This window comes from Triturus cristatus, chromosome 3_2, assembly GCF_964204655.1.
Source record: "Triturus cristatus chromosome 3_2, aTriCri1.1, whole genome shotgun sequence".
NCBI lineage: Eukaryota > Metazoa > Chordata > Amphibia > Caudata > Salamandridae > Triturus > Triturus cristatus.
Genome location: NC_140584.1, coordinates 292,272,753 through 292,416,931, shown reverse-complemented (window position 1 = coordinate 292,416,931; position 144,179 = coordinate 292,272,753).

The window sequence follows — 144,179 nt, the reverse complement described above, 5'->3', positions numbered from 1 at the left end:
TTCTGAAAATGCCACTTTTAGAAAGCTGGCATTTTATTGTCTCAGCCATTTGGTGTCTGCTGCCTGTATCCTGGGTAACAAAGCTAGGTGTAGCTGGAAGTTGGTCTTTGTGTATTGCTCCAAGATGGTGAGATAACGGATCATAGGTGTTGGTAGGATGGATCAACTCCAACTTGATGAGAGGGAGAAGCTGTCACCTACCACACTTGTACATCACAAAGGCTCTGTCTAAGCCCGCTCACAAAAGTTTGAAACTAGTCTATTGTGACCACAGAAAAGCTGGGGCTAGGGCAAGAAGGCAGGAAATCCCAAACACCTCTAGGGGTGGAAACCTCTAGAACCTTCTCCTGCTTCAATGTGGACACCAGTCATAAATAATGGACCCTCAGACCCAACTGTGGAAGACTCAGAGGAAGGCCTGCTATGGTGTTTTGTTGCAAGAAGGACTGCCACTCTGCTGCCCTGCTGTGCTACCGTTCTGCCTTGATGCCCTCCTTCCTGAGTGAGAAGGACTGGTCCTGCATCTTAAACCCAGGACCCCGAGAGTGACTCCAAGGGCAAGTTGGCTGTCCTCCTGATCAGAGCCTCAGGGACAGAACAGGGTCCATCAACCTTGAACTCAGCACCTGGACTCTGCCAGCGGGACTCCTATCCCCCCAAGTGGTGCCACCGGAGTAATGGACCCTTGAAAGTTGGCCCGAAGGTGCTCTGCCAGTCCATTGGTTGAGCCAGCAGAACCGCACGGCCCCATCATCACCACTGCAACTCCTAGGAACCACCCCTGCGCAATACATCTCCACGCCTAAACCTTCAATCACCATTGCTTTGGAACTGCCTCTGTGCAGATCATCTCTCTGCAAGGACTTCGCATCGCCTCTGCTTGGCGACACATCCTCTACGCAGTGCTGCAAATCGCTCTGCAACCAGGATTTTAGATATTTTGTTCAGTGGGCCTAACTTGGTCCCTTTATCCAACCTGCGCTCCATCGCGGACAGCCAGAACGTGTGACTTTGTCCCAGTCCGGCGTGACCAAATAACCACAGTTGGCGCTTAGTGCTTCTAAGCACTGTTTTCACCGAAATCTCTAAAATTGCATATCTCCGGTTCTACTGATTGGATTTTTTTCATTATGATGTCAAATAATGTATTAAACTGTACTCAGTTTTTTCAAATTAGTGTGGGATTTTTATTGCGTTATGCTTTTCCTTTATTACTGTTTGAAGTGCTGAATAAATACTTTACAGTCTGACTACTTTTGTGCCACGCTAGTAGAGGATTAAGCACAGGTTAATTTGGAGTTTTTCTTATGACTTCACTCTAACAGAAATTGTGGTTGCTGATTGAGTAGGGTTTCATTCCCTTCAACCAGTAACCCATTTTTTAACTTTATCTTGATATTTAACTCCAAACTCCTGTAAGTGTGTTGAGTCGAGGTGTGCAGGTCAAGCCAGGAACTTGAGACATTGGCTACGAAAAAAAATCTAAGTAAACAGCAGAAGACAGCACGGAAACAAATTTCTCAAAAGGGAGCATGAAGAAGGCAAATGCCAGTGGTGGCTGGTAACATTTGAAAGTATGGGGTGAGCAAAGAGCTCCACTGCTTCCCAGAATCCAAAAATACAGTGGTGCTTTGCCTATATTCTGCCAGAGGGAGAAGCCTACGAGAGAATAAGCTAGTTACCAAAAAATTAATAAAAACGATCAAACTGAAAGCAGCTAATGCTTATGCCGGATTACATAAAACAAGCATCATGAAATATAAAAACAGAAACGAAATCACTGGCAAGCATTGCATTTTAGTTACAATTAAATGTTACTTACCCATGGGCTGCACGCCCTCTGTGTTCTTCTGCAGTCTGTCTGACAGGCCATCGCAAGACAGCCGGCCAAACTGACAAGCACACTTTGGAGCGTCTGGCCACTACTCCTCCATGCTGCCAATCAGCAACAGTGGACCAGCACCGCTTCACACTTGGCTCGGACAGGCTGCGCATCTGTAGAAAATAAAATGGCAATAAAATAATTTCATTTCAATATTTAACATTTGCTATGTGCGGCTATGCTCTTCCACCCTGATAAAGAAACTGCCACTGGTGGAGGCAGGACCCAAGGAGGTTGGGGAGGCAGAGCAGGGGGAAGGGTCAGGTCAGAGGCAGGTGGCTGACCAAAAGTAGAACAGGTGGAGCAGGGTGGGTCACCACTTCCGGGTTAGCTTACGTAGCCAGTTCGATGAAGTAACTTTTTTCGTTGTAGGGCTCCCTTTGCTGAAAAGTTTGTTCACTGATAGCGTGCCATTTCACATTTGTTGCATTTCCCTACTTTCGTTCTAGTTCCTTCCCCTTTTTGCTTCGTTATCCAAGTTCCCTTTTATTACAATTTACCTGTGTATTCCCCCAAGTCTATTTCCGTTCTGCATACGGGTCCCCAGCTGGTACTCCAGAGTTTGGTATGGGTTCTTGGAGCACTCCAGGAATATCAAATGCCCTGTTATTGGAGTATCAGGTAAGCGTGCATTGTTACAGAGTAATTCCAAACAAGCATGCATATTTGTAACAATATCCTAATATATATTTTCTGAATTTTAGTTTAAGAGTTGCACTTGGGAAAAGCCATGGTAAAGCTCTGAGGGGAGGAGATTGGATGGTCACTGATATAAGGCCAGAGCGATGGCATCAACTCCGGTGTGTGTGACTCTCTCTCTCTCTCTTTCCTCCCTGATGCCCTTCTTTCCTGCGACCATGGCAGTAACCCGTCTATGTGTGCACTTTCCCTTCAGTCAAAGGGTATTGTTTTAGCATTGGTGATCGGTGCCACATTCTAGCTTCACAATTGCCGGCTAAAGACTGTTCCATGCCATTAAGTGGTAGGGATGGATTTCACTCATTACTTCACACATTACACCACATTACACATGATTATCTGCAAAGTAGGATTCAATAGTTATTACTAACTTAATCAATACATTTAGCTTGTGAAGCTTACTACTATGATGGGGAGACTAACACAGATATTGAGCCTTTGTCACCACATATCATCAGCAGCGGCCGGTGCAGGTAAGCGGGGTGGGAGGTGGAGCGTGGCAGGGCAGGAGGGAGGGAAATCAGCATACGACAGAATAGGGAAAATTAAATAAATCCTATTCCGTCCTTTGTCGACATCCCCCCATGGCCGGCCCCGCGCCACCGCACCTATCTGCACCGGCCGCTGCTGCCTATCACAATCAAAAGGCTAGCCTGTTGACTTTAACTCAAGGGGAAATATGACCTCGATGTCTCTGCCTACAGACCCATTAAATAATTTAGGAAGACTCAAAGTATACATTGGCGTGAACATTAATTCCACTTCTGGGGGACACATACATTTATTGTGGATGCCCCTCCCCTTAAATGAAAAATACTTACTAAAAGTCAATTCTGTTAAATTTGCCAAAGAGTTGTCAATGTAAAACTCATTCCTATTGTATTTGTCAAATAGATCAACATGGAAAGCCTTTCCCTACAGTGCTGTTAGGCATTCTCAATGTAAAACCCATTCCTATTGTTTCTGTCAGAGAGTTAAAAAAATTAAAAGCTATTTGGAGTTCACAATATGAAACTCCTTCCAACAGTATTAGCCTTAGAGTTACACCATGCAAGGGCCTTTCCTACTGCACTTGACATAGGGTCTGCGTTAACATTGTCTCTATCATTTATGAGCAATGGAACTATTTCTTAGGCAGACTAACACAGCTGTTTTGGAATGAAATGCTTGCAGAGAAGAAGAAGTTTAGTATCTGGTGGGAACCACAGACCTTCTCCCAGTACTGCTTCTTGCAGTTCTTTTCTTGTGATTACAAACCTTGACCATCTTGATGTTTGCAAGCAAACTGTGAGGGGAAACAAAATCTGAAAACATCTCAGTAACACAAAAATAATCCAACACTAGACATTGACAATACATTAACACAATACAACAGCATAACACTAACAAAACAAAGAAACAACATACTGACACTTATTAACACATTAAAGACACCAAAAAAACAAAACACACCCACATAATAAAATAATAACAGCACAATAACGCATCTGGATTGGGGGGATTGGGAGTGTGCAGGGGGGGGGAGGAGTGGGGCAGTTTATAATTAAAAAACAATTAAAATAAAAACTTACCTGGAGCTGCCTGCCGCCTTCCACATCGCACTCGGCACAGTCCTTCCTGGTCCCAGGAAGCACTGGTTCCACGTCACAGACCCTGCAATCCCTGCGTTGCTCTCACATGAGAGCAGCCCTAGGATTGGTCTGAGCAGGCAGAAAAGATGCCCTGTTCAGACCAGGCAGTCTGTGGGGTTTCTCCAGTCCAGTGTGCATGTGTGTTTTGGGCGGCTTGAGACGGCCGGGCAAAACTCATGCGCACTTAGGGAGTAGAGAGTGCACGCCACGCTCCTCCTCCCAATGCCTCACCCCTCTCTTCGCAAGCTGGCAAGAGCCAGAAAATGACATTTACTGGCTCTGAGCCAGGCAGTGAGGCAACGCTTCTCCGCCATTGTGGAGGAGCCCCCACTGTCGAGTCGGAAACAGTATTATTGCATAATGTGCTTAACTTGTAGAAGAATGAGTGCCGCTGTCCAAAACTTCGCTCTGAGGGTGCTATTACTGGCGGGCCGAATACCAAGGCTGTGCAGTGTTGAATACACCTCAGGCCTCTTTTGTCAGCTACCAGACAGTGCGGTCCCTGCTTTCTCCCTTTGTGCCCGTTTTTGCATCTTTCATTCCTCCTTTTTTCCAGTGTGTGTGCGTCCCTCTTGCTCGACGTCGATATCTGATGAGGTACATTAATCGCCAGTCCCGCTAAAAAAAATCTGGTAGGCCGCAACGATCCGCTCAAATAGAAATCTGACACCACTGTGTTAAAAAATTATTGGATGCAAAAAGAGTGCATTTTTCGAGTTACAGCATCAGATCACCATGTTACAGTAAACACCTCACACGTTCCCCTTTAAATTCTGTCACTTTGACTTTCCAGATATGAAAATGAGTGAAGCCTTTATCTCACTGGCAAAACTACTGTGTGGGGTAAATACATATAACTTTGAACACTGACCACTGCACAAACGGGTTTGTACAGGGGAAAGAAAAGTCCCACTCACTTATAATTAGGGCGTAAGAGGTGACATCTACTGATGTCTGAGGTCAGTGTGTCGATCTCTACCTGGTCTGAATTGTGCAGTGGTTATGAGAGAAGTCTCTGCAGGATCTGCAGTGTACAGTGGTGTATTGGGGAGTCTCCACAGAGGGCTGCTGTATGAAGAGGTTTGGGAGAGGTCCTGGATGAAGGTCTGCAGTGTGGAGTGTATATCCAAGGAGAATGGCAGTAGGCAATTTTGGACAGTGGGATATCTCTGCAGAGGTATGTAGTGTGCAGTTCTGCTTGGGAGTGATCTCCACTGGGGCTAGATGTGAGCAGTGGTCTGTCAGGGAATGTTGTAGACGTCCATAGTGTACAGTCCTGTATGAAGTAGGTCTTCACTGAGGCCCTCATTGGCAGTTGTGAATGGGGAGCACCTTTAAAGACAAAGTTCAGCCTGGACTGTTCCCATGAGGAACAGAGTCAAGACTGATTTGGACATGGCTTGATCCAAACTGGGGTGGCATAGTGAGCAAAAGAACGATGGATTAAACCCAGATTTGTGACTGGGATTGAGTGGTTGAAAAGTTTCATCACTCTGTCCATCATCTTTTTGTGTTGCATTTTCACCCTAAGTATGCCCAGACGTGGATCACGTGCTTGCTATGCCTCTGGTTTCAAGCTAGCAAGGCCGATGAGGGGTGATGCCCCGAAATGGTCCCAGGATGCTTGTTTTCCGGTCGAGGGAGGACCTAGCCTGGCAGTTTGGGCTGGACTGTTCCCATGGGGAACAGGATCAAGGCTGATTTGCATACGGCTGGGTCCAAACTGGAATGACATGGCCAGCAAAATAACAATGGATTAAACCCTGATCTGTGAATGGGGGTGAATGTTTGACAATGTTCAACATTTCATCCATCATCTTTTTGTGTTGCATTTTCACCCTAAGTGGGAAGGGTGTGCCCAGACGTGGGTCCCGTGCTTACTACGCCACCGGTTTCAAGCTAGCCCGACTGATGAGAGGTGATACCCCGCAACCAGTCCCAGGATGCTTGTTTTCCGGTCCGGGGAGGACCTGGCCCGGCAGTTTGGGCTGGATTGTTCCCATGGGGAACAGGGTCAAGGCTGATTTGCATATGGCTGGGTTCAAACTGAAATGGCGTGAGGAGCAAAATAACGAAGGATTAAACGCAGATCCGTGACTGGGGTGAATGTTCAACATTCTGTCCATCATTCTTTTTTATTGCATGAGCCCATCATCAGGATTGGCCTGAGCGGTCTGGATTTGCACTCCACAAAAGACTGTGGGAGCCTGTACCTGCTGTCTCCAACCTGGCAGCGTAACTCGAGTTGGAGACAGCTTCAGTGCGCATGTCGGTTTGGCTGTCCTGAGACAGCCGGCCAAACCCACATACGCACTAACAACAGTGCACCTATTACTCCCCCTCGTGCCTGTCATCCACATGGTCCCGACACTATAGAGAAAAATAAAACGATAATAACCATGCTTTATTATCGTTTTCTTTTTCAAGTTTTGCACCTGCTGCCAGGGGGGACAATGCTCCTCCACCATAGCGGAGGAGTTGCCGCTGCTGCATTGTGCAGTAATGCGAGAAGAGGGTCTCCACTATTGTTTGCAGTGTGTAGCTGTGCATGGGGGTCTCTTTAATATGGGGTATCCTCTGGGGTCTTCAGTCTGTAGAGATTTATGATGATGATCTTCAAGTGCTGTAAGAGAGGGATGCGCAGAGAGGTCTCTGTTGCATCGCGCATCGTTTCAAAGTAACAAACTGCAAATCCTTTAGGATGGATGCTTCTTTGTTGCCCTAACATGGCATAGCACTTCATCATCAGTCCCAGTCTAGAATGCCTCTGTACATTCCATCAACCCCCTTACATGCCCAGAACATAGAATGCAAGACAATGACATCACACATACCTAAGATTGAGCTGCATGTGCCCCTGAGTACGTTAATGCCAACTAACCCCAAATACTACATCTCCAATGTGTAAACATGTATGTGTGGTCTGCAGCATGCAGTGGTGTATGGGGGTGTTAGAAATTGGGTCTCTAGTTGGCTGTGGTTTGCACCCTGTCCAAGTAGGGACCCTCTCTGTTGTCAGGGTAAGGGAGTCACACAGCTAAGATAACTCTTCCACCCCCTTGCCAGGTTGAAATGGCAGCTTAAAACTGCACTCACATACACCAGTGGCAGGTCTGAGACATATTTGCAGGGCTACTCAGGGGGTGGCACAATCAGTATTGCAGGCCCACTAGAAGCATTTTATTTACAGGCCCTGGGCACACCTGATGCACTGCACTAGGGACTTACTAGTAAATCAAATATGACAATCATGTATAAACCAATCCCCAATACAATTTAGACAGAGAGCATATGCACCTTAACCCTGGTTAGCAGTGGTAAAGTGCTCAGATTCCTAAAGGCAACAAAAACAGGTCCGAAATCCTAGAAGGAAGAAGGCATAAAGTTTAGGGATAACCCTGAAAAAGGGCCAGGTCCAACACAACACCCTTCCGGCCTAAAGCCAGGGTAGACTAATCAATACCATAATGTACTTCCCTGGTTAGGGCGATAGAACATGGACCCTGGCCGGCAACAGCAGGGGCACGATCTAGTTCTACACCTCTCTGAATCCTGTTGGATCCCTCTATCCATACTCTCTGGGCCCAGTAAGCTACCCCATGGGGAATCCTTCTGCAGCACCTAACCTTACTCTGCTCACTGCTGTATCTCGGTAGGCAGATAGTACCACAATGGCCAGCACAGTGGTGTGGCCCATTCCACCCCTGAAGTGTGACTTCTGTCCCCAACCCAAGGGCAACTCTGCGTACAAGGACAGCAACCCACAGTGGCCAGGGCCAAGAGCCAGGCCACAGGCCTTTCAGGCCTCTCCAACCTCTGTGGTTTTTCAGAGTGGGGGTGGTAGCCCAGGTGACTGGTACCCTTTGTTCACTCTCCCACCCACCCGTTGAGGGGTGGTATCCTGAGACTGGTCATTCAGCACAGGGTCTGTAGCCTGAGGCTGAACAGGAGACTGGGACAAGCTCTCCCACACCCTGTCCTTCCCTCTGGGGTTCTGTACCTTCCACTGCGGAGAGGTATCCCCAGAGTCAGAACTGTCAGGGTGCTTGTGGCAAGCATCCTGCGCACTTTCCCACCAGTTCAGGAGTTTTGTCCTGAGACTGGTCCTCCAACTCGGGGTCCGCACCCTAGGGCTGAACCAGGATCAGGGGTTAGTCCCTCCTCCACCTGACCCCCTTCTAGTGTTCTGCACTCTCCCATCAGTAGTGGTACCCCCAGAAGGCACAATGTTAGTGACGCTTGTGACAGCCGCCTCTCCCGCAAGGTCAGGGGCGAGACCCTGAACCTGGCCTCCCAACCCAGGATATGTACCCTGAGGCTGAGCAGGTGCCTAGCAAGCCAGGACTTCCTGGGGAGTACTCCTATCCCTCCAAGGGAAACACATTCTTCATGTGTTGCATGAGAGTCTGCCTGGCACTGGTCTCTCGACTCCTGTCCATCTGACAGAGCATGAAGACCCCCCCCAGACAAGAAGTGGCATCACCAGGGTCATTCCTGGGGGCTCTGCCCTTAGAGCTGACCCCTGACCCTCTGGTTCTCCCACTAGGGACTACTTCCCATCTGGCCTTCTGCACCCTCCCCTCCGGAGAGGTACTGCCAGACACCAGAACTGGTAGGACGCTTGTGACAGCCGCCCTCCCAAGTTCTCCTGACACTATGAGGTCCCCCTCAGAAGATGAACTCCTGGTACAGACTCGGCCCCCTTCCTGGTGCATCCTCTGGGAACCATCCAGGCTCTGGGACTGGGGTTTGGACAACCTGGGCCTCTCCCCAGTCCTCCTACACTGAGAAGGGACATGGGACCTTCTTCCCATCCCACTACACTAGGACCTGTCTGAGCTACTGTAAACCTCCCCTGCCTCCCTTGGTTGGGGGAAATCTGAGCCACTGCCTTTAGGATCACTCCTAAATGCCTTTCCAGACACGCTGGCATCCACCAAGAGGTCTTCCTCCAGTGCAAGCTCCCTGGGGTCGGAGAACTCACAGTCCACCGGGTTTTGGCTGAGCTTTGGGAAACCATGACTGAGCATATGCTCTTCAGCAATCAGATTGTCCTGCCCCTCACATGTGTTCACTTTACTACCCTTCACCCAATCATCGAGTGCCTAGAATAATTACCCAACATCACCCTCACAAGACTGGTGAGACAGTATCTGACTGTCCCTGGAACTCAACCCACACTTTTCAGTAAAGTCTCAATACTTCCTTACTAGGGCTTCTACCAGGGGGGTAAATCTCCCCCGTCACTTCCTTCTAGATCCAGTAGAGTGTCCCTCCCGTCACTAGGAATATGGCTCCCCGTGCCACTTCCCCAATCTTCCTCAGTGACCCTGCGAACCTCTGGAGCTACCTCATATGCCTGAACCTCACCTGCCATATGTCACCCCCTCCTTGAAGTCTGGCACCAAGTCTCTAGGTATGTGGACCTTTTCTTCAGCACTGGCCATGGTCACCATCTGTGCTGGACTAAACTCTTCTGGCTTTCACCTCCAGTTCTCTCATGCACAGTTCATGAGCTGAAATCCTTTATTTTTTCTCCGTTTGCAGTTTCTTTCTCAACGTATCCAAAGTTTTCTCTCTTTCCTGCTACAACCCAAGCTTTTCAAGCTCTTACCCAAGCTTCCTGGCTCTCCGCCTGTTCTCCAGACCTGCAGAGGAAACACTTCTGTCAGCTCTGGAGGGAGCTCTTCCACCATTCAGGCTCCCCCCCCCCCCACAGGCGATGCTGGCTTCTCCAAACATCCCAGGTGCAGACTTTGTTCCTCCTCCCCCACAACATCACTCCCATCCTCTGGGTGGTCATCGGTCTTCCCAGTTGCCAACTAGGCCCTCAGCGCCTTTTGCAGCTCCTCCTTTGAAGTGAGGCCTTTAAAAGAACACCCAAACTTGATGTAAACCTTTTTGATCTGAGGCTCAAACACCACATCTGCAAGTATTGCTGATGGCTCTCCAGACTGAGCCATGATTGTGGCAACATAAAACAAATCTCAAGAGTGGTAAAAACAGAAAGAGAAAAAAAACAGAATGTCGGTATGTAATGGTCTGCAATATGGAAGTATTGTACACAAGTCACTGTATGCAAAGTACAAACACAAGTCCTATCCTCACCTCTGACCAATAGGTCTATAGTTTGCAGTGGTTTATACCCTGTCCAAGTACGGACCCTCACTCTATTCAGTGTATGGTAGTCACACAGCTAAGATAACCCCTGCTCACCCCGTGGTAGCTTGCATGAGCAGTCAGGCTTATCGCAGAGGCAATGTGTAAAGCTTTGGTACATACACACAGAGTAACAGAGGGAAAATGCTACAGACAGTTTAGTGAAATAGCCAATATTTATCTGAATAAAACAAGACCAAAACGAGAAAAATCCAACATACACAAGTCAAGATATCACTTTTCAAAGGTTAAGCATGTTTGGGACATAGAAATGAATGTATGCATTAAAATTCAAAGTTCAAGCAGACACAGGGGAGATGAGGCGCAGGAAAAGCAAAGCAATACGCAGGTCCTAACTCTACAGGGGAGGTGATGCGTTGGTTTCTTACTGCCAAGGGTGGTGATGCGTTGGTTCCTTCTAAGCAGGAGCGGTGATGAGTCGGTTCCTTACTGGAGGGGAGGTGATGCATTGATCTCCGGATCAGGAATTAGGCTGATGCAGGGAAACATGCTGATTTGGTCCTGTCTCATTTTCCAACACCAGGGCATAATTCAGCACTGCCTGCACTTTGTCTGCATTGAATTCAGAGCAGCAACCTGCAGGAGGGCTTTCTTATTTAAACACCAACTGGGCCCAAAAGAAGATTTAAAAAGCCATCAGTCCTCCACTTATTCAAGTATCTTCTTGGCTGAAAGCCATCTGGAGCTTAATACCTAGACCCAAATGCAATGGAAGGAAACAAAGGCTCACAGCTCGTTAATACTGCACAAGGGTTGTATGATGGAACCCCGCATGCATTTCCCCCACATATCTTTACAATACAGTCACTACCCTGACTGCGTGATTTCCACTAGTTACTTTACCATGCAAGTTGTTGCAACAACTTGCTTTAGGAGGCGCTGGACTTTGGAACAGTAAAATTACTATTCCAACTCCAGTCTACGCAACAGTGGGAAAGGCGTTGGGCTTTAAAGTCTAACAGCAGTCCAATAACGCCCCCCCTAAAGCAAGTCATGGTAAAGTAACGCATGGTAACGTTGAAGTCAGGGTAGTGACTAACCCTGGGCGGCCAACTACACTACGCTCGCGTAGTTTGCGTAGTTTGTGCTACTTTGCGCAACGTGAATTGCACGTAGCACAGTGCAAAAACGCGTATTTGGCATTTTTTGCTCGATCATGGTCCTCAACGTCAAGTTGGCGACCGCGAGCGAGCAAAATGACATCCCGGCGAGACTTTTTCCTCATTCGCAATCAGCAACATCAAGTTGGCGATCGCGAGCGTGGAAAATAAACCTCCCGGCGAGATTCTCAACGCTGGGAGGTCAGGTTTCTCATTGTGAGTGGTCGCGTATGCTCGCGACCGCTCGTGATGAGAAACTACCAGTCCGCGTTGAGAAAGCTGCCGCTCAAGTAAAAATCTACTTGAGCGGCAGAAAATGACAGCTCGCACTGTGCGAGATGCCGTTTTCAATGATTGCACAGTGCGGACAAGCATCCGGCACTGTGCGACCATCCCGAACAGCGCACCATGCAGTTTGCGTAGCGCTACGCGTATCTCGCGTAGTGCGAAGTGCACTTCGCGTAGCTACGCGTAGCGCTACTACGCAAACTACACCCAGGGTTAGTAGTGACTGCGTTGTAAAGGCAAGTCATTCTTGTGACTGCGGTATAAAGGATGTTTGCCCTTCACAAGTAATTAAGAGAAACTATTGATGGAGACATATCCATTTGTTTAATTCCCTATGTAAGAGATGTGCTTGCACTGTAAGACTGCAAGATTTATCTGTCCATATGAGTAAATATACAACTATTCATTTAAATGGCACCTAGTAATTTTTTTAATGTAATTATTTTAATATGCTACTCATCCCAGTGTAGGGTGTCAGAGCGCTTTACATCACACACAGAGGCTCAATAAATCATACAAGCATGTAAATTAATGCATATGAAATGTTACATAAGACAATAAGTTTACGAATCACATATCATCCATACCTGTACCGAGGATATAAAGTCCTGACTAATGCCAGGATATGAAACGTAATGCAGTGATTGTGGTTGTGTGTACTAACAAGACCTTATTACTGCCTAAATCAACACTTCTTTGCAATGTTAGAATTTCAACAGATGGGAAAACAAAATAGGGATCTAAACTAATGATTTACAGTTTGCATGCAGCTTCTTAATTCTGGTAAACAGATCACGGTGCTATATTAGAAAGCTTGTATCTCATGAACTAGAACTAACCAAACAATCTCAGGGGTATATACACAAGGGGATTTTGCCACCGGAACATCACTTTTTCTGACACTTCGGTGGCTCAGTGCCCTGCTCCACATTTACAAAGTGGTGTTAAACATTCTGCAGCACACATAAAAAGAACAAATTTCCTTTAAAGATTGTTTATGTGCAGAAAGATGTCCTTTTCTGCACATCAACAATTATTCCTTGCAGTACAGACACCCTTGCAACATGGTGCGATGAGGCCTTAGTTGCAGGGATGATTTCCTGCAATGCAGGCACCCTTGTACTATGGTGCAAGGGTGCCTGTTTTGACAGAAATCATCCCTGCAACACAGACACCCTTGCTCTGTGGTGCAAGGCTGTCTGTGTTGACACTAGGCAGCTATTTTTAGCGCCTATGCAAGGGAAAACACAGTTGTGTGCCATATTCTTGTAAATACAGCGCATCCCTGATTTTTTGAAAGGACGCGGCGCTGCAAAATTTGCCACAGCGCTGCGGTGCACCATTTCCTTGTAAATATACCTCTCGGTATCAAAAGCAGCAAGCCCATTTACCTCTTTAAAACAACAAATTTGGGATCTGAATGTTACTTGATGTGCTTTGCAGCAGGCACATTAACCCTCTATTCTACTTTATTAGTCAAAACTGTGAATAGACAAAGAACAGAACACTCCCAGAACTGTGCTAACTAATAGTGTTATTGTACCACTATTATAATCCCCTCTAAATTGCTAGGCACACAATGATCTCTGTAGTAGGTGTATTCACCCTGTCAGATATTTTAGAATGCAGCCTCTTTGTGACTGATTACTGTCACACAAGTCCCTGTTGTCAATTCTTTGCATCAGAGTTTTTTTAAATAAATTTATAAGTTAACTATATGTTAGACTCTACTGTTCAAGCCCCGACCCTCATGACTTCACACTGCTTCCCTTGCCACATCTTGACCCCCACTGTATGGGTTCCCATAGTCACTTTTTCCCCAGTTTCATCCCTGTACAAGGGGATGTTGCAGATGTTCACAGTGTGCAGCGATGTCTGCGGGAGATCTCCACCGACACCAGCTGTGTGCAGCTGAATAAGAGGTCATCAGAAGCTCTTCGGAGTGGTCACTGGTGTACTAAGAGTAATAGTCACAGGGGCTGCTGAGTGCAGCAGATTTTTTTTGGTCTCGCCTAGCGTTGCAGCGCGCATGTTTTTCTCGCTTGGCGAGATATATTGTGGATGAGGGGTTTTCAGAAGGGGACTTGAAGCCCCGCCCCTAATTTTCATTGGCGGGCGTCACCGTTTATGCTAAACTGTGGGCTGCCATTGGAAATTAGTATTTTTTGTTGCCGCCCTTTCACCTTTTCGTCCGGCCCATCCGGGTCGTCTGCTTTGCGGCTGTCGCGAAGCAAATTCCTATCTTTGTCGGGGCCATCTGTTTCTAATTAATGTGGCCTTAGCGCGGTCATGCACCCGGTTCACGGCAGACAGTGGAGTTGCTCAGCCTGCCCTGCTCTCTCCACCCCCTCCCTCTCCTCACACTGGCTCTGGAGTTGCTCGGCCTGCCCTGCTCTCTGCACCCCTCCTCCCTCTCCTCACACTGGCTAAGCACACGGCAACCAATATGCTGCATAAATGCTAATTTTAGTCCACACCTCCAATGGAAATCATGCTCTGGGATAGCGTAAGTGCTATAGAAAAGAATTTACCTGTGTCTATATTTTATTGAGAAATCTGTGGAACTTTTAGTAATTCAAATTGACTTGTAATGCTTTTACCTACTTCGAGACACATTTATGTAGGGATTTAATTTTTTTTAGGTATTTTAAGATTATTTTGTTTGGCCTTTTCAAGTCACGAAACAGGGACACGCTTGCGTAGTAGTCCAAACCACAAGCCCTCCCAACTTGAAGCTCTAAGAAAATGCTTCACACTCTACGTAAATAACCTCACCCACCACAGCTGTGACCACGCCTTATTATGATGTCACAGTCGGTTTGACCCACACCCCCTTTTGCCTGTCGCACACGACGTCACCCTACCAGCCAACTGGCAACTAGTCTCTGTAGGCTTAGCTGCCACCGCCGCCTCCTTCATCTGCCGAAGCAGCTGCTGTTTGTTGCCCGGAGTCTGACAGAGTGTACAGGATATAGAAGCCATGACCTGCTGACCACACTAGTGCGGGAGGACAAGGAGCGAGCGTCCCGCTTACAGGCAGGTAAATCAGAGGGAATTAAATGGGGAGAAGGGCTTTATGACGGGACACAGGCTTTTCGCCTGATCCTGCTGGCTGCCTGTGGCGCTCCAGGCCGGTTTTTAACTGTCAGTATAGCCACCAGCTACATGAGCCCCTGGTCTGAGCAACGTTGAGTCTGGCAAGGGTTCTCTGAGCTGTCAGCCATTTGCGATGCTGTGCCTCCCGAACACCACCTCTTAGCAGCGCGAGAGCCACAGGGGTTGGCATGGTTCTGTGCGGAGGACATGTCATGGGAAGGGGCGGGTCTAAGAAGGGTGCGGGGGCTATGACAGCCTGAGTACCCGGCCCCCTTATGCTTCATTTGACTGTTCTTCTGGTGAACGTTATTTTGTCTGCATTCCTCCCTCAAAAGGCTATGGGGGAGGGGGAGGGCGTTCGTCTGAGGAAATCCAGCTCTCTAATTGGACAGTAGCCCTGGCACACTGATGCCGAGAGCTGGATGGAGACTTACGGGACATGAGTATCCAGTAAGAGAAACATCCTTATTCATCACTATTCCTGGTTTGTAGGTTAACCGCGACTTAATGCGTTGTCATTTATGTTTGAACACACTCACACTGGCTCTGGAGTTGCTCGGCCTGCCCTGCTCTCTCCACACCCCCTCCCTCTCCTCACACTGGCTAAAGCACACAGCAACCAACGTCAACACACAGTCCCTTGTGGGAACATAGTCTGTGCCGGTAAGACTGCTACTTGAACGGCGGTTGCATCTGCACGTCGGACATCGGTTCAATCGCCCCCACAATAAAAAGCATATCTGGAGTGTCTGTGCAACAGGTTTGTGACCCGTGTGTCATTTGTTGTTAACCCTGTCCATAGTTTTCGATAACTTAAAACCAAATTAATCGTGCAACCCAAAGCTGGGTGGTCTGGATTTCCACGGCGATCCCATCTTCAGAGGTTTCCCTTTCATTAATTCCGCTTCCAGGCTCAGATGAAAGTGTGCTTTGGTGCTGCGCCCCGAGTCTGCGAAGCAAGCATTTTTAGTCTGAGCAGCGCACCCCCACTTAGGCACCGTCCGTGCCCCGTTTTCATTGCGTTGTGTCCGGGTGCAACGCGGGAGCCATGTGTTAAAATGGCTCTTCCTGCCGTAAAAAAGAGAGAGCTCATTAAATCGCAATTGGTGACAAGGACCACAAGCGCACATTTTTTTTCCATTTTTGACAATCGGGAATTCATCAGGGGTGTCAGCGACAGAGAAGCGGGCTCCTTTGTGGCTCAAAAATGCCTAAGGCGGGCAGAGGCTGCCTTGTTTGTGGCTGTAAAGCTCCGGGCTGCGGCCACGGATGAGCTGATCCCAGAAGAGGACGAGAATGCCCCTATGTTTGGGATGAGAATGGCCAAATTTCTGGCTGCTGTTTGTGTCGATCTGGCCCTGCGGCCGCGGAGAGCCGAGTGCCCTTGCGCCCCCGCCCCATACCTTACCCATTGGGCACCGGACAGGAAAACGTGTTCATCCGAGGCTAAAGCACATGTTGTATTTTCTTTTTTTTTCTTTTTAAAGTTAGATGTCATAGTCTGAACCTAGGGCCAAGGCGCAGTAAGTGCTTGAGAGAGAAGCCGCAGCATGCCCTTCATATATTTGTTAATGTCACAAAAGGGATTGGCGGACATGAGGAAGTCGTGCAGGGGCAGTCAGGGGGAGCAGCCTTTCCTCTGGGGTACCTTAGCACATCCCGAGCCTGGGAGTAAAAGGCAGAGAGGGCGTCAGAGGCTCGCGGGGGGCACCTGAGAAGGAAGGCGCTGCTTTTGTCCAAGATAACGTACTTGTAACACGTCTTTGCACGGGAATGGCGAGTTTTGTCTTGGAAAGGCACATGTGCAATATCTTTTCGATGCTGTATGCTTCAGAAGTCCGAGGTAGAGAAAATAATGACAGCGAATGTAAACCATTGAGAGAGAGGCCTCGAGTAGAAAAGAGCTAAGGGCGCCTGTTGAGACAAAGGCAGGGCGGCATTGGCACTGCCGAGCTGGGCGCAGCACTCAAGGCTTTCTCCAGTGAATCACCACAAGGCTCTGTCCCCCAACACACTCTTTTTTTTTTTTAACTTTAATAAGCGCGGCGCCATCTTCACAGACACCACGCTATGCAATGCAATAGGTGTTGCTTTTGGTATTGTAAATAACAATGCCTTTTAATTTTTTTAAAGGCATTGCCATTTACAATGTCAATAGCTCAAAATAATGTCATTGCGAGATTTATTGCATTGTAAATGCTTGTCCTGTGCAGTTGTCTGGCATCATGGCTGAACTCCACATCTCTCATCGGTGATTGGCATCTATAAAAGCTGGAGGAGAACATTATTATCTGTTATTTATCTGCTATATTCCCGCCTGTAATAACCCTCATCTGAGTCACAGCTGCACACAGCTCCATGAATTATAGATGTCGGTGAAGCCGCGCTGCAGTCGGAGGAACGAGCGCATTCCCTCTCATTCTGTGGCAGTGTAAAGTAAATGATGCACTCCTGGAAGTTGCACTTCAAAATGAGATGTTTATTATGGAAGCGCAGTACAGAAGCAAGAAGCCCACAACCGGTCATCCACAGCTCCCGAAGTAACTGCCTGAAAGAGCAGTTACAGGCAGCCACAACGACAACCCTGGAATGAGCCGACCATTACAAAAGTACACAGAGCGCGGGGAAGACGCTCGGGGAACTAAAGTGACAGCACGTGAATAACAAGTCGCTCTTAAAGAGAAAGAGCGACTTGTTACCTTAACATCATTTCCCCTTTATTAAACAAAACAAGAAATAAAGTAAATCACAAAAATACATAAGTACAAACATTGATTAACATCAACAACTAGACCTTTGACTAACAATAGCAAAGAACTTATTACTGTACTACTAACTCACATTAAATAATAATCCTTAAACCTTTGAGGAACAGAAACATTACGATGCGAAACTCTAGAAGTGACTGTAGATGAAGGAATATTGGGTGAAGATTGAACACTAGGTAAAGGATCATGACACAAAGCAGTTTCAGAATCAGTAACATTAGAACAATCATTATGCAAGAGATTTCCAGACACAATGCTGTTTCTGTCCAAAGAAGTCGAAGGAAAGTTGTCACAGAAAAAGTCCATGCCAAAATCAAAACCATCAAAGTCTGAAGTGCAAAAACTTTTCTTCTTGGTGGATATGATTTTTAAAGCTTGATCATCTGTGAATTTAATCAGACTTCTCCTATTCCACCACCCCCTATCGTTTAATAAAATAGCACTTTTTGCCACTTGAATAACCTTGACAGGTAGTGTGAATCTGGACTCTCCTTTCTTGACTCTCTTTGGTTTTTTAATTAGCACCCAATCACCAACAAAAAATGGGACATCTTTGGTGTGTTTAGAATCATGATGATGTAAAGAAACAGCATCATGTTTACACTTAACATGTTCCTGAATTCTCTTTAAGTTTCTCATATGAGTAACATCAGCATTAGTAATATCTTTCACCCAATGGGGACACAGATGTGAAATTGGCACTCTGTTGCGCAACATTTTAAAAGGAGAAACATTTGTGGTACTGTGGGGAGTATTATGATAGGTCCACAGTTTCTCTTTTAAAAATTCCTCAACTTGTAAACCAGAAGACAGAGCAGTCTGGACTCCTTCCTTAAAGAACCTGTTGATACGTTCAACTAGTCCATTAGAGGAAGGAGAATAAAGTGCCACGGTGAGGTGTTTGATTTGAAAATCCTCCACAAATTTTAACATCTGATGGGACTTGAAATGTGTTCCATTGTCTGTGACAATCTGCCTTGGAGGGCCCTCAATGTCAAACACCTTTCTCAAAAATTTGATAACAGTACTAGTATCAGGGGAGGACACCAAATCAAAATAGACCCACTTTGAAAAATAGTCAATCAATACCAAAAGAAATCTCTTACTAGCAGGAAGCAGATCAAATGGACCCGCAAAGTCCAACGCAACCTTTTCTCAGGGCGACTCAGGTAATGGGACCATGTGAATGTTAGGCTCCATTGTCCTCCAATGCTTATCAGAAACAAGACAGGTATTACAGTCTGAAATCCATGTTCTCACCTGCGAATCTAAGCCAGGCCACCAATAAAATTGCTTAAGATTACGAATGGTAGCAGACACCCCCATATGTCCTTCATGACTCTTCTTGAACAGAAGATGTCTAAAATTTGTAGGGGGAACCAAAAATCATGTCGGAGTAAACATTCATTAACAATGGACAATTCATCCGATACCTGAAAATAAGGTTTAATGTCTGCAGGTAGGTTTCTTTCATGAGGCCAACCTGATTTGATATAAAACATAACAGATTGAAGAATAGTGTCACCAGAGAGTGCAGCCAACCAAGAATCTTTGGTAACCAGAGGATTCTCCACTAAAATGTCATCAATCAGGGCCACAACACATTCCACTTCATCATGAATACTTGATGAAATGTCTTCAATGGGCATCCTTGATAGACAATCTGCCCGACCATTCTTACCACCAGGTAAGTATCTGATGGAGAAATTGTATTCATGCAATTTAGAAAGAATTCTCACTAGTCTAGCTGAAGCCTTCCCTGTGCCATTCCCATTAAGCAAATAAATGAGGGGTTTATGGTCAGTAAAAATGTAAAAATGAGTTTCCCCAAAGAAATGTTTTGAATTTTTCTATTGCCCATGTGCAAGCCAGTGCCTCTTTTTCAATTGTACTGTAGTTCTTTTCTGGTGAAAGGAGAGATCTCGAGGCATAGGCAATAGTGTGTTCTTTACCTTCATAATGCTGTGATAAGACGGCACCTAATCCTAATTGGCTGGCATCTACAGTTACGTAGCAGGATTGACCAGAAATAAAAGATGCTAAGATAGGTTCGGAGGTAATTAAAGTTTTGTTTTCCCCAAAAGACTTGTGTGCTTCTTCAGACCAAACAAAAGTATTTCCCTTGCGCAATAATTCTCTCAGTGGCTGAACTATCACATAATAATCTTGAATAAACCGAGAGTAATACTCGCAAAGTCCCAAAAAAGATCGGAGGGTGTCCTTATTTTTGGGTGAAGTACTATCTCTGATAGCAGCAATGAGAGAAAGTTTTGGTCTAATACCATCTTTAGAGATACTGTGGCCTAGATAATCCAACTTGTCCACCATAAACCTGCATTTCTCCTTCCTAAGAGTAATGCCAACATTTCTAAAGACAGACAACACTCTTTCAAAAATAAGATTGTGTTCCCTATTGGTTTCTGCAAAAATGAGAACATCGTCCTGAAATGCCTGTACTCCAGATATACCCTTGAGAATGGTCTCCATGAATTTTTGAAACACGCTTGCCGCAGAGGCAAGACCGAATGGCATGCGCAGATATTTAAATGCGCCAAAAGGTGTGATAAAAGTTGTTAGGTCTTGGCTCTCTTTGGCAAGTGGTATCTGATGATACGCTGATCTCAGATCAAGTAATACTTTTGCATTGCCCAGATTTGTTAATAGATCATGAACCTTGGGTAAGGGATGACAATCAATAACAATATTTTTATCGAGATTGCGAAGGTCTACACACAAACGAATCTCGTTTGTCTTTTTCTTCACGATTACAATTGGACTGACCCACTCTGATGAATCAGTAGTTGTAATGATACCCTCCTTGCACAGTTTGTCAAGTAAGGTCTTGAGATCCTGCCTGACACTAAGAGGTATGGACCTTACCTTGTGTACCACCGGAGATGCATTCTCTTTGAGTTTAATCAGATGCTCAAACTTTTTTATATTGCCAATGACATCACAAAATACTTCATTAAACTTGTTGATTACATTAGTAACATCATTATCAAGATCGCTCTCAATGAAATTGATAGATTGTTCAGCAAGAACAATTGGGTTTTCAGCTCCAGGGATAAGCATAATGCCTAATCTAGCCAGGTCCTTCCAACCAATTATGTTTTGCCCTCTGATGGCTACATATATTTTTGTCGTAATCTTCCTACCCATACATGAAAGGATGTCAATGAAATAACCAGACATATCAATATTTTGACCCCCAAATGCCTTAGGATGAACATCTGACTGAGAGAGTTGTCTCTCTCTGTATTTTCCTGCAAATAAAATATCAGAAATGATAGTGATGGGTGCACCTGAGTCAGCCATCATCTCAATAGGAATATTAGATATGGTTGCTTCACAGAAAGGTCCTTTTATAGTTATATCTTCTATGTTGTCGTCTGAAATTGTAAGAAACATCTGACCCAAATCTTGTGCACATGAATTGGGTGTGATTTCAACTGAGCTTACTTTAACAACATTTTTACCAGACTTACAGACTGACATAAAATGTCCTAATTTGCCACACTTTGTGCAGCGTTTAAATGAAGCAGGACAGCTTGGGTTATTGCCTAGGTGATTCCGAGAACCACATCTAAAGCAAAAATTATTAGGTTTTCTAAAGGAACTTTGTTAAACCTGTTTCTGGTGTCTACAGCTGAAATTTGAACATCGTCATTTGAAACTATTGATACTGATGAGCTTTGGGATTGAAGATCACTAGAGATCACCTTGGAAGAGATTATGGACCTCTCTATACCCTTTGCTATTTCTATTGTCTCACTCAAAGTTGGGTCTCTCCACCCTAATAGCCTTTCTTGTATTTTTTTAGACGCACAGTGATACACAAATTGATCTCTAAGGCATGTGTCTAAAACGGCTCCAAAATTACATGTGGAAGCTAAATGTCTCAGTATTGAAATGTAGTCTTCTACCGATTCAGCTATATGCTGTTTTCTTTTCATAAAATTGAAGCGTTCAAGAAGTATACTTGGTTCCTCCGTAAACTTCCTTGATAGCCTCGCTAAGCCTTCAGCATACACATTCCAACCCTCTTGAGCTCCTGCTGGGGGTTGGAGTTGTGGTAAATTGTTGAATACTTTTTGTACTTCAAAGCCCAAGTGACCATACAGGAGCGCAAATTTTCTTTTTGGTTCAAAGTCATTTGCATCATTGGCAACCAGATAACTTTGAAATAAATTTAGCCAATGTTTCCAGGGAACAATCGGTTTTCCTGGTGAAGGTAAAAAAGTCAGAATTGTTCAATAGGTGCCCATTTGATGCCATATTGGATAAAAATGCCAAACTTCCAAATGTTACTGTTTAAAGTGGGCCTGTCACTGAAGGTGCAGGCAGAAATACGTGCTGTTAGCTCCCATAAACTATGTTTTTTAACTCATGCAGGTTAGCAAACGTGTAAAACTTCCCTTAAACAATGATTAAATCAAAGGTGTGCCCATCACCGATGGATGAGCAAGTCTTACCGCCTTATAAATCGTCCTCGCGTTGAGAGCAAGGCGAAATTTCAGTATTAAACGCCCGGAAAACGGAGGAACAGTCTTCGTTGGTAGTGTTGCTAGGCAACCCACTCTTCCGTCTTGTAAACGGAGCTCATTTCAGCCCAAAACAGTGTAACTTTCGAAGCGATCCCTCTAGCCGTGTATGCGAGGGGCGTCACGACGTCAGAGGGGAGGTGCCAAAATCATCATCATGTAAAATCCTTCGTGAAGTAGAGGCGGGAGGTTGCTGCAACGTCGTGGATACACGGTGAGTTTATGGAAATAAACTGTTAAATCCCGTCTTCGGTCGGTGGGCTTGCTTGAAATAATCCTTGTCGCCAAATGTAAAGTAAATGATGCACTCCTGGAAGTTGCACTTCAAAATGAGATGTTTATTATGGAAGCGCAGTACAGAAGCAAGAAGCCCACAACCGGTCATCCACAGCTCCCGAAGTAACTGCCTGAAAGAGCAGTTACAGGCAGCCACAACGACAACCCTGGAATGAGCCGACCATTACAAAAGTACACAGAGCGCGGGGAAGACGCTCGGGGAACTAAAGTGACAGCGCGTGAATAACAAGTCGCTCTTAAAGAGAAAGAGCGACTTGTTACCTTAACAGGCAGACAGATACTGACGCCCAAGAGCGAGGGTCTCGAACAGGCAATGGAGGGCGGTGGGATAAAAGAAAGTGACTGTGAAAGGGAGAGAGTGAAACGTGAGAAGCGACGAGAGTGTAGGCTAAAAGAGAGAGAAGTGGGATAGAAAAGAGTGCCGAAATTCGCCTTGAAAGAGGAAAAGTAGAGGGGAAGATAGAGGAGACAGACTGGGGCAGTTAAAGGACAGAGAAGGTTAAGCAGCGACTGAGCGAGAAGGGAACTTGAGACCTGTGAAGCAAGAAGCCGGGAAGGAGAGAGTTTAAATGAATTGTAAATGGGGATGAAAAGAAAGAGAGGGCGATGGAAGGTGACAGAGAGACAAAAGCAAAGAAGCTGGTAAAGGAAAGGAGGAAAGTGTGTACACACAAGGACAGAGAGGAGCAGAGAGAAGAGAGAAAGGGCAGTGCAAGGAGAATGAAAACGAAGGGCAGGAGAGAGGGCGGTGAGAGGAGTGAGCTCAAAGAGGGAAAGAGGAGTAACCAGTGACAAGAGAGACACGGGAAATCAGAGAAAATACAGAAGAGATGGATGCAATGCTTTAAAGGGAAGAAGATAGACTTATCTGCCGCTCCGCTCCTGCTGACGCTGCCGGCTGCCTCGCTGCTCCTCTCGTCAGGCCGGAAGGGGATGGGCCCTCAAGGCACAGCCTCCCCACCCAATCCAGACGCTGCTCTCATGCTATAAGAGCAGCTTCTGGATTGGTCTGAGTGGCCGCCTTTGCCGCTCAGACAATGCATTGGAGCCTGTGGCTTTTCTCCTACCCGGCTGGGTTGCAGAAACATAAGTGCCCTTGTCTGTTTGGCTGGCCTAAGACTCTTCTCCTCCTCCCTGCAATGCCCGGCCCACCCCACCAAATTCTCTTTGCGCAGCTTAGACAGCATAAATAAATTGATTATAACATTGTGCTATTATCATTTTATTTATCATCTGCTGGTGCTGGGCTGTGGGGTGATTCTCCACCGCCATCAAAGCGCTCTTCATCCATTGGTCTGTTGTGTCATTCACATGTTTCTACCAGCAGCAACAGCATAGTGCATGGGGCAGTGGATAAGCCCACATCAGTCATTGGCTATCTTTATTGTGAGTGACAACAATCTGCTCTTTCTGAAGAAGCACGTCCCCTCATAAAGAAGCTCCCTTCCGTGCCATGGACTACTATGATAATGTGTGCTTTTGAGGCAATTTTGTTTAGTAATTTTTTTATTTTAGTTGAGGGCCTGGCAACTCAACCAAAAGTAAGATTTACAAAACGATAACTAGCACTGACATAGCCAAATGGACTACAGACACCAGGTCTATTGGCTTTCCCAATGCTTATTTTACAGAGTATTTAAGGTTCCTGAGTTGTTGCTAAAACAACCTGTATTTACACTAAGGAGTCGAGAGATAGTCTTCTCGAACAGGGAGATCTATCATTGATGAAGAGACAGAATGAGACATATTTTTTTTTCACGTTTGCTAATATTTGGACTTCATTTATTTGAATTTGTGTTCTTGCATGTATTTTGAAGCACTCAGATCAATAGATATTCTCAGTTACCCACTGCTTTTGGGTGGAGGAGACTGTTGTGGGATAGTTCACCTGTTCTGCTGTTTTGAGTGAAGTTTGTATTTGATTGGAAACATATGGTTTTTACCCATGGTGGGACTGGGGCAGAAAATTTACCCCGTCACCATAATAAAAGTGGCCGCCATTAGCGAACCAGATAAGTAAGATAACTAAAAAAGTGCCCCACATTTGCAAATCAGGAGAGATCTTAACATGTAAAGACAAGCTGTATATGCGTTTGCAAGGTATGGGAAACTGCAAGGATTTGTGTCTACTGCAGGCAATGTTTGTGGCAATATGAGGGAAACCAACAATAAAAAGCAGCCCAGTACATCATGATTCACTCGCTGCTTCCGCCTTGAGTGATCGCTCCCCTCGCTGCTCCTCACAGCGTGGTATCGTATTACTGCATTGTAACCAAGTTGTGATATCTGCATAGCTCCATTTTTAGTAAGCTTCGTAATTTCATAGCGCTATTATCCCACAGCGCTTACATTGCTTTGATTGCATTGTTGTGTGTGATTTCCCCCGGCGCCCTGCTCTGACCTCCCCTCCATTTTTATCCTGCTGTTGTTGTGTTCCCCTGAGCCCGCCACGCCTCCCAGCTGAGCCGCCCTCCCACAAGCACCCAAAAGCATTCCCCAAACCTCGCAGCGCTGTGATTCACTCGCTGCTTCCGCCTTGAGTGATCGCTCTCCTCGCTGCTCCTCACAGCGTGGTATCGTATTACTGCATTGTAACCAAGTTGTGATATCTGCATAGCTCCATTTTTAGTAAGCTTCGTAATTTCATAGCGCTATTATCCCACAGCGCTTACATTGCTTTGATTGCATTGTTGTGTGTGATTTCCCCCGGCGCCCTGCTCTGACCTCCCCTCCATTTTGATCCTGCTGTTGTTGTGTTCCCCTGAGCCCGCCACGCCTCCCAGCTGAGCCGCCCTCGCCCCTCCCCCTCCGCTATCCATATATGACAGTAGTTCCCGCGCGCAGCGTCCACGCGCAGCGTCCGCGCCCAACCCGCGCCGAAGGTGCGCCAAAGGTAAGCCCGTCTACGCCCGTCCGCGCCTGGACCGCGCCCAGCGCCAGACCCCCTGCCCCTCGAGCTGCCCAGCCCTCCCGCATTACCTACGATGCCGCCTCCCTCCTAGCCCTCGACCCCGGTCGCGCCCCCAACTGCGTCCTTGCCGCTCCTGGACACACCCATGGCCCTTTCTCCTGCTACTCCTGCAAATTCAGCGGCACCGACAACATCTCTGCTACGTCCACACCACAGATTCCCGACCCCAACCACCTACAATGCATCCTTCTCAACACCCGATCGGTCCATAGGCATGCCATTGACCTATGGAATCTACTAGACACCATTTCCCCGGACATCGCCTTCCTTACGGAAACATGGATGAATGCTTCCTCCGCACCAGACATCACCATTGCCATCCCTGAAGACTATAAGATCACCCGCAAAGACCGTACCAGCCACACAGGAGGAGGAATCGCCATCGTCCACAAGAAATCTATCCGCATCTCAACCAGCTCTGACGTCAATCTCGCCAACTCCGAACATCTTCACTTCCAGATCCACATCGACCCCAAAACAACACTCAGAGGCACTCTCCTCTACAGACCACCAGGACCCCGCGCAAAATTCAGTGAAGACATCACGGACTTCATCACCCCACACGCGCTCCCCTCCAAAGATTACATCCTTCTGGGAGACCTCAACTTTCACCTTGAAAAGACCAACGACCACAACACCTCCACCCTCGTGGACAACCTCGCCAACCTCGGACTTAAACAACTAGTCACTTCCCCCACCCACATCGCAGGTCACACACTCGACCCCATCTTCACATCCAGCAATCATATCTCCTTCTGCCACACTACGGATCTCCTCTGGACCGACCACAGCTGCGTTCACTTCATCTACAACAAGCCGAAACCCATCATCCACTCCCAACCTACCCTGCAAAGAAACTGGAACAAAATCACCACGGACCAAATCTCCGCATCGCTCCTTCGAAACTCCCCAGCCCTCTCTTCTAACGCCAACGAAGCCGCCGCCAACCTCACCCTATGGTTATCCAACACCGCCGACACCTTAGCTCCACTGAAAAAACGTCAAAGCAAACCTGGCAGCAAGAAAGCCTCATGGTTCAACGATGATCTCAAGAAGTCCAAGAAACTCTGCCGCTCCCTTGAAAAGGCCTGGAAAAAAGACCCAACCACCAGCACCAAGGACGCCTTCAAAAGCGCCACCCGCACCCACCACCAACTGATCCGAAAAGCCAAGAAAACAGCTTTCAAGGATCGACTTGACAACAACGCCCACAACAGCAAGGAACTTTTCAACATCGTCAAGGAATTTTCCAATCCCTCGGCCAACTCCAACGACATCACCCCCTCTCAAACCCTCTGCGACTCCCTAGCCTCTTTTTTCCACAACAAGATTGCAGACATCCACAACAGCTTTGACAACCAACCCGGAAACCAACCCACCCTACCATCTGCTGACCACCTTCCCCCCGTGAACACCCTTAACGCCTGGAACCCAATCTCCACTGAGGACACCATCCGCCTGATGAATTCCATCCACTCAGGATCCCCCACAGACCCATGCCCTCACCACTTCTTCAACAAAGCAGACTCCGTCATAGCACCGCACCTCCGAGACGTCATCAACTGCTCCTTCAACTCCGCTACCTTCCCAGAAGACTGGAAACACGCCGAACTCACTGCCCTTCTGAAAAAACCAACAGCGGACCCCACCGAACTCAAAAATTACCGCCCCATCTCGCTTCTTCCATTCCCGGCCAAAGTCATCGAGAAAGCCGTCAACAACCAGCTCGCCGCTTTCCTCGAAGCCAACAAATCCCTCGACTCCTCACAGTCCGGCTTCCGAGCCAAACACAGCACTGAGACCGCCCTCATCGCAGCAACAGACGACATTCGAACTCTACTGGACAACGGAGACACAGTCGCCCTCATCCTCCTCGACCTCTCTGCAGCATTCGATACAGTCTGCCACAGCACCCTTCTACAACGCCTCAATAACATCGGAATCCAAGGAAAAGCACTTGAATGGATCACCTCGTTCCTCACCGGAAGAACCCAGAGAGTCCGCCTTCCTCCATTCAAGTCCGAGGCCTCTGAAGTCATCTGCGGCGTCCCTCAAGGATCCTCACTCAGTCCCACCCTCTTCAACGTATACATGAGCCCCCTCGCGGCCATCGCACGCCGACACAACCTCAACATCATCTCCTACGCGGACGACACTCAACTAATCCTTTCTCTCACCAATGACCCTAGCACCGCCAAAACTAACCTACACGAAGGAATGAAAGAAGTTGCCGAATGGATGAAACAAAGCCGTCTGAAACTGAACTCAGACAAAACTGAAGTCCTCATCCTAGGTACATCCCCCTCTGCATGGGACGATTCCTGGTGGCCTGAAGCCCTCGGAAAAGCACCCATCCCGACAGACCACGCACGGAACCTAGGCGTCATCCTGGATTCTTCACTCTCAATGAACAGACAAGTCAGCGCCGTATCCTCTTCCTGCTTCAACATTCTTCGCATGCTCAGAAAAACATTTCGCTGGATCCCCCTCGAAACAAGGAAAACAGTTACCCACGCTCTTGTCACGAGCCGACTGGACTACGGAAACACCCTCTACGCGGGCACTACCGCAAAGCTCCAGAAGAAACTCCAACGAATCCAAAACGCATCAGCCAGGCTCATATTAGACATCCCTCGCAACGAACACATCTCTGATCACCTTAAAGACCTCCACTGGCTACCCGTCAATAAGAGGATCACCTTCCGACTGCTTACCCACGCACACAAATCACTCTACGACATCGGACCAGATTGCCTCAACTCTCGACTGTCCTTCTACACCCCCTCCCGCCAACTACGATCTTCCAGCCAAGCCCTCGCCACTATACCTCGCATCAACAAGACCACCATGGGAGGCAGATCCTTTGCATACCTGGCTGCTAAAACATGGAACTCACTCCCCGCCTACCTTCGCCTCACCCAGAACCACCTAGCGTTCAGAAAGCAGCTTAAAACGTGGATATTTGACAAATAACCCTCCTCCCCTTCCTAAGCGCCTTGAAACCCTCTGGGTACGTAGTGCGCTATACAAATTCTATGACTTGACTTGACTTGACTAAAACAGACCAATAAACAAGCAAAAACCAACCAACAAACAGATCTGTCAGAGCAGCCCTGTAGGCCAGTCCAAGACTGGTTTTACCGCTTGCACTAACATTTTGTGCAGTAAAACCTAATTCTGTTGTAATATACTTGTAATGTGTACAAAAACAATCATTAAAGGCATTTTCTGCAGCATGCATAGAAAGAGGAAAAACAAAAAGAAATAAAAGTATTTCTCCTAGTTGTGCCATTGGCGTAGGATTCTGACGCATTTCCGGGTATACAAAATTTTGTAATTCTGGGAGTGAGTCAAGTTTCATGCATATGCGTGGGAACACCCACAGTAAAACCCACGGAACGCCCCTCTCATGCAGAGTAACACGTAAAACTGAAACATATTTACAAAGCCATGAAAAGTCACGCAGGGTGACTTTACATGGCCCTGTAAGTATGGAGAAGACCATTGTGCTGCCAGTGCATCAATAAAAGTGACGCATTGGTGGCGCGATTGGCTTGTAAATAAGACCCATTGTATTCATGCTCTCTACTGGGGCCATATTACATAAGGTGACCCGGGGGCGCAACGAGCGTTTGCGCCTGCTTTGTGCACCCCAGGGCACTTTGGTATTATAGAAGGGGGCGCAGACGCTTGTGCGTGCCCTTCTATAATACTGATAGCACTGGCGCACTTCAAGCAACAGCACTATCAACAGAGGGTGTTCCCTCATTTGCATAGGGGCGGGCCCTATCCAAATGAGGGAATTCCTTTGACTCTGTGCCTGCGCCATATTACAGACATGGGCGCAGGGTGAAAGAAGCCCGCAGGAGGCTCACTGACAGTGCACCATTTAAAAAGGTGGCACACTGTCAATGCACATCCTGACAGCAGCCCGCTGCAGGGGTAAAGGAGGTCCCATGGACCCCCAGACGTACATTTGCAGGCGGGCGCTGTCACTGACTGCACCCGCCTGCAAGGGGATCTCTAATCCCCTTTGAAAGTGGAGGTGGGCGCCGTCTGCACTGGGAAAACACAGAGCAGCTGCTCTGTATTTTCACATGAATGAGCTGCCCCCAGGGCAGCGCAGGTTCGCGGCTGACCACAGGGCAACGCATTCAACATAATAGGCCGTATTGGCATTGTTTGCGCCCAGCGCACCTTTTCAAAGGTGCGCATTGCGCAAACAATGCCAATACGTAATACGGCCCCTGGTGCAAAAATCTGTATGAAATACTTAAAGTTCTGTAATCAGGATTTGCTCAAGATTATTATTGCGCAAAATAAAATATCCCCAGGACTTTTCATAATCAGGTCGCAAGGGAGGAAGTTTTACAATTCCACTCGGATACAGAACCCATTTGAATGTAACAGGTTCTTTAGAAGGTCTTTTAGTGCTTAATAGATTTTGTCAACAGCCGGATGTCTTTTACGCTGCAGCAATATTATTTGCTTGCTCATTTAACTAGATTTAAGGAAGAAGTTCGTAAACTGAAAAACATATTTTTCACGTGCAAAGAGGCATTTGAGATATAAACGTGAAGAAAGCAGCAATCAATTGTACCAGGACTCACTAACAGGAATTTCAAGCATGTAGCTGCAGTTAGCATAAGCAGCACCAGTGATGAGGAAGATGCCATTTTGCTGGCTTTTTCTCCAACCCTAATTGAGGGGAAGGGGTGGGTGGGGGGTTTGCTGGCAGGATCACTGCTGCATTACTTTTGTTATAAGGGGCGGAACTGGGCCGAGTAACAAAAACGGCCCCTGGCCCCTACCGGCTGAAAAACGGCCCCCACCCTTCCGGCCCACCGAGGAAACGCCTAGTGCCTGCTATGGCCAGTCTGGCCCTGGGCAAGTGGATGCAGGAGGGAGGCAGGGTTTGCAGGGTATCATTATTCTGCATTTATGTCTCCCCGTCGCTGTTTCTAAAATCACTCAGCTAGCTGCATCACGCTCCTTCTTTTCTTATACTTGTTTCACATACAATTAGTATCCAAAGGTCGAAAAGATCTCTGCGGGTGGATGAAAATAACAACAATAACAACTTTCATGCTTTTTAGGTATTTTTAGCTGTCTGTTGTCGAAGACCTGTTATCACTAACACATGGATATATATATATTAAGTGGGCTTTGGATCAGCTCCTAGCTCTTTGTTGTATGGTTTTCTAATCTATCTCAATACATGTTTCACATTTGATTGCTTTCTTCCTTATTCTTTGTGTGTTCTGCCTCAGGACCCTTTCTTCGATACTATTCTCTGATGGATGACTTGAGACCTTCCATTGTTTACATTTAGGAAACTACTGCTTATTTTTCTTTTAGCATGTCATTGAAGTGCATGTGTTTTCTTGCTCTTTGACCCACGTTCTTCTGTACTGCTTCCACCTTCCCTCCCAAACCTCCTTCTGTGCTCTCCCTCTTGCTCTCACACCCCCAACTCATCTGTTGCTAACCCACCCCAGACTGGCTACCTGGTCCTACTGGGCCTTTGACTGATCCTCCCCTCCACACGCCCTCCCTTCAAAAAGCGTCAGAGCCCTGGGTGGAGGTAAAAGGTCACAGTTTATTAACCTTAAATCATAAATCACTATGACAGTAATCAGTCATTGATATACACTGTAAATCATTCAAGATCTTCATAAATGAATCAACAGTAATCTTTGACAGCACATCTGACTCATGTTATTGTCCACATGGTGGTTGTGAAGGCCCCGCGGATTGCGTATTTCAAGGCTTCTTTGCTTTCTCCGCCCATCCATGTCCCACTCAGTTTTATTTAATTACTTCTATTGCACCCTACACCGGTGTGCTGTCAGTGTTTAATTGCTCCCTGCACCCCTGGCACTCCTCCATTTCTCCCCAGCCTTCCTCAACCTTTCCTTCTGTATTTTTTTCACTCATCAAGAGAACTTGGTAGCTGTAATTTGCTACCGGCTGCTCATTTTTGTAAATGCACTTTAGAGCATGTTTATTTTTTTTCTGTCAATATGAGTGTCCACTATTGTAAAACAGGAAATAAAAAAAAATAAAAAATGTCCACCAATACTTCTTCGCACTGAGGCTTCTATTGCATGATGACGCAGACATTCATAGGCATGATGATGCATACATACATTTACACCATAGCCGGTGCAATGCAGTGGAGAAATGGATTCAAGCAGCCTCGGCAGAGGCACGGGTTGGTCTCCTCTTTTCTCCTGCCACCCACCCTCTGTGTGTGCAGGCTGATGCGAGAATGGTGCAAGCGGGTGGGTGGACTGCCCCTTGTGACCCGCTTGTGGCCCCCAGTCGCTCACTTCCTCCTCCAGGAATCAAGGAGTTTCCCTCCCCTGTCACACGACAGATTTACGGTAGTACCACGGCTCTAGCTGCGGTGGTGCGGTACAGCCGCGAGTGTGGGCATGGTCACTGGTTTCTGCGGGGGTGAGCGGGTTGGCTTCTGCAAGTCCTGCAGGCTCCTCATTGCACTTGGGTGGCCCCCATGACCCTCCGCGGCCGATCGCAGTAGGCTCTTCATTCCGCTCTGCACTTCGTTTCCCCACCATGCCCCTTGCAGCACTCCGCAATACCCCAGGACCTGATTGGTCTGCTCTCCTAGGAAGAGACACATCACTCGCTTCCTGATTACGTTGTGTCTGAGGCAACTTGGTCCAGTGGCTTCTTCAGTCACCGACCAGGTTCCCCATCGGAGTGGGTGTCACTGATGTTGGCAATATAGTGCTCGGGAGTCACACTGCTACGATTCTTCTGACGTGCTGCGACAGCGAGCGTGGCACTTCGGTGAAAGTGCTGCAGCGTGGAGTACAAAATCCCTCCCTCCGTCACAGACCAATAATCTCACAAACATACACTATCCATACATTCACTGGTGGGGCCCATAACACCAACATTCACTCACCATCAATCTGTGTTTCTCGGGAGGCGATTATCTTCCAAACGTTGACATGAAAGGAATTACCTCTTTTACCCTAATGAGCAACAAATCTACGCAACCTTCTGATACTCATTAGGCCCTGAACTTCACCTTTAGTATTCCTCTAATAAATTGGGATGGATCAGTTAGTTGCAGGTTTAGGTTGACTTCCAAATCTCTCTAATTTACCTTTAAATTAATACATTTTCAATGAATAAACAACCCAACTCATTCTGTAGTTAATCAATTCAATCTTTATCTAATTAATGCAAATTAAATCATTCATTTAATCAAGTCGCCAATCATATTTACCTATTCTGGCTAATTGTCGTCCTCTAAGTCAAATCTGGTAGTCTCGCAAATCTATGCCCATCAAATTTAGTGATTTCAGTTCATCAGGAGTTTGGGCATTAATTCAGTCCATCAAAGATTCAGGGAAACAGCTGTCCTGCAGCATCACCGTCCTCTCCGTCAGCATAACGTCAGGAAATCGCGAAAAGCCAAAAACGAACCAGCACCAACCTCTCTATTCTACCATAATTTATAGTAAAAATCTTTGACAAAATGTAACAAGTATTGGTTTCCAGCTCCTCTGATTGGACAATCGAAGATCTTCTGACAGGGTTCTCACGAAATAATGTCTCTTAGATCATCAGTCTTGCTTGTTCCGGTTTTAAGAGGCGTCTTTTGTTCTTTCTGAAAGTTGGCTTGCTTCCCAGCCGGGCGACCTTGGTGGGTACAGTCTGGTCAGGGTCATGACGAGGCCACTGTAGCTGGCATTAGCGCAGGCGCACTTCACCCAAAACCTCGTGTAGCGTTGACGGTCAAGTTAGATACCGGAGGCAGCCATTTTGTGGCAGGCCCAAATGGTCAACTTAAGCAAAAGAAACACAAAACGCAATTAATACATAGAAATAACTAATAACATTTTATTCTCTCGCTAATACCCATATGTGTATGTATTTATCTAGCAATAAGCAACACTCAAGCGGTTTATACTTACTAAATAAAGCACAAATCACAAATACATCACAAAAGCAACATATATCATGCAATATTCTAATTGTCTATCATTAGTATGCGTACATAATTTAGTTTACGAATTAATAAAGTCATACAAAGCAATCCCACGTGTATTTCAGTTATTAATAAGGTTGATTAATAATTTCCACGTCAATCCATTAGTTCGCTTATAATTAAGTAATTAATTTAATTAGCATAAACATGCAAAATGGGAAGGGTGTACAAAATTTTTTAAATTACCCGCTCCAGCAATCCCCCCTTTGGTGATTTTATCACCATACCAACCAACCAAAATTTTTGTTCTGTCTTTTACGTATTTCTAAAATGTTTTCTTGCTCTTAATCATAAGTCAGTTTCATTCACGTCTCCTCTTTTTGCTGATTCATACATACTCTCCTTCCACTCCTCCAATTCTATTTCCTCAAATTCTCTTTCTTGTTTCTTGTCTTTTCTTCTTAATTTTTCGCTTTTTACTCTTTTCTTGTTTTTATTATTTCTACAACAGATACAACCTAATCTTTATCACTAATATTATAAAAATCACACATGTTAATGGAAACAAAATTTTGCCTATAAATGTACTACCAAGCTTTACTAGAAAAATTTTAATAGCAGCTATTTTCTTTCCGATCTTTTCCCAAACACCTTCAACCTCCAGTGGTACAATTTCATCATGCAATTCAGTAATATTCCTAATATAAATATTCAGATCTTTGCTTTCGTCAGGAATGTAAGTACAACAATGGTGAACTTTCAGCATTCCACAGACTCCACCCTCTTTTGCCAACAATATATCAAGGGCAAGTCGATTTTGCATTACCATAGCACGCATGGCAACCATTTCAGTGTCTACCAATAAAAATCCTCCAGCGGTGCTTGTTGACAAGCGATCCACTACTGTTGAAAGTCTTCTAATTTTGTTTGCATTCAGAGATATTCCCACTGCTGGTATCAATGTTCCAAAAATGTCACCTACAATTTCTGTCCAAGATTCTCTCTTACTCCGCACTAAATGATTACTTAAACTATGTACACCATCTTCTCCTCTATCCATATGAAAAATGTTCGGAAAAACCAGGCCTACATAACATGTGCCATACCAATGGTCTGGCAAACGTTAATATGCCCTGTTCCCACAAATAAAATGTAATCCAGGAAAGACTGGATCTTTTCCGCCTTTAAATCCCCATCCACCCATGATTCGGTATGTATCATGGCACTCACTATTACCTGGAAAATAGTTATCATACACAGTTTGATTCCTTCGAATACAAAATTTCCCTTTTTGAGGCCAATCTAAAGCTATAGTTGGACTAGCTTCTCCTTTCAAGTGTTTTTCTCTTTCTACATCCCAGACTGTTTTCTCCACTTTCCCTTCTGCTGCCTTTCTTTGCATTTTCAGTCTCCTTTCTTCAACCATGTCTAAGAACGTCCTTTCCTCTTTCTTCAAACTGCACGTCAAATTGTTTCTAAAAATATATTCTAATGTTAGTTCTTTAGTTTCTAAGAAAAATTCACCTAATACCCTAGCAGGTTTTACCTTGTTTAGTTTGTTAAAGGCAGGCACTTGCGCAAAAATGTTATCTACATCTGAAAAATAATATTCTAATTTTCCTGTCTGATAAAATAAACTAGCTATTACACTACATGTTATTCCATACGTTGCCGGGAGGTGATGATAAGTCACTCCTTCAGAAACAGAGGCAGGTAACTGCATGCATACGTAGCAGTCCCTTACATCCATCGTCTTTACATATTCATACAATAATTTTGAAAACACATTATTAGAAAAATCTGTTATTGACCTGTCTTTATGTAAATAATTGTTATCTATTCTAGATGGAACTACCTTTTGAATCTTCCCTATATTAGTTGTGTTCTCACTATGTCCTTCTAATGTATCTATAGTGACTTTAAAAGAAATAAGAAGAGCAAGGATGCTCCATAAAACCATTAATAATCCTGTACAACAACAACACATTTTACACCATCTTTTCATTAATGTACATCTACCTTTGCTACTATCTATGTTAGCCATCTTTGTTAAAAATGGACCGTGTCTTTTGACTTAGCCTCTTTCACTTCACAACTAGTTTTCTAACCTAAGGTTCTAACACCTAATTGGTTCTACCAGTATCTATCTTTTGACTTAATTTCTTATGTTCTTCATCAACAGCTTTTCTTGATCTATTCAGTTTGGCATCTCATCATTCTTCACTTTCCTCTCGTCATCCAAATACAGAATTTCCTGAACTTCCGTTTCTTCTTCTCCAATGTTGGACAAGAGAACTCTCAGGATTTCCGATTCTTCCTCTTCTTCAACCACTTTCAGTACAGCCTCCTCTGGATTTCCTTGACTATCTGCCTCTTCTCCCTTTTCAGGCAAAGCCACGTACGTCCATTCCGGTGACTTGTACTTCTGGTTAGGTTTCCTTGTTCTTTTACTTTCTTTATTCTCAGTTGGTTCGTCTTCTTTTGATTTTTCTTGACTTGTCACTTCATTCACCTGTTCAGCTCTTGGTGAATTCACTCGTGTCAGTCGATATCTCAATTTCCTTATTTTATTGGGCCAAATGTCATCCTTTGCAACTCTTTTTACTTTACTTCCTTTGTCGTTCTTTTCATTCCTCCAAGCTCTCTTTCTTAGAACTCGACCTTCAGTTATTTCATTTTCGCTTTCTTCAGACTCTGTCTCAACTTGCCTTGTCTTTTCAACGATTTCTTCTTCCACCACTTGTTTTGTTTTCCCTACTTCTGTCCCTCCTCGGGTCTCCGACACGCAATCTTCCTGCTGGCTACTTGTCCCTTCACCTAACTGGATGTTGCAGTTTCCTACACCTCCTCGGGGGTCTTCCGCAGAAATCTGTCCCTCTTTCTGTACCTGTCCCTTGTTCACTTAAATTTGTTACTTCTGGTGGAATTTCTCTCAGTCTCTCATCTGGTATTTCCTTTTCACAAATTTCTTTTATTGGTTCTTCAGTATTTTTCCCTCTTTTCTTTCTGTGTTTTTTTCTAGAACCTTGCGTTTCTTGTTCGTTTCCAGAATCGCTGGATTCAGAAATCTGCAATCTTCTTCTCAGAGAGCTACTTCTGGGGACTAAAGTTAGACTTGGTTCTGTTTCCCCCCTTTCAGAGTTTTCTCGTGTCTTTGACTCTTCGTCATCTGACTCAGTACTTGATTCTGATTCATCAAAATATTCTTTTTCTGTGCTGTCCACTGGATTTGGAATTCTCAATGTGTGACTTGCATGGATCCAGTTTTTCAGTCCAACACACTTCACAGCTGTTGTCGTGGTCAGAATGACTTGTCTTGGCTTTCCCCACCTTGGAACCAAACAATTTCTTCTTCTGTGTACCTTTATCCTTACCCAGTCACCTGGGCTCAGATCATGGGCTGGCTTCTTTTCAAGTGTGGTGGCATCCGCTCCAACCTGATGAAACACAGAATGAACTGCGTCAGCCAGGCTTTTACAGTATTCCAACACCATGTCATCAGTTATAGTCATCAGCTTGCTGACTGGTATAAATACGTGTCTCATGGCTCGTCCCATGATTATTTCATGAGGACTTAATCCTGTAGTTCTGTCTGAAATTGATCTAATAGTCATGAGTACTAGAGGCAAGACATCAGGTCATTTCATACCTGTGACTAAACACATTTTCCCTATTCTATTTTTGATAGTACCATTCATCTGTTCAACCACACCAGAAGCCTCTGGTCGGTAGGCACAATGTAGTTTCTGTTGTACATTCAATGCTTCACAAATTAATCCTACAATCTCATTATGGAAATGTCCTCCTCGGTCTGATTCAATTGTCACTGGGAACCCGAACCTAGGGATGAACTCTCTCAGCAGTAGCTTGGCTACTGTCATCACATAATTTCTCCTTGTTGGGAATGCTTCCACCCACCTAGAGAATAGGCAGACCACAACCAAAACATACCTCAGTCTGTTACAGGGAGGCATCTCAATGAAATCTACTTGCATTCTGGTGAAAGGCCCTCCTTCTCGACCTATTGTTCCCAGACTCACTACTGTCTTTCTCCCAGGATTGTATTGCTGACATATTAGGCATCTTTGACAAAGACTTTCTGCTACAAGTCTGAATTTTGCATTGTACCAGGTCTGCTTAAATGACCTGATCATGGAATCTCTCCCTATGTGTCCCTGGCCATGATACATCCGTGCCATGGTAGACATCATGCTATCAGGCATAACTGGTCTTCCATCTCGATAGACCCACACATGATCCTTCTCCCTTGGGGCACATCCTGCTTTTACCCACTGTTTCATTTCCTCATCTCCTGCCTCTTCTTGCAACTGTCTTACCTCTTCCCAAGTTCCTACAATGTTAGTAAACATCAATGAGCAAGAAGACATTTCTCTTTCCTTAGCCCGATTGACCGAATTCTGATTACGTGCACAATACTGTGCCATGTCATTGGCATATCGGTTTCCTGTGGCGATATAATCACCACCTTGACTATGAGCAGCACATTTTACAACAGCCAATTGTCTAGGCAGCTGTATCGCCTCAAGCAATTTTCCAACCACTTCAGCATTCTTAATAGGAGTTCCACTCGAGGTCAGGAAACCTCTTTGTAACCATAGTTGGCCAAAGTCGTGGACAACTCCAAAGCCATACTGGCTGTCAGTTATCACAGTCACTCTCACACTTTTCCCAATCTTGCATGCTCTAGTCAAAGCCACAAGCTCTGCTGCTTGGGCTGATTTTACTCCTTTCAGATAGGATGCTTCTATCACTGCTGTGACTGTGCACACTGCATACGCTGCACTCAGCACTCCTTCATCTGTTCTCAAACATGACCCATCAACGAACATCACAAAATCACTTTCTGGCAAAGGTACATCTTTTATATCCGGTCGTGGTTTTGTACATAAATCAAGTACATCCAAACAATCATGATCCACTTCATCTCTTACTTCCACATTCTCAGCATCAGGCAACAATGTTGCGGGATTCACATTCAAACATCTTGCAAGACTCACATTAGTTGCACCTAATATGACCTTTTCATACTTAGTCAGCTGACTGTGTGTCATATACTGAGTACGACTCCTTGTTAACAGGATCGCTACATCATGAGGTACAAACACTTTCAATGGATATCCCATCACAATTCCTTCACTCTGCTCCAAACTTCGGCAAATTGCAGCTACCGCTTTCAAACATCCAGGTAAAGCTACAGCTACTGGATCTATCACTGCTGTGACTGTGCACACTGCATACGCTGCACTCAGCACTCCTTCATCTGTTCTCAAACATGACCCATCAACGAACATCACAAAATCACTTTCTGGCAAAGGTACATCTTTTATATCCGGTCGTGGTTTTGTACATAAATCAAGTACATCCAAACAATCATGATCCACTTCATCTCTTACTTCCACATTCTCAGCATCAGGCAACAATGTTGCGGGATTCACATTCAAACATCTTGCAAGACTCACATTAGTTGCACCTAATATTACCTTTTCATACTTAGTCAGCTGACTGTGTGTCATATACTGAGTACGACTCCTTGTTAACAGGATCGCTACATCATGAGGTACAAACACTTTCAATGGATATCCCATCACAATTCCTTCACTCTGCTCCAAACTTCGGCAAGTTGCAGCTACCGCTTTCAAACATCCAGGTAAAGCTACAGCTACTGGATCAAGCATTGATGAAAAATATGCAATTGGTCTCCTCAATTTTCCATGCTTAACACAGAAAGTGCACATCCATTTCTCTCACTGCAATACAACTCGAATTCTTTCTCATAGTCAGGCATACCAAATGCAGGTGCTTCACACAGACCATCTCTCAATTTTCTAAATGCTGCCAATTCCACCTTGTTCAACTCAATGGGATCTCTCAAATCACTTCTCGTCAGTCGTACCAAAGGTTTTGCAATCAAAGAAAAATTGCTGATCCACTGACGACAGTATCCAACCATTCCCAAGAACATTCTCACCTCTCTTTGAGTCATGGGAGCTCTCATTCCTTTTATAATTCTGATTCTGTCTATTGTTATTTTTCTTAGTCCTTTCTCAATGTTATGTCCTAAGTACTGTACTTCCTTTTTGCAAAAAACTGTAACTTTGATGGTGACACTTTAAGTCCTCCATCTGCCAAATGATTTAGCAAGGCTATTGTGTCTACCTCACAAGCATCACGTGTTTTTGATGCCACCAAAAGGTCGTCAATGTATTGAACTAACACTGAATTTTCAGGCATTTCTAGACTCTCCAAAGACTTCTTCAATAACTGATTAAATATTGAGGGGCTTTCTGTATATCCCTGTGGGATTCGGCACCGTGCCAAAATACGCTTGCCAAAACGAAATGCAAACATTTGCTGACTGTCGTGGTGCAATGGGATGGGAAAGAAAGCATGACACAGATCAATCACTGTATACCATTCTGCATCATGGGGAATCTGATATAAGATAACTGATGGATTTGGTACAATGGGGCAACAAGATACCACAATTTTATTCACCTTTCTCAGATCTTGCACTATCCTGAATTTCCCATTAGGCTTTTTCAGTCCCATTATTGGTGAATTACATGGACTACTCATTATTTCTCTCAAAATTCCTTGCCTGATCATGTTCTCTATTACAGGAGTTACTCCTTCAATTATCACAGGTGTCAATTTATATTGCAGGACATTTGGGTACGTTACTCCTTCCTTTACTGTTATTTTTATTGGATCTACATTTCTCATTAGTCCTACATCTTCTCCAGTGAAATCCCAAACTTCCGCTTTTACAGACTGTTTCAATTCTTTAGGTAATTCATCAGGGTTGAATACAGCATATGTTTCAGTAACCTCATTTTCTCTGTTAGCTATGGTCATCTTATACAGTACATCATCATCCGGTGATTCAAAGGCTATTCCATCCGGAGTACAGAAGATAGTGCAATTCATTTTGCACAACAGGTCCCTACCTAATAAATTCACAGGACTGGTGTCGCACACCACAAAGCGGTGCATTTCTGAAAATTTCCCTATGCTAACTTTCACTGGTTCTGTAAGGTATGTTTTAATCTGTCTGTTGGATACACCAACTACTTGGATTGTTTCATCCGAGAGAGGAAGATTCTTAATATCAGCTGATCTAACAGTTGATCGAGTAGCACCAGTATCCACTAGGAAAGTAATATTTTTATCATTAACCTTCCCATCTACAAATGGTCCTGTCTGGTCTACTTCTAGAGTTGCGCCAAGTACGCACTCTCCTTCCTCCCTTCGGCACCGTCAATAGCTTTCTTCTGCGTCACTTTCATCGCGTTGCACCCAATACTGCGAAACACCGCTAGCGCGTGGCAGCTTATTTACCTGTTCTTCATTGTAGAATCCCAATTCACTACTATACTTCTGTGAGTTTCTGCTCTGTGGAAAAGGCGGTTTTGGCACTTGATTCTGTGGGGTAACAACTTGCTGCTGTTGCTGCAGTTGACCACTCACCTCATGCTGCACCAGTGGGTTCAATGATGGATTTTCATTGTTAGTACTTGGGGGAAATTTACACTCGGATTTCCATTGCCCTATCCTACCACAATTATGACACGGAAATTTCTTTTTAGCTTCCTCAATATTCCCTTTATTTTTCCCAAAATTAAATTTCGGCTTTGACCCTGCTTGCTCCCCTAATTGTGCTTCTTGTCTCTCCGCTACTTTTACCTGTGCCCACATTGCCTTCTCCTTTAGTTTCCGCTGTTTTGCTTCAATTTCATCACTGAAATATTTAGCATGCCTCAATACTTCGTCTATTTTCTTGTTTTGCCAATCTACCGTATGCTGTTTAATCATTTCACCAATTTCTGGACGTAAACCATATACAAATCTGTATACAAAATGACTCAAATCCTTTTCACTCAGATTCTCATCTCCGCTAAACTGCTTAAAAGCTAGTATTAGCCTCTCATAATATGCATGTACTGACTCTTTACTTTCTTGGTGTGTTCGATCAATTTTTACCCAATCTGTCTCTTTAGGGGGCACTTTGTTTTTCAAAAATACCATAACCTGTTCATATTTCTTCATTACCTCGGGGTCTGGACTCCTGTTTTAGGATCCCTAGGATATTCCTGGGCTGGTCAATTTATCATGAGCTTGCACTCTGTCCATAAATATGCTGGTACAATTATGTCAAATAGACTATTCAAATTAATCCATAGTACTTTAGACAATTTTACTAATCTGTCTACCTGCCTGTACCACTCGAAGGGCTTCTCACGCAATCGAGGGAAATCATTCGTAAAAGACAAAGGGGTAGATTTATAACGGACTTGCGCCACTTTTACGCCACCGTTGCGTCACTTTTGTGACGCAGCGGGGGCGTAAACCCTGCGCCATGTTGCGCCCCATTTACAACGTGACGCATCTAGGGAGATGCGTCACGTTGTAAAGCTTGCGTCACATGTGGGCGTACCTGCGCAGAGGGGGCGTTCCAGCGCAGGAACGCCTCCGAAAAGTGGCTGAGTGAAATCTACAAGATTTCACTCAGTCACTTTTCCGGCCATGCTGCGTCAAAACCCTGCGCCTGCTAGAAGCAGGCGTAAGGATTGATGCAGCATTGTAACGATAGGGCACCCCCGAGCCTTGCTGGAGCTGTGTCGCGCTTGCGACGCAACTCCAGCAATGCACCAACCTTCCGCCATCAGATGTGTCACGCATCTGTTTATCCTTGCGCCACGATGCGCTGCATTGTAAATGCGGCGCATCTATTGTGGCGCAAGGGTAAACTTTCGTGATGCATCTTCCCTGGCGCATCCATGCTGATTTGCAGGGATGCGCCAGGGAACATAAATCTGCCCCAAAATATCCTGTCTCGTCCATGGGACATGTACATATCCTCCTCCTGGAATCTCTCTCCTAGGGTATTCTGTCACTACCTTTTCCTTTTCTCTTACAGGAAATGCTGAAAATGTCTTATCTGAAGCATCATCACATTTTCTATACCACCTGCTTCTCCATTTATCCACATCTCCCCATTTTCTCAATAAAATGATTATGTCCTTAATCTAACCTATTCGTCCTGCGGTGTTCATGTTTTCAATATCTTTTTCTGTGAAATCTACTCGATATGGTTTCTGTAAGGCTTTTACCTTTTCAATATCAATACTCATCTCATTTGCCACTTCTTCTAACCTTTTAAGTAGGTTTTTTGCTCCCCAGGTCACACTTTTGCACAAAAATAGTAATTCTTCATCCTGATAAGTTTTCAATTTTACTGTTGGGATAGTCCCTACTATTAATTCTTCCAATACCATTTGTAACTTGGCCACATCAATTGATTGGGATTCTTTGTCTTTTCTCTGCAAGCTTCTTAACCATTCACTTAACTCCTCTGTCGATGGTCCTACTGGCTTCTCTACATTTCCTTGTCCATAATCTTTTTGCGTTTCTGACATTGTCTCTACCATTGTCATACGTCTCTCTGCACAGTTCTGACCTACAAACGGGTTATTTGAAAAATTCGGTTCAATTATATTCATAGTCTGTCTCCATGGATTCTCATTCTGACTCACTCTTGGTTGTTCAACCGGTTTATTACTTTTATAAGGGACTGTCAAACAATGCTCACTGTCCTTCTGCTTGTCAAAAATAGGCATTACTGGACCTATCGTTACTGGAACAGTTACCGCTTCTAGATTCTTAGTCAATTCTCTTATTTTCTCAGTTAATTCTAGGGTCGTTTTTGCTAATTCTGCAGAATTTTCTCCATCTGTTTTCTCCTCCGACCTCTTTTCTATCTCTCTAATGGCATTGTTTTTACCCAAACTTTGGAACTCTGGTTCCGATTTTATAATTCGTACTGTTTTTTTCATTGGGGCACTTGGAGTTAATATTTCTGGTTCTGGTCGATACGGTGGTGGATTCTTATAGAACATATCATCAAGAAAATCATCCTCGGACTCATTCACTCCATACCCTCTCGATTCCACATTATGCCTCTTTTCTACGCACTTTTGTCCTTCATTCTCTCCTGCAGTTCTTACAGGGAACAAACCCTCAGTCATACTCGCATCCCGCCATCTTCTCATTCGATCATTATGTGTTTCATGTCCGTATGGTCTACCAAACAGGTACCTATATCCTCTACCATTTCTTTGTCTCTCTCGTTCATGCATATCGTCTTCCCATTCCATCAAAGCCTCAAACTGCGTCTGTCTAGGTCTTGGTTCTAAATTCCTCATTTTCTCTCTCAAATTTCTCAAAACAGCCAAATTAAATGAACCATGTTCTGAAAAAGCTAATACTCCGTCCTCCTTTGTATATCTCACCCAATTGTCTAACCAAATACAAGTATGATACCCATATTTCGCAATCATAAAAGATGCGGGGGTTTTCGGTGGAGGAAGTAACTGTCCTTCCCTAGTTTTGACCGGTTTGTCCTTCTTAAACCACTTCTTGATTCTTCCAAACCATGACTTTTTCTCCTTTTCTGGTGGATCGTAATACATTTTCTTGTCTTTCGTGTATCACTAAACTCTCTTTACAACTGTACCGTTATTCTATCCAATCACAGCGCGACTCACACTAACGCACCAATTCAGAGCGTCTACGTCACTGTCACAATCCTCAAATCCCAGCGCGACTCACACTAACGCACCAATAAGGAGTGTCTACGTCCCCCTGTATTTCTCCACTCCAAGCGTGGCGTACACTAACGCTCCAATCCGGAGCGTTTCACAGTTCTGACCGACTGTCCAATCCCAGCACAGTCGTTCTGAGGCCAGCAGCCGCTGCGGCAGCTCTTGCTCCTGTCTACCCCTCCTTTACAAATCTGCTCAGTAAGTTTTTGTTTCAATTTCTACACTTCTGTTAGTAACAACATAGAAACGTCTCCATTGTCCGCTTCGCTAACCAAAGAACAGCAAAAGACCTCTCTCACGAGAATTCCGTCTTTCCCCTAGAGCAGCGCTTACCTCTGCCCTACTACGGAATCGTTACTTCCGTTGATAAAGTAGCACATCCCTCTACTTCACCCTTCTAACAAGCATTAGCTAATTGTTTCTCTAGTATTTAAGACACATAGTTGGAGACCCAATGCTCCTGAGAAATAAACTCAGAGTTTCGCAATTAACCCAAATGCTATTTCATTCACGCACTTTCACACTAGAAAATGTAGTACATTCACACAGAATCCTGTCTTTCCCGAGAACAGCGAACAGTCTGTCCTACTACAGAATTATGACATACGTTAACAAAGCAGCGCTTCCCTCTACTTTGTCCTTCTAGCAACCTCAGAGAATACCTATTACCTTTCCAGTGATAAGCGTTATCGGAATGCCAGTTGGATCCCTGGTACCTAAGACCAGAACTTCACAGGTGACCTTCGCTATCATACACTCTTCTCTCACACTGTAAATGTCTTCTAATGGCAACACACGACAATGCTACCGAATCGAACCCAGACAATGCGTCGTGAAACTTCTATTGTCACACGTTTCCCCTGTGTACCTACAGGGCAACAACAATTCCGTCTTTCCCGAGAGTAGCGTTTACCTCTGCTCGACTACGGAACCGTTACAAACTTCCGACTTCCTACATCCCAGAAACCGTGCAAACAACATATAACTCAACGCAACTCAACATAGAGTGTTAGTACATATATCAATACCAATCAATAATCAATAATCAATAAGCAATGTACAAGCAATAATCACCAAACCAAAACAATAACAACCATCATTCTGCTACCAGGAAAACTGCTGCAGCGTGGAGTACAAAATCCCTCCCTCCGTCACAGACCAATAATCTCACAAACATACACTATCCATACATTCACTGGTGGGGCCCATAACACCAACATTCACTCACCATCAATCTGTGTTTCTCGGGAGGCGATTATCTTACAAACGCTGACATGAAAGGAATTACCACTTTTACCCTAATGAGCAACAAATCTACGCAACCTTCTGATACTCATTAGGCCCTGAACTTCACCTTTAGTATTCCTCTCATAAATTGGGATGGATCAGTTAGTTGCAGGTTTAGGATGACTTCCAAATCTCTCTAATTTACCTTTAAATTAATACATTTTCAATGAATAAACAACCCAACTCATTCTGTAGTTAATCAATTCAATCTTTATCTAATTAATGCAAATTAAATCATTCATTTAATCAAGTCGCCAATTATATTTACCTATTCTGGCTAATTGTCGTCCTCTAAGTCAAATGTGGTAGTCTCGCAAATCTATGCCCATCAAATTTAGTGATTTCAGTTCATCAGGAGTTTGGGCATTAATTCAGTCCATCAAAGATTCAGGGAAACAGCTGTCCTGCAGCGTCACCGTCCTCTCCGTCAAAATAACGTCAGGAAATCGAGTAAAGCCAAAAACGAACCAGCACCAACCTCTCTATTCTACCATAATTTATAGTAAAAATCATTGACAAAATGTAACAATTATTGGTTTCCAGCTCCTCTGATTGGACAATCGAAGATCATCTGAAAGGGTTCTCATGAAATAATGTCTCTTAGATCATCAGTCTTGCTTGTTCCGGTTTTAAGAGGCGTCTTATTGTTCTTTCTGAAAGCTGGCTTGCTTCCCAGGGTGACCTTGGTGGGTACAGTCTGGTCAGGGTCATGACGAGGCCACTGTAGCTGGCGTTAGCGCAGGCGCACTTAACCTAAAACCTTGTGTAGCGTCGACGGTCAAGTTAGATACCGGAGGCAGCCATTTTGTGGCAGGCCCAAATGGTCAACTTAAGCAAAAGAAACACACAACGCAATTAATACATAGAAATAACTATTAAAATGTTATTCCCTCGCTAATACCCATATGTGTATGTATTTATCTAGCAATAAGCAACACTCAAGCGGTTTATACTTACTAAATAAAGCACAAATCACAAATACATCACAAAAGCAACATAAATCATGCGATATTCTAATTGTCTATCATTAGTATGCGTACATAATTTAGTTTACGAATTAATAAAGTCATGCAAAGCAATCCCACGTGTATTTCAGTTATTAATAAGGTTGATTAATAATTTCCACTTCAATCCATTAGTTCGATTATAATTGAGTAATTAATTTAATTAGCATAAACATGCAAAATGGGGAGGGTATACAAACATTTTTGAATTACCCGCTCCAGCAAAAGCTGTAGTCGAAGCGTCGATCGTTAACCACGATTTGGTGCCGGTTGCGGCGATGTGCAGATCTTGTGCAGCGATGTGCCGAGAAAACAGGTGCTGCGAGTCGATGTGTGGATTTTCTCTTTAAAGCACCAGGTTACACACCTAAGGGTCCAATAACTGTATTTGACCCCACTTGGCAAGTCTGGACTCTCAGTAGGAGAGCCCAGGCATTGGTAGGTGAAGTCTTTGATGGCCCTGAGACTTCTTAACACGAGGCAAGCACGCACAAGCCCCTGGAGAACCGTGGAGGAAGGATGTATAAAGCAAAGTGCAGTCCTTTCACTCCCTGGACAGAAGCAGCAAGCAGCAGGCCAACACAATATATCAACAGGCTGAGCGGCAGTCCCTCCTACAGCATCCAGCTCTTCTTCCTGGCAGAATGTCCTCAGTCCATAGGTGTTCCAATATTGGGGTGACAGAGGTCCAGTTCTTATACCCCTTTCTACTTTTCAAGTAGGCAAACATCAAAGGAAAGTCTTTGTAGTGCACAAGACCCTACCTTTCACTGACCTGGCCCCAGACACACTGCAGGAGGGTGGAGACAGCTGTGTGCCCTATTACGTGTGTAAGTTACAACTCCTCCCACCACTCTAACTCATGAAGGCCCATCAGGATATGCAAAGCACACCTCAGCTCCCTCTGTTTGACTGTTTAGAGTGAATGCATAAGTGCCCAACTGTCAGCCAACCCAGACAGGCAGAGGCACAGAATGATTAAAATGCCCACTTTCTCAAAGGGACACTTTCAAACACGTAATTTAAAAACCAACTTCACCAAAAGATGTTTTTTTATGTTGTGAGTACAGAGACCCTAAACTCAAAATCTCCATCTGCTCCCAATGGGAAATTACACTTAAAAGATATTTCAAAGTAATCCCAATTTTCCACTATGGGAGAGATAGGCCTTGCAGTAGTGAAACACGATATTAGCAGTATTTCACTATTAGGACATATAAAATACAAAAGCCCATGTCCTACCTTTTAAATACACTGCACCATGCCCATGGGGCTGCCTTGGACCTACATTAAATGTGACTTACGTGTACTAAAAGTGTTTATTTTGGGTCTGGCACGTGGGTGCACTTGCCAAGTCCAAATGGCAGTTAATAACTGCAATCACAGACACTACAGTGGCAGGGCTGCAACACGTTTGCAGGGCTACTCATGTGGATGGTCCAATCAGTGGTGCAGGCCCACTAGTAGCTTTTTGTTTACAGGCCCTGGCCACACCTTGTGACCTTTACTGGGGGCTTACAAGTAAATCAAATATGCAATAATGGATAAACCAATCGCCAATACAATTTAGACAGAGTTCGTATGCACTTTAGCACTAGTTAGCAGTGGTAAAGTGCCCAGAGTCTTAAAGCAAAAAGAAACAGGTCAGGAAACCTAGGAGGAAGAAGGCAAACAATTTGGGGATAACCCTGCAAAACGGGCGGATCCAACATTGGGAATTTCCATAGAGGTCTACAGCATGTAGTGGTGGATGTAGTGGACCTCCCTGAAGGTCCACAGTATGCAGTGGTGTAAGAGGAGATCCACAGTGATGTCTGCAGGATGTAGCCATGTAAGAGACTGTCAGAATGTCTATGTAGGGCTTCAGTGTAGAATTGTGAAGCGGGTGTCAAGCTCACTAGTGTATGTGGCAGATCTATACGGAGGTCTGCAATGTTCAGTGGTGTTTATGGAAATCTCTATTTAGGCTTCCAGCCTGCAGTGGTGTACATTGGTGTCATGATCTCCATGCAGGTCTACTGTGTGCAGAAGTGTGTGTGGGGTATTCCCACAGATGTTTGTTGTTGTGTAAACATCTATGTGGGTCTCTATTGAGGTCTGAGGTGTACAGTGGTGTAAGTAGAGATCTTTGTGAAGGTTTGCAGTGTGCCGTTGTTTAAGAGGATGTTAGGATACAATGGTGCACAAAGGGGTTCTCCATTGACCTCTAGAGTGCCAGAATGTCCAGTGGGAGTCTGCTGCATGCAGCTGTGCATGAGGGGAATCTCCACTGGGGTCAACCGTGTGCAGTGGTGCATGTGGATGGCTTTCCATGAAAGTCTATAGTGTTCAGTGGGATATGGGGAGGATCCAGGTCTGCAGAGTGCTGTTGGTGCAGAATCTCCACAGGTCTGCGCTGGAAAGTAGGGGAAACCGGCTGGCACTCGAATCCAGCAGCTATCTCTGCGCGGGATCAGGCTGACTTAGGGAAACAAGCTGATTTTGCCCTGTCTCATTTTTCCAACACCAGGGCGTAATTCAGCAGTGCCTGCATGTTGTCTGCATTCCATTCAGAGCAGCAACCTGCAGGAGTAGAGGGGGCTTTCTTATTTAAGAATGTCAGAGGCACAATAAATCATACAAGCATGTAAACGAACAAAACAATCTCAGTGTCAAAAGCAGTAGGCCACTTACCTAGCTAAAAAATACAAATTCGGGTTCTGAATGTTACATTATGTGCTCTGCAGCAGGCACATTAACCCTTTATTCTACTTTATTAGTCAAAACTGTGAATAGACAAAGCACAGAACACTCCCAGAACTATGCTAACAAGTATAGTTCTCGCACCACTATTATAACCCCCTCTAAATTGCTGGGCACACAATTATCTCTGTAGTAGGTGTCAGATATTTAAAACGCAGCCTCTTTGTGACCGATTAAGTAATCTTGTACAGATTTACTCTAACACGTGTCCTTGTTTCCAATTTCTTTGCAGCAGATTTTTTTAAATGAATGTATAAGTTAACTAAATGTTAGACTCTACTGTTCAAGCCCCGTCCCTCATGACTCCACGCCGTTTCCCCTGCCACATCTTGACACCCAATGTATGGGCTCCCGGAGTAATTTTTTCTCCCAGTTTCATCCCTGCAGGAGGGGATGTTGCAGATGTTCACACAGTGTGCAGCGGTGTATGCGGGAGATCTCCACGGACACCAACTGTGTGCAGCTGAATAAGAGGTCGTCAGAAGCTCTATGAAGAGGGCACTGGTGTACCAAGGGATAGCGCCACGGGGGTGTTGAGTGCGGGCGGTTTTGTCCTGTGCAGTTGCCTGGCATCATGGCTGAACTCCACATCTCTCATCGGTGATTGGCATCCATAAAAGCTGGAGGAGAACATTATTATCTGTTATTTATCTGCTATATTCCCGCCCGTAATAACCCTCATCTGAGTCACAGCTGCACACAGCTCCATGAATCATAGATGTCGGTGAAGCCGCGCTGCAGTCGGAGGAACGAGCGCCTTCCCTCTCATTCTGTGGCAGACAGACACTGACGCCCAAGAGCGAGGGCCTCGAACAGGCAATGGAGGGCGGCGGGAAGAACGAAAGTGACTGTGAAAGGGAGAGAGTGAAACGTGAGAAGCGACGAGAGTGTAGGCTAAAGGAGAGAGAAGTGGGATGGAAAGTCGCATTGAAAGAGGGAAAGTAGAGGGGAAGATAGAGGAGACAGAAGGGGGCAGTGAAAGGACAGAGAGAGGTAAGCAATGACTGAGCGAGAAGGGAACTTGAGACCTGTGAAGCGAGAGCTGGGAAAGAGAGAGTTAAAATGAATTGTAAATGGGGATGAAAAGAAAGAGAGGGCGATGGAAGGTGACAGAGAGACAAAAGCGAAGAGGCGGTGAAAGGGAAGGAGGAAAGTGAGTACACACAAGGACAGAGAGGAGCAGAGAGAATAGAGAAAGGGTAGTGCAAGGAGAGTGAAGACGAAGGGCAGGAGAGAGGTCAGTGTGTGGAGTGAGCTCAAAGGGAAAGTGAGAAGAGAGATACGAGAAATCAGAGAAATTACAGAAGGGACGAATGTAATGCTTTATGGGGAAGAAGATAGATGTACCTGCTGCTCCGCTCCTGCTGACGTGGCCGGCCGCCTCGCTGCTCCTCTCGTCGGGCCGGAAGGGGATGGGCCCTCAAGGCACAGCCTCCCCGCCCAATCCAGACACTGCTCTCATGCTATGAGAGCACCCTCAGGATTGGTCTGAGCAGCCTTGTTTGCCGCTCAGACAGTTCATTGGAGCCTGTGGCTTTTCTCCTACCTGGCTATGCAACACAGCTGGGTTGGAGAAACATAAGTGCGCTTTTCTTTATGGCTGACCTAAGACGCTAGCCCCCCTCCCTGCCATGCCTGGTCTGCCCCACCCAATTCTCACTCAAATCAGGGCAGGGAGACTGCAAGGATTTGTGTCTACTGCAGTCAATGTTTGAGGCAATATCAGGGAAACCAACAATAAAAAGCAGCCCACTGATCATAAAACGGGCCGACAAACAACCAAAAACACACAGATCTGTCAAAGCAGTCCATCAGGCACTGCCTGATTGCCCTGTAGGCCAGTCCGCACTAAAATTGTATGCTGTAAAACCTCATCCTGTTTCCACATACCTGTAATGTGTACAGGGGTATTTACTGGGGGCACTCTCTAGGCTCATGACAAGGGGCTGGTGAAATTGTATCATTTTTCTCTTCAAGCAATATGAGGAATTCCTGTGAAAATTTCACGTAATATGCAAGCTACGCTTATGCGGTTGTCTGTATGAAAATGATGCATGAGTCATGTTACAAGGGCATCTGCACTGAGGGGATAATTATTTTTCTGCACCCTTCCTGCACCAAAACAATCATTAAAGGCATTTTCTGCAGCATGCATAGAAAAGTTTAAAACTAGGAGAAATAAAAGTATTTCTCCTCGTTCATTCCCACGCTCCCCCTGGGAAGGCATAGGATTCTGACTCATTCCTGGGTTTACAAATGTTGCAAATCTGGTTATGAATAAAGTTTCATGAATGTTGCGTGGGAACAGCCACAGCAACACCCACGGGATGCCCCTTTCACCCAGCAGAGTAACCTGTGAAACGGAAACATATTTATGAGTCCATGAAAGGTCACGCAAGGTGACTTTGCATGGCCTTGTAAATATGGGAAAGCCCATTGTGCTGCTAGTGCATCAATAAGAGTGATGCACCGGCGGCACAATGGGCTTGTAAATAAGCCCCATTGTGTTCATGCTGTGCGCTTCGGGTGCAAAAATCCATGTGATATTATGTACTCAAACTAGTCTTCTGTTAAGAAAAGACAAAACTATGTGAAATGTACAAAGCTCTGTAATCAGGAGTTGCTCAAGATTATTATTGCCCAAAATAAATTGTCCCCAAGCCTTTTTATAATCAGGCCGCAAGGGAGGAAGTTTTATAATTCCTCTCGGACACAGAACCCATTTGAATATAACAGGGTCTTTGGAAGGTCTTTTAGGGGCAGATTTATGTTTCCTGGCGCATCCCTGCAAATCAGCAAGGATGCGCCAGGAATGATGCGTCACGCAAGTTTACCCTTGCGCCACACATGATGCGCCGCATTTACAATGCGGCGCATCATGGCGCAGGAATAAACAGATGCGTGACGCATCCGATGGCGTAAGGTTGGCGCAGTGCTTCAGTTGCGTCGCAAGCGCGACGCAACTCCAGCACTGTTCCAACCTACCCTATCCCTAACATGGTGCGTCAAGCCTTACGCCTGCTTCAAGCAGGCGCAGGGTTTTGGCGCATCAGCGTTGGGAAAGTGACTCAGTCAAATCTTATAGATTTGACTGAGTCACTTTTGAGGGGCGTTCCTGCGACGGAACACCCCCCCCTCTGTCGACACGCCCACGTGAAACCTGACGCAGGTTTTACGTGGCGCAGGGCTTTACATCGTGACGCATCTCCATAGATGCGTCACGATGTAAATATGGCGCAACGTGGCGAAGGGTTTACACCGCCGCTGCGTCACAAAAGTGACGCAACGGCGGCGTAAAAGTGGCGCATCTCCAATATAGATCTGCCCCTTAGTGCTTAATAGATTTCGTCGCAACAGAGGGTTGTCTCTGAACACTGCAGAAATATTATATGCTTGATAATTTCAGGTAAATTTAAAGAAGAAGTCCTTAAGCTGAAAAACATATTTTTCACAAGCAAAGAGGCATTTAAGATATAAACGTGAAAAAAGCAGCAATCAACTGTACCAAGACTTACTACCAGGACTTTCAAGCATGTAGCAGCAGTTAGCATAAGCAGCACCAGTGATGAGGAAGCTGCCATTTTGCTGGCTTTGTCCCCAACCCTCATGGTACCAAATGACACTTTTTTTGCTGTCTTATTGGGAGGGGCAGGTGCAGAGCCGGACTGGGATAGCAAACCAGTCCTTGCAATTACGTCCGACCATCCCCAGGGGGGATAAGGTAGGTGGGGTTGTGTGTGCTGACGGGACCACTGCTGCTGCGCTTTTGTTACAAGGGGCTAATTTTGCAGCACTGCTGCCAAACCGGCCCCCAGTAACAAAAACGCCCCCCACTGGTTGAAGGCAGGCCCCCACCCTTCCGGCCCACTCGGGAAACGCCTGGTGCCCACTATGGCCAGTCCGGCCTGGGCGAGTGGGCGCAGGATGGAGGCAGAGTTTACAGGGTATAATTAAGTCTGTATATATGTCTCTCCGTCTCTTTCCTCAAATCACTCAGCTTCATCACACTCCTTTTTTTTCTTATACTTGTTTCACATACAATTAGTACCCATAAATCAAAAAGATCTTTTTAGGTGGATTTTCACATGAAAATAACAACTTTCATGCTTTTTAGGTAACTTTGGCTGTCTGTTGTCGAAGACCTGTTATCACTAACAAATTAGAATAGATATATTATGTGGGCTTTGGATCAGCTCCTAGCTTTTTGTTGTATGACTTTCTAATCTATCTCAATACATGTTTCACATTTGATTGCTTTCTTCCTTATTCTTTGTTTGTTCTGCCTCGGGAGCCTTTCTTCGATACTATTCTCTGATGGAGGAGTTGAGACCTTCCATTGCTTACATTCAGGGAACTGCTGCTTATTTTTCCTTTAGCATGTCATAGAAGTGCATGTGTTTTCTTGCTCTTTGACCCACGTTCTTCTGTACTGCTTCCACCTTCCCTCCCAAACCGGCTTCTGCGCTCTCCCTCTTGCTCTCTCACCCCCAACTCATCTGTTGCTAACCCACCCCAGACTGGCTACCTGGTCCTACTGGGCCTTTGTCTGATCCTCCCCTCCACACGCCCTCCCTTCAAAAAGCGTCAGAGCCCTGGGTGGAGGTAAAAGGTCACAGTTCATTAACCTTAAGTCATAAATCATGAGATGGTCATAAATCACCATGACAGTAATCGATCATTGAGATACACTGTAAATCCTTCAAGAATATCATAAATCATTAACGCATGAATCATGAGATAGTCGTAAATCATCATGACAGTAATCAGTCATTGATATACACTGTAAATCCTTCAAGATCTTCATAAATGAATCAACAGTCATCTTTGACAGCACATCTGACTCATGTTCTTGTCCACGTGGTGGTTGTGAAGGCCCCTTGGGTTGTGCACAGCAGCTTCAAGGCTTCCTTGCTTTCTCCGCCCATCCATGTTCCAGTTAGTTTTATTTAATTACGCCATCGCACCCTACCCCGCCATGCTTGCTGTCAGGGTTTAATTGCTCCCTGCATCCCGCGCACTTCTCCATTTCTCCCCATCCTTCCTCGTCCTTTTCTCCTGTAGTTTTTTTCACTCTTCAAGAGAACTTGGCAGCTGTAATCTGCTATCGGCAACTCAGTTTTGAAAATGAACTGTAGCACACATTTAATTTTTTATATACAACGGCAATATGAGTGTCCACCATCGTACAACAGGAAATAAAAAAAGACACAAAATGACCATCACATCATGACTTATGCGTGTGCACGTATTGTTAGACTTGACCTCGAATACTTCTTTGCACTGGGACTTCCATTGTATGATGACGCAGAAACTCATAGGCATGATGATGCATGCATGCATTCACAACATAGCGCTTGTTTTTTGACTTTTTTTCTTGCTAATGTTCAACAGTATCAGCAAAAAACATTGGAGAAGCCAATAGGATTGCATTGACAAAGCCAAAAAGCAAGAGCAATGCTTGTTAAATTATTGTGAGAAAAAAGTTGCCAACATCTATTCAACATTTTAAGAAAAACTGTTTTATAATTGACTTAATAAGAAAACGATTGTCATGTTAGAGGGAAAAACTAAGCAAGTTCCAACACCTAGAAAAAGTGGGAAACTCTGTGAACCATGGTAGCCCAATAATTGAGATCTATGTGACACTTTGTTTATGCAAGCTTTGCCTCCTAACACTGCAAAAGGGTTTCCAGTGGGGCAAGTTTGAAGCTTCGTGTGGATGGAGGTATTTCCACAGAATATTGTGTAAAAAAATCCATGTGACACAAATATTGTCTCAAAAATATTGTCTCAAAAGTATTGTGAGGTCAGTAAAGGGACAGATTATAGAAGGTAATTATATAATTTTCCAAGTAGTTAATATAGTTTTTTTAATTAAGTTGTATATAGTATCACTTCTTTAATATAATTTTTCCTAATATGTTTTTGAAATAGTTTGATACATTTTAGTTGTTTTAGTATTATAAGGTCTTAGTATTGTAATAATATTTTGTAATTTTTTAAAATGTAATTGGAAAATGTTAATTTAGTAGAAGATTTATTATTTGTATTAATTTTCATTTTTCAAATGTTTTAATAGGAAATTAATGTGGCATTTTTACAATTAATTTTGATTGTCAGTGTTCGATTTTTAGGTTAGGATGGTGGAAGTGTTTTAATTGAAAATACTATTGAACTTTTTTACTAAAGAATTTTATTTTCTTTGTGTTATATATTTTATATAATTATTTTATAGTTGATGGATAAGCTTATTATTTTAAATATATTTTTAAATTGCAATTTTATTTTGCCTATATTTAAATGTTTTAAATAAAAAATGTAAACCCTTTCCCTACTTTTGGTTTCTTCTGGATTGAGAATAGTAAACCTAACCCTTACAACATTGACCACTTGAATTACTGTCGCTCAGATAGGTGTGGAAATTGTAGATTTTACCACTTCAAAATTCAACACTCCCCTACAGGTCCTAAGATTGGAGGGAGAATAGTAAAACTTTGACCTCCAAAGTCCAACACTTTCCCTACTGTTGCTCATATAAGAGTGGGAACAGTAAATTTGCCCTTTCCAAAGTCCAACATGTTCCCTAATTTTGCCTACATATGAATGGGAATATTAAATTTGACCCCTCCAAAGTTCTACACTTTCCCTACTGTCTTTCAGACTCATCAAATGTCCAACACTTTATGGAGGAGTAGGAATAGTAAATGTGACCCCTGTCCAACACTTTTCCTACTGATTCTAAGATTGGAAAGGAAATAGTCAATCTGATCCTTTCAAAGTCAAGCAATCTAGCTCAATTAGAAACAGCAATATTGATTTTTTTTCAATCTTTTTAATTAGTGATAAAATACTTTGTTTTTTATATAAATTGCTAAATGTTTCAGTTGCATATACTTATTTTAATCTTTTAGTGTTATTAATAACACTTTAAATGGAATGTATTGTATTCAATGTTTTTCTTTATTAAAGGTATATATTAAAATATGCATTTTATTTGATAACATTTTTAAAAATAAATACATTTTTTATTGTATTATTATTTTAAACTTTAATATGTAAATTAAATTAAATGTAATCCTATATATAGTAAAATCAGTATGTTTACCTGTTTTCCACTATATTCTGGTCCACAATATTTTTTTCTATATATTTTTGTAGCTTACATACAAAGTACACTTGTAGATTTAGTTAGCCTTTGTGGCGCCCTTGCAAGGTGATGCATGGTTAGGTAAAGGCTAACTTGGGATTTACAAAGCCACGTAAGGCCTGATTTCTGAGGCTGTGTGAGGCTTTGTGTTACATTTCTTATTGGTAGGCATTCCATGGGTGGAGCAGGGCAGTTCTTGTGCATTCACTCATGGATCTCACGCAGTTCCAGATTTACTAAGCTTTGTAAAGCTGTAATTGCGTGAAATAGGTACGCCTTACACAGAGAAGGGTAACAAGGAGCAATATGTTTATTTCTCCTCTATATTTCCTCCATCTATGCGTGGTGCATTCTACAGCACACATGAAAAGGGGACGATGCCTCTGTTTTTTTTTTTTAATTCTTTTTATTTGTTTTTCATATTTTCACAGAGGCAACAAAACAAAATACACCACCATATCTCAAATAGTATTTTCCAAACTTTCGATGCAGACTTTTACAATTGTTATCAGGGTGTTGCTATTGCTTTAGAGGTGGCCAGAGAAAGAGACCTGGTCTCTTCGTCATTCTTTCCCTCCTATCCCCGTGGCTGTGTTGAATCCCAGCCTTCCACCTTCTCCAGCTATCTCTCAATCCGTACATCCTGTGTTTGGGCAGACCCAGGTGCCATGGTGTCACAGTCCAGATTGTGATAGGCCTGCCACCGCCCCCAGACTTACTGGAATTTCCTCTGACAATCCCTTGCCTTGTATGCTATCCTTTCTGCCTCCATGCAGTCCATCATGTCTTGCTAGACTTTTTTTGGGGGGGCAAGGGCTTCCTCATGTGCTGGTTATGACTCTTTTTTCAACACAAAATCCCAGGGCACAGATTATGAGTTGCCTTCTGGGGAAGTCTGCATCGCCTGGGATTCCCATCAGTAGGAACAGTGGTGTGGAGGGGATGTCAACCTCTAAAACATTTACAAGCTTAGAAACTATCTCCCCGAGTATGTGTCTATGTGTGAACATGCCCAAATAGTGTGGGAAAAAATGTCACATCTTCCCCACATCGCAGACAATTGGGGGTTCATGCACTACCCACTGTAAACAGGCATGATCTAGTGTAATATACCCTATGAAGGATTTTGAGCTGGCCTGTTGTTAAGGAAGGTATGATTTGTTAGTGAAATCACTTATGAAAGCATTTCACCCAGGAATAGCATTTTTTCTAGGGGTTGCTGCACTCTATTGTATCCACCAATATTACCCATGCTTGCAGGGCATGATGTTTTTGAGTGTATCGAAAAATTTGTGGGTCTCACAGATCATATTCGGTTTGCAAATCCAGAAAGGGTTTAACCTACTACTGTATTATCCGGGCAATCCCTTGTAGGCAAAAATATATAATCTAGTCTAGAGAACGATCTGAGTGCTCTGGAGAAGACTGAGTAGGATCTCTCTTCTGGGTGTCTGGCCCTCCACACGTCCAATAGTCCCATTGAGGTTTTGCACAGGTGTCGTGCGTGCAGGAAACCTATCTATTGAGGCATCCATTACCATTTTGAAGTCCCCACCCACTATGTGTATGATTGCTGTCGACTTCAGCAGGATTGGATTTAGAGCCTTTGTTAGAATTGTTTTTTTCAGTGGGTTTACCCCCAGACTTTTTGCTTATGGCCTCCTGTTTTTTACCCTGTTTTTGTTGGTTTTTGGACTCTGGGCACTTTACCACTGTTATTCAATGCTAAAGTGCATATGCTCTCCATGCAAATTCTGTTTATTGGCTGGTGTTTCCATATTTGGCATATTTGATTTACTGGTAAGTCCCTAGAAAATTTCACTGAGAGTGCCAGGGCCTGTAAATCAAATGCTGCTAGTGGGCCTTCAGCACTGATTGTGCCACCCTCACGAGCAGCCTTTCAAAGGGTTCTCAGACCTGCCACTGCAGTGTCTGCATGCAGTTTTTACAGCCATGTCGATTTGGCAAGTGCACCCACTTGCCAGGCTCTAACCTTCCCTTTTCTTACATGTAAGACACCCCTACGATAGGCCCAAGGTACCCCTGTGGGCAGGATGCAATGTAGGCAAAAGGTAGGACATGTACTGGTGTGTGTGACATGTCCTGATAGTGAAATTCAGTGTATTTCGTTTTGCACTATTTAAATGCTCTTTGCCCCACAGGATAGGCTGGGGGATACTTTGTAACATCTTACAAGTATAACTTCCCATTGGGACAAGATAGAGAAATGAAGTTTAGTATGCCTAAACTCAGAATGAAAAAATGCATCTTTTATAAAAGATGATTTTTATGCTATTCGTTTGAAAATACCACTTTTAGAAAGTGGGTATTTTCTTGCTTAGCCATCCTGTGTGCCTCTGCTGGGGTTTTGAATTGACAGTCTGGCTTTGGAGTGACAGGGGCTGGGGATGTGCAGTCACTGTAGGCAACCACTGGTGGGATGAGGTGTGTCCTGCCTTTCCTGGATGAGTCAGGACTGGGCTGAATAGACCTAGGCTGCATTCAGAGTAGTGGGTGGAGCTTCCCTAGCACCTGAATAGGCCTGGTCTGCATTTATAGTGGTGGGAGGAGATTTCCCTTGCACCTGAATAGGCCCTGTCTCCCTTGCACATTGCTGTCTCGACTTCCTGTCAGGAAGCTGGGCCAGAGAGGACCAAACTTGTTTGGTCTGAGCTGAAAGACTTTTGCCACAAAAGAACAAAGGAAAAGGTGGTATAAATATTGGTGCCCAGATCCCAGAACTTGAGATTACTGTTGAACTTGCTTGGATGAAGGAACCTGCCAAGAAGTACAGCTGGAAAAACTGCCAGGAGGAGTACTGCCCCTTTGCTGTGTTGGTGCTTTGCTGGTTTGGCCTGCAATTGCTGCTTCTGCCTCGGGCATTGAAAGGACTGGACTGAACTTTCTTCTTCACTTGTCGCTGAGTATCTCCAAGGACTTGAAATAGAGATTGTCTCCTGTTCATGAAGTCTCAGGGACAGCAAAGACTTCACTTACCTCTGGGTATCACCTCTGGAACTGTGGGTTTCAGTTGCCACAGAGAGGGAAAGCAGCCAACACCACTGCTTGCTCCGTGTCCTGAAGGCAACACAGGGCACCGCCAGACTTTGCACCACAACCCTGGTCTCACCAATGATGACAACTGCCGCCACCAAGCTGCTGCTTGCACCGATACCTGTGGGCACCGCACTCTGCACTGCTTCGCTTCACTCTGCCGCCCTGATCTCACCGACGACGTCGCTGCCCACTGACCGCAACACCCTTGACCGCACCCTGGTTTGGGGGCACCACTCGTAAGTTACACGATGCACCACCCCATCCCACACCGCAGTCTGGGCCGACCGACCCCAGCTCCCAAAAAACGGTACTGTCACTTGCACCGCCACGAGCACCGCCTCACTCTGCCATGCAGCCCTTGTCTCACCGATACTGCTGGACGACCGTCACCGAGCCGCTGCCTGCACCGCGACTTGAGGGCACCACACGCCGCACCGCTATACTTCACATCGCAAATGCAACGGTTGCCACAACGGGCCTGCACCGACGTGGTAGGCCTGAATCAAAGGTACTGTTTACGAGTCTGCTGACACTAGCGCCAGTCCGCACCGACACTGTCAGCTGGAACTGTTGGATTCTGTTGTTTTCAGCACCACGGTAGCCCCGGAGGGAGCTTCCAGCTTCAAAGACCTGCACTTTTAAGTCATACTTGCAAAAGTGCCAATTTTTGATTACTGTATGTTGGTCTTTTATCGTTTTGGTCTTGTTTGCACAGATAAATATTGGTTGTTTTTCTAAAACTGGTGTGGTGTCCTTTTGTAGTGTTTTCACTGTATTACTGTTGGTTATGTGCAAATGCTTTACACGCTGCCCCTGAGATAAGCCTGACTGATGGGCCATGCTACCAAGGGGGTGAGCAGGGGTTATTTCAGTAGTGTATCCCCTTATGCTGACTAGAAGGAATGGTCCCTATTTGGACAAAGGTGCAAACCATTGTCAACTTGAGACCCCCATTTCTAACAACCTTGAACACCTGCTTATGAAGTCTGGGGGGAGAGTAGACAGTGAGCACCATTAACTTTTTCCGGGCTGTAGTGCACAGTACATCCACAAATCTGCCCAAGGGCTCGTACCACGTTCGCTCAACTTGGAATGGGGGATTTATTTGGATAGGATTGCTACACCTTTTGATCTCCTTGTATAGCACGTGTGGGCCAATACAGTTTGTTGCCCCCTTATTTCTTGCCAGGGGTGCCTCTTCAAACAGCACCACATCCAGAGTTTGCCTATTGAGGTATTGTGTGACCACCCCTCTTTTAATCTTATTCAGGAGACCATTCTCATTCTACGATAGGATTGCGAGGTGGGATCGTAAGTTGGGCTGCAGCCTCCATTTCTCGGGGGACCATGGTGTTATTAACTTTAGTAGTATCTCCCTCCTTCACGTGGGGTGTCACAGACATGGTGGTCATTTGCTGGCCAGATGTCTATCATCTTACTGCTAAGTGGGTTGAACGCCCTCCTCGCAGCTAATGTGTCCGTGCTGGCCAAAGCCGGGTCTCTATCACTGCCCCTGGTGTTTGTTACATTTGGGTGTGTTCCCATTGTGGTTTGAAACATCAAGTAAAACAACCTGAACCACAACTGTGTAGACTGAAAAAAACTGCCCCGTTTGTCGGGCCGAAAGCACAACCCAGGAATAACCCCTGTTCCCTCCCCACACTTCTACAGTGGAAATATCTGTTACCCAGGTATACTAGCGTCCCCTACATGACCTAAGGACAAAAACAGTAACTATTGTTATGGGGTATCCCCCACAAGACTCTTGCTTGGCCAGCATATCTATCTAGGGACCTGGGGGCATATGTATCAACATCTCCATTTGCGATTCTCAAATAGCGATTTTTTGAGAATCGCTATTTGAGAATTGCAAAACGGGATGTATCTAAAAATTCGCACAACTTTTGCGAATTCTTAAAATTCCTTAATTGCGATTAGCAAATTGCGAAATCGCAATTAAGGAATACCTTCCCATTCATTCCTTTGGGCCAGGAGGCCCATAGCAATGAATGGGAAGTCCTTCTCAATTTGCGAATCACTATTTGCTAATCGCAAATTGAGAATATTTTCAAAGGTGCAAGGGTGTCATGAAGACACCCTGATGCACCCCTGAAATCAGCATGTGTGCACATATGGCGCACAAACATGCCCTAAGGGCATGTATGTGCGCCACATGGCACGTTGAAATATGCAAAAAAGTGCATATTTCAAAGAAATCGCAAATTACCACCAACTTGAAGGAGAATTCGCACAACTTAGGTGCGTGTTACATTGCATTTAAGAAATCGCAATTTGCGATTTCTTAAATGCTTTCGCAAACTTAAGAAATCGCAAAATTAGCGATTCCTTAAGATTGCGAGACTGAAATGCCTCATACATCTCATTTTGCGATTTTGTATTCGCAAACGCTGTTTTTTTTGCGATTCGCAGGGTTTGCGAATACAAAATCGTTTGATACATATGCCCCTAGATCCCTCATCATGACGGGCTGTTCAACAGAGGGTATGCTTGTGACCCCTCAATAGCTCAGTACCATCCACTCCACTGAATGGTCCTCAGGGTCTTGCTGATTGATGTGGTCATCATCCTGAGATCGGCGTGTGGTGGGGCCATCCCGGAGGCCAAGAGGGGATTCCCCCTCCATTGATTTGGAGCAGGTCCATTGGGGTGTCATCTTCCTCTCCTGATATGGAAGCATATCTGTGCCACCCCTGCCTAATCTGTGATGGGCAGTCACCGACCTTGCCCGTCACCAATGACATTTGGCCCTGGTTGGTGTGGCCCTTCACCAAGTGTCTAACTCTCGAGTGGGCCTCCGCAGTGGCCTACCTGGTCAGCTGTGACTTTTCCGTGGCCCATTGACATGCGTCCTTGGGTGTATTGAGAAAGAGTGTCTTTCCCTGGAAGATGATCTTAAGCCCGGCTGGATATAGCAGCATGTATTTTATTTGCATCGCTTTCAACTTCTGCTTCACCTCAGTCATCACTCTGTTGGACTCCATTAGCACCTTTTGTTAGCAGCGGGCATCTGCAAGGATGGCATCCATGTCAGCGTAGCTGAGAAGGCCTGGAATAATCGGCCTGAGCTGGGTCCCTGGTGGTGGACGGGGGGCTAAGGATCTATGTACGTTCTCAACAACAAAGCAGGGAGAGCGGGATCCCTCCTGGACCCAATAGTGAAACCAATGGGTAAAATACTGTTTTGGGTGGGCACCCTCCTAGGATCCCAACAAAATGAAAAATTTTCTGCCAGGGCAGCCTTCAGCACCGTCTATGCATCTCTCTAATTTCAGGGCTACTGAATTCAGCTTTATAAAGTACTCTTTGAGAGATCTCAGTTCCTCCCCTGCTGAGACCTATGCCTCCACCTATGTCATGCGATCGGTTACCTTCCAGGGGTCGTGCAGCAGGAGGGCAACCTCCATCAGTGAAAGTTTCTAAAGCCGACATGAGCTCTTTAATGGCTTGCAGTATTGTGCCGTTGAATACACCTCCTCTCTGGGATGGCTGTCTGCCACTCCTCCCACTGGGGTATCTGTTTGGTGTACTTGTCTAGAGTCCCCTGCAAGGGCTCTGCTGCCCTACCTCGCACCATGTCTGAGGAGGGCATCTACTCTCCCTGAATCTTCCAAGCCCTACTCCAGCGTTTGTGAGGCCAGGAGCTGAGGGGCACCATGGGTCCCAAAGTGCCCCTCAGTGCAACCCTCAAGAGGTGGTACTCTCAATTAGCACCCCTATAGAGGTGCAAGCACCTCAGTTCACGCCCAGTGCTCCAGGGGTGGAGGACTGTAGCACCTTATTCATATGGGTACCATTCTGGAAGCGCTTCTGTTTGATAGTGAGTGGGGTTTATTGGTGTTTCGTAGCGCATTGTTATCAGTGGTTCGGTGAAGTGTTTAGTTTAGAAATGGCTTGTCCATGTTTCAGTCGCTGCGTGTTCTGTTATCGGCTTCTCAGGGAAGTGAGGGTCATCCGACCAGTTTAAAGAGATTTGGGAGGCTGAAGCCACGGGCTTAAGTGGGCCTGATAGGAGCTGAGGGCGAATGCCTCAAATGTACCTGAATTGTACAAGGGTGGGAAGAGAGAGTTAAAAAAGATCAGCATATGTAAAACAGACAATAAGCACATTGGTTTCAAACAATATGGTGATATCACAGGACGTTTTGTGAACCTGGATAGTAGTGTAGGTGATATCATTCATGCCAGCTGTACTTCCCATTTTTGGGTGTTCGAGATGTGATTTTCTTGTACTGTACATGTAAAAGAGCACTATTTTCCATTCATTTAGAGTGAAAGCAGCCCAAAGCTCTAGCATATGAGAAACAACATTTTACACTAAATGTCGGCTGACATCCTTTGTAATGCGATGCCACTTCAATGCCTTGGCTCCATTCATCACATTGTCTAGTCTGCCTTAGTATGTAAAGAATGTGCATAGTGAATTACTGTTTGCAATTTGCATGTGACAAAATAAAAGTCCTCGAAAAATTCTAATGAAGAACCAAATGTGTTTGTATTCATTTGGGTATTTCTGGCGTACACTCTTTGATCGCAAATGCCATGTAGCAGATCGAGGTGGGTGGCGCAGCTGTCAATGGTTTTGCATGGAATTTCAAAGTCGGGCCCTTTGGAAGAGAGGTGGATAAATGTCTTCATTTGTGTAGTGTTAACAAGAATGCACTGGGTTATGAGTTAGTAAATGAAGGGACATTTATCAAATGTATCTGGCAGGTATGAGGGCACATTCCCATGAGATGCCGTGTACCATATTTAGCATGGGCATGTTGGGAGACTGGGGCTCTTGGAGACTCTGTGCACTTTGGAGAGAGAGGAAGTTGAGAGCTGCCAGTCCCATAGCAGATTATGTGCACCCATGCTAGTGGTGTGGGACAGCGACTGGTGTCACAGAATACTATGGGGCAGATTTACAAGCCCCTTGTGTCATTTTTGTGCCGCCGTTGTGTCACTTTTTGTGAAGCAGCAGCAGCGTAAAAATGTGGCCCATTTACAATGTGACACATCTAGGGAGATGCGTCACGTTTTAAAGCCCTGCGTCAAATTATATCTGCGTCAGGTATAATGTATGCAGGGTGGGCGTTCCAACGCAAAAAAAGCCTCATAGAAGTGATGCAGTGAAATCTACAAGATTTGAATGCGCCACATCTAGGACGCAACTACTTCAAATTCTTACGCCTGCTTGAAGGAGGCGTAAGGAGTGACGCAGCACAATGAGGGTAGGCCTCTCCCTGCATTGCTGGGGTTGTGTCGTGCTTGCGGCACGACTCCAGCAATGCGTGACTTTTGCGTCAACAGATGTGCTAGAATTTCTGACACATCTGTCAATCCTTGCGCCATGGTGCGCCGTATTGTAAATATGGCGCCTCCATGGTGGCGCAAGGGTTTCTCAGGGTGGCGCAGGGAAAGTGACGCATCTTTACAGATGATGAAGGGGTGGGGTCAGGGATCAGTGCTAAGAGGAAACTGTGGACCATGCTAAGAGGAGGTGTGTGAGCTGCCATTACCATAGAAGTTTCTTTGCACATTGTGAGAAGGGGAGAAATATGGGATCAGTGCCTTAAACATTCCAGTTTGCCATGTTAGGAAAAGGTTTTATGAGTAGGACAGGTTGAATTTTATATCACGCTTGTGTAATGTTCATAATTTGGGGAACATCACATTACACGTGTTATGCAATATTCCCAAAGTTATGCCGTTGTGACACTTTATATATAAGTAAAAAAGTACAGCAAAATGCACCATTTGAAGTAAACATTTACCACAAACGCCCATCAACATCGGTACATGAGTGACTGTTGTTCGCGGTGGTTTGTTTATACATGTCCTTGCACCAAAAATTGACACAAGGATGCATTTCACACTAAAATATAGCATAAAATTATGGATTTGCATTTTGTGTAATTATGCATAATTTCACATAATTTTGCAAACGTTTTGTGCATTTCACACACCCCTACTAACGAGGTACTCATGGTATAGAATTGTCCATAATGGTCATATGACGAAGTACAAGAGAGCAACACCATATAAAACTAAGCAAAGGCAGTGGCAGCTGGTAGGAAACGGTGGCGGGGAGCAGGAGTGAGGAGGTGTGTTAGAAAAATAGGGGGAAAAAAGAAGACTTACCTGCGCATCGCTGGTCATTAGCTGCTGCCTCTCTTCTGTCTCGCTGTTCTCCTGGCTACCAAAAGCACACAGGCTCCCATACTCCCCTTGCCAATCGCGACACTGCTGTCACCAGCATGATTCAAGCTATCCTGGCTGAAGAGGGGTGAAACCCCGAAACCGGTACTAGGATGCTTGTTTCCGGTCCAGGGAGGACCTGGCTTAGCAGGTTGGGCTGGACTGTTCCCATGAGGCACAGGATCAAGACTGATTTGCATATGGCCAGGTCTAAACTGGGGTGGCATGGTGAGCAAAAGAATGATGGATTTAACCAAGATCTCTTGACTGGGGGTGAATGTTTTAATTTGTTCTGCATTCCGTCCATCAATTGTGTGTCTTTTGCTTTCTCGCCATAAGTGCGCCAGGTATGCCCAGATGTGGGTCCCGGGCTCACTGAGCCACTGGATTCAAGCTATCCTAGCTGAAGAGGGGTGAAACCCCGAAACCGGTCTTAGGATGCTTGTTTCCGGTCCAGGGAGGACCTGGCTTAGCAGTTTTGGCTGGACTGTTCCCATGAGGCACAGGATAAAGATTGATTTGCATATGGCCAGGTCTAAACTGGGGTGGCATGGTGAGCAAAAGAATGAAGGATTTAATCCAGATCTCTTGACTGGGTGTGAATGTTTTGATTCGTTCTGCATTCCGTCCATCAATTGTGTGTCTTTTGCTTTCTCGCCATAAGTGCACCGGGTATGCCCAGACGTGGGTCCCGGGCTCACTGTGCCACTGGATTCAAGCTATCCTGGCTGAAGAGGGGTGAATCCCCGAAACTGGTCCTAGGATGCTTTTTTCTGGTCCAGGGAGGACCTGGCTTAGCAGTTTGGGCTGGACTGTTCCCATGAGGCACAGGATAAAGATTGATTTGCATATGGCCAGGTCTAAACTGGGGTGGCATGGTGAGCAAAAGAATGAAGGATTTAATCCAGATCTCTTGACTGGGTGTGAATGTTTTGATTCGTTCTGCATTCCGTCCATCAATTGTGTGTCTTTTGCTTTCTCGCCATAAGTGCACCGGGTATGCCCAGACGTGGGTCCCGGGCTCACTGTGCCACTGGATTCAAGCTATCCTGGCTGAAGAGGGGTGAATCCCTGAAACTGGTCCTAGGATGCTTTTTTCTGGTCCAGGGAGGACCTGGCTTAGCAGTTTTGGCTGGACTGTTCCCATGAGGCACAGGATCAAGACTGATTTGCATATGGCCAGGTCTAAACTGGGGTGGCATGGTGAGCAAAAGAATGATGGATTTAACCCAGATCTCTTGACTGGGGATGAATGTTTTAATTAGTTCTGCATTCCGTCCATCAATTGTGTGTCTTTTGCTTTCTCGCCATAAGTGCGCCAGGTATGCCCAGATGTGGGTCCCGGGCTCACTGAGCCACTGGATTCAAGCTATCCTAGCTGAAGAGGGGTGAAACCCCGAAACCGGTCTTAGGATGCTTGTTTCCGGTCCAGGGAGGACCTGGCTTAGCAGTTTTGGCTGGACTGTTCCCATGAGGCACAGGATAAAGATTGATTTGCATATGGCCAGGTCTAAACTGGGGTGGCATGGTGAGCAAAAGAATGAAGGATTTAATCCAGATCTCCTGACTGGGTGTGAATGTTTTGATTCGTTCTGCATTCCGTCCATCAATTGTGTGTCTTTTGCTTTCTCGCCATAAGTGCACCGGGTATGCCCAGACGTGGGTCCCGGGCTCACTGTGCCACTGGATTCAAGCTATCCTGGCTGAAGAGGGGTGAATCCCCGAAACTGGTCCTAGGATGCTTTTTTCTGGTCCAGGGAGGACCTGGCTTAGCAGTTTGGGCTGGACTGTTCCCATGAGGCACAGGATCAAGACAGATTAGCATATGGCCAGGTCTAAACTGGAGTGGCATGGTGAACAAAAGAATGATGGATTTAACCCAGATCTCTTGACTGGGGATGAATGTTTTAATTAGTTCTGCATTCCGTCCATCAATTGTGTGTCTTTTGCTTTCTCGCCATAAGTGCGCAGGGTATGCCCAGACGTGGGTCCTGGGCTCACTGGCCCACTGGATTCAAGCTATCCTGGCTGAAGAGGGGTGAAAGCCCAAAACCAGTCCTAGGATGCTTGTTTCCGGTCCAGGGAGGACCTGGCTTAGCAGTTTTGGCTGGACTGTTCCAGTGAGGCACAGGATCAAGACTGATTTGCATATGGCCAGGTCTAAACTGGGGTGGGATGGTGAGCAAAAGAATGATGGATTTAACCCAGATCTCTTGACTGGGGGTGAATGTTTTGATTCGTTCTGCATTCCGTCTATCATCTTTTGCCAGCATGACTGCAGCATCGTGATTGGTCTGAGTACCATGGTTTGGTGCTCAGATAGGGAGTGGGAGCCTGTGCATGTTCTCCTCCCAGGCTGTGCAGTACAGCTGGGTGGAGAACATGCTAAGTGCGCATGACTGTTTGGCCGGCCCAAGACAACCTGCCAAACTGTCATGCGCATTAAGGTGCACATTATAGCGGTCCTCCTCCCTCTGATGTGGCGAGCCCAGCCCCACCCCGCCCTAACCTGGCTCCAAGCTCCACTAAAATTAAAATGATAATAATGTTCTGTTATTATCATGTTATTTTTCCTTTGCACTGCTCCAAGAGCAGTGGGGGGATGCTCTTCCATGGAGGAGCCACTGCTGAGCACAGTGACTTGAAATGGAAGCCTGCAGGCAATATCATTGGAGATTTGTTGACCAAAGTGCGGGATTTTGTACAGTCCAACCTTAGCTGTAAAGCAACAGATCTTGGGAGCTTTTCTTTAAACAAGGTGTGATTCCGGGAATGTAGGCAGTATTCTTGTAGAAAAGATGATCCTTGAAGAGGTGGGTCATTCATTCCTTCCTATGGTTGACTAATGAAAGTGCTACCCAGACCTTTGTCTGTATGCTCCTGCTGATCGTTGGTGTGTAGCAGAAGGATATTTTTCTGGTCTTCTACTTCTGCACTTTTTGACGTCTTGACCGCTTATATCACTGCTATGCTGAATTTTCCACTTGGAAATGATGGCTATTGTGAGGCGCGGCAGCCCACACACCATAGGGCCTCAGGGTACACCAACATTTTCAGGGATAAGGAAGCCACTGGCCTCCAAAATCTGCTTTTGTGATTAAGAACATCCTGTTGTTGCTGTGCTCCCAATCACAGGCACTCAGAGTCAGTGCAAACAAGCCTAATTAGTAATAGTTATAGAAAGGCACAGTTGCAGAAGAGCAGTGTCTCTGCAATTTCCTCAAAAGGTAGGACCTGAAATACTGATCCTGCTCAGACCTGCTCTTGCTTTTGTATCCTTTACTTCTGAGGTAATTCGTCTTTTTACTGACCATGTCCCAGTTCTTCCTCCTTATGCTCTTTCTATCTTGAGGAGGGTTCCCTTGGTATGTGTTCCTCTCTACTTTGAACCCCTTTCCCGTCTACTCCTGCTCCAGTGTCGTTATTTACGTGCTTTTGCCAGCTAATTCTAATTCACAAGAAATGTCTATCCTCATTTCTCAGAGGTTACTGCTGAGGTTCCTGCTGAGGATCAAGATTATAAACAGTAGTGTATTCTGGATCAATTACTTTACTTGGGAATCCCAGCAGTGGAGATCTGGGGATGGGGGGATGAAGGATTAACAAACACATAAAATGCACTTTGTGCTATAAGAACTACGTATTGTCCTTGTCTCATTTCAGCTCCTTGACAGTCTCACTGGTATATGTATTGCTTAATCTGGAGTTACGGATGGACCTCTTATTGTCCATTCTGATGTTTTAGTAAGCTAGGGTGCTTTAAGGGTCATAGAGGTGCTTCCTCAAATCCACTCCTGAGGTACATCTGTCTCCAGCTTCCAAAATCGAAAATAGGGATACCTGGAAAATAGGCGGCAGGCCAGAGCTTCAAAGAGGCAAGCAGGTTCAAAGTGTTGTACTGTAGTAGCACATTTGTATAGCACGTCATATCACTACCAAGGCCCCAACGTTTTTCCAGGATGGTCGAGATTAGGCCTGGGCAAGAAATTCCCCTCTGCTTGTGGAGTTTGCTGAGTTTTTCCCACTCTTTGCTCCGCGTAGCTCTAAAAATCTGTGGAGTGGAGTTATTTCCTCGGTCGTGCTCACCAACGTTAAGTTGTTGAACGTGAACGAGGAAAATCCTACTCCCGACCACCTCCTGGCGAGATTTCTCAACACGGATGGTCTTGAGTGTCTACTACCACTCGGGTTGAGAAATCTTCAGTTTGCGTTGAGGAAGGTGCCACTTCAGTAGAACATCTACTGGAGCGGCAGAAAAAGCAGCGCCGCCCTCTTGTGCTGCTTGCGCTGATTTTCCAGCATGCACATTTATTCAACGCAAATGGCGCGACCTAACACACTCCACTGCTTGGGGAACTCTGCGTAGCGCGGTGGAGTTTTTCGGTAACCTCCATGAACTCCGCCCAGGCCTAGTTGAGATTCAGTGTACAGTCAGTCTGGTGTCACAGAGGAGCTAGGTTGTCGAGCAGTAAGTCGATTTACATATAGGATCAGTTCGTCCCTTTACCCTTCTTAGTTCTGGTGATGCATTACTTCAAACCTAGGCACGGATACCACATATTCACCTATGGATCATGGCCAGCTGCAACCCCGTAGCCTTTAACTCCTCCTAAAAGGGCCAGCCATCTAGCACTTTGATCAAAGTGAAAAACCTAGAAGTGTTTGTGGACACGTCTTTCTCTTCCATCCCTAATCAACAAAGTGACTAAAGTCTCATTTTACATTTACCCTGAACTTGGCTGTGAAATAGGACAGAGTAATCTCTAGCTTCAATGATATCAAAAGTAAGTTTCGGCAAAATTCCGATCCAGAATCTCGTGCTATGTTTTAGTGCAAAATGCAACCCCGTGTGCACTTTTCAGTCAAGGACGTATTTTGCATTTTTTTAAATCTCACTTATGTGGCATGCAGTGGTAGCGCAATCTTGGGCATTTTGTAACGTGACATGCTGGAAATTACACCACATTTTACCGATGGATGTAACAGAATTTCGCCTGGCCTCAATGAAGACTGAACTATGCAAACAGACTCTACATGATTTTACAAACTAATCAATTGTCTAACTAAAAAAAAACAGAACACTGCAAATGGACAAGTCCTTAACATGAACAAATGGATATATATCAGCACTGTACTCTAATCACTGTACTGCTCAGAAGTATGTCTTTCAAAGAGCTAAACGACAAATTCACATTTCATGTAAAGACGTGTAATTTTGCACACTTCTGCCAGAATTTTATGTAGTTATGTTCCTTTCGCACATTCCTAGCTTGTAAATTCTGCTTACAAACCTATCCTTACAATTCTTTCGCTTTTGCCACAATATAGTATGGGATCTTATGCTACCACATCAGCGTTGGAGCATATTCTCTGTGCATAACGCACAACACCAATGCTCAACCCTAATAGATGCCACTGCTAAGAACACTGGGCCCGATTCACAAAAGTAATCTGAGACAAAATCCTAACTTTAGGACTTTCGGTATTCACAAAGGGCATTTAGTAGTAGTAAAGTTGGAATTCCTAAACTTCACTCCTCCTAGATAGATGCCCTTTGTGAATACCGAAAGTCGTAAAGTTAGGGTTTTGTCTCAGATTACTTTTGTGTATCAGGCCCACTCTTCCCTCATCCATACACTACTAAGTCAGAACCACTGACTCCTGCTCTCCTAAGCGCTTTGGGAATCTTGACAGGAGGTATTAAAGTGCTGTAGAACTTATACAATAAAATAAATACAACGGAGTCTTCCGTTAAAGGTTGGCTGTTAAATGTAGGGACTGCTTACTCGTTTCCACATACATTGGAGAGATTCTGCTACAGCACGCCAGTGAATCAAGTATGTTTGACACAATAAATGGTTATTCGCAGACTGCACATTCACCTCATAGATGTTAACATGGCGGCTCCATTGAAAGGTAACCAATGTTTATTATTTCCTAAGTCAAGGGAGCTTGCTTTATCGACCCCAGAAGAAAGAAAGGATAAGTGCATCCTCCAAGATTTCAGCGTGTGACCATGGTGTCAGAGATCCCTATATGCGATGCATGATTCCACAGAGCTAAATAGCGGACATCTTTGTTTGCCTGCTCTTGTACTGTTCTCACAGAAGGTCACACTAATGAAAAAACGATGTGTCCTTCTCTAAAGTGTATCAGGGCCTAGGAGATCGTGGGTGTTTGAAGCGGTGGCAGCTAATCGTCAATTTCATGTATCTTTAACTCTAATAGGCTATTACTTTATAAAGCCTATACTTTCTGAGTAATAGTAATTGACTTACAAATGTCATACAGCTTGCGATAAAAAGAATGCCCTGTTATTTACCGGTAATCTTCATTACTCCTGGTCCCGTTGTCTTTGTCACATTCATGACAAATAGAGATAACCATCTCCCAGACAGAAAAAAAGAACAGAGGGGAGTCATCAATAGGACGAGGACAACAGAACCAGGAGTAAGGAAGATTACTGATAAGTAATAGGGAATTACCCCCAGGTCCCTCCAGTCCTTGACCCATTCATGACATATGGAGCACACTGAAGCCAGAAATCCGGCCTTTCGAACCACCAAAGAACACCCAGGACACCACACCAAAATCAGCATCCCTTGTGAAGCAACAGGAAAACCACTGGAAAAAACAGGGAGGCGCACACAGATCACAACGCTCCCAACCAAAAAAAGGCCACACCACACAGAACCAGCAGGAGACAAGCCAGGTGAACAAACAAGTAGACCAGCAAACCCGAGGCACTGCCACACCGCCATAGTGACGGTCAACCAATGCCACATAGCCCAGAGGGCAGCCAAACCACTCCAGGAACACCCCCGAACAAACACCGGAGGAGGAGCTTCCACCAAGGAAGGAGCAGGGACAGTCATCAACAGAAGAACAGCGACAAGGTCACCGACGGAAGAAGACCCAAAGAGGTCACACACACCAGCAAGCCAGGGACAGACCAACAGGGAAACAACCAAGGCCCAGAAGAACCAGGACCCAACACCACTGGAGGAAACACCAGCCCAGAGACAAACGGAAAGGAGAAGCCACCACAGATACAAAGGATGCATCCCATCATAGAAAAAAAAACAAGCAGGGCACCCTGGCCCCTAGAGCCCTCAACCCCCCAAACCTCTGATCGGAAGGGAGCCAGCCCAGAAAACCACCATGAAGGTGACCAGGCAAGGACAACCAAAACCAAGGCGGCACAGGAGGCACACCACAGAGACCCCAAGCCCAGACCAAACATCAGAAGGGAAATGGTGGCCAGAGCAACCACACCACCAGAACCGCAAGCTCCAGGAAGAGCAGAATAGACCGAGCACCCCGCAGGGCACGAAAGACCAGAAAGGGCTCCCAAAGGGCCTCAAGGCTGCCAATGACCACTGCCACTCAAAATAGAGAGACACTGCAGCAGAACCGGAAGAGAGTGATCCAAAGCAGACAAGCTAAGGACGCCCAACAATGACGAAACCACGCACAACCAAACCAAAGAGAGGTGAGGAGAACCAGAGTAACAACCAAACTCTACCTGCCCTAACCTGGAAACAAAGAGCATCAGGGCCAACAGCGGGACCAACCCCACCACAACCGTGGAAACCCACAGCAGCCCAGCCCAAAAAAAGGCAGGAAGGGCCACCACTGGGGCCATGGCATACCCCCAGAGGAACAGCCAAGTACAGCACCACACAGCCACAGGCCAGACACTCACACCCAAACCACAGACAGAAAACTGGGGAGCAAGAGCATGAGGAGGGAAAAGCAAGCCTGAAAAGACCAAACCAGGAAGGGAGGAAGCATGGACCAAGGAGCAAGCCCCCACCAACCAGACGGAGCCTGCCACCCGAGAGCTCAGATGAAACAACAGCCACTGAAAACCCCGGAGTAGTACCAGGCCCCATGGCAAGAACGTCCAGCACCAACCACCAGCGCTGACACAAACGACTGCCAAAGCCTCCAGACCGGGAGCAGAAGCCGGAGCCACGGCACAGGGACAGACCAACAGGCCAAGACCGAGGCACCCACAAAGAACACAGCTACCTGGTCCCTACCCAAGGAAGCCACAGCCAAAACCACGGCCAGAAGGAAGCCGGTCTGATGAGTACAAGAACCCCAGGAGCCTGAAGACTAACCAGAAGGACCAGGCAGTCCAAAACTCACACCCAAAAAAACTACAGCGGGAGAACCAAAGGCAAGAACCCAGTGAAGCACAACACCCCACCAGGAAAAGAGGCCAACAACAGGGACCCAACCGAGCCAATGAAAGGGCAGACACCCCAAGGGGCAGACACCCCAAGACCCGGGACTGGACCAAACCAGACCAGGACCCAAAAACCAAAGAGGACCAAGGACAGAGCGAGGCAAACACCTGAGGTAATGAGATCAGGGGCACCCAAAGACCAAACAGGAACTCCAGGGACGACCCTGCCTCAAACAACACACACCGAAGATGACACCCCCAACCAGGCGACCCAAGGCAGGCAAAACAACTCCAGAGAAGGCAAACCCACCAGCCACCGGAGACGCAAAAAACACACCGAACAACACAAACAGAGACCAGCCACCGCACACCCCAGACCCAATAGCCAGGACAAGGGCAACATAACACTGGGCCAAGCAGCCCAAACAGGGAAGGAGGAAACCAAACAACCAGCTGACCAACCGGCCAGGAGGGCAAAGGACAACACCCAGGAACCACCACCAGCCACAAACAAAGACAAAGCCAAGCCCTTCTCCAAAGCCACAAGCCCCAGAGCCCCAGGCCAAAACACTGTCAGGAAAACAAAAACCTCCAGGCCATGACCATATGCACCAGGGAGCCAGAAAGCACACCAGACAAGCGGGGCGGCCAACAGCCCAACCTCGCTGATGGCCACAGAGGCAGCAGACAAGCCAGTGAACAGAAACACTGACCAGTCAGCAGAGACAGGAGGAGGAACTCCCCCCCCTCCTCCACCGGCCACCAGAAAACCATGTACCAAACCAGAAGGCCGAAGCCGCCCAGGAGAACAAGCAACAACATGCAACACCCAGGCCAGAGACGCGAGGCCAGAAAAACAAGGCCCGCCGGAAGGGGCACAGCCGGCACTCCCCCAACCAGTCAGGAAGGCTACCACCAACCAGTCCATAAGGCGGCAGCAGAACAACCGCCACCAAAATACCGGACACAACCGCCCCCAGAATAGGAGCAAGAAGGCCACACACACAGTGCACCCACAGCCACGGAAAGAGTGACACAGGAAACCAAACAGCCATCCCCAGAACCACTCCACCCTGAGGGCAGAGAGAATGCCTATCAGAACCAGCCACAACCAAGGTCACAGCAGCAACACACTGAAAAAGAGGCCAGAAACCGAGAGCAGAAATTAACAATCCCACATGGGGTTGCTGCCCCCATTATGCTGCCTACCCCTGAAGAGGGAAGACATGGATGACAGGACAATCAGGAAGGATGGGGAGGCTGGCCCAAACCCCAGCAACGCCCGGCACATACTCAGGACCCCAATGGGGCCCATAGCACCCATTCCCGTGCAGGACACCAAGAAGAGTAGGGCAAACCAGAACAGCCCACAGGCAGACGCCCAAAAGGCAAGCACCCAATGCTCCCAAAGGCCAGGACAGAACCCCCCCCCCTTGAAGGCCAGTCCCTTAAACCAAGAGGCACCCAATCCAGGAGACACGTGCAGCCACAACAAGACAGTGAGGCCACAGAAAACAGAGGCCGAAGCCAAACACCCAAAAAAACAAACTGGAAGGGTTGACCAAGGAAGACCAAGTTCGTACGACCCACCAATCGAACAGAGGCCAGAAGAGGACACAAACCGGACCCACACTGACACAACCACAGCAGGGAAAAGAAACACCTGGGCAGAGCACAATGCCACCAAACTCCACCAGTGGCAGCACAAAGATGCCACCACCCAAGCTCCGACTCCAACAAGAGACATGACAACCGGCACCCAACCGTCTGACACCCCGCCATGCTGGAATATCAGCCAGGGCAGAAAAACAGGCCCCCAGGCACAACAAGAAGTGAGGCAAAGGAGCGAGAAAATATGGTGCAGGCCCCATACGTACTGCAGGCTGTAAGGAAACCAAACAGCTGAGTGCACATGCAGCGGACAGAAGTCTGATTACAACGTAGCTACAAACGGGCAGCTGCAAAGCAAGTCCAGAGATGAGGCTGTGCAAAGTTCTGGGAAGAACAACGGCACATTGAAGAAATGCACCAATTAAACAGAGGAAAACCACTTTGCAATACAAATCCCGGGGTTGGCAGATTTCTGACCGCACTGTCTGTCACATCAATACCCCCACCAGCCAGCCTGGTGCACCACCAGCCACAGTGTCTGCCCAGCAGTCAATCGACCACACTGGCAGCCGGGCACTCCAGAGGCACCACCAGCACAGCCCTCGAGCCGCCATCCAGCATCAGCAGCGCACCTTCCACTCGGCCCAGCCACCAGGAAGACGCACCCTGCAACCCAGAACCGCTCAGAAGCAAAGACGCCCCAGCAGCAAAGGGTCAGTCAGTAACATCCACGCCTCTCATCAAGCCCAACATGCCGAGAGGCACAGCAACAAAAGCCCGTCCAGGACAGCCCAGCACCCAGACGGCGACTCCACCAAAAACATCCACTGCAGTCCAACAGGACCCAGCACCTTGTCCCATTCTGTCGGCAGACAGCAAAAAGAACAGGAAGAATGCTTGGTAAGTGTTGGTTAAATATTCGCAGTGGAAGGGGTTGGGGTAGGTGTCCCAGTATTTACCTGTTCATATTTCTGCCTGGGAGATGGTTATCTCCATATCTCATGAATGGAACGAGGACTGGAGGGACCTGAGGGTAAATACCCTTTTTAGGTCTCGCCTACGCAGCGTGCATGCGCTGCATAGGAAAAAGACCTTTTGGAATCGCTTCACTTTTCGCCCTAAAAACATGCACGCGTTGCATTGCTTTCAATGGCAACGCGTGCACGTTTGGCGATTCCCTTGCGGGAGCGAGCTTTGGTGCCATGTGTTAGCAATTATCGCTCCTGGCGCTGCTCGCTCCCGCAAGGGAAACGCTTTCACTTTTGCCAACACTTTCACTAAAAATTGTATTTGTATAGCCCACCTTATCCATTACAAGCAGCCTACGCGCTAGCACGCTACTGTACATTTTGAGACATGACAACCTTACTTTTACCCGTGTTTCACTTCCAAAAGTCGGTAACAAGGTCAGAGGCACACTGAAGCCAAGCTTCACGCTGGAGGGAGGCTGGTTCCGCCCTCGGCACTCCAGGCCCACTCCCCGCACAGTTCCTTCTTGTTCTCTTACCTCAGCTCTTCTATCCTCTGACGCTCATCGGATTCCTGGACAAAAAAGGCAACAAGATGCCCTTGAGCGTTAGGCGCTGTCATGGGTGGACCGGGCCTTGGAGCAAGCTTCTATCGCAGGGCCGTGGCCCAGAGAGATCCTCTCTCCCACACAGCTTTATTCTCCCACACAGCTCCCTTCTGGGGCAGCCCTGTGTCCCAAACACCCGAGACAGCGCGCAATGAAAACACCGCCGCGGACACTGGTGTGGCCATTTCACAATGGCTAAGGTCATCTCTCCCCCTCCACGGGCGCCTTGGAGGTCGAAAGGCTGTCAGCCAAACACTTTCCTTTCCGGGAGTTTCGCTCAGCGGTGATGTCTGTAGGGTGCTGCCGGTCCACCATTCGTGCGGGTTCTTTTTAATCCCAGATATGACCCTTTGTCGCTGGTTTACTCTTTTCTTCCTCCATTCTAACTCGTGTGTCTCTCTCCCTTGCTGTGAGTCGTAGCCTAAGGGGAGAGGATGTGGCCTAATGGCTAATGCGGTTGACCAAGGAGCTGGGGAACTGGGTTCGAGTCTCGACATGGACACTCAACATCCTGTGATTCTGGGCAAATCACTTAATCTCCGCCTAACAAAAATTACTGTGTCCTTATGTAACGTGACTGGTGCTCATGTAAAGCCTCTGATACCTTCTGGTCTAGTTTGCGCTATATAACCCCACCCCCCTCCAAGCTTTTCTTGAAGATTTTTGCAGTCATTAATTTCCTACTCATTGCTGACGACGAGTAGGCAATTATCTAGATTAAACACGTGTGTCCAGGCCACTGGAGGACCGCAGGTTTTTCCTGTGCATCGTCTTCCAGTGCTGAGTGTTGTGTGTCTGGGATACAGCGTTTGATACAATAGTGCAGCTAGGCGCTTTATTCTCTTATGTGGGCATACCGAGCATCAGCTGGTGGGATTGTACATTTGGTATAAGAGATAGGTTTGTTTCCCTCGCGGGGCACCATACTTTGGTTTCTACTCAAAGGCTACCTGCCCAGTGATTGGTTGCACCCCGGCATTCAGCCAAATGCCCTTTTAATGAGGCAGGGCTCTGAAAAGACGAAGCTTAACTGCAGATCCTCTTTAGATGCTGGTTCCTGGGGTTCTTTTCAGGAGTAGAACTCCCTCCAGCATGGTTTTAGCAGCGTGAGGAAGTTCAGCTCATTCTGGGCCGGCCAGCGCCAGACACTGAAACCTACTGCAACCTCCCAGACCACGTCGAAATTTGCATTCAGCAGCGGAGCTCTGGGGAGGGTTGTGGTGCTCAGAGATGCAAACCCCCTTGTCTGCCCAGATTCCTAGACACCTAACTGTATGTAGGGATCGGACCCTGCTCGTCAGTACATTAAGATGTCTCCTCTGGAGAATATGTAACTGGTCAGCCCTATTTATCTTAAGAATTCAACCCTTCTGGCAAGATTGTTATGTACAGCAGGATTAAGTGGTATGCCGTGGATATCTGGAGACACAAGAGCATAGACCTTGTTGTGAATTCTGTCTATTTCACTGTTGCTGCTCAGTTTCTGCTACTTCTTGGCCAATATCCTGTACAGCCGAGGACATACCCCTTGGTAACCTACAACAAGCACTGGCATAGCCAATAGGTCTCGCCTTTGGGACATTATAAGTGTTTAGCCATGCAACAGTTGATGTTGCACCAAGGATCTTATGCTGCATAATTAAATACTTATAAGGTCCCAAAGGCGAGACCAATTGGCTATGCCAATGCTTTTTTAACTTACTGTTGCCTGGGGTGCTTTCTATTTCTGACTCTGCACTCCACTCCTCGTGTAATCTTTTCCTTCTTGGATACTTTACCATCTCTAACACCACACTGCGACCAATGGCTATTCCCTTCTTAACCATGCCCATTGCTTACCCTGAACTGTCTCCAGCATTACACTACACTCAAATTACAAGCTGCCATGATCTCCTTCTTGTACACACCCTTGTGCTACCACGCTGTTCTGTTATAAGGGCACATATTTTCCACTCCAGGACTTTCATTTTGCAAATGAGAATTCAGCAGTGTGAGCAAAGTCCCAGAATGCATTGAGGTGCTAAGTGAAAGTTTAGGATTAGAAAAGGGGCTTCTTCGTCACATGGGTTACTTTGGTAGCCTTAACCCTACTATTTGTTTATACATTTTCTCCAATACTGCTCGTATTTTGACCTGCCCATCTTCGATCAAACCTCTTTCTGATCCTGCACTACCTCCAACATGACATTTCCAAGGGAGCACTCCAAACACTGCCCCGTTTACCAGGTTCATGCATGCAGTGCTTTCCTATCCAGATTTTTTCTTTGAATTCTGGGACCTGCAGTCCTGTTTTATGTTGGAATAAACAAGGCTGCGAGTCCCAGAATTCAAAGAAAAGCCCTGAGCTGGAGCAGCATATCACTCTTGGTCCTCGGAAACTTGCCACGTTTTACTTGGCAAAATGTGAAAAATAAGCCAGGCCTGTGAGGTAATTTAGCACCAATTGTAATCTCAATTCTAGGTAAACTCTGGTTTGTGATGCGAGTGGGATTGCAGGCGTAATCAGAATGAGAGCCCTACAACACCACTGTTGTTGTCCGCCACACCTATCTCTATGAAACATCAGTCTTAGGACATTAACAGTGATAAAGTGCCATGATTGACTGAAGTCCTACTTCCCTGTCCATGCCCTTATACATTATCAATGTGTTAAAGCAAAGGTCGCGCGTGATTAGTGCTTAAGTGACCTATAACTACAGGCTGAGCAACATTCATTATGTAACCAAATTATACAATTGAATGCATGTAAAGCACCTCCCTTGGGTGACTGGGAACGATGTGACGGATCAAACAGGAGCCATGGGGGCAGCGCAGGGTGCACTCTTACTCGGAGCTCCTGTACACGCGACAGGCCCCTCTCCACATCACTGCCCACAACCCTGATTCATGCGGCCTAAAAACCTCTAAATGCTGAAGAAGCACGTCACAAGTAATCAGTCGGAGCTACAGCGGGCCGGAGGGGGGAGGGTGGATCGTGTAGGGGCAACGTCCTCAGAAAAGCGAGCAGGGCACGTGCCAAGGGAGTGGTGGAGCAATGAGTCGAGTCACGTGGGGGTGGGGGGGGGGGGCGAAAGTGAGGCAGCAGAGAGTGAATGAGAGATTCAAATAAGGAATGAAAAGGTTCTGTGTTTATCGGGTGGTTCCATGACACGGGGTAGAGAGTCTCCCAGACAGTAGTTTGTGTTCTGGGAGTCCAAGCCTCGGTTTATAGCAGTGGGACTTGGAGTACCGAATTCCACTGGTTTGTAAAAGAAAGGCTGGGACTGGAAGAGGAAGGTGGTCGGGGTGACACATGGTATCTCATTATCAAAGACAAGTGAGCTTGGTGTCGTGTCCCCACAAAGACGAAGGACACAGGTAGGGCTTATCACTCTTCTTTATTTCGCGCCTACGTAGCGCTGCTTGCACCCATGTCTGCCCACGCTCCCTCGTCCCCTCGACTGCCCCTTTCCCACACCCTTGACCGGATGTGGTGCCCGGTTACCCTTCTGTCCACATTGTCCACTGCAGGGTCCTAGTGCCCTGTCCCAGGTCACTACATCTCCCCCCTGTGTCACAAAGAATGAAGAGAAAGTGACAATACACAGATGTGTCAGTAGGTGATAGATGCAGGTCTGTCATGGCATAGTTCAGTATGCTCCCCATCACTACATTTCTTCTATTAGTCTCTTTGGGTGCCGGCATGTTCTTCGCAGGCCGGCCTCCGTCCGTGGCTCTTCCTCTAGCCCTTCTCTATTTCTTGTTTCCTCCTTGTCGTGCTCCTGCTTTCCATGCTCTGCTGTCTCCGTGTCATCTTCCTTTAGTCCTTTGAAGTGGGAGCTATTTCTTGTTATCCTCTGATGCTCTGACTCTGCCGTGATCATTGGGCCATTCACTCTTGTTACTGTTAGCGGGTCTTTGGAGAAAATGCTGTCAGATTTTCTTTGTTGCCGTTGACGCACAACTACCGTGTCTCCTTCCTTTATGTTCGACGGGATGGCGTGTCGCTTGGCGTCTGCATATCTTTTCATTTTTTCTTTCGCCTCTCGGTCCCTATCTGCAATGCTTCTATGATCAGGTGGCACTGTTGCTTCCATCTGTGGTAGCCTCGACCGACTCGTTCTTGCCAGTACTAGTTCTGCTGGGCACCTTCCTGTGGAGTTGTGGGGTGTGTTTCTGTAATCACGTAGTACTTGGCACAGTGCTTGACTAAGTGATATCTGTGCTAGCTTTGCCCTTTGAACTGCCTTTTTGATGTTCCCCATGAACCTCTCCACCATTCCATTCGCTTGAGGCCATAGCGGTGTTATTTTCTTGTGGCTTATCCCGAGATAGACCATGAATCGGCGGAACTCTTCTCCTGAGAATGGCGGGCCATTGTCTGTTTTTAGTGTTTCTGGTGAGCCCCATGCTGCAAAGATGTCATCCAATATCGGTAGTATTGCTGTGGCTGATGTTGATGAGACCTGATGTACTATCGGGAACCGTTAGTATTCGTCGATGACCACAAGCAGGTAGTTGCCTGTGTCTAGGGGCCCAAAGAAATCAGCTGCTAGTGTAGTCCATACTGCTCTTGGAAGATCCGACATTGGTAGCGGCTCATGTTTAGCCGGTGGTCCTATCACTTGACAGAGTTGGCATGTCGCTATAGTCTCTCCTACCATGCGATCCAGACCAGGGACCATACGTTCTCTCTTAGTAGTTTCTTGGTGGCTACCACGCCTCGGTGTGACTCATGAGCCAGATTGACCAGTTGTCTTCGGAGTGCGTTTGATATCACGATTCTCGTCCCTCTCATCATGATCCCTGTGTCTGTTTCGGACAGTTCCTCATGGATCTTCTTGAGAGCCAGCACTTCTTCTTTATATACTCCTGTTCCCCAGGTGCAGTTGTTGTTGACATTCTTCCACCTCTGTTTTCTTGTTATGTCCATTGCTGTTTGCAGCGTGGCATCGCCCTTGCTCTCTTTTGCTAGTTCTAGTAGTGTTATCGGCGCTGGGGTGTTTTGCTTCAGTATGAAGTTGAGGTATTCTTCCGCCGTTGATGTCGTCTCGTGGACCCTGGGCAAAGGGTGTCTCGACATGTAGTCTGCCGGATTGTGTACTTTCCCTGGCTTGTGCACAATCTTGAAATCATAGTCCATCAGTATTATGCCCCAGCGTTCAATCCTGGGTGGCATTTTCGCTGATGGGCTGCCGTAGATCGTTACTAGCGCCTGATGATCAGTTATTATTGTAAATGATTTACCATAGATGAACATGTGGTAGTGTTCACATGCCCATACCACTGCTAAGCTCTCCTTCTCTGGTTGCGAGTATGCTTTTTCAACGTCTGTTAAGCTTTTGCTTGCATACGCAACAATTTTCCTCTGTGAGTCTCTCCCCGGCAGGTGCTGCGCTAGAATTGCTCCTAGTCCTACTGGGCTGGCATCGACCGTCAGTTCAGTGCATAGTAGCGGGTCGAAGTAGGCCAGGTGTTCCACCGTCATCACTGCTTTTCTTATTTCTTCAAATGCCTTGTGACATTCCTGGGACCAGATGAACTTCTGCCCTTGTTTGGTCAGTTCTCTTAGTGGTGTGCTCACTGTGGCGAAATCCTGTATGTATCGCGTACAGTAGCTAGCGAGGCCCAGGAAGGATCTTACTTCCGCAACATCTGTCAGAGGAGTTGCGTTCTTCAGTATTTCAACCTTGCTGGGATCTGGCCTCATCCCTTATTTAGAGAAAATATGTCTGAAGAACACTAGTTCCCTTCTCCCCAGCTCACATTTCTCTCTATTTAATGTTAGGCCCGCTTGCTCCAGTTGTGTGCACACTTGACGCAACGCTGCGTCATGCTCTTTGTCTGTTTTTCCAAATACCAAAATGTCATCACTGTAGTTGAGGCTGTTCCGCACTGGCCTTATCACTTGCCGTATTGTTTCCTGGAATATCTCCGCTGCAGATGAGATTCCGAAGCTTAGCCGCTTGTATCTGAACAGGCCCAGATGCGTGGAGAATATTGTTATGTATCTGGACTGGTGATCTAGTTCTAGCTGATGGTATCCTTTGCACAAATCCAGCTTTGAGAACCGGCACGCTCCAGTGAGGCAGCTTATCATGTCATTTAGGTGTGGCCCCGGGTGACGTTCCCTTGCGATTGCTGTATTTCCGATCCTCATGTCCATGCAGATGCAGATCTTTGAGGTGTTTTTCTTGGGAACTGCCATGATCGGAGACACCCACGGCGTTGGTCCTTCCGCTGGTTCAATTATGTCTTGCGCCAGTAAGCTAGTTATTTCATCTTCAACTTGTGGCTGGAGATGTATTGGTACTCGTCTATGATGCTGAGCTGCCGGCTTGATCGCTTCATTGATGTGCAATGTTATTTGTTTCCCTTTCAGCTTACCAAGACCTTTTAGTATGGCAGGGTATTCTTGTAGAATGTTTTTCGTTTCCGACATGTGGTATGTGTCATTGCTAGTAGCCCCATCATCTGTGCCGTCCCGTTGCTGAGCAGGCATGGTGCTGGGATGTCTCCTTTGAGCACATGTATTTCTTCTTGGTAGCATCTGTCTTTGTACGTCAAGATCTCTGTGAATTTTCCCATGTTTTCTACTGGTCTTTTGGAACCCCAAGTGAACACATCTACTGTTGATAGTGATAGCTGTGGTTTCTCATATTCTGGTATTCTGACATGCACATGATGTTGCATGTTGCTCCACTGTCAAGTACAATCTTAGCTTGGTGGCTCCCTACGCCAATGTCCACCGTGGCTGTCTTCTTTATTTGTTGTTTTTCCACAAGATGAATGTGTTCTGTCTCTTTTCCTTCTCTTGGTGCATCTGACATGAGGTATAGTCTTGCTTCCGACGCAGGAGCTGCCGTTTCTTCTGCTTCGTCGGAGGAGCTGCGATTTGCTGTTTCCATATGTCGTGCGTACCTGTTGCTGGTCATCATTGGTCTCATTGTTCTGCCTCTTTCACTTCTGAATTGTCTGGTCATGCACGTGCTTGAAAAATGGTTGCCCCTGTTGCACTTCCTGCACTTTTGACCCATAGCAGGGCAGGCACCGACATGTGGGAATTCGAGGCCGCATCGGTAGCATGTTTGTTCACCCTTTTTTGGTACATTCTGCGCCTGGAATTCCTTCTTTTTGAAGTTCCCAGTGACGCGATGTGCTACCGCTACTTTGTTCTCTTTCCCTAGCTCCATCTGCTTGGCGTGCTCTCTGGCCCTTGCTTCCGTGCGAGCCATTGTCAATATTTTTTCCAGCGTCGTTGGTTCCTTCAGAATGCGTGCTCTGAACTCCACCGATTGACAACCTTCGATGATGCGCAGTCTTATTGCTTGCTCATTGTCAAATTTGTCAAACTCGCAGTATGTGACCAATTTTCTTAGTCTCGTTGCAAAGTCATCTAAACTCTCTTCTCCTTGTTGGCATGCGGCGTTGAATGTGTACCTCTCGAAATCGACATTCCGTTGGGGGTCAAATTTTTGGGTGAGACACTTTATCACTCCTTTGTATTCGCCCGTTTGATCGGCGGGGAATGTTAACAATAAATCCTCTATTTCATCCTCTGAAAGATTCCGAAGCAGGTGTAGTTGCTTGCTCTCCGGGACATCAGTGGCACTCATGTAGCGCTCTAATTTCCTGATCCATCTTTCCCACCGGATGCCCGCTTGTGGCTCCGATAGACTGAACGGTAGAGGCCTGCGGAATATGGCTTGCGTGCTCATCTTCTCATCATTGTCGCTCATTTTCCTTCTCTTGTCGTTCTTTTGTTTATTTATTTGTGTTTATTTATTTATTTATTTTATTTCCCTTCTTTATCCTTTTGTTGCCACTGTATCTTGCTTGCTTTCGCTGTTTTTTTTTTCTTTTATGCCCTTTTTCCTTTCTTTTTCACTTTTTCTATTGATTCCAATGGCTGCGTGACTTCAAAATGGACACCGCGCTGTTCTTCGTTCATATTGGCCCATTTTGCCTGACTTCAAAATGGCCACCGTAGTCTTGCGATATTTCTGTCTTCTCCCAGTGTGCCTGACCTTTCAAAATGGCCGCTGCGCTGTTCTTCGTTCCTATTGGCCCGTTTTGCCTGACTTAAAGATGGCCGCCGCTCTCGCGAGAGTTCCTTTGAATCATGCGCTCTTTCCCATTCAGTTCAGTTCTGTTTCTGTACGCTCCGGTGCTGGCGCTCCGCGCTCTTTGCTTCACGGGCAGGGCGCTTAAATTATTTAATTTATTCTGCTCTTACCGCTGCACTTTTCCGCGGCCGGGGTAGGCTCCCGCGTCGCTTCACACCAGGATGGGCTCCTGGCTTCTTTGGATCGGGGAATCGGCGCGATGATCACCGATCGTCGCGATTCTTCTCCAGTCGTGCAGCGGACCAGGGTGGGCTCCTGGTTCATCGCGCCTGCTTCAGGCAGGTCAGGGAGGACGACGATTCTGCTTCTTCCTGTTTCTGTGCATCCGACCTTCGATCGCCAGTTGTCGTGTCCCCACAAAGACGAAGGACACAGGTAGGGGTTATCACTCTTCTTTATTTCGCGCCTACGTAGCGCTGCTTGCACCCACGTCTGTCCACGCTCCCTCGTCCCCTCGACTGCCCCTTTCCCACACCCTTGACCGGATGTGGTGTCCGGTTACCCTTCTGTCCACATTGTCCACTGCAGGGTCCTAGTGCCCTGTCCCAGGTCACCACACTTGGGATGGGGTGAGAGAGGGACAGAATCATGGAGTCTGGAAAGCATGGAGATAGCCATTAAAGGATTGGGGGATAAATAAACAGGGCCGGAGGAGAGTGAACAAATTACTAAATAGATAGAGCAACGTTGTTTCCCAGTGGCCCCATGCCCGTGTGGGTCACATAATTTCCAACAAAAAAGAATCAAACAAAAAAATTCTGTTGGCCTAATCAACGAGGCTCGCTAAGACTACAAAATGGCGCTGTGTCACCCAGGATACTGTTTACCTTCCACTGGATTTTCATTTAGCAACCCAAAGTATTCTGGGTCTTGTAGTCCTGGCTTACCTCGATCGAGTCTTTTCAAACTACATTTTCAGATTACAATGGTTTGTAGAATGCAATACTGGACTGGAAAAGGGTGCAGCAGAAGACTTGGAGCAAGGGGTGTAGGGAATGGCCCAGTAGCACCGGCAGCATAGGGGGGGTAGGTGGGGGGCAAACTATCATGGGCCCAAAACCATTCAGAGAGCCACCATTCACCCAAAGGCCAAATAATATCTGTGTTCTGTGGGAGCCACAGGGGCCCCTTATCACATTCTGACTGATTAGAGCCATTGGGTAACCTTAGGACATATGACATAGAGGAACATATTGCGGGTAACGGAAGCTAATATGGGGAACAAGTGAGTGTAGAATAGAGAGAAATAGGATTGTTCTTCTTTCAGTGCTACTACCTCCCCTTTGTCTCCCTTTGAGGAACCTCCTTTCCTTTTATTCGCCCTCTTTGCTTCTTTTTCCCTCTCTCAGCTGTTCTTTTTTCCCCCTGAGCTGAGGTCCTCATTCTTCATGACTCCCAGTGTACAGTGCTAACTTCCAGCTTAGCCAGGAGTAAAAGGAGCGGTCTCCGCCGACCAGATCCCCCACATGTTTCTTGTGTGTCACTACTCTGTGTTTGCCTCTTCAGGCATGACTGATAAACAGGTCTGGGATTATCTTGCTACCCGGTAGCAGCTATTGCCACAACAGGTTTAAGCAGGGACTTGCACAGCCATGTAAAAGAGGGGATCCAGTGTGGATCCCAGATCTAGCGGCTATCATTTACCCGGACCTGGGACCCAGGTTGGTGCAGTGAACCGTTCTGACTCTGCTGATTACTGATAATCTCTTCATTACTCTGTGTTCTAGAATTCCTCATCATAGTCCTTACTACTGTCACCTACATATCAGCAACTAGGGGGATGTGGGAGTCACCCGACACATACTTAGACTCTTACGAACCCCCTTGAATACAATCCAGCCCTCTCGGGGGGCACGGAGCAAGCGAATCTGGAACTCTGTCAACAAAGGGCAGAGAGACGCCAAAGGGAGGCGAACCTTGCTGGTCTGCCACTTTTCGCTGCAGGCTAACCCCAGCTTGACTCATCACTACAGAGCCTTTCCCGTACTCTCCTTTCATTCCTTTCTTTACTGTCACTGTCTTTCTATCACCCTATACCTATTTTCCCTGCAAGTCATGTAGATGGGTTCAGCTGAACACATATCTCATGTACCTGCAATCACTGTAATACATACTAAGTTTGGCTGAATCCGCTAAAGAAATGCTAATGTATCTGTTAATTAAAATCAATTTAAAACAACTTGAAATAAAAAAAAAACATATCTTCAACAATCATACTTAGAATTAGCACTGTCCCAACACCGGAAGTAAAAGCATTGCACATCAAAACTTCTTCCTGACTTTTCCAAGCACCAATCAGGAATCCTGTGGCTCCACAGAACTTGGCAGTGTGATGGGGAGAGAAGGACATGGACTAATTAGAAGTTTACTGGACTCATAACATTTGGTGCAGTCTATCACAAGGACTTCCTCCACCTGTGAGTGATAATGTGGCATATGAATGTGCAGGCATATGACCCCATCGCTAATGTCTTTGATAGATACCCCATTAAAGATGTCCAAGTAGTAGAAATGCAATAGAAGGGCTTTTTGTGAACTATCCCCTCTACAACATTCCATCCATAAATGACTGCAGGCCTTTATTGAAGATCCGAATGCCAATGCAAATAAAGTCAGAGATAAATCTGTCCTGCTGTTCCAAGATATATATGTAAGAGGTGGTCCCCACGGGGAAGTGTAGCCCTTGACTTCCACGGCAATAGTATCAAAACAGAGACAGAGATAACCTCTCACAAAAGTAGGTTTTCAATTATGCGTTTAGTGCTTTTATTATTATGTATCGTCTCAGTCATGAATCTGTACATCAACTTTTAGCAATTATTATGCTTTACTTATTTCTTAAAAAAGATAATGTGCTCCTATAAAGTGATGGGGCAGTGAGAGTGATCAATAGTGAAAAAAGTGCATACGTGCTATTTACAAAAATATATACACGTGGCTAATGGGGATAATAGAGTGTTTGAAGTCAATACTCATCAAGCAAGTTTTGACATCCACCATCAAATTCTGTAAAACACAGTCCACATATGTTGTTTCGTCGACGTTTCGACCCCTGGGCATAAGTTATTCAAAGCAGGGTCATCATCAGGGCATGAAATATGCAGGAAGCACCAAAAATCGTGGCAGACAATTGCACAGTCACATGGAAATAAAAAATTCCAATAGGTGATATAACTTCTGGAAGGGTATTTATCACAAAATAAAGTTAAAAAACGGATGCAACACTGGATGCCTAAATCATCCAAAAATAAGCTCCTTCTTTAAAAGCTTTCTGTACATGTTGCTTTAATAAGCAGCTTCCAATGAACACAGTTGAATAACGGGTGCAATGCTAGATGCTTAAGTTATCTGAATTTATGTTGATTTCTTTTAAAATATATTCAGTACATCATGCTTCAGTGAGCAGCTTCCATTGTCTCCTTCAGCCAGCTTGCATTACAGAATGATATAAGTAATGCATAATAATCGCTAAAAATTGATGTATATATTCATGACTGAGAAAATACATAAAAATAAATGCACTAAACGCATAATTGAAAACCTACTCTTGAAAGAGGTTATCTCTCTGTTTTGATACTATTGCTGCAGAAGTCAAGGGCTACACTTTCCCCGTAGGGACCACCTTTTACATATTGAATGTCCAGCCCAAGTCCCCTGGTTACTGGGTTGCCCCTTTTGTTCTAGAGAACTGTTCCTTGATAGAGGCCATCTGAGTGCAGTCTGCAGGTTGATACAAACCACTCAATACTGATTGGAAATCTTTCAGCAAAGACTGAACCAAACAGGTAGCCTAAAAATTGGAGCAGATTGAGAAACTCAGTGGTGAATAGGGCCTGTTCACTGCTACCTCTGCCTTCTGTCCACTAGGCGTGGGCTAAAATCCCGTTCGGCTCGTGGAAATTGCGATAATTTGACATTTTCGCGTTCCGCGGAGAGCGTGAAAATGTCAAAATTTCCGCAATCCGCATTTTACCGGAAATGTTTTGCTTGCTCGCGCTGTAAAATAATACATTCTCGCGTGCGCGCGATCGCCTTACCTGAATCCCCGCTTTTGCCGACAAGTTTTCCCAATCCGGTCGCGTTCTCTACGAGATGTTGGATTGTTGGTAGCCATTTGTGCTGTCTCGCGACAGTTCGCGCCCGCAGTAACCTCATTCGTCGCACGATCACGTCTTTCTTCTCGCGATCATGCACCGCAAAACAAGTGAAAACAAGATGGCCGCGTCCATGAGCAACCGCATGGGTAAGTTGGCGAGCCGCGACCACGCAGAAAATACCGCGAACGGGCGGGAAAAAAACTTCCGCATCTTCGCGATATTTCCTCGTGTTTGCGGAGATTTTTAACATTTTCACGATAATTTGCAAAAGTGAATTTCGCAAATTCCGCCCACCCCTACTATCCACCAGGTCTGAAGGAGAGCCCTACTCTGACTTTATGGAGCCCCTTTGAGGATAATCCCCCATGAGGGAATCCGTTTTCACCACTGGTGCAACTCCTCATGGAATCCTTTTAGTTTTTTACAGAGTTTTATATAGCACAAACTTGACCCGAAGGTATCAGAGTGCTGTACATTAGCACCAGTTGCCTTACACAAGGACACATTCATTTTTGTTAGGCAGGGGAGATTAAGTGACTTGCCCAGAACCACAGGATGTTTAGCGTCATTGCCGAGACTCGAACCCGGTTCCCCAGATTTGAGGCCGACCACCTTAGCCCTTAGACCACATCCTCTCCTCAAAATTCGAGTAGCCCCGTGAAAAGGAAGATTCTCTGGTTCTTCACCAGCACTATTAACACATATAAGAACCATTTTGGCATTTCCAGAGGACCACATCTAAGTCTATGTCCAGGACATACTGTCTCCTGGCTACCTCCTCCGCTGGTTCATCAACATCTGGGTCTGGCAGTTCAATGGACTGTTCAATAGACATCCTTGGAGTGTAGGGCAGTACCCACTGCTTTGTAACCACCCTCCGAACATGAGCCATTGGATGGATGTCAGCAGGATTTCTATCAAGATTTCCTTCATCCTTCTGCTAAGGAGAGCTTAGGGAAGTGCTTCCTGTGGGCTTGTATCTATAGCAACTAAACTGCATGCTCTCCGAGACCACCACAGCCAGTGCTTAATTTGTACGTGAGTGAGCGCCTGTGCCCGCAGCTCCTTCCGGAAGTCAGCGGCCGGCGTACTTAAACATCGCCCTCTTTCAACAACTACCGTGCGCCTTCATCTGACTCTTTCAAGCCCCTGCTATTCCAATTGTGACGGCTTTTCCGTCGTTGTCGTCCTGCGTCTTTCGATTCGTGTGTTTTTCTCTCTTTTACTCTCCAGTTATATCTCATGCAGAAAAATAAGTGCCGGTCCCCAAACCGTTGACCCCTACCGGCCCACACTTTAGAAACATCCGATATGCGGCAGGAGTCAATGACCGGAGAGGCGTCCAGCTCAAGAACTTTGTTTCACCCAAAAAGCAAGAAAACTAGCAAAACGGCCATAAATGTAATATTTTGATCGAAGAGACGGGTTTTCCTTCCGATGTTGAGGGAGGAGCTAATTCTTGTTATTGTTAAATATCCGATATTTTACATGTACCAGAATAACTGGGGTAGGTACAAACACTGAATATGGGTTTAAGGGACAAGAACTGCAGTGACGAGAATAGACGAGGAGGCAATGGCTGTGTCCTTTGGCATTTTGCCCACACCTGTTGCATGGACTGTTGGAGCACGATGGAACGGGAGCGGGGACGGGGGGAAGGGTTGGGGGCTGCCACGTCCTCTTTGATCCCATCCTGCACTTAATATGGTCTGCCAGGCGAGGAATCCTTGCTAACGGCTCCCGACACATGTCTCTTTCACCTCCGGAAGCACTCCTGTCATAGCCATGACAGTCGCGGCAGGCTCACAGCAGACATCTTTCACATCTGAGCCCACCACCGACAAGAAAACACCGATTAAAGTGACAGGATAGTTTTGAGTTGGGGAGGTGGCGGGGGTCCCTAGAGGCGGAGAGCCCTCCAACATAGCCTCATGGTACTGAACGATGCTGATCACGGAGACACCGGGAGTGGGCAGGCACTGGTGGGGGCGCCTAAACCACCCGAGTGCTCAAAGTAACAGGGCATGAGCATACAAATATAGACAGCAGAAATAAACATTGCTGTAAAAATGAATCAACATTGAAGACTGCAAACATAAGAAATATACATCCAGGAACATATCAGCAGGGCGCCAAACGCGACCATCAAATATTCATCTCCAACTTTGTCATATTTGACATGTTACAATGGGCGTTAAATGTATTTAAGCAAAATATGGCAAGGAAGTTTTTGTGGATTTTGGGATTTTTTACGTGCGCATTTTTTAAATTCAGATTTTCTTGTAAACTATTGCTGCGGGCTGCATGTTTAATTTTCTGTGTTTTAGCTTTTTTCCATCTATATTTTCCCATTGATCCAAGGGCTCGAGAAATACAGAGAACATAGTCCCGTGTCAGTGGGCCCCTTCAGACAGTGAGTACGGACCTATAGTCCCATTATTGGCAACACACCCCACCCACACCACAACACAGTAGGCATGCATAAATAAATACACAACACAATTTATGTTTGGAGAAAATATTGCTGCAGGTTTATTCCATACAAAAATATGCAAATATGGTGGGTTATCTTACGGGCGATCCAAGGGCAGGCAGCTGTACCAACCTATGCTGCCCTGCCCGCCTGATGAGCCAAGCACTGTGGAGAATCCAATCAGCACTACCTTTATGGGGGTGATCCCCTTACTTGATCACATGATACATTGGTCCCTTTCAGGCCCACAACCGCCCGAAGGACTAACGGGGCACCATCGTAATTGTTCCAGGACCCTCCCACGAGGCTCCTGGGATTTGGCTCTGGCACCCCTATTGTGCTCTTGCAGTTGTACCCTTCTGTACCCATAATGCTTCCAGATAGCCCTGTAACTCCGCTTGCAATGACAAAGAAAAACATTACAACTTGCTCTGTACTTCACCTGCCAGCCCCACGCCGGATAAGCGGTAGGGTGGGAGACAGTGTGCCAGGCACCAAAGAGGACCCAAAATGGAGGGGGGAGGCCTAAATACCCTCTCCACCTCATGGCGCGCTGGAAATGACGCGCTTGGCGCGCCAGGTAAGGGGACTCCTCCTGGAGTCCCGCAGAAGTAGTGGGCGGGTGGGGAAGTGCCCAAATGCTACTAAACGGGCCGCCCTCCTAGAGTGGCCCCCTGCAGGGGCCACAGGCAGCCGCATTGCCCCACGCACAGATTGCTTGTGGATAAAATACCCGTATGGACTGCAGCTGAACTTGGTGACATTAGGCGAGTTTGACCACAGTGAGACATTAACAGAGGAGGCTTTGACTAAGACCTTTGGACTGTGGGATCTTGAAAGGAGCCAGGGAGGGATGGGAGTGGGGGAAAAAAAGCGAAATAATTTAGTTTTACCAAGTCTATAATCAATATTCGCTCCGGGACCATGGAGATGTCAGCTCCATTGAAAAGCGTCGGACTGCGGTCGCGTGGCAAAGTTGATAAATTAGCCCCACGGAGCCTGTAATTAATACTACATGATTCAGTGTGGCCTTTAACCTTACTGCCTCATTGAGATGCTTAGCAAACGCAACCAACCGTGATAGACGGCTTAAGAAGATTGGGCGTGATTAATATCGGCTCGATCCCACCTCTCTTCCAATTACAAGATTATTGACTTTTTAAACTCAGGCTCCGTCTATAACAGAGACGATTAACGCCCTGTCTACAAGGAACATGGCTGCCCTACCGCTCACAATGTACCAAACATCATGCGTCTCTTTGGGAAATGTATAGTAATTTCACCATCAAAGGAAAATGGCAAATGTTACTGGTAGTAGTGTGCTGGTCTACTGCCAGTACACTGGCACATGACATGATAGATAGGGGAAGATTATTGCCACTGCCAAATGAAGTACCACTGGCTTTCCCAATACAAATCAGATAAGAAACAGATGCGGGACAAACACCACCCTACGAAGACTCTGGCGCACAAACACATATGTCATTTGTGGGCAGAAGCTGCGTGGCAAGACCACTGACTTATTGCCAGTGAAATTTCTCTCCCACCTTCGCAGCTCCACCATCAAGTGAGGCCCTCCTGAGCCCCTGCACTCTCTGTGTTGATGTTCGAGGCCCTCCTTCACCCGCAGGCTATACCTGCGCCTCATCCCTGGCGGTCCAGTGGACCTCTCACTCTCTCTCTTGCTTTGTTTTTCTGCTTGCTTTTCCTTTTCCTTTTACCTTTGCTTTTTCACCCTTTTACTGTCATTCTCTTTCTATCACTTTCCATCCTTCTTTCACTCTTCACTTCTCTATTCTGTGCGCCTCTCTCCCGATTTCTTTCCATTTGCTGGTGCCCCCGCGGCCCCTCCCGCCCAGCACGACCAGCCCAAGCCAGTTCCCCTCCCCGTTCCCGCCTCTCAGCTGTCCAGCCCTCTCCGACCTCTACTTAATGGCGGCCGCTGTGGGGACAGGCGAGCAAGACCACTGACTTATTGTCAGTAAAATTGCTCTCCCACCCTCGCAGCTCCACCAACAAGTGAGGCCCTTGTGAGCCCCTGCACTCTCTGTGTTGGCGTTCGAGGCCCTCCTCCACCCACAGGCTATACCTGCGCCTCATCCCTGGTGGTCCAGTGGACCTCTCACTCTCTCTCTTGCTTCGTTTTTCTGCTTGCTTTTCCTTTTTCTTTCACCTTCGTTTTTTCACCCTTTTAATGTTGCTCTCTTTCTATCAATTTCCAGCCTCCTTTCACTTTTCACTTCTCTATTCTGTGCGCCTCTCTCCCGTTTTCTTTCCTGCCGCTGTTGCCCTGCGGCCCCTCCCCCCCAGGGTGACCAGCCAAAGCCAGTTCCTCTCCCCGCTCCCGCCTCCCAGCTGTCCAGCCCTCCCCAACCCCTACTTAATGGCGGCTGCCGGTGAGCCAAAGGCGCACCAAAGGCAAGCCTGTCTGCACCCATCCGCGACCAGCCCTGGGAACCCTGGACTTCGGAACCGCCAATTCTACATCCCAGCTGCACTTTACGCACTCAATCCAGGTCTTAACAACAACTACAAGCTAGCTTCACTAGCTGACACCCACTGACCCTTCAGCTGTCATCACTGCCACTACACCTGAAGCACCGCCAAGACCACAGATCCAGCACAACCCGCCCGCAACAACGCGACCGCACCAAATACCCTGCAATGCATCCTCCTCAACGTCCAATCCCTCCACAAACATGCCACAGAAATCTGGGACCTCCTCGACAGCACCACCCTGGATGTTGCACTTTTCACAGAAACCTGGACCAACACGACCTCAGGACCTGACATCGCCATTGCCATACCCCAAGGATACAAGATCTCCCGGAAGAACTGCCCCACCCGCCCGGGGGGGTGAATCACCATCGTCCACAAATCGACCCTCTGGCTGAGCACACTCCCTGACGAGCTCACAGACCTGATGGAACACATACACTTCAAGATACAGGCCAGCCCTACCACCACCCTCAGGGGAACCCTCATCTACAGACCCCCCGGACACCGCAGACCATTCACCAACTCCATCACAGACATCATCACCCCGCAGGCCATCGCGTCCAGCAACTACACCTTGCTGGAAGATCTCAACTTCCACCTCGACAACCAACTAGACACCAACACCACATCCCTCTTGGACAACCTCCACAACATGGGACTCCACCAGATGGTGACTGAACCCATGCACTCAGCAGGATACACCCTCAACCCCCTCTTCACAAAAGGAAAGTCCATCACTTTCAGCCACACCACCGAACTCCCTTGGACAGACCATCGCTGCATCCACTTCACCTTCAGAACACCCACCATCCACAGAACCCAGCTCCTGCTCCCATGAAAAAATTGGACCAAAATCACTGATGACGAGCTCACCTCCTCACTCAGCAACTCCACCCCAACCATCACGGACAACGACGACCCCAACACCGCTGCTCTAACCCTGCACAGATGGATCTCCGACAGCACCAACACCATAACCTCCCTCATAAAGAACAACAGCACACACGCCAGGAAAGCCAGATGGTTTACCACCGAACTCCGAGAGTCCAGACGCACATGCCGCCGCCTCGAAAAAGACCTGAAGGAACTCCAAATCTTCAGAAGCCCACAGCAACTTCAAAGCCACCACCAACGCCCACCACCAGCTCATCAGAAATACAACAAAGACAGCGATCAAAGACAGAATCTTCACACACGCGCACAATAGCAAAGAACTCTTCAGCATCATCAAGGAGTTTGCCCAACCCATCAGCGAATCTACAGACATCCCTCCCTCATAAGACCTCTGCAACAAACTCAGCACCTTCTTCCACCACAAAATCAAGAACATCTACGACAACTTTGACAAAGACAGCAAACACACAGAACCCTCACCAACCACCCCGACACCCTAAAGCCAAAGATTGGCAGCTGGACAGCCCTCACTACCGAAGACACACTGAAGACAATGAAGTCAATCCACTCCGGGGCCCCCACAAACCCCTGCCACCACCACATCTTCAACAGAGCCGCCGACACCATCGCACCCATGCTTGGCCACACCATCAACCGCTCCCTCACGAACGCCTCCTTCCCCCATGACTGGAAGCATGCTGAGATCAATCCCTCCTGAAGAAACCCTCGGCGGACCCAACCGATCTCAAAAACTACAGACTCAGCTCCCTGCTTCCGTTCCCAGCTAAAGTCATCGAGAAAGCCATCAACAGCCAACTCGCTACCTTCATCGAAGAGCGCAACATCCTCGACTCATCCCAATCCGGCTTCAGAAAAAACCTCTGCACAGAAACGGTCCTCCTCGCCTCAACAGATGACATCCGCTCCCTCCTGGACAGAGGAGAGACAGTATCCCTCATCCTCTTCGACCTCTCTGCGGCCTGCGACACAGTCTCTCACCGCACCCTAACATGCAGACTTCACTTTGCAGGAATCCGGGACAAGGCCCTCTACTGGATCTGCTCATTCCTCTCCGGCAGAACGCAACGGGTCAGACTCCCTCCCTTCCTCTCGGACCCTACACCAACCACCTGCAGAGTCCCCCAGGAATCCTCCCTCAGTCCCACGCTGTTCAACGTCTACATGGCTCCACTCGCCCCCTTCGTCAGAACCCACAGACTCAACATTGTTTCATATGCAGATGACACCCAACTCATCCTCTCCCTATCCAACCACCCAACGCAGCCAAACACAACTTTCAAGAAGGCATGGAAGCAGTCGCCAAAAGGATGAAGAGCAGCTGCCTACAACTCAACACGGACAAAACAGAAGTGCTCATAATGGACCCACACCCCAACGCCTGGAACAACACCTGGTGGGTCCCCGCCATCGGAAGCCCACCCACCCCCACTGACCATGCACGCAACCTCGGAATCATCCTGGACTCCGAACTCAAAATGAACTGCCAGATCAACTCCGTTTCATCCTCCTGCTTCCACACCCTCTGCCTCCTATACAAGACCTTCAAATTGACCCCCCTTGAACACAGAAAGACCGTCACTCACGCCCTTGTCACCAGAAGACTTGACTACGGCAACACACTCTATGCCAGAATCAACAAAAACCTCACCCGCAAGCTACAAAACATCCAGAACGCCGCCGCAAGATTAATCCTCAACCTGCCACAACACTGCCACATCTCCCAGCACCTGCACACACTCCACTGGCTCCCCATCGAGGCTAGAATCACCTTCAAGATTCTCACCCACTCACACAAAGCCCTCCACGGCACCGGACCAGCATACCTGAAGAGCCGACTCAAATTTCACGCATCCCAAAGGACCCTATGATCAGCCAAGCTCTCCTACGCCGTGGTCCCTCACACCAGGAAGTGCAGATCAGGAGGCTGCTCCTTCTCCTTCCTCGCGGCCAGAGCCTGGAACGCCCTTCTGCACCACCTCAGACAGACAACATCACTCCCCATCTTCACGGGAGACCTCAAAACATGGCTCTTCAATAGACCTTCTCCTTGATGGACTGGATCGTGTACCTCCCCTCCACCCCAGTGCCTTGAGACCCTTACTTGTGAGTAGTCGCTCTTAACAAATCCATGACTGATTGATTGATTGCACCTGCTATAGAATACTGTATATCATAGGTGAATCAGGAAACGTGGGGGGACCTAAGACCCAAACCACCCCTCCAGAGCACCCCTCAAGAATAACCCACAACTCTCACATTTGTACGGTTGGAGGGTTTCAGGATTCGCCCCTTACATAACACCATTGTAGGATAAACACTGACTCTACAAATCATATAGCCCACACTTAATCGGGGAAGGTGGTCTGTGACAACTCCAGGCATATATTCCAGGGCTGAAATTCAGAGGGAGACTTTAATCTGCCTATTACTAACTAAAGCACCAAGAGGCAAAGGAACTGTCAAAAAATGGGTTACTCAAAAACCACATAACATATAATACCAAAATAAGATCAGTTGCGAAAGTTCTTAAATAGAATAAAGGCCATAATCAGCTGCCACTACCTGAAACAAACGTGAGCTACACTCATGTGATGAGAGAACAATGATTTTTGCTGCCATTGCATCCTAACTGTACTTTTTTAGATCTTGCCTAGGCAGCGCAAGTGCTGTCTCTCCAAGACATTGTGGGGCATATTTACAAGAAACTGCCAGAACGTGGTGTTACGTCAAAAATGGTAACACCACGGTCCAACACAGGGATACACTGTATTCACAAGAATGCGGTGCACCACTACGTTACCCATAGCGTGGGTGCTAAAAAAGCTGCCTAGCGCCTACGCAGGCACCCTAAGGCCATTTTGCTAGGGTGCCTGCTCTGCTGGAGCAATTGTTTATGTTCCGGAAGGGACACCTATCAGCCTATAAACAATCTTTACAGTCGATTTGCTCTATCTATGTGTGCTGCAGAATGCAGCACAGGTGGAGAGCGCAAAATATGAGGAGAAATAAAGCATTTCTCCTCTTATCGTCTGCTTAAGACCAGGTATTCCCTGGCAGTATTTTTGAAACTGCCCCATACTTTGTACATATGGGGCAGTGTCAAAAAGCAATGGGCGTTACGGTGGAACGCTCACCAAAACACCCATTGCACGCCCCTTTCATGCTAAGTGCTGCGTGAATAGGGGCATTATTTACAAGGCGAGTTAAGCCACGTTAAGTGGCTTACCGCCGCCATGTAAATAAGGCAAAGGACTAAACGCCCCCAGAACGTTGGAAAAAGTGACGTTCTGGTGGTGTTAACTCCTTGTGAATATGCCCCTTTATTTACTGTTAGTGGGCTTACATCTGGCCCATTGCTTACCATTGGTCGGCTTCATTGTCAATCTCATATGGCTGCTCGTATTTGGTCAGCATGTGATGGTTTGACCTGCTGAACCCTCACAATGGAGCATGGCCCAAAGACTTGTGTCCTTCCATTGCTTCTTTTGTGGGATCTACTTTATTCTTTAGCTTTAACCAGCCTTTGCAAGTGCACTTTGGCCACATCCTGGGTTCCTTAAACAGTTCTCATATGCCTGCTTTTATGTGGTCAGTGTGTCACAGCTTTTTTCTGTACAAGGGTACCTTGGGCACATACAACATTTTATTTATGGTTCTCTGTTTTGCTTTGAACAGTCTTCATAGTCATGCTTCTATGTTATCAGCATGTGACTGCTCCTTCCTTTAGGGCACCAAGGACACATCCTAGGCGTGTTGTTCTGTCTCTAGCTGCTTTTGGTCTCCTCCCTCATGTACTCCCCACTTGTTTCTCAATAGACCAACACTGCCTGTAATCCCTGCAGCCCATCATCCCTTGTGTTTACCCTGTCCTATGCCACCCCTGATGTTGCAGTCCTAGAGTTCACAGTAACAAAAAAAATATGTTCCCACATTCTTCGAGTTGCTTGCAGCTGCAATTTGCTACTTGGTTGTTTACTTTTTACAGTGCTCTTTCGCACAAATTTAACATTCTTCTTGGAATGGTAACAAATTATAAACAAGCATAGTAAAGCTGATAGGTCTCACCTATGCCAGAATTATTGGCTTTGACAATGTGTATTGGCTTTGACAGTGTGTTTTGAGCCATGTTGTACACCATTGTGGCTGCTGTTCAGCATGGCTAAAATTTAGTGGTGTGGACTGGGGTGGGATGGCATTGTGATAGATTGGAGTGGGGTAAATTAGAGTGAGGTAGATTGGGTTAGAGTAGAGTGGGGTGGATTGGGGTGTTTGAAGTGGGGTAGATTATAGTGGGATAGATTAGAGTGGAGTTGATTGCGATTGATTGGAGTTGATTGGGGTATATTGGGGTGGAGTGGTGTAAGGTGGATTGGGTAGATTGTAGTAGGGTAGATTGGGGTAGGTTGGTGTGGGGTTTGAGTGAAGTGGGGTAGATTGGGGAGGATTGAAGTGGGGTTAATAGGGGGAAAGTTGGTGGAGTAGAGTGAGGTAGATTGGGGAGTAGAGTGGGGTAGGTTGGATGGGAGTGGGATAGATTAGGGTGGCATGGAGTGGGGTAGAGTAGATTGGGGTAGATTGGAGTGGGGTAGATTGAGTGAAATAGAATATGGTAGATTGGAATGAAGCTGGGTAGATTGGAGTGGAGTGGGGTAGATTGGAGTGGAGGTGGGTGAGGTAGATTGGAGTGAAGTGGAGGGGTAGATTGGAGAAGAGTAAAGTGGATTGTGGTGGACTGGAATGGAATGGGATAGACGGGTAGATTGTAGCGAAGTGGGTAGATCAGGGTATATTACAGTGGAATGGGAGAGACTAAGGTAGATTGGAGTGAAGTTGGGGAGACTGGAGTAAGTTGGATGGTAGTGGAGTTGTCTGAGTAGATCGGAGAGCTGTGGGTTGGACTGGAGTTGCACTGGGGTAGAGTTGAGTGGTTTGTGGTTGATTGGGGTAGATTGAAGTGGTGCGTAGTGGGATAGATTGGAGGGGTAGATTGGAATGGTAATGGGTAGATGGAGGTGGGGTAGGTTGGGGTAGAGTTGAGTGTAGTGTAGTGCATTAAGGTAGATTGAAGTGGTGGAGGGTGGGGTAGATTAGAGTGTGGTGGGGTAGATTGGTGTTTGGTGTAGGTTCAGCTGGATTGGAATAGATTGGGTTAGATTAGATTGGGGTGGAGTTGGGTAGAGTGGAGTGGGGTATATTGGAGTGGAGTAGATTGTAGTGTAGGTGGGTAGATTGGGTGTAGTGCAGGGGGGTAGAATGAAGTGGAGTGGGATAGATTGGAGTGGAGATTATTGAGATAGATTGTAGGGAAGTGGAGTGGGGGTAGTTTGAAATTGAGTGGATTGGAGAGGTAGATTGGAGTGGAGTGTGATAGATTGAAGTGGAGTGGGGTTATTGGGATAGATTGGAGTGGTGTTGAGTAAGTGGCGTAGAGTGGCGGAGAGAGGAGGGGTGTAGAGTAGAGTGGAATAGAGTAAAGTGTTGCATCATAGAGTGTGTGACATAGAGTAGAGTGGTGTGTCGTAGAGTGGTGTGTCGTAGAGTGTCATAGTGGAGGGGATAAAGTGGAGTGGCATGTTGTAGAGTGGAGTGGTGTAGAAAGGAGTGGCATTGCATAGAGTTGAAGGGCATAGAGTGAAGGCGAGTGTTGTATAGTGGAGAGGTGTAAAGTGAAGTGGCATTGTGAGGATTATGCATGCTGTGGTAGCACACTGCCATTACAGACAATACATTTATAATTGAAAGGACCATTGCATTTACACATACATACCGTTTTACTGCACACAAACAACAATGTGTTGAAAGGTCATCGCCTATTATGTATGTATCATGTATTGATATGTTTTGGACGTAAGCAAATATTTGTTTTCACCACATTACCGAATTACAAAAAATGTGCTACTTTTCTACTTTTGTAATTTGGATATATTCTGAAGTTTCAGCACAGTTCGTTTTTGTTGTGTGCTAGAAAAAATAACATCTTACACCCTCTCCTCTTACATAACTACTTAGCAGGATTGTCACATAAATTCTCCAACTTTGAATTCAGGAAAAGAAAAGTAAACACCAAGCTTCCTCAGAAGACATAGCCTGACATTTTGGCTTCTGTCCTTGAATACCCAGCAAATCTGACAAGACAAGAACAAGATTTAACGGCCTGTTTACAGAAAAGGAGCACTCGGACACAGAAAAAAAGGGATGCTCAAGAGAGGGAAAAACTCACACTGGACAGCCTAAAGCAAATAAAGCCAGCAAATTAAAAGCAAGCAACTGTGAGTTACAAACCACAAAGCCAATAGTAAGCAAAGGGGCGAAATGCCTTCCCAGCAAAGCTTTCTGAATGCCCACAAGAAGTCATAAACAATCCAGACAGTGGCACTCTTGTAAAAAAAACAAGCATTTGCAATGCAATAAGTCTCGCATTTGGGAGTGTTTGAGCTATTGTTAAATGTCTTTTACTGATGTGTTTAGTTTTGGCGTAGTGGATGTATGTGGTGTGAAGTGGAATTACGTGGGCTGTATTTGAATTGTTAGTTGTGGAACTGTGTGGGGTGAAGTGTATTTGTGAGGTGGACTTATGTGGCATGGTGAATTGATGGGTGTGAGAGCTGCACAGAATAGATAGGAAGAATGAGAGGGATACATTGTTTGGACATGAAGTGGTGAATGAACTCAAGACAAAGGAGCAGAAAGAGTGTTTGTGAAAGAGAGAAAGAAGGTGAGAGCCGGCCACAGACTCATAAAGAAGGGCATGTGTACACAGAAGACACCCCAAGAAGAGGAGGAGAGCATGGAATTGAGGGACGAAAATCTTGAAAAGGGACAGGAAAGAAACCTGTGTGATCAGGCAGTATAGAGAGGAGATAGGGAGTGTGAGGGAGGGATGAGAGGGGGCAGTGGGATTGCGAGCTGAGAGGGGGTAGTGGCAGTGTAAGGGAGAGAAGAGAGATGAGAGGGGTCAGGGGGTGTGTGGGGAAGAGATGACAAAGTTCGTGAAAGTGAAAGGGAGAGATGTGCTGGATTATAACTGTTTGTTGTGGAATTGTGTGGTGTGAAGTTGTATAGTGGAAATATGTGGTATGTTAGTGACATACCTTTGAATGTTGTTTTCTAGAATGACTACTCATCCATGCTCAAAATGGTCATCATGTGTTTACTATGGCTACGTAGTATTGTACGTTCACTTATAGTCAAATTCTCTCATTGATCAGTGAAGGACTTTATAGGGTAAAGCTTAGCTCACTTCTTGAATGCATTTCCACTTACTTTTTGAGGGTTGTCAAAAGGTCTGGGCCCTGTGCCGTGACCAGACTAGTATGCCTATTATATAAGCATGGAGCTCTTACTTTGATTCTGTTTGTATGAGCATTGGTCTGTCAATCAACCTTGGCACCTCCTACTACAAACTACTGAAGGTATACGCCCATCCTTGTTACATGTTTTATAATTCCAACTCTTTGCTGTTCTTTGACATTTGCCTCCTCACTCATCTGGCCACTCTTATTCTACAAGCAGAAGATGTTCCCATGCAGTGGTGTAGATATAGCGTAATATGTTTTCTAATAAAGTTATCTCGAGAACTAGCGAAAGAAAGCTAAAACTGCAACAACAAAAAAATATATATATATATACACACACACACACACACACACATATATACGTGCATACATAGATACAGTGGTGGCTCGCATGTACCATGGATGGTGGGGTGGGGGCACAATAAAATAAATAAAATAGACTTATTTTCCTGGCTTGCAGCGCAATGTCCTCCTCCCTCGGGTGTCTTCTAGGAAGCTCTCGATTCAGGAAACTGCACCACCGAATCCTGGTGCCGCTGTCACAACATGAGAGAAGAACCAGGATTGGAGGGAGCAGCCTCACTCAGCGCTCTCAAGAGCACTGGAGGCCTGTGCTTTCTCTAACCCAGCTGTCTAAGACAGATAGGTTAGAGAATTTTAAAATGTGCATATCTGGTTGACCATCGCATGACGGCCGGCCAAAGAGACACGAACATTTTAAACTTTAATCCGCAGCTCCATGCTGCTCCCTCCTGGCAGCGATGGCCCGGCCCCGTCCTGACAGTTAGCTCTGGATGGATTGCTGAAAAATAAAATGGCAATAAATAAACTTTATTACCATTTTATTTTTCTGCTGTGGGGCTTCAGAAATAATAAATATACCTTGAACTTAGATAGGGCAGCATAAGAGAAACTACTGTAAAAAATAGTAAAATTAAAATGAAAAAAAATGTGCAAAAGCCAGTTTTTTCACTTTGAAATATAAACGGAATGCAGTGAAAGATTATGAAACCACTTCAAAGGTATTTGAGCTAGGTGGGCTACTGCTAAATGATTATTAAAGCAAACAGAGGCAGAATCAGCATGCTTAAAAAGAATAGAGGACTTTACCGAATTCGGATTAGAGCTCTCCCGTTTGCTGAGTTCATGGCTGAGTAGCTCATCCAGGTCAGACTTTATCATGGCATCTTGGAACTATTACTGCTATTTATTTCAAAATCAGGACTGCAAGTCCCCTGAAGCACACCAAAAACATGGACTGGATGAAGTGCTCAGGCATGGACCTGGAAAACTTGAAAGCTCTGTCTTATTCAAGTGCCTGGTTATGGCACTTCCTGACACGGAAAACGTTTACAGATGGTGTGAGAAGGGAGACAACAATTTTCATTAAAAAACGAAAGGATTTCCGCTACAGAAAAAGAAAAGGAAAACATCATGACGACATGCCCACGTCCCCGAATGCCTCTCCTTGCTCTCCTTGCTTTGACTGGGTCAATGCCTTGTAGTGAGACGCTGTGACTTTTTGGTGGGTATTTATTGCAAGGTTTAAAAGTTCAATTCAATTGGCTATACCGCTATAAGTAATTTTGCTGGACAGAGAAGTTGTGGCAGGCAATGACTGCGGTGGTGAAGGGCCTCCGCGGCAACACTACATACAATAACCGCCATGTTTGCAGTACAAATACCCATTGGTGCTCTTGTCGCTTTCTTTCCTAGTGGTAGCCAACAATGGAGTTTGGTCGCCATGAGTGATGGATGTAGGAGCGCATTGTCGGGTTGTTCCTGTCAGACTGAAATTCCTAGCTTGCTGTGAGTGCCATGGTCGCACTTCCCAGCAGGAGTGAATGCCCATAGGGTTCGGATTCATTTGTATGGTGGCATTATATGTTCTCTTTTCTGACAGTCTCCATGAGACAGAGAGTAGAAGGACAGAGATGACCTCTCCTTCTGGAGGTTCTCACAGGTTGCAGGGATTGGGTTGTTCTAACTAGTTGTGCCTAGTGCCTCCGCATTCTGAAGCTCACCATATAGGCTGCGTCCATTAACATCTCAGAGCAGGCGGCGCACTGCAGATTCTCAGAGCTCTCTTCGTAGCTTACGCCTCTTCAGCGACTTAAGCACAAGCCCCACTCGCAGAGCGCGGGTTCCTCAGGATTGAGCCAGAGCTCCTCAGGTTCTAGGACCTTCTCGATCACGCTGCTAGTAACGATCAGTGTTTCCATGAATCAGTGTCTCAAATCCACGTGACAGATGCACTGTCCACAGTTCACCCATGCCAACCGGTGCCCTTTTACGCAAAATCACTTCATGACAGTTTTCAGACCATAAGTCCCTCAATGAAGGTGGAGGTTTACATTCCATACTCATTAAGCTCCCTACTGTCCTCTAATGGGGTGGTATGTACACGCCATGCGGGACGTCAAAGAAGACAACATGCCATCTTTTGTATGAATGACTGTCAACCAGAACTATATCTAATAAGACTGTGCATATATAGGTATCGCACCTTCCACTGATAGTGACGTGTACGTCACAAAACTAGTTAGAATTTAGCATGTTATTGAAGATTGCTATAAAATTGTGAGCCAATTAGCTATTCAGGTTTGCATTTACTCAAATTGGTAATTTAATGAGATTATTACCTTTAGTAGGTTCTGATTATTATTATGTATGTACTAAGCAGCTATTCAGTGATTAATATTTTTTTATTTTTGTATGCCAAGGCTTGAGTATGTTGAGCGAAGCATCCATTATAGTTTTAGGTTATATGTGCACTTGTAATGGGCAAAAATAAATATGATTGGCTTTGGTTAGGGTTTAAGGCTGTATAGCGATGGTTTTTAATATATCATAACACTTATAACAGTGCTTAATTTGAAAAGCAAAAACTAACTAGGTCCCACAGGTTTTCTTTGGAGCCTGCTGCCGACCCAGCGGAACTCTGTGGTACTAATATAGGAGGGCTGCCTAGGGTGCTAACAAAGGCCCCCGGAGCCCCCGCGGTGCAAGAGGCCCCAAGGTTTACACATACTGGAGGGGCCCCCTCACGTTTTGTTACACCGGTGCTGCCTCATCTTGATTTCCACCTCATTCCACTTTCTTCCAATACCACCCACAGGTAACTACAGCACAAATAAAGCGCCACCCGGCAGAGAAAGGAGGCGAGTTGGGGTTTCAAGAAACAGGTATCGGAGGACATTGAGGAGCCAACTTAGTGTAAGAGACTGCAGGCTTCAATAAGAAATTGCTTCTGCCAAGTGGGGCTGACAATCTAGAGATGCTCCTAGAAGTAGGCAAGAGTCCAGAGGTACAGGCTAGCATCAGGGAGATGCTGTCCGTGTCAGAAGGGGACACAGGTGGGAATATAGAGGTGGGCAAGAGTAATGTGGCTGAAAAATAGTAAGTGAAAAGCATGGCTGTGAATTCGAAGGGCGCTGCTCTTGTGACCAAGGCATTTGCCTTGCTAGTCTCCTCACAGACAGATTGCCATCATTGTAAGGGGTTCAAAGAAGGCTGGGAAGGACGGGCGCCTCACGGTGAACTCTTATCCGTGAGACAAGCAGGGTGTGTATTGACTTCACAACCCAAACTAGAGCTCCCAAGTATGGAAGCAAAGACTCAAACATCAGGATATCATACTCACAATAACACACCCGATCATGTAGCAGAAAAGACCATTGGCTCGTTTACTGCACAGATGGGACATACTTTGCATTACAAGCAGTAATACAGCAGTGTTGTATTACAGAAGACATTTGGAAATAAAAACATTTATGTGAGTTACAGAGGCAGTTTGTAATTCGGAACAGTGCCTTATCTTTACGAGAGAATGGGTGACCAGGAATATACACATAGAACGCTGTGCCCACTCTGCAAATACTTTGTACACAATCCCATGAACAATTGTGCATTTCACGTCGGTATATGTGTAAAGTCCAAGCTTTCAAAAGTAATAAGCTTTATTAGTTGAAACACCAATTACAGCAAGGTAATCTTCCGTGACCTTCCTTCCACTCCAGCCCTCTCCACAACAGTCCAGAACACTAACTACAAAGATGGTGGAATGGAAGCAGGGCTTACAATAGTAATCATGAGCGCATGCGATGGCGTGCATTTAATAAAATATTGCATATAGAACACTACAATACATTCCAGGGTTTTTCTATGATGTTCGCTGTCTGAGCTGACCTTTTCCCTCTAGTCGAGCACAAGTGATAGCCCCTCCTCACCTGCCCTACTGCCGCTTCCATGAAGACTTCTGGAGTAAAGCCTGGCTTCCACCCCAGGGCTCCTTCATCGTGATAATGGCCCTGCCTTCACCTGGGTAGCCTCAGCCATTGTCTCGGGCTGTGTGTCTCGCTGCTTTACTACACCCTACGTATCCTTCACTGTTTACGGATGCATCGAGGCTAGAACCAGCCGCGCCCTATCATCCTTCTCATGAATGGCTACTTCATGACTAAACTCAGAGTACCGAACTGAGGCATCAGAGATGGGAGCTATGTTTATCTTTCCTGTGGTTGCATCCAGACTAAACAAGCATTTGCAGTGCAATAGGACTCGCATTTACGAGGGGGTGGGGTGAGAAGGCACAGACTGCGGGGGGGAGAAGGCATGGGCAGTAAGAGAACCTCATTAAAACAAATAGTGCTCACAATCTAAATAACACATACTGTGCAACACTCGAAGTAAAGGGGCCAGTTGCCATGGAAGGTTACAAATGACGACATAGCTGTCATAAGGAGGGACTAACAAGCCTATAAACCAATCGGAAGGCAGCATTTAGGAAGGACAAAGACACAAGCCAATGAAAAAGATGGGCAGGGGAATGGGCGGGGCTTCCCTCATGTAGTCAACTACCACAGATCAACCCCAGAGTAGCGCTTGCGCGCTGGCTCAGGGCTTGACCTCAAAAGAAATGGGTGCATATCATCATGAGGCTGCCTTGGAAAGGCTCACAACTGACCCCTCTATAAACAGTGCCACAGGCCACCACCACCATTCTCGGCTCACTCTCTGCGGACAGCCATCCAGCAGATGTGAGGTCAAGTCATTTAGGCTATTAGAGTCTACTCAGAACAAATGACCTGAGGGTGTCATAAAGACCCTCAGGGGACCTGCAACAGTTCTCCCTGTGCATCACTTTGTGTTTAGCAGCCCTTATCTGTTAGATTTACAACCGCCCATCTTTATCTTCCACGCAGCCTGTTCCAAAGTATGAAATCTAGACACCAACAACGCAGAAGTACATTCTGGCCACAGTAAACTGCTGAGAAAGTTTAAAGAATATTGAGTCAGCAAATATAATGCACACATGACAGCTAGTTTGCGAGAATTAATGCACAAGTTTATTTTGTACACACCTGCCATTAAGATGTTCCCGGCAGTGTTTGCATTTTGTGGGCTTCATGCACACTGAATGTTCACATTTTGTTATATTATATTTAGAACTATATTATATTCAGAACTAACATGGAATTTGGTTTGAACTGATGATAAAATAGGATACATTATGACACTTTTAACAGCATTCAATTGCTAAGTTGTGCTTTAGAGTGAAGCTTAAATAGATACTGTGTGTGCCTGTTGTGTACTAGAAAAGCTTGCAGTGCTACTCCCATGCTTGCCTTCCTACTGCCACCTATGCTACTCTTGTTCTGTTGTCAGAGGGAATATTTTGTTGGGTCTGCCTTTGCTGGTACAGTCCTATGTGCTAAGGAAGCTTGTGCGTTTCTCTATACTGCCCATCTTCTTTCTGTGAGGGAAACCTGCACTGCTCTTTGTACTGTATGTGAGGACAGCTTGCACCTCTGATACATGTGTTGCACCCATTGTATGTGTGAGGGAAAATGCATTACTGCTGCTTGTTCTCTGCTAGATCTGTACTATATCAAAGACAGCACAATTGGCTTTTCAGATCCTGTTTTAGATGGGCAGGGTGACATTTTCTAACCGGCGGAATATAAATTCTTCTGTGCCAAAATCATATAGATTTCAGTCCTCATCCTTACCTTCCACCCTCCCACCCTCCCTCCTTCCTTAACCCATTAACTACATGTATTTGATTTCAATTTAAATGTTATTTATTAGCTTCTAATTTAACAGTATATTCCACTGTATGTGGTGCATATTTCCTATCACCCTCTCCATCGTCCAGGTTCCTTATTTCCTCCCATTATCTCACCCGTTGTGTATGTTGCCCACCCACCACCAGACAAAAAAAACAAGCACAGCCAGTGCTGGCTATATTATACTAATTTTTTCAGACAACCGTTGTCCTAGTTGCTTCTTTGCTCCCATTTTCCAGGTGTGCAAAGATGTGCATTGCTCAGCCATCCATCCTCTACTGTGTGGATTTCCACAGGGCTCCTCTCTGAGCCTCACACTTTTTAATCTTTACGTTCTCCCCCTAGCAGAGAATGCACATGCACACGGATTAGTCTTATTGACATATGCATATTGTCATACCTTCCCTGCCCCTTTTCAAGGCTACCCTAATCAAGGTTACAGCTGGCCAGGCATGGGTTTTAACCCACACCAAGGGTTTCAGAATCCCCAATTCCTCCTACCCCATTTCCAACAGCCACAGATCCCTTTTTTAGGCTGGGGCAGAGGGAAGGGCAGGGGCAAACAGAAGGGCCAACAGAGGCTGACCTGGTACGACCGAGACCAAGATCTGGACCAACGGGTAACCAGGAGTATGCCCAGAGCGTGTTACCATGATCAAGCAGGGAACTTCACCAGTGGTGAACCTCTCATCTACTATTTTGACTGTATCTCAGGAAAACCTTCTCAACAAGGGTCTGGGTTTTGTCCCGACCAACCTGTTGGATCATTTCCTGATGCGCTAAGAGTTAGCCACATTCTTCAGAAGTATCAGACTGAAGATCAAGATTTTGAGGGTGCAGAAGAAATACATTATACTTCAGGGGATACGCCTCTACGCCTGAAATCTACCTTCACACCCCAGATTGCAGCATTACCACAGTAGGTGGGTACTTTTGAGCAAGCAGTCATCTATGACATCGAAAATTTGCAAAGACGGAACACACGCTCATTTGTTAACTTGAGCAACATGGAAAAGGAGGCACTTACACATCTGAAGGAAAATGATTCCATCGTCATCAAGTCAGCCGACAAAGGGGGAGCGATAGTGATTTTGGCCAAAATAATGTACACCAATGAGTTCCATAATCTCCTGTCGGATGAGAGGAACTACAGGGTTTTAGACATGGATACCACTGTGGAAATCACCAAGGACATCGCAACACTTGTGGAGGAGAGTATGGCGAAAGATTGGATTTCTAAACATGAGCCATACTACCTCAACAGTTATCAATCCAAGAAACCATATTTCTATATAGTGCCAAAAATCCACAAACCCACTAGGCCACCACCTGGTAGGCCCATCGTGGCCAAAAATCCACAAACCCACTAGGCCAACACCCGGTAGGCCCATCATGTCAGGCATTATCTCCATCCTGGAACTGCTATCACAATTTTGTGATTTTAATCTGAAATCCCTGGTCCAGAAACTGCCAGCCAATTTATGGGACACCCTCGACATCCTCAACTTAAGGATATAGACTTCGACCCTCACAGTGAATTCCTATTGGGTTTAGACATCGAAGCTCTATATACTAACATTCATCAAAGGGAAACCTATATGTGCAAGAGGAGATCTTGTTTGAGGAGGAGTGGACATACCAAACCCCACAAGCCTTTTATCTTAACCTGGCAGAAATAGCCCTGACGAGAAACGTCTTTGAGTTTGAGGACATTTTGTACCTGCAGACCCACGGGACTTTGATGGGCAGTACATTTACCCCGAGCCTTACTGGTCCATATGTGGGAGCAGTTGAGAAGACCATGATCTATGACACTGGAAGCCCCTGGTCCAATAACATCAGACTAAGGCACCGTTATATTGACGACGTCTTGGTGATTTGGAAGGGAGATGCGCACTCTGCTACCCAATTCCTTGTCTGGCTCAATAGCAGAAACCCACTGCTACATTTCACATCTACAGTAACCAAAACTATGTTACCGTTTCTAGATCTAGTCATTGAACTGAAAGAAGGTAAACTTTGCACCAGGGTCTACCATAAACCAACTGAGAAGAACTCACTGTTTGCATATGACAGCTTCCACCCCTAATCAAGAAGGGATAACCTTCCAGTGGGACAGTTCTTTAGATTAAGGCAGAACTGTACTGAGAGAACCACTTTCAAGGATGCGGCAGCTCTCCTTACGAAGAAACTCAGTCAGAGAGGATACCCTGAGCATACCATTTTAAAAGCCAGGAAAAGAGAAGCCAGCACTAACAGAATTTATTGGAGAAAACTGAAAGACCACCAGCAGACAAACCTGTGTATGTGACAACATTTAATATGGCCTTGCATCAAATAAAACAAACAGTACTTAAACACTGGCACATACTTAATTCCAATGGTATGAACATAGCCAAGCCCCTCTTTTCTTTTAAGAGGAGTGTAAATCTTAAAGACATGTTGGTACACACCAGACCTAACACACTACAACAGAGGAAGACTGAACCATTAGGGGGACTCCCCCCGCTCCAAGGGCACTCGAGGTGAGGGTCGTGTAGTGTGTGCCGCCTCACGTAAAACACCAAAACCATAGATGTGGGTCTCACCTATCCATGGGAACAGAGGACACACACAAACTGTAACTCTGACTCTGTGATTTACCTCCTTACATGCCCCTGCCAAAAACAATATGTGGGAATGACCAGCAGAAAAGTGAAGACACGTATTACGGAACATCGGAGTACGGTTAGGTGTCTTAAGTCTAACACCAAACTCACAGCTCACTACCTAGAGAAACACCACACTGTTGAAGTCTTAGCATGGACAGTAATTGAAAAACCTAGACTAAGCGGTGCCACAAGAGAAAAAATGAGAGCCCTCCTGTTGAGGGAACACAAAATGGGTCTATCGTTTGAAAAGCCATTTGGTTGGCTTGAATGATGATATTCCGTGGCAAACCCTGAATAGATAGACTATCACCTGACACATAGGCACAGAAAGAATCCCTTTATATAACAAGTTTTCATTCCTTTTTTCTTTAATAGTACCCCTTATACATGTATTTGGATGGCTATTCACACACATGTAAGGGTCAGTCCACGCCCCTACTGCTTACACTCTAGATCTCATTGTTAGATTCTATGATAAACTGTCTCACTACCCATGGTAACCTTATTATTAAAAGTATATCTCTACCATATTACGAGATAGCCCCGCCCCCTTTCTTGTCCCCATAACAATATTCACAGCATTATTTTTGTCAGGAGGTTGTTGAATTTAATTACAGCATCCGTGTCTGTACCTAACATGTGCAATCAGAGGGGATCATGAATGATGTGCAGGAGGGCCTGTGGTAAAATTCCAGACCTCTGATACTTTCCTTATGGTCTGTTATGCCCATGTTTCAATAAAGTTTGTTTCATCGGGTAGTAAGGAATAGCTTAGACATTGGAGCTAGGGAGTAGCTCTCGTGCCCTGGCAAGAAGACGTGCAGCGAGCATGTACGACGTGCAGGAGGGCCTGTGGTAAAATACCAGACCTCTGATATTATCCTCATGGCCTGTTACACCCTTGTTTTCAATAAAGTTTGTTGCATCGGGTAGAAAGTAATAGCTTACACATTGAAGCTAGCGAGTGGCTCTGTTGCCTCGGCAACATGACGCGCAGGGGCCCTTGTCATCGACATTGAGGACGCGCACATCTACACGGCCTCCATGTGACCGGAAACCGCTACGGGACATAGGGAGCCGATTGAGGTATTTAAGTCAGCTTACCCTGCTCCCCTGTTAACCTACGGCAAGAGCGGACTAGCGGTCTTCAGGAGGAGCATCCACCTTGATGTAGCGAGGAGATGGGGCATTTGGCAATACCATACCATGGATTGGCATTGTACTAACACCTATAGGTACCGGGGGTGATTCCAACCATTATGGCTTTTGTCAAGATACCTTGGGATGGTGTGCTCCTCTTTTTTCGTTTGTGATAGCCACATATATAAGCATGATTTTTTCTATACTATGTGGCACTAACGCAACCACACCTACTCTTGGTACTGCGATTCCGGACATATTAACAAGGAGATTGATTTCAAGTAACCCACAAGGGTCTATCTAGGCAGGAGTCTCAGTACCGTGGCATATAACTTTCTGACAACTACTACTTTCTCCTTTTTGATTTGTCTCCCTCAGAGTGTGACTACAGGGGGTCTCTCATTGTCTCTTGCCAGTTCTAACAATGTTAAGGTAAACTCTGTAAGTGATGAGGCATCGTGTTACCGTGTGATTTGAGTGAGAGATGCTAGATATAGTGCACACGCACAGTGATCTACGCTTACTCCTTGAGTAGATATACCTGTACCCGGTACATATCATGTAGCAACGCTTGATTATCCCTAATATAGGATTCTGTTCTGGGTAATACACCCGAGCTGTGGTGGATTGGTAATGGTTTAAACGTTATAGTAAGAATAACTACGAGAAGGAATGAATTATAGTGACCTCATCTTTTTATGTTTCCTTTTCTCCTTTCTCTCCCATGTAGTACTATGGGAAAGTACTATTTAGGGGATAGCTCGGTGCAGGAACAACTGGTTCTGGCAATACCGCACTTCAGGAAACGAGGTGACAAAGATCCTGGGACCGGTAAGGTCCTGATGAAGGCCGGCATGACCCTGCATTATGGGCACATAATAACGGCTGAAACATGTCGACAAATTGTCAGTGAGGAGGGGTGTAAGGAGCTCATAATCTCTTCCAGTCACCACCATCCTTCACGTTTTTAATACTGGCCGGAGGGTCCAGGAATACATTTTATGCATAGCGACACCTCCGAGCTGGTTTTATTCACACTGCACTTACACTTCCGGTGATCCGGGTCAATTTATGTTTTTCTCTTATGTGTTGTGTCCTGTCTTCCCTACCCTATTGCTCCACCCCAGGCATTGGGTTGCGCAGGGGTGTTTTGAAGCAGCCCTATGATGAAGCATGTCACACAACTGTGTGAGTGAGGGCAGTATTAGGACACATAGCACGTGCCACCACACCTATAGATATTCTATCACCCACTACTACTTTTGGTGAGTTTCAAATATAAAATTGACACGCAGCACCACAGTGTGTGCAGAGCTTCAAATCCATCTCCATACACACAGGCCCTGCTTATAAACTGTAGCACCCTGTTGCTGCTGTTGGTTGCATTGTGCATTTGTGAATTTTCATGTGTGGGGCAAAACAATGTGTGCATATTATCTGGGTACATATGTAATATGTGTGCATTCAGTTGGTGTGTTTCTACTCTGTACATGCATGTGTACCTTATTTGTGTTTACTGCATTTTTCATGCCCATACAAATGTTTACAAAATGCAATTGTTTCAGAAAGGTGGTTCAGTTTATTGCTCTGTGAGAGCCAGCCTTTTGGTATTCTGAAGCAGAGTTTACTGCAAGTGTTCACACAACTGACAAGGTGTTTTGTGGTTGCTCCAGGAAGGAGACAGCACAGATAAGATAAGGATCAGAATCAAAGGCTATGTCTGTTTTCATGAAACATTTGCTGCTTTATTCTTGTCTAGAACATGTGCAGCTTTTTTGTTATGATAATATGGTACAGTGTGCCTTTGGGAATGGATCATTTGAAGTTGGTACACTGTAAGCTAAACATTTTGTGGTTCTAACAAACTCACTTAATCACCACGTGCCAACAAAAAAATATGTCCTTCTGTAATGCAACAGGTTTTCATAGGATACAACTGGTTTTAATATGAAGTGCTGTAATCTCTTTAGGGTAAGTTCATGCTTTATAAAATTGACACACAGCACCGTGGTGCGTCCAGAGCTTCTAAGCCAGCTCCCCACACACAGCCCCTGCTTGGAAACTGCAGTGCCCTGGCGCTGCTGCTCCTAGGCGCATTGTATTTGTGTGTATTTGCGTGTGTGGGGGAACAGTATGTGCTACTTATGTGTGCATTAAGTTGGTGTACATTGTGTATATGTGTGCACCTTGTATATCTGTAAATGCCTGTGTACCTTGTGTGTGTCAAAGGCGTTTTTTTGTGCCTACAAAAAATATGTCCAATTATAATGCAACTGCTGCTCATCTGAAGTTATCTAATACCTTTGGGTTAAGTTTCTAACCTTTAGCGCAATGTTTTCCATGTGTTTGTTTTCCGCCTACAAGTGTGGGTGTTCACAGTTAATACATTCATCACGTTTTTTTGCAAGCTCATTCCAAGTCAACAGTAATCTAAGGCTCACAGAGATCTCTGGGCAATATAGCCAACTGATGCAGACTGCGCTTCGCACTCAGCTGGCTTCTGAAGACAATAAGCATGCAACTCACAATAATTAAAAACACCGCCACACTATTAACTGCCATGCAATTCTACAACACACAAATGCACACCACATAATTCCACTATGCAACACATTTCAACATCCCATAATTCCACAAACCACAATTGAACTTCACATCATTCCACTACATGCCACATAATTACAATACATCAAATTCAACTCCACAAATTTCAACTCTACTCCATGACACATAATTCTACTTCACAAAATACCATTGCATGCAACATTACACTCCATGCAACATAATTCAACTCCAGATAATTCCACTACACATAATTACACTCCTACCCTACATAATTACACTTCACGCCACATAAATACACTGCACATATATACACACGGCTCCAAAACACAGAATTACACTCAACAAAATTGAACACCGCAACGTGCCCCATATTTACACTCCACATAATTCACACCATGCCACACAATGTCACACCACACAATTCTATGCCACAATATACCATACCACACAACAAAAATACTAAGCCTGGGCAAAGCACTACGCTACGCTCGCGTAGTTTGCAAAGTTTGCACTACTTCGCACTACTCGAATTGCACGTAGCACAGTGCAAACATGCGTAGCATAGCGTTGCATAGTGCAGCGGTCATTTTTTGCTTGCTCGCGGTCCTCAACGTCAAGTTGTCAACCACGAGCAAGCAAAATGACATCCCGGCGAGACTTTTTCCTCGTTCGCGATCAGCAACATCAAGTTGCCGATCGCGAGTGTGGAAAATAAACCTCCCGGCGAGATTCTCAACGCGGGGAGGTCAGGTTTCTCATTGCGAGTGGTCGGATATGCTCACAACCGCTCGCGATGAGAAACTACCAGTCCGCGTTGAGAAAGCTGCCCCTCGAGTAAAAATCTACTCGAATGGCAGAAAACTACAGCTCGCACTGTGCAAGATGCCGTTTTCAATGATTGCACAGTGCCGGATGCTTGTCCTCACTGTGCAATCATTGAAAACGGCATCTTGCACAGTGCGAACAGGGTACTACGCAGTTCACGAAGTGCTACGCGTAGCTCGCGTAGTGCGAAGACCACTTTGCGAACTACGCCCAGGGTTAATAAATACACTCACCTCCAGCCCACATAATTACACTACACATACATTTCTCCATCCCACATAGCAACACTCCACCTAAATACAATCCATACCATGCAACATAATTCCGCTCAACATAATTTCACTCCGTGCCACACAATTACATACAACACAATTCAACCCAACACAATTTCATTCCACAGCAAAAAGTCCACTTCACAACACAAAGTTCCACTACACACCATATACATCCAATCCACACTACTAAATTCCACATATTGCCACATAACTCAACACCACACCACATAATTCCACTCAATACATGCCACTCCATGACACACAATACCACTACACCTAAGTTCACTACACTTAATACCACATAATTATTATCCACATATATCCATTGCACACGACTGCACTGATTCAGCATTTCTCATATTGGTTCACTTCACATCCTTCAGCACAGGTGCTTTACCATAACTTTTCAAAAAATCCAAACCTCAAACACATCTTCTCCTCCATTTATTTTGGTGTCTTCTGCGTACACAAGCTCAGACTCTTTATGTGTCTTTAACCTTCTCTGCCCTTCATTCTCGCTTTCTCAGACACTCTATCTAGATTTCATGGTTGCATGCTGGAACCACGCAGGCATTAATAACGCCTGCCAAACAATGGATGCATCTTTACAACGCATTCCGTTACCAAACAATTCATTACAACAACGTGCCTTTGGAGAAAGTTCTGGAGTTGGAATAGTATAATCTACTATTTATAATCAGCAAACCAATAGCTGTGCACATTGCTAACACTGAAGGAAACAAAAACAGCTCTCGTATGAAGCTTAGACAACCGCCATAAGTTCAAGTGAACATGCTAAAATAGCAATAGTGTTTTTTTGTGATTGTATTGTTTTATTGTGCAGGAGCACTTAGTGCACTAAAACTCTACATGCCTAGAATTGTGAGTCATCATTTATGCATCAAACAGAAGTGGCAACTAACTATGTCCAACTTCGTTTTTTTATTGAGCAAAGAATAATTCTGAATAAATATCAATAAAAATATAAAAAAAATATTATATCTATTACAGACAAAATTGTTAAAAAAAAAAAGGAAAACGCCTTAAAACCGTGAGCTCCGAAATGTATCTTGATTATGCTTTCGCGAAATTGGATAACAATTTGAGTAAGATCTATTGGAGTCCAGACGAGAACAGGCAAAACTACGCAAAGATCTCGATAGCGAGTGATCCACCCCACATATGATACGCCTGACTCATCCCTCTTCACATTATTGCGTTTTCCAGCCGGAGAAAAACAAACCACCGCCCCCTTTCAGGACATATTAAATCACGTCCCTGTGAACGAAAACTTCATATACAATTCATGAACAGCCCCCCTCGGAATACATCGAACAATCTCCAGGATAACACAGAAAAGATGAATCTGCCCGTGTCCAAACTGAGTTAGTGGGAATAAAGATTTCACCTTGTCGCAGAATAAAGAGTTTGCAATAATAATATCTTATTGAAATAAAATGAAAACATCGAGATTTGTGGGAGCAGGAGCGCGGGGGCATCCTTCTGTACAGCAGAGATAGTTTACTGTGATGTTGGGGAAGGAGGCGGAGGCTTAATAAGCGGTGTTCATGATGCAGGGAAGGATAATGCTGGGGTATTAAAGGGTTCAGAGAATTGTGGTGTTCAGGGATAGTAAGCATTTTCTAGTGTTAAGGAAAGGGGAGCATTAAGTGGTGATTCGGGCTTCTAGGGTGCAAGGATGGGTAGTGAAAAGGGTAATAAGGGTTTTTTATGGTTCCGGAAGGGTAGAGTTAAGAGGTAATAAGGGTTTTTAGGGTTTGGGAAAGGGTAGCCATATTGGGGGGTCAGGGGCTTTAAGGTTCAGGGAAGGGTGGCATTAAGGAATAGTAAGATTTTTGGGGGGTTCATAAAAGGGTAGAATTAAGGGGTAGTTTGGGATTTCTAGAATTGAGAGATGTGTAGTAATGGATTTTAGGGTTCAGTGAAGTATAGTATTGAATCATAGTGAGAGATTTTAAGAATTAAGGGAAGGGTAGCATAAAGGGGTTGGTAGGATTAAGGGATTGGTAGCAGTAAGGTTTAGTTAGAGTTTTCAGGGAATGATAGTGTTAAAGAGTAGTACGGGTTTTGTAGGGTTCAGGAAAGGTTGGCCTTAAGGGATAATTTGCAGTTTTAAGAGTTCAGGAATAGGAGGTGTTAGGGGTATTAAGCGGTTATTAGTAGGCCCTGTTTTACTATTACTTACTCTGGTGTAACTTGGTGTAATCTCTGGAAATTTGCATTGTGAAACTTAGTGTAATACCTTAGAATATTCAATTACACCATCTCATGTGGATGAGGAGATTTCTGTCCATCCAAAAAACTATTGCTGGAGCATTGGAACAACGCGGTCGACGCATGGGAGCAAGTTGCAACACAATCGATCTGAACGTGCACAGCCTTTCTTTTACACAGACCCCAATGAAATAATGAAACCAATGAAATAAGCTATAAATGTTATTCAAAATTAGCTGTTTTATTGGTGTGGACCATACAAGTACATTTTGAGCATCTTAATTGATTTTGTTTACCCAAAGGAAGTGCCATAGAGAGTCAACCTACTATAAATACAGAAGCAACTTTCTCTCTATCCTTTGGCCTTAGTCATTTTGGATTTGGATTTTGGAGGGAAAGCCTCATTCTTCTTTTGTGTGCAATCTCTGCTGCATCATCCACTCTTGAAAGTTGCAACCTTGACTATTTTTTTCGGAATAAAATAAGCTCAATGCAGTTCTTTGCAAAATGTTTGTGTTGACAAGGTCCCCTATTTCTGATGCTTTTTTGTTTTTTTAATTTTGTTTATTGTTGCTGATAGCCTAAAATCTAGGTTAGAGAGGGTGCGGTAAGCCTTACGAGAATAAGAAATAATGAACATTTTTAGATGGTGGGAGCTTGGGGTTAATAACAGTTCCCAATTTTCCTTGTGTTTTTTGTAAATTTTGTCCTGATGTGTCTTACTGCTTTGGTGTGTTTTAATTTTTGTGGTATAGTCTACTGTAGCCCTTTGATGTAACTCCTTTGGGTACTGGTGAATGGCGTTACATTTCATGTCAAATTTAGGTTGTTTTTTTGTTTTTTTGCGTTTATGTCACTGTTAGAGGCTGGGGTCGGGCAGCTCCAGGAGCCGAGGCACACATAGCCATTTTCCTTTGTTCTTTCCCATGTGCTTTCCTACCAGTTTTGCTTGGGTTTGATGGTTGATTTGGCAGCTTTTCTTCAACTTTTAAAAGTATTTGGCATCAGCAATTGTTGCCTTGTTCTATTTGTGCTTGTGGCTATGTTGTCTCAATGTTTCCATTTCGCTGTGCTGTTGAATTTCTTGTTGTTGATCTGCTGGTGAGTTTTAGGCCCTAAGATAGACCCAGTCTGATTCTGGGTGTAAATTTGCGTAATCATTGCAAGTTTTTATTGGTGGAGAAAGAGAGGGAGTGACTCCAATGAAAGTAGTTCAGCTAAGTTCTTTTGGTTTTCCAAACCTCCTTCTTTGCTGTCCAAATAGTGAGTCCATGTTGTGAACCCACCGTGTGTGTTTTGTCATAGGTGGCCTTTTTGTCTTTGTTCTACATGCCTCTGTAATTGGTGGCGATGAGGTGATGGGCATTTTTTGGAACCAGTGCAGCGGCATACAGTGCAGGTAAGCACGGTGGGGCGGACCAGAGTTGTAGAGGGTGAAGTCGACAGTCACAGGATAGGTAAAATTAAATAAATAAATACAACCTATTCTGTTGTCTGTCGACTTCCACCCGCTCGCTCCACCGCGCTTACCTGCACTAGCCGCGACTGAATCAGCGTGTGTGTCAAAAGTGTCATTGGCCGTCATTCTGTCTTTGTTCTCCATGCCTACTTATTTGCTGGCCATGCAGCAACTTTTGTGGAGACAGTTTCTGTTTCTGAATTGCTAAGCCTAGGTCTCTTCCTTCTCTATTGCCTTCAGGTGCACAAGAGGATATTACATACTGAGAAGGAGAGAAACATGTCAATTAGCTGGCACTGAAGTCCAGACATTTTTCAGCTAAGTGCTTCTCCCTCTTCACTGACCTAAAAGTAAAGGAGAAATTTGTCAGTGAGGAGAAGAAGTCTGTTGCCATTGCCGCCACTTGCATCAAGCCTTCATCCATGTTCTGGCAATGTGGCATACTTGCTGCACCCTCTATTGGGCAGGAAGAAGCTGAGAGGAGGATCACCCCTGGGTCAACAATGACGCCATCACCTTGACCACCATAAAATTCAAAGCAGATGTCTCTCAGAGCTGCAGTGTCTGCAGTCATGACTGTGAGCAGGACATTGGAAATTAAATTGCCCCAGCAGCATCCAGAACCTTCACAGTGAACTCGACAGCAACTACATTCTGGTACACCTGATCTTTTGGAGGAAAGAGAGAGCAGAGCAGTTAGTTAAGCTTGCTGCTGAGCAAGCTGTTGTTGCAACTCCTCTTGCACTGGACATATGGGTTTCGCAATGTCCTGCAAAGAAAAGAAAGAGCCCTCCTCTATCTTCTTCAAGCCTTGATGTGGATTGGACTCCGACTGAGCTCTGCCATGAAAAACAAGGGAAAAGAAAGTTTCCCAAGAACCTTGGAAGCAAGAAAGATGATGAATCAGGTATGGTTCATGTGAGGACTGGCACAGAGGAAGTACAGATCACCTCTATTCAACCTGCTCTGAGTCATGTATTACAACTAACACTACCAGATTTCTTCTTTTTAACTCCTTCGCTGCTAGGCCTTCTCCCCCCTGTACTAAGCCATTTTTTGGCTATTTGGGGTAGCTCTCTCTTAGGCCCCCAAATTTGTCTACATAAGGTATCCACACCAAATTTTTGTCATTTTCTTCCAACATCCTGGGAATTTCAAAGGTACTCAGAGATAGTGGATTCCCCTGGAGGGGACTGATAAATTAGCCAAAATGCGGCTAAATGTTGGGTTTTGGGTGGAAAAAGTGAAAAAGTGTTGCAGCAGGAAGTGTCTGTATTTTTTTCCCTGTAAACAGTATCAAAAAAGTGTTTGTGGTACCAGCATCACTATCTTCCCAGGTTTCAGGAACAGGGAGCCTTTTATCAGAAAACCAAACGTTTCTACACAGTTTGGGCATTTTAGTGGGACCTGGCCTATTTTACCTATTTTTTTGTGCTTTTAACCTCCTTCCAGTTAGTGGTAGAAATGTGTGTAAAACCAATAATGGATCCTGGAAAGCTATACATTTCTGAAAAGTAGACACAATTCTGATTTCAGCAAGAGGTCATTTGTGTAGATACTTCAGGGCTTTAATTAATAGAAAGTAACATTTGAAATAAAAAAAAATATAAAAATTGAGTTGAAAGAAAAACAGCCATTTGTGCCTACGTTTTCACCTTTAACTTCTTCCAAGTATGGCATATTTTTCAAAGCAATATACTGTTACATTTGCTGGACACTTCTGGTTGCGAGGATATATAGGACTTCTCGATTCACGAAGAACATGAGGTACCCTGAGCCAATAACTAAGCTGCGCCTTGCAATGGTTTTTCTCTGTGTACAGGGTGTACCTAAATTAATTTGGCAAAATATAAAGAGTGAAAAATAGGTATCAAATAAACCTATGTATTTCCAAAATGGGAACAACATATTGAGTTTAAAAGCAGTGGTTATTTGCACATCTCCACATTTTTGGGTGCCCATACTTGCATGTGAATTAGAGGGCATTTTTCAAAATAACTTCTTTTTTACACAGTGTCTTACACTTGGAAGGCAGAAATGCATAGCAAGTCAATTGTTAATAACACTTGTTCTACTAGTTTTCCTAAGTCTCCTGATAAAAATGGTACCTGTGAGCGACCCTTGACCTTCCTGGTAGGTCGCTCCCCCCCCCGCTGCAGCTCCGCCGTCACTACCGCTGTCTTCTCCTGCCGCCGGTGATTTCGAGGCCCTCCACCACCCGCAGGCTCCCACCTGCGCCTCATCCCTGGTGGCCAGTGGTGGCCTAAGGTTCGTTTCGCTGTGCCTGTTGCTTGCGTTGCCTGTCTGCCCGCTCCTTCTTCTGTGCCCCCCGCTCGCCGCTTGCTTCCATGCCCCCCTCTGATTCCGTACCCCTCGCCAGTGTGCCCCCTTATATTCTGTACCACTGACTTCTGTGCCCCTCTGATTTTGTGCTTTTCTCGTATCACTGTGCCCCTCTGATTTTGTGCTTTTCTCGTATCTCTGTGCCCCTCTGATTTTGTGCTTTTCTCGTATTCTGTGCCCCCTCCTCGAGTCCGTGCCCCGCGCAGGTCTCGTTTCCCCTGTCCCCGCCGCTGCCTCCCCTATGGCCCCGCCCCCTCCACGCCCATTCGCTCCACCCGTCCCTGCCCCCCGCTCGCCGCTTGCTTCCGTGCCCCCTTCTGATTTCTGTACCCCTCGCCAACCTCTGTGCCCCCTTATATTCTGTACCACTGACTTCTGTGCCTTCTGTGCCCCTCTGATTTTGTGCTTTTTGTACTTCTGTGCCCCCTGCTCGAGTCCGTGCCCTGCGCCGGTCTCCTTTCCCCCGTCCCCGCCGCTGCCTCCCCTGCGGCCCCGCCCCCTCCATGCCCATTCGCTCCACCCGTCCCTCGCCTCCCGCCTCCCAGCTGCTCCACCCTCCCCACCTCCCCATATATACCTCAATTCTGCGACTCCATCGCCGACCTCATCAGCACGCACGCGTTGACCTCCATCGACTACATCCTCCTCGGAGACCTGAACTATCACCTGGAGAACAACAATGACAACAACTCCTCCACCCTGATCGACAACCTCGCCAACCTCGGACTGAAACAGCTCGTCACGACGCCAACCCACATCGCCGGCCACACGCTAGATGCCATCTTCCCCTCAAGCCCCCGCGTCACCTTCAGCCACGCCTCCGAACTCACCTGAACAGACCACCACTACATCCACTTCTCCTTCCGAAAACCCCTCACACACCACCGCACACTACAGACCCCCCGCCGCTGCTGGGGTAAAGTCACCCAAGAACAACTACAGACAAGCCTCGCACTCAACCCTTCGACTAACCCCACCATCCCCGATGAGGGTGCACTCACCCTCGAACGCTGGATGAACGACTGCACCAACACCGTAGCCCCGCTGAAAAATCCCACCAGCAGAGACACCAGCAGAAGAGTCAGCTGGTTCACCCCGGAACTCCTCGACTGAAAACGCACCTGCCGGAAACTCGAAAAAATATGACACAGCGACAAGACGCCAGACAGCCGCGCTGCCCACAAAGACGCCATCCGCAACCACCACCACCTCATCAGGCCCGCCAAAAGGACCTCCTTCACAGACCGCCTTGACAACAACGCACACAACAGCAAGGAGCTCTTCACCATCATGAAGGAACTCTCCAACCCCAGCTCCAACGCCAACGACATCCCACCATCGCAAGCCCTGTATGACTCCCTCGCCACCTTCTTTCACCGGAAAATCACCGACATCCATGACAGTTTCAGACCCCGGGCGACCCCTGCAGACCTCGCCGCACCGAACCCACCACACCCCACTGCCCATGACACCCTGACAACCTGGGTCAACGTGAGCATCGAGGACACAATCAAGACCATGGGAACAATCCACTCCGGATCCCCGTCCGACCCTCTTCCACACCACATCTTCAACAAAGCCAGCAACTCCATCGCACCCCACCTGCACAAAATCATCAACCTCTCCTTTGAGACCGCCACCTTCCCTGAGAACTGGAAGCACGCAGAGATCAACGCCCTACTGAAGAAACCCAGGCGGATCCGAGCGACCTCAAGAACTTCCGACCTATCTCCCTGCTTCCGTTCCCAGCAAAGGTCATTGAGAAGATAGTTAACACCCAGCTCACCCGTCACCTCGAAGACAACAACATCCTGGACCCGTCCCAATCAGGATTCTGCAGTAACCACAGCACCGAGACCGCCCTCATCGCCGCCACCGACAACATCAGGATCCTGCTAGACAACGGCGAGACAGCGGCCCTCATCCTCCTGGACCTCTCCGCCGCCTTCGACACCGTCTGCCACCGCACACTACGCACACGCCGCAGGGATCCGAGACAAGGCCCTGGACTGGACCACCTCCTTCCTCTCCGGCAGAACTCAGAGTGTACGCCTCTCCCGTTCCGATCCAATGCCTCCGAGATCATTTGCGGCGTCCCTCAAGGATCTTCTCTCAGCCCAACGCTGTTCAAGGTCTACATGGCAACACTAGCACGCATCGCCCGACAGCACGACCTCAACATAATCTCCTACGCCGACGACACTCAGCTGATCCTCTCCCTTACCAAGGACCCCCACACCGCCAAATCCAACCTCCACCAGGGAATGAAGGCCGTTGCAGATTGGATGGAAGATAGCCGCCTCAAACTGAACACAGACAAGATGGAGATCCTCATCCTCGGGTCCAACCACTCCGCATGGGAAGACTCTTGGTGGCCCACGTCACTGGGGTCCCAGCCGGCCCCCACCGACCACGCACGCAACCTGGGAGTCATCCTCGACTCGAAACTCTCCATGACCAAACAAGTCAATGCAGTCTCCTCCACCTGCTTCAACACCCTCCGCATGCTCCGCAAGATCTACAGATGGATCCCGACAAACACAAGGAAAACAGTCACCCAGGCTCTAGTCAGCAGCAGACTCGACTATGGAAACGCCCTCTATGCCGGAGCCTCGTCCAAGCTCAGAGAATCCAGAACGCTTCTGCACGCCTGATCCTCGACATCCCGCGCCGCGACCACATCGCCCCCACCTGAGGAACCTGCACTGGCTCCCCGTCGACAAAAGAATCTCCTTCAAGCTCCTGATCCACGCACACAAGGCACTCCACAAAACCGGCCCAGACTGTCTCAACAGTCGACTCTCCTTCTACGTACCCAACAGGAAACTCCGCTCCGCTCCGCTGACCACGCCATGGCCACGGTCCCGCGCAAACGAGGAACAACTTCCGGAGGCAGATCCTTTTCCCATCGCGCCGCCAGGACCTTGAACACCCTCCCCCTCTACCTGCGACAAACCGAAGACCTGCTGGCCTTCAGGAGACAACTCAAGACCTGGCTCTTCGACCAATAGCAGCAGCACCGCCCCCCCCCACCCCCTCCCCCCAGCGCCTTGAAACCCTCACAGGTATGTAGTGCACTTTACAACTTAATTGATTGATTGATTGATTGATTGATTGATTGATAGGTCTTGTGCCTGTGACAGGAAATGGACCAAAGCGCAACGTGGACACATCACATTCTTCCATTAACATCTGACACTTTTTGTGCAATATGCCTAGCTTTGGATTTTGGCCCCAAAGCCGGCACCTAGGGAAACCTAGTATATGAGTACATTTTTAAAAACTAGACACCAAGGGGAATCCAGAAGGGGATGACTTGTGTGACTTTCAGTAGGTTCTGTTATCCTGAATCTCTTGCAAACCTGAAGTTAAAAAAACATACATTTTCCTCACATTTATGTGATGGAAAGTTCTGGAACCTGCCGGGAACCAAAAATGGCTACCAACCCAGCATTTTCCCAAGTCTTCCAATAAAAAAGGTACCTCACTTGTGTGGGTAGGCCTAGTGTCCACGAACGGAAACAGCCGAAACGCAACATGGACACATCACATTTTTCCAGTGACGTCTGACCCTTTTTTTTGCAATGTGCCTAGCTGTGGATTTTGGATCCTAACTCAGCTGGCACCTGGGGAAATCTAGCAAACGTGTACATTTTTTAAAACTAGGCACCCAGGGGAATCCGGGGTGGGGTGACATGTGTGGCTTCAAGTAGGTTCTGTTATCCAGAATCCCTTGAAACCCTCAAACTTTGTAAAAAAATAACAAAACACATTTTCCTCACATGTCTGTAATGAAATGTTCTAGAATCTGTGTGGAGCCACAAACTACTACAGCATTCCACCAAGTCTTCAGATAAAAATGGCACCTCACTTGTGTGGGTAGGCCTAGTGCCCAGGACAGGAAAAGGCCCAAAATGTACAGTGGAGACATCAAAATTATCGATCACAAAAAGACCTGGTTTTGCCAGGTAGTTGTCTGCGTTTTTCGTCCCAGGCTCGTCAAGTCTCTAGGGAAAACTACCAAACCCGGATATTTCTGAGAACTATACTCACGGGGGAGTCCAAGGAGGTGTGGCTTGGGGATCCCCCAAAGTTTTCTTACCCAGAAACTCCTGCATATCTCAAATTGTGCTAAATAAACTCACGTTTTCCGCACATTTCTGTGTGGGAAAGTTGTGAAATCACTGGGCTGACACAAATTTACCACCGCCCAGCATTACCCCAAGTCTCCAGATAAAAATGGTCTCTCACTTGTGTGGGTGGGCCAAGTACCCCTAACAGGGAAGGGCCCAAAACATATTGTGGAGACATCAAAATTATCTATTACAAAAATGACCTGGCTTTACAAGGGGTCAGCTGCGTTTTTGGTCCTGGTCCCAGCAGCCATCTAGAGAAACCTACCAGTTCTAAAAACTAGACACCCGGGGAAGTCCAAGGAGGTGTGGCTTGCGTGAATACCCCAATGTTTTCTACCCGGAATACCCTGCAAACCTCAAATTTATATTTCTAAAAATCACATTTCCTCACATTTCTGCATGGGATCACCGAGCCCCCACAAATTTCCTGCCACCCAGCGTTTCCAGCAGTCATCCGAGTAAAATGATACCTCACTTGTGTGGGTGCTTAACCTCTTCTGTGCCCATGACGAGATAGTCTCGTCATGGAGCACGGTCGCGCTGTGCCCATGACGAGACTATCTCATCATGAACCCCACCCACTAATGAAACGCCCGGCACAGGAGGGGGAAAGGGCGTGGCACAGAAGGGGTTAAAGCAGAGTCAGCCTAATAATGTATAAAAATAATTGTGCGTATCAACTTGCTGTGATATCCCCTCAATCTCTACATATTTTTGGCTCTTCCCTGTCGCAGGCACTTGACCCACCCACACAAGTGAGGTTGCATTATTATCAGGAGACCTGGGGAAACTCTGGTTGGTAGGAAATTAGTTTTAGCCGGTGATCCCACAGCTTTCCCTCAAGAAATGTGAGGAAAATGTGATTTAAAAAAAAACGAAATATGAGGTTTGTATAGGATTCTGGGTAGGAAAACGTTGGGGTATCCACGCAAGCCACACCTCACCAGACTACCCTTGGTGTCAAGTTCTCAGAACTCTATGGGTTTGGAGGCTTTTCCTAGATGGGTCCTGAGCCCGAGCCCAAAAACGCAGGTGACCCACTTGCAAATCAAGGTTGTTTTGTGATAATTAAGTTTGATGTCTCCATAATATGTTTTGGGTCCTTCCCTGCCACAGGTACTTGGCTCATCCACACAAGTGAGGCAGTATTTTTATCGGGACACATGGGGAAACATTTTGTAGGAAATTTGTGGTTTCTTTATGATTCTGGAAGATTATGGCACAGTAATGCAAGAAAAATGTGTGACTTTTTTCAAAGTTTGAGGTATGCAGGGCATGGTGGGTAAGAAAACTTGTTAGGATCCACAAGAGAGACACCACTGTGTACTCCCCTGGGTGTTTAGTTCACAAAAATATCTAGCATTGGTAGATTTCTCTAGAGACAATGTAATGTGCACCTTGGCAGAGAAAGACAGAAAAGACAAATATTACTTCCCAACCATCTATTCCATAAGTGCACACACAAACTGGTTGGATTTGGCATGAGGGTGAATGATGGTTCAATGTATAACATTGTATTAACAAGAGAGTTCACAAAAATGAAATGCACAGTTACTAACTGAAAAAAAACTGAATCTGTGACTCACAGCTTGTTGAGGTGTAAAGCTGTGTCAAGGCCCCAACCACTTTACGGGCTATTCACACACCGTTCATACGTGACACACACAAGACCATTCATACCGTAGGCCCAGCACAATGCAACACTCACATCAACAGACAGCACCATTCAAGGGCCCATCACTTTCATACGCCCACATGCATGACATAGTAACCACACCAGCTGAGGGAGTGTGTGGACTGGTGTTTGGCTAGCAGTGTGTGTAGTGACCAGCAGCAAGTCACTACTCACACACCGCCAGCCAAGCCCCAGTCCATGCACACCACCAGTCAAGCATCAGTCCATGCACACTGCCAGACAAGCCCCAGTCCACGCACACCACCAGTCAAGCGCTAGTCCACACACACTGCCAGCCAAAAGCCATCCACACACACCACTAGCCAAGCACCATCTAAAAGAAGCAGTGGAGGTTTAGAAGGACAATCGAGGCAGCACATACGAGTCTCCTTCCTCACACCTCTTCCCATACAGATTCTACATCTCCTACTAGGAAAGTCTTTTTTGGGTGTCGGAGGAATGTGATCAGGAAAGTGGTGATCTTTCAATCTAGCAACATCCTCCACCACTCCAAATCTAGGAACACTTGCCTGTTCAACTACAACAAGACTGCCTATCAAAGACTCCTGATACTTAACAAATGTAAATTCTGACTCTGGAGAACAATCCTTAAGTACAACAAAATCACTTAAGGTTGCTAAGTGGAAAATATGGGTAGCCAACTTCTTATATAAAATGTAAACCTTAGGAAGAGCTGTGTAAGGTTCCAACCTCTGATCTACTCTATCAACACCACCAACGTGCCTATTATAGTCTAAAATGCACACAGGTTTGTGCACTTCAGCAACCTGACCCCAAACAGGCATAGATGTAATACTTTCATCATGGATGGTAGCCAGTATGTAGACATATCTCCTGTCTGCAAGCTTCACAGCTAGAAGTTCATCACTATGCAAAGCACTGCACTGTTCTCTCTTAAGTTTTCAACAAACAAGTTATTTTGGGTAAACTTTGCGGTTAGAGCGGATAGTACCATAAGCAAAAGTGTCCACTTTAACCAATTCCCTGAACAATTTCACAACAGTGTAAACATTATCTACATATAAATGGTGACCTTTTTTAAACAATCCTCTACCAAGTTTCCATACAATGTTCTCATTAACTCTGAAAGGGGATTGACAACCAGGGGAGGTCAATCCTGAAATCACTACGAGTGTACACCCTGAAATTATAGATGCATCCAGTCTACTTTCAGACAAAATATCCATCTTAATTCCATAATGTGCCCTCTTGCTAGGAATGTTCTGCCTAAAAACCAAATGGCCCTTGAACAAGACCAAAGATTCATCCACAGCCATTTCTTTCCCTGGAACATATATCTCTGAAAACCAATGTACAAAGTGATTAAGGACAGGCTATATCTTAAAAAGACAGTCACAATCAGGGTTATATCATGGCAATGGTAATCCATTATCCACAAAATGCGGCATCCATACCAGAAGCAAATACCGATCATGGCACATGATTGCAGGAAATATTGCTGTTACCATCTATGGTCTAGTAGACCAATATGAAGACATCAACAGCTTCCTTATCAAACCCATCAAAAAAGTTAAACCCAGGAACTTCTTCAACTCATTCAGATTTGTGGGCATCCTCCAGGTAGCTCTGAGTGGGGCTTAAGTCTGGCACTGTTGTCCCTCAAATACTGTTCAGCATACAAATAAGTCTGCTCAACAATCTCATCCAAAATACATTGCGCATAAACAACTGAAAAAGATGTTTAGGCAAAACGTTTTGAGTATCTACTCTACACCCTGTGACACCAGTAAATTCAGGCAATGCCAGCTGCACCCTGTTTGGGCAAACCCAGAGGTCAGCTCTTCCCATGGTAAGCCTTGCAGACGCAGGCTGCAATACAGATGCCTCTAGCTACACTATCGGCACATCAGTGTCCTGCTCTAAAACAGGTACTTCATCTGCACTGAGAGTGGCTTCATCATCAGATGATACCTCTCAGACAGATAATTCACTGACATAATATTCCACTCTCTCTGCTTCAGATTCAGTGTCAGTCTCTGAACCATGGTCAGAGGACGATTCAAAAAGCACACCAACAACCTGCTGAGCAGTCATCCTGCAGCTAGCCATAATCCTTACTAAGGAAAGTAACTTCACAAAAAAGTCAACAACAGCCAACACTGTGTAAAATAAGCAATAAAAAAAGTGTGGCTTTATTACAAAGATATATATATATATACTCAAAAACAATACCACTCACTTGCCAGAGACAGCTATACTCACCAGCGCCTACTCTGCACAGGCACAGCAAACACCAACAATTTCCCACTGGAAATAAAAAAACAAGAAGAGAATTACTCACAATACAATACACATTGTGCACAAATGCAAAAAGAGTTTTACACACAATAAACTAGAAGCTAAACATGCTGCTATTATTACACCATTTACCAAAAAACATTAATGCAGGTAAACGATGCTCATTTGAAGTAAACAACACAAAAAGTTTTCTTACCAAACACATGCAACTACACAAACTGCAGAACTGCCTGTGATGAAACCGCAAGCAGGAATAACAGCAAAAAAAAGCAAAGGCTTTAAACTAGATGAAAATGGAGAAATAAACATTACAATCCCAAGCGACAACAAATAAAATAATCAACATTCCATAAAGCTATGTCACTACCCAAATGCCAGTCCACACACACTGCCAGCCCAACTGCAGACACATAAAAAATGTCCCTAGTGTCTAGTGGTTTTCTGCCCCCCTTGGGGGCAGATGGTCCTAAACGTATGGCCAATATGCCACGAAGGGTGACAGAAAAACAGCCAAAAGTAAATATTAACCATTGCCTCAACCCACTGGGGCAACCCTTATCCAAGGGGCTACCCCAAACACAAATAAATATATATACCTGGTGGAAGGGGGTTTTCTGCCCCCCCTCCCCCCCTCCCCGGGCACATGGGCCTCCAAAGATAGCATGGGCAGAAAATGGCCAAAAGGAAATATAAAACATTTAATCCCCAATTGGGGGTGACCCTTGCCCAAGGGGCCATCAAATGAATAAGATATATCCGCATCCCTGGTGCTAGTGGATATTCTGCCCCCTGTGGCAGATGGATCTCCAAATAGGGCTGATCTGCCCCTGGGGGAGGGGGGCAGAAAGCAGCCAAAAGTAATTAAAAGTAATTATTATCTGTGTTAGACCTGGCCCCATTGGCGTGGTTCTCCCTTCCATTTTTTGCTCTTGCCTCCTGTGTTTTTGCTGGTTTTAGATGCTTTGGGCACTGTGCCACTGCTAATCAGTGCCACAGTGCAAGTGATCCCTATGGTAAATTGATGTATGGATAAGTGACTCCATGATTGGATTATTTGATCTACTTGTCAGACCCTAGTACAGTGCACCATGGGTGCCCAGGGCTTGTAAATCAAATGCTGCTGGAGGGCTTGCAGCACTGTTTGTGCCATCCACAGAAGCAGCGTTTAAAATGTGTCTCAGGCCTGCCATTGCAGGGCCTGTGTACAGTCTGTGACTGCCATGCTGACTGGGCAAGTGCACCCACTTGCCAGTCCCTAAACCTTCCCTTTTCTTCATATCAGACACCCCTATGGTAGGCCCAAGGGCAGGGTGCTTTGTAAGTATAAGGTAAGACCTGCCCTGATTTGTGTAGCATGTCCTAATAGTGAATTCCAGCCATTTTCATTTCCCATAGGCCAGAATGGGCAGCTTGATTATAACATCTTCTAATCTTAACTGACCCAGGGAACATGGTAGAAATTTGAGTTTAGTATGCTTGAACTCAGAATGATAAAATAATGTTTTTAGTGAAGTTGGTTTTAACATTCTGTGTTTGAAAATACCACTTTTAAAAAGTAGGTATTTTCTTGCCTAACTGTCCAAGCCTGCCTCTGCTAGGTTGTGTATTCCATGTCTGGTTTGTGAGTGTTAGGGGCTGGGGGAGTTCCAGGAGGCAGGGTTTGTCAGCACAAGGCTGAATAGAGAGATCTGCATGTAGATGGGTGGAAGGAGTTGCACCTGGGACCTGAATAGGGCTGTGCCCGCCTACCACAATGCTGGCTCCACCTCCTGTGGTGCGTCTGATGTCCCTGGCCCATACTGTCAAAGGAAAGAAGGAGTCCTGTAAACAAAGTGCTCCAAGACTGACCAGAACTGGTTTGCACTAGGTAAAGGCCTCTCTGCCTTCAGAGAACAAAGAGAATATGAGTATAAATACTAGGGCCCAAACCCCAAGAGTTTAGATCACTTCTGGGAAACAACAAGAACCTTTGCTGAGGACAGGAACCAGAGAGAGAGACTGCAGGAGGAGACTATCCCTATGCTGTGTGCTGTTTGAAGATTGGCCTGCAGTGGTTACCTGATTGCCAAAGAAAGGAGAAAGGACTTTGTGCTATTTTCATCAACTTGTAAGAAGATCTCCAAGGGCTTGAACTAGAGCTTGCCTCCTTCTGAAGTCTTAGGGACAACAGACTTCACCCACCAGCTTTTCCCTGCCTACCCTTGCTGGGAATTGAAGTGCCTGCTGTTGAGCTGGGCCTATTGAGAGACTGCGTGTCGCTGGGAGCGCGACTCAAGACGAAGAAGCGTGTCGCTGCCGCAGCAATTGTCGTCGCATCACCGGAGAAGAGTGTTGCCGTCGCAGCAGATCCTGTTGCATCACCGGAGAAGCATGCCGCCGCTGTTGCCATCACATCACCCGAAGCGCCTCGCATCACCGGAGAAGAGTGTTGCCATCGCAGCAGACGCTGTCACATCACCGGAGAAGCGTGTCACTGCCACAGCCGCTGTCGTCGCATCGCTGAGGAAGCGTGCTGCCGCTGTCGCATTGCATCACCGAGGCACTGCGCATCCCGGGAGAAGAGTGTCGCCGTCGCAGCAGACGCCATCACATCGCCAGAGAAGCGTGTTGCAGTGCCTGTTGCGACTCAAGAAGATTTACCGAGTTGCAGCACGGCCGTCAGGCGTGCACGCATCACCCCTTCGTTGTCGCAGCATCAAGAAGACGCCATCTTTGTTTCATAGCACCGGATCTTCATCGCATCACGGCATTGCTAGCCGCATCGCCACAGAGGCGCAATAAGAAACCAACGCATCACCTCCCCGCGCAGAGAAGAACCGACGCATCACCTCCCCTCTGGTAAGGAACCAACGCATCACCATCCCCTACGCAGCAGTAGGGAACCAACGCATCAACCCCCCCCTCGGGGTAAGGAACCAATGCAGCCCGTTCTTGCGTGTAAGGAACCGACGCATCACCTCCCCTGCAACTCCTTTGTTGTATAGCATTACGCATCCAAAGGTACATTGAACATAAAGTGTTGCATTTACCATGATAAGAGAACTAAGCTATTTCTACCATTTTTAAGTACAGTATTGTGGATTTTTGTTGTTTATGGTCTTCTGTTAAATCTATATAAAGATACTTATTTTTTATAATGCAACCTGTGTGGCGTCCCTTTGTAGTGTTGTCACTATATTACTGTATGTGTTCACAAATGCTTTACACACTGCCTCTGAGATAAGCCTGCCTGCTCGTGCCAAGCTACCAAGGGGGTGAGCAGGGGTTATTATAGGAGTGTACCCCCTTACCCTGACTAGACACAAGGGTCCCTATATCTGCCAAGTAGAGACCCCCATATCTAACAATATGCAATAGGGTTGATCCCTGCCCAAGGGACCACCCCCAAACATAATATAAAAATATCCCTGGTGCTAGTCGGTTTTCTGCTCCCACCGGGCGGCAGATGGGCCTCAAAATAGGGCATATCTGCTCCCGGGGTGGGGCAGGAAATGGGCAAAAGTAATACAGAAAATAGTAGCCCGATAGAGGTGATTCTTGCCCAAGGGACCACCTAAAGCACAAAATGATGATCGCCCTGGTGCTAGTGGGTTTTCTGCCCCCCCCCCCCCCCCCAGGGCAGATGGGGCTCCAAATAGGGCTAATCCACCCCCAGGGTGGGCAGAACATGGTGAACCATGATCTAACATATTATATCCCCAATTGGGGGAATCCTTGCCCAAGGGGCCGCCCTCATGCATAATATAATGATATTCCTGGTGCTAGTGGGTTTTCTGCCCCCCTGGGGCCGATCTGCCCTAATGGAGGGCAGAAAACTGCTGAATCAATATGCCCCTATTTCGTAGCGACCCTTGCTTAAAGGGTTGCTTCCCTTACCCCCAACAAATCCCTGGTGCTAGTGGTGGCATTCATGCTGCACGATCGCGACCTCATGCATGATCATCCTGCAGGAATGCCCTGCAAATAGATATCGCAAGAGAGGAAAAAGTCTTTCCCCTCGTCCGATGCCTCTATGCATGCTGCAAATCACCCCGGCAGGAAAAGCCTACCTGCTCCTGCGATGTGCTCCAATGGTTCTTCAGAATGCTGGTGTGACCCTTGCATGCTGATATCATCGGATTGCCGAGGGGGGGCCGGTCGGGGTTGACAGCAGAAGCATTTCCGCTGCCATCCCTGTTCGGAGCAGACCATGGGGAGCGCCAGCACTTCTCCCATGGGTGGGTGCAAGGATGGAACGGTTCCATCCTCAGCTCATGCCCACCGCAGCTAAGGACAGAACTATTCCATCATGAGCATGCAAGGGGTTAAGAATGCAAAAACCTGTAGCAACTACCACCACCCCAACTACAGTATTAGCTATAGCTCACCAAAGAAAGAGTCAAACATAGCCACCTAGCTCTACTTCAATAAATCTTTCAGGTTTTAGCTTGATACCATGATAGCACTCTTCCCCGATTTGAGACATATACACACTTACGCCACATGAGGAGCACATTGCAGAATGCTAATTCTGTCATAAATGATTTGTGGACATTTCACAGTGGGGCAAACACCGACACACTCTTGTCACCGCTGTTTACCCCTGAAGGTGATTATAGTTTTTTTGTTTGTCCATCTGGAGGTGCTTCCCGTGCCCCCACTACCAACCACCCATGCCCAAGGACATTACACCACTCTGAACTGCAGCGCTATTTAATTAGGTGCTGCTGTTAGGTGGCAAAATGTCAGTCTGAAAAATAAATGTGGCACAAAGTCTGCATACAGCCACAAATCAGTGCTTGGTGGTAGGACTACTCGACATTATGGTACTGGGGTCACCTGGCCCATCTGAAAAATCAACATATCCCTGTGAAAAGAGCACCTTAAAGATATAGCTGCTAGTCAAAGAGGAGCATAAGTTGACTGCCGCTCAAAGGAGGAAGATATCATCCACAGTAACCTTGGATGGCACAAGGAAAAGATGAATACAGTCACACCAAAGCATCCAAGCTGCTCCCCTGTTACTAGTAGGTCACTTGTGGAGGTATCCTCACAAAGAAAGCCCCCCAATGTTGGCCCCGGAGATCCCATTCCCTGGGGCCCGGCCTGTTGTATGGGTACCCAGGCAACCCACATTTTACACATCGGGACCTGCGGGGGGGGGGGGGGTCTGAAGTCCCTCGCGGTCCCAGCATTGCTTTTTACACACAGGGAGCTGCTGACATGCAGCTAGATCTCTGTATGCGAAAAACAAAGTGTGCTCCGGATAGCCCAGGAGGGGGGCCACGTGACCCCCCTCCTATTTCCTCATAATAAAGTTTGGCCCCAGGGAGATAGTGGTCCCCGTGGCAGGGGTGTCCTCGAAGACTCCATTACATTAGCCCAGGGAGGTGGTGGCCCCTGGGGATGCCATATGGATTCCCCGCACTTCTTTATTATTTAGCCCCGGAGAGGTGGCACTCCCTGGGGCTGCATGGGGCCCCCCAACACCTCTTTTAATACGTTTGTCCCGGGTAGGTAGCGGTCTCCAGGGCGCAGGGTGTGCTGCATAGGCACCACCCGCATTGCTACATAAACTGCCCCCAGGACCTGGCCCACCTGTGGGCCTTTATTTAAGGAAGCAAAGGAGACCGGGTTTCATTATTAAAAACATTCAGTGGGAGTCGTGGATCCAGCGCAACCCCAGTTGAAAATAAAAAAAAAAATTGGAGAGCCCTGGTTGGTCCATATTGGACCCCCTAGAGGCCTATGGGGTCAGGGTGTTTCCACCCTCCCTCCTCTTTTTTCTAACCTTTTTTCTTGTTGCTTGGCCCAAATGAGTTACAAGATGGTTGCCAATTCTTCTTGATTTGAAGTGGTGACAGCCAATCAGATATGAGCACGAGACCAGGAGGGGTCGATCGATGATCCAACCCGCACCTGTATATCCAATTGGAAATTTCTTTAAATTGCTTAGCAACTACTGAACAAATTTGCACGATTTAATAAAAAGAGTGCTTTCTGCACCAAGAGCTATCTTTCTGCTAAATTTGTTGTGATTCCGTTCAGCAGTTCGGGCTGTAGCCGTATCTAAAGCTTCCTATGGAAATTAACATGGAGAAAAAGCAATTTGGGACCTTACCTTTTTATCGGCCCCCGCTTGATATATATCAATATATATATCTATATATATATATATATTCACTTAAAAAACCATAGGTTTCACACATGTTATAGTTAGCTGGGCATTTCCCTCGTAAAAAACCAATGAAATTCCCCCGTTATAGTTAGTGCAGGCAACTATAACTCACGCGACCGCAATCCGCTGCTGATGACGTCAGATATTACATCACTGTATTTAGACACTTATTTACCCATGTCTTCTTCCATTCATCTTTAGTTATACATATATTACATTTTTTTTTTCAGAAAGACACATATGTCATCAGTGATGTAATATCTGACGTCATCAGCAGCGGATTGCGGTCGCGTGAGTTATAGTTGCCTGCACTAACTATAACGGGGGAATTTCATTGGTTTTTTACGAGGGAAATGCCTAGCTAACTATAACATGTGTGAAACCTATCGTTTTTTAAGTGAATTTGCAAGGTTTTTTAAATGCTAATTCCTAACTATAACGTGTGTGAAACCTATGGTTTTTTCAGTGAATTTGTACGGTTTTTTAAATGCTAAGTTATGTATTTTTTAATATATTTTTTTAAACAAAAGTTTTTCATGGTGCGCGCACGGTGCGCTTCGCGCACCGTGCGCGCGCGGTGGGCACGTGGTGCGCATCGCGCTCTGCGCACCCACTTTACGCAGTTCGTGCCGTGCGCGCACAGTGGGCACGCAGTGCGCTTAGCGCACCTCACGCACACTTTACGGTCTTCGTGCCGTGCGCGCACGGATCGCTTCGCGCACTGTGCCAGTGCGGTGGGCACGGAGCGCTTCGCCCCCAAGGGCCAAATGCATTTTTTTTTTTTCGAAAAATTGTGGAGTGCGCGTACGCTGCGTGTACTTCGCAGAATTTTTTCCGCGCGCACTCGGCGATTTTTCGAAAAAAAAAAAAATTTTTTTTTGCCCTTGGGGGTCCTTCTGGGACCCCCTGACCACGGCTAGGGGATCAGGAACTGTCCACCCTGCCCCCTTTTCACGTTCTCCACATTTGTTTTTCACCCCCTCAGAGTGCGAGAGACAAAATGTCGGCCGACACTTCCTGGTTTCGACCGATTTGAATGTTTACGAAGATCTAACAACCAATCAGAATTGCGCTCGCGCACGGCAAGGTGCGCGCACCCAGCGTGCACGCTGCGCGCGTACAGATATATATATTGATTTAAATGCTATTTTCTCTGGAAATACTGAGCAGATTTACACCAAACCTGCAAAAGGCACTTCATGGACCTTATGGCTACCTCTCTGCCAAATTTCACGTAATTCTGTTCAGCCGTTCGGGCTGTAGCTGCGACTAAAGTCCCTATGGAAAAATCCATGGGGAAAATGCGTTTTGGGACCCCCCCTTTTTCTCGGCCCCCGCTTGACGAATCACCCCGAGACTTTCAGGGTAGGAGCAGAGCGGAGCGCCCCATTAGTTTTGAAAATTTCGCGAGGATTCGTCAATCGGCGCCAAAGTTATTCAAAATAGAATTTTGAGATTTCCTATGGAAACTCGGTCCTAACTATAACTATCTACTGGCGACCGCCAGTAGATAATATATATATATATATATATATATATATATATATATATATATATATATTCACTTAAAAAACCATAGGTTTCACACATTTTATAGTTAGTAGGACATTTCACTCGTGAAAAACCAATGAAATTCCCCCGTTATAGTTAGTGCAGGCAACTATAACTCACGCAACCGCAATCCTCTGCTGATGACGTCAGATATTACATCACTGTATTTAGGCACTTATTTACCCATGTCTTCTTCCATTAATTTTTAGCTATACATATATTACAAATATTTTTTTTTCAGAAAAACACATATGTCATCAGTGATGTAATATCTGACGTCATCAGCAGAGGATTGCGGTCGCGTGAGTTATAGTTGCCTGCACTAACTATAACGGGGGAATTTCATTGGTTTTTCACGAGTGAAATGTCCTACTAACTATAACATGTGTGAAACCTATGGTTTTTTAAGTGAATTTGCAAGGTTTTTTAAATGCTAATTCCTAACTATAACGTGTGTGAAACCTATGGTTTTTTCAGTGAATTTGTACGTTTTTTTAAATGCTAAGTTATGTATTTTTATTTTTTTTCCTTGCGCGCACGGTACGCGTAGTCACGGAATCGTTACGCGAAGTTCACGGAATTTTTCCGTTTACGCCGTGCGCGTACGCTACGCGCATTCGCCGATTTTTCGTAAAAAAATTACAATTAATTTTTGCCCTTGGGGGTCCTTCTGGGACCCCCTGACAAAGGCTAGGGGGTCAGGAACTGTCCACCCTGCCCCCTTTTCACGTTCTCCACCTTTGTTTTTCACCCCCTCAGACTGCGAGAGACAAAATGGCGGCCGACACTTCCTGGTTTCGACCGATTCGAATGTTTACTAAGATCTAACAACCAATCTGAATCGCGCTCGCGCACGGCGGCGTGTGCGTACGGTAAGCTTACGGTACGCGCTCGGAGCGCGCCTATAGATATATATATTGATTTAAATGCTATTTTCTCTGGAAATACTGAACAGATTTACACGAGACCTTCAAAAGGCACATCCCTGACCTGAGGGCTACCTCTCTGCCAAATTTCAAGTAATTCTGTTCAGCCGTTCGGGCTGTAGCTCGGACTAAGGGTCCTATGGAAAAATGCATAGGGAAAACACGTTTTGGGACCCCCCCTTTTTCTCAGCCCTCGCTTCACGAATCCCCCCAAGACTTTCAGGGAAGGAGCGGAGCGCCCCACCTATTTTGAGAATTTCGCGAGGATTCGTCTATCGGCGCCAAAGTTATTCCAAATAGAATGTTGCGGATTTCCTATGGAAACACGGTCCTAACTATAACTATCTACTGGCGACCGCCAGTAGATAATATATATATATATATATATATATATATATATATATATATATATTCTCATTTTTAGAAAGAGGAATAGATTTGACCTTATGGCATATCATTGGATGACTCGGCAAAGATATTTTGAAAGCTATTACTTGAAGAAATGGGAAACTGGGTTCAATATGAGAACTTGATTAAAATTGTTCAGTTTGGTTTTAGAACAGGGTTTATAACACAGATTTATATATTTTCTTTAAATTATGTCTTTAGAAAATGTAGTAACAAAGCCAATTTGTTTGTGGGCTACATACACTTTCTAGCTGCATTTAATTCTGTTGATTGTCATTTATTTTGGAAAATGTTAGCCCCATTATGAATAACGGGTGGTCTTTTCACTATGCTTATTACTCTACATACTATTACATGCACCAAAGTACACTTAGGAATTCATGGAGAAATGACAGATAAGATACCTACATTGAGCAACCTTGGACAATGCTACAACATGGTGCCAATGTTATTTGTCTGGTCATCATCCAAATACTTGATTGGTAAGGGATTTTCTTCAGAGGTAAATCGATTGCTTATAGGTGCATTATTATATGTGGATGATTCGGTCATAATTGACAAGATTCCAGTGGGTCTCTAAAGGCGCTAAATTGTACTGAATAGCTAGTCAATTAAGCTCATTGACAGTAAATATTTCTATGACTCAATGTATACAATATGGCAGCAAATGTTTACAACATGCCTGGCAGGTTTGCAATAATAACCTGGCGAGCCTAGTGTTAAGTAATAAAGGTCAATGAACAGTTGACCTAGAAGGCATATCAGACTATGCTTACATTAATGCTTTCACTATATTTCATGTTTTGAGATATTTTAATCATGCATATAGTGGTCTCTCTTGTTTACTTATGTTGAAGATGTCTGCTCAAAACAATTTACCTGTGTCAGTTTGAGGAGCAGGTGGTCCCAACACATGAAACAGAGTTCAATTAATTTAGAGTAAAGTGTTTCATAATGCCATCTTAATGCCACTGGCAGTAAGTAGGTGTTGAAGACTTGCAAATAGAAAAACCTTTGTGGGCTTTCCAATTCCAAGGTGATGTCACTCATATTAATTGTGGTACAGGAATTCTAAAAACGGAGTCATTGTCTTTATTCTATGTTATCTTTAGTTTACAGAAAGATGTAGCGTGCTTAATCACCACTGATTTCTCGCCACTAAAGACTGCCAACATCATATAAGAACCAGCTCAAGAATACAGAAGGAGCTGCCAGTGGATTATGAAAGCAATGTAAATAATCATGTCTTTAGGTTGCATCACATTTGGAATGGTACTCTATAGATGTCAATGCTCCTGGCATGAAGTGCCACATTCTGGAGAGCAGAACTGAGAAGCTATGGGCTCCATACCTGCAACTGGAGAATCTAGGAATTCAAAACATGTTATCTGAAGATAAACTTGGAATACTTTGTAGTCCAGTATGGTTCGAACTGGGGGTCTCTAGTTGGCAGAGGTAGGTACCTTTGACCAAATAGGGACCCTTGCTTCTAGTCAGGGTAAGAGGGTACACTCCTAAAATAACCCCTGCTCACCCCCTTAGTAGCTTGACACAAGCAGACAGGCTTATCTCAGAGGCAGTATGTAAAGCATTTGCGAACACATACAGTAACCCAGTGACAACACTACAGATGGAATGGACACCACACAAGTTGTAGTATAAAAATAAGTATTTTTATGTAGACTTAACACATGACCACAAACGACAAAAATCCAGAATACTGTATTTTAAAAATGGTAGGATTAGCTTAGTTCTCTTAAGATGTAAAATGCAGCACTTTGAGTTCAATCTACCTTTGGATGCCAAGTCCAACAAGTATGAACTGATAGTGTGAATAGAACAATGGTTCCCTGTGGACTCATTTCAAGGTTACATTCAATATTATCCAGGAGCAGAAATCAATCATAAAAATATTATACACAGCCCACTAAATATTTAATTTATGAACTGCATTTATTTCATGTGTGCAATGTTTTCAAAGGTAAACAATGCTATGAACGATGATCATACACTGCCACAAATGTCAAGAGGTGACGTGTGTGCATATAAAGACAAATTATTTTTAACTCCAGAGAATTATTTTGCATTGATGGTCAGCGAGTCTATGTGTTGCCTAAAGTTGATCGCATTTTGACCTCTACAGTAAGTCATCGGTCATCTTCAGGGCAGGGGAACAGTGAAGAGCGCACTGGTTGGGGTCAGATTGCCCATGGTTATTAAGCTTGTGATACAGGGATATTGTTAAGGAGCCCGAAACAGACGGATGAGGCAGTTGTACTGGGTAAGCAGAGGCTTGATATTTGAGTAGTGTATGGTTTATTCCTGTTGTTGGCACTAGGGGGTAAAGGATCAAATCTGGAGTTAATGTAGATTCTCTCTGCAAAAAACAAGAATCAGTGCCAGGGCAAGCTGCCAAGACTGGATACACTTTGTGATGGTCCACATCAAATAGGGGGCGCATGGCTATGAAGCGAGCCTTGAAGAAATTCAAGGCTTGAATTTTTGAGGAAAGTAATCCACTGATCAGTGAGTGGATCACCGGCCTTTAATATATTTTCCTTGGTTCCTGATCAGCATGCTAGACCTGTGTTGGATCCCACCAGTAGGAACTGAGGCGCTCCTATATAAACCTCTGAAAATTACCATACTGGGCCTGTGACTGAAGCATAAAGATTCACTTTTAATATGTTCATTAATGGTGAGCCAAAGAGATATTTTATTTATTTATTTATTTAAGCAATTTGTAGAGCGCACAAATACCCTTGGGTGTCTCGGTGCTGCGGACTGTGTGGAAGACCAAGCCGGGAGTAGGTGGTTATTGATTAAAAACCCAAGTCTTTACTAGTTTCCTGAAGGCAAGCAGGGTGGGGCAGGTTGTAATGTGATGGGAAAGGGTGTTCCACAACTTGGCTGTGGCCACAGTGAATCTTCTGTCACCCCAGGAGACTTTTTTTGTTCGAGGGACCTTCAGGAGGTTGGCTACTGATGATCGCAGAGGTCTGTTGGGCTTGTAGACACAGAAAGCCCTCTTAAGAAAGTGAGGTCCAGTATTGTGGATGGCTTTAAATGCGATGCAGAGTGCTTTAAATTAAACTTGGCTTCTTATCGGTAGCCAGTGGCGTTTTCGTACCACGTTTGAGATTGGTTGATACTTAGGGGTGCTTGTTAGCATTCTGGCGGCAGAGTTCTGCACCATATGTAGTCTATTTATGACCTTCTTCTGAGCATTGAGGAGGAGGCCATTACAATAGTCTATTTTTGACGTTACTAGGGTGCTAATAAGGGTTTTTCCGGCACTGGATGGAACGAATGGTAGGAGTTTTTTAATCATCCTAAGGGTATAGAAAGATGAGGAGACAACTGCATTGGAATGGAGTGAAAAAGGTAACTTGTTGTTGAATAAGACACCTAGATTTCTGACTTTCGAGACAGGGGGCGGTGGAGGTCCCAGCTTGGCCGGCCACCAAGTAGGGCACCATGCAGGGAAAAGATTACCAAAAATCAGTACCTCCATTTTATCAGAGTTCAACTTTAGGCAGTTGTTGGCCATCCAAGTCACAATAGCCAACATTCCGTCTTGGAAGCTGGCTGCAATTGCTCCTCCGTCATTATGGATTGCGAGCACCAGTTGTGTGTCATCTGCGTAAGGTGTCACACCCATCCCATGGGTTTTGATGACCCTAGCCAAGTCCGACACGTAGTTATTAAATAAGGTCGGACTCAAAGATGATCCTTGTGGCACACCACACGGGAGGGCAAATCGGGAGGACTTAAAGTCCCCAAGACTTACTAATTGTGTGCGGTTAGAGAGAAATGAGACCAATAGATCTTTAGCCCTATGTTTGATGCCAATGGTTGAGACACAGTCGAACAGTGTAGCATGGTCGACCGTGTCGAAGGCTGTTGATAGGTCTCACAGCACTAGAAGAGCAGCACCACCTTGGCTAGTACTGTCCTGATTTCATTTGATGCTTTATGGAGGGCAGTTTCTGTACCATGGCCTTTTCTAAAGCCGAATTGCATGTCGTCCAGAAGGTTGTTATCCTTGATTTATTGGGCCAGCTGCGAGTTCATTCATTTCTCAAAGATTTTTGTTGGAAATGGAAGGCTAGCAATAGGCCCATAGTTTTTTGTTGCTGCTGGATCAAGGTTCTGCTTCTTCAGCAGCAGCTTGATGATAGCCTTTTTCCAAATAGGAGGATAGATGCCTGTTTGAAACATGGCATTACAGATATCTGTAAGGTTGGGTGCTATAAGATCCGGGATCAGTTTTAAGACTGACGAGGGGCAGGGGGCAGTGGGGGAGCCTGATTTGATGGTAGCGATTAAGTCAGAGATCTGTTTTGATGAGACTTGATTGAATTTCGGAAAAGAAGGGGAACTTTCTTTATTGCTGAAGACATCTGTCAAAGGGTCAGCTTTAGGAAGTGCGGCAAATTTGTCGTATATGTTACTGACCTTTGCTTGAAAGAAACTGGCCAGTGATTTGCAAAGATCTTGGGTGGGAGCTATTGGGGAATTCGTCGTTGACCTTGATAGTTTTGCGACTACCTAAAACAGCTGCATGGTGGAATCTTGGGCGGATTCTATCTGACTAAGGTAGTATTTGCTTTTCTCCCTGATAATAAGTTGTTTGTACTTGGATAGAGCTTCCATGTAGATATGGCATAATCTAGTCAGGAGATAGTGATTGCTATAAATTCCCAACTTTTCTCAACCCCATTCAGCATGGGGAGGGTTTTTCTGAGAATGTAAATGGTAGAAAGAGCTCACCAAAACAGCAGAAACCTGCTCATTTTCAGAGAGAGTTAAGCATCAGTTCTTCTGCCCAGGATTTTTTTACAATGATTTCTTTCATCTGGAGTAGATCCAGTTAGGTTGCCCAGTAGGAGTCAAGCCCTAGATCAACTCTCCCAGTGACAGCCACCAATTCAGTTTTGTCAGCATTCAATTTCAGCCCAAACTATTTAACTATTCACAAATGCATATCATACAGTGTTAAAGGGTAAACCTGCCACCCACGGTCCAGTCAATCTAACGACCAGCTGTGCGCCATTCGCATATCTGTACACATTGACCCCACTGTAAATTGTGAGATTGGTTAAAGATGTAACATAAACTAAAAAGATGTGATGACACGGATAAACCTTAAAGGACCCCAGATTTCAATGGAATCTCTAGAGAAAAAAAGGTGGAAGGTAATCGATTGGTTGTGGTCCTCCAGTATAAAGTGAACCA